Raw genomic sequence first — 119,749 nt, forward strand, 5'->3', positions numbered from 1 at the left:
TAAAAATGCAGTTTATATTTTAATTTGAATTTTTTTTTTAAATATTAGTATTGTTAATCCTTTTGCACTTTGAAACAGATTTTATAGTTACATTTTCGATAAATGTTTTTATTATTATCTGCTGTGTCAAGATAGGTTACTATAAATAGGTAAATCGATTTTCAGTTTTTATGTGGTGTTTTTTTTTTCTTTAAGATTTACGATTGACGCATTTATACGATTTATAAAAAGAAAACCTGATTACCTATTATTGTAAATTTTTGTCGGTTAAAATGATATAAATAGATGCAATTAGTTCAAATTTTTTTTAATTTTCTCTATTTTATGCCTAATAATACTTGTTGTACGTAACTTAGGGGATCTTTTTAAACAGGGGTGAATATTGAAGTTTTGTGCGTATGTCAAATATCGAGTTACTTAAATCTTATAAGGTGTTTAACCAATTAATAAGCTTAATATTGAGGAAAGAAAAATTCTTATGTATTTTTAATTCTTAAATCATTGTTTCACATTTTATTATTCTGGTAAAAGGTCTTCATCAAAAACTTGATTACTCTTAATAAAAATAGCTCTATTCTACTGACCACCATTAAGGCAAAAACGGGGAAGGGAGGTCCTTTATCAGTGTCAAAATATTTAAAAGAATTAAATTTCGAGTAACAAAAGGAATTTTTAATAAATGGTAGCAAATTACCGTTTATTAAAAACTGTTGAAACAAAGAGGCCATATATAAAAATGGTCAGATTAGTGCCATAAATAGTAATGGTAAAATGTTCAGTTATTTTTATCTAATTTATTTAGTTGTGTGCATTTAACGTTTTAAAGACAATTTCCTTTTTTAAAGAAACATTTATCAAGGGGGTACCAAAAAATTAATAATTCATGTATAATTAACGTTCGCTTTATATTACTCTTATTAATTAAATTTCATGTTATAAAAAATATAACAAAAATTTAGCTTTTTTCGTCAATTTAAAGCACGATGAAGTGTTATTATTTTGTGTCAGTAACTAAAAACGTATTGTTTTGAACTTAGTAATGTCGAGGAAAATGGTTCTGCCTTACACTGATATGACATGGCAGTTTTAAATTTCTCAAATAATGTTGAATAATTGGTAAATTATTTCACCTCCGCATACTTTTTATTTTAATTTTAAAGAGGGTTTAATTTTTTAAATTTGGAGGCGTTTTTCTAAAAGGTATTAGTAATGGTTTTGCAACTTTAAATTGTGGAAAACAGCCACCATAAATTAACAGACCAACCATAACCCGTATACAATATATGCCAACTCACACCACTTTGAAAACATGGAAACAATATATACAGCTATAAACAAATACGGTTTCATATAACACATATAAACATATTAAATGACAGGTATATTTATCAAAAACTATGAAAAAAATATTAAAGTAATAAAAAAAATTTAACGTTATTTGTGTAACATTTTTTACCTACCATACCTTGAATAAGATGTTTATCAATTTTGAAAAACAAACTATTAAATGCCCTAGTTCTTGAACATGCAACATATAGTTGACCATGAGAGAAACACGGTTTTTTGAGATATACCCCAACTCTATCAAATGTTTGACCTTGACTTTTATTAATTGTCATTGAATAAGCCAATCTGACAGGAAACTGACGACGTCTCAGAACAAAAGGTATATTAGAATCTGATGGAGCCAACTGAATTCGAGGACCAAAAACCGGTTTACCACCAAAAACACTTGTCAAATCCTCTGCATCAATATAATTATTTTGAAGAGCATAAATGTTCATTCGAGTACCATTACATAACCCAGCTTTGAGATCTAAATTTCTAAGTAGCAAAATTACACAACCAACTTTTAACAATGAGGTAGCATACCTGAAGGAGTTAAGCTGTTCAAAAACTCAACAGGAAAGTTATTTCTTTCATTAAGGTTATCAGTATCAATTTGATCAGCACTTAAGTAAGCTTTGACATCACCCGGCAGACATTCAAGCACTTCTTCATTGATAATGAATCAACAATAGTTGGTGTTAAAATCAAGCGTTTAGAATAATCATTTTGATCAGCATCTCCGAAAATCTTTTCAACAAATGATTCATTTTCTCTAATAATGCACTGATTTGGTATTTTAATGCATCCTTTAAAAGGATCCTCTTCTTTGACAGGTATTGTTCCATTCCCAAGTTTTAGTAGCCATTGGGAAAATTAACCTTCCCCATCTTGTACTCTCATATTTTCAGTTAATGCAAACATCTGCACCCATTGCCAATGCAAAGAACATTTTACACACAATTCTACTATTTCAGCTGGTTGTGTTTATACACAATTCTACTATTTCAGTTGAACATTTTCATCAAAATTTTCTAGATTTAAGCCGATAAACTCATCAATAACAGGCAGATTGTAATCAGCCTGCATTTTACCACTTTGATTAATAATCTTTTCAATTTGATGAAGAGTAGCTGGTTCAGCTATTAGAAGTGGGATTGAGCGGTGAATGAAATCTTCCATCATAAAAGCTTTGCATGTATTCCAGAGATGTAAAGGATTATCAGATTCACAAAAGCTTAAAATAATTGAAAACAACTGTCTAATTTGCTTTGGCGTACGTGTTAAAACCGCCTCAGAAAGAGTTTTCTGCCATTCAGTGTCAACAATTCTTTCAAAACACATGCTTCACGAAACGTTTCAAGGACAATATCATTAACAGTACGCACATCCTCCCAAGATGTTGCTCCTTTTGCTTGCAAAAGTAACAGTTTAAGACAAAACAATTCTCCAGGTGGATTAACTTTATACATTCTTACTATCACCTTATTACCACCCCTTTGTCTAACCTTCCATTTACAATGTTTATCATCAAATATAAAGTGATAAGTAATGTCTACATAAGAATTGCAATGTGCTCTTTCATTTTCAGAATTTAACTTAAACCATGCCGTTAGGTGCATATCACATTGAGCTGCACGATCTAAAGCCATTTGTTCTGCTTCTTCTCTAAAATACAATAAATGATTTTCAGGTAGATGTTTACCAAGTCACAGCACTTTTAAAACAGGGAAACAACATAATATAAACATATGTACCAACTATAAACACAATAAATGTGTTTAAATATGTATATAAGGTTAAATATATACCTTATATACATATTTAAACACATTTTTAAAACAATTATATAACACATATTAACACATACACAAACAGTAAAAAATCACTTTAGATTATTATAAAAACATTATTATAAAAACACATTGATAAAACAACTATAAAGCAGTTATTACCACATACACATACATATCAAAAAAGCATATATGCAAACAATAGAAGTGTGCAAACAAAAGTTTTAAAAATGATGCGAGAAAAATTAAAAAGATTCAATGTAAACAAAATATTTATTTACAAACAATACTCTTTACCTTCTTTTTTTTCTTCATAAGAACTGTAATCCTCATAACAAAATTTAACCTTTACATACATTAACATGTGAATGCCATGTCAGTGTTGGCACAAAAGTTTAATTTACTTTTCTAAATTTTCTAAAAAAGAACAAAAATAGTTAATAGCATCACAGAAATTTCAAAGTAGTAATAACCATTTTATGGAAATAGCATTAGTATAACTTTAAATAACATACATACCCCTATTTTCCTTCTAAAAAATAAGATAATAAAAACAAAACTGCAAAAAGAAAAACTGAAACAAACAAAATATAAACGATTTAAAAAATTAAAATCCTTTCTACTCTATCTAATAAAAGTTTTAATCCTTTCTACTTTATCTAATAAAATTTTTAATCCTTTCTACTTTATCTGATAAAAATGTATATATAACGATTTCATATACTTACTTCAATTATATAATTGAAATATAAAATTGATTAAGATGATTCTTTATGTAATATATCTAAACTAATAACTAAATTCCAAAAGGAAAAAAGTTTTAACTCGCTCAAAGGATCTTTCTCCAATAGCCGCGTGCATTTACAGAACGCGCTCTTCCAAGGCCTAGTAACTAATTCAAAGCCTAGGAACTAATGACGAAACGACGTTGAACATTAAACGGTAAGCATTTCTGTACTAATTATCTTAAGATTATAATTATCATTATTATTACTATTATTATTATCATTATTTTTATTATTTTTATTATTATTATTATTGTTATTATTATTATTATTATTATTATTTTTTTTTATTATTATTATTATTATTATTATTGTTATTGTTATTATTATTATTATTATTATTATTATTATTATTATTGTTATTATTATTGTTATCATTATTATTACTCTTATTATTATTATTATTGTTATTATTATTATTATTATTTTTATCCTAATTCTACTAACAATAAAATGCAAATAGTACTTTTGTAATTAAAAATTGTAGTTTTTTTTTTTCATTTCTTTTTTTAGCTATTTGCAGGCTTTACTTGACTTCCCTTTTCTGGTACCTGTGTTGTGACAGATTTTAAAAAGAATTCAACTGATGTTAATTCGGTCTTTATGTCGTTAACTATAAGCAATGACGTTGCTGTTAGGGAATCAAAGTTAAAATATTTATAGATAAATTTGTATTTAGTTTTTTAGTTAATATATCAAGTTATTAATGTGTTTTTTTTGTTATTAATGATTTAATTACTCATAACCCGTATTACGGGTTGTTTACTGCTAATCATTATCATTATGTTATGAACTCATATTAGTCAATAAAATTGTATTGAATATTCTCTGGTTACCGTGTCTTATACGGGTTTACAAGAGTTTGATACTCAGTAGGCGTCGTATTGTATACCTGTCTTAATACGCATCTGATGTCTATTTTTAATGCGTGTTCGACACGTTAAAATGGCTAACATATATTCGTAAATAACGCGTATTCTGGAAAGTTTTAAATGCGCATGTAATACCAGGAAAATATCGTATTGAGTATTCTCTGGTTATCGTGTTTTACACGTGTTTACAAGAGTTTCAAATACGAGTTTGATACTCAGTAGGCGTGGTATTGTATACCTGTCTTAATACGCATCTAATGCGTATTTCTAATGCGTGTTCGACACGATAAAATGGCTAACATACATACCACAACGATACCTAATTAAACAAGTTTCTAATGCGCATTTACAACTAAATTTGCCGACTCGGATCTTTCAACAGGAATTGTGTCTTCAGACCATACTTAGCTTTTAATGACCATAACAGAAAGAGTTTTTCGATGACGTCTGCCAGCAGCGTTGCATCGTTCTTTAGGTAGCCATCTTAATAGTCACCCTAGTTTTTACAGCTGAGCTTGCTCCAAACATTTTGCGCATGCGCATAGCCTTTATTCTTATCTCACTCTTGCTCAGCTTAAAGTAGAATGCCTCTTTAGGTGGTAGACAGGTCTCATCGAGTCGGTCAAAGCTGTCGAGATAGGGATACTCATAGGGATAAACAATCTTGCGCTTCATCAATTTTTGCTCAGCTTTCGTAAGATCTTCACTTGTGATCCTGAGATCCTTGGGCTGCAGACCTTCTAATAATACTTCGAGTGAGAAACTTAGGAATTAGTGCCTAGGAAGGATAGTTTCGCAACTGAAAAGGTCATGCACTTTTCCAAGTTGTTTGGAATGCAGTTTATTTTCACGTATTGCAGGTTTTTCCCGAGAGCTTGCATGATGATATGCCTATCATATCCCCTCAGATAATGGAGGACGACCGGGAGCTTGTCATTCTGGTGCTAACAAGTCTCCAACCAGATCCTTTATTCACGTGTGCTTCCAATCTCTCAATGATCTTTTCCCTCGGTCTTACGAGCACATTCCCGATATCATTTTTGTTTAGAATTGGTATCGTGTAACTCCTCTGGTCAATCTGGATGTAGGGATTGGTTGGGGTGTACGGGTCAGTCTGGGTGGTGGGGTCGACAGTGGTGTGGAGAGATTTTGGTGGCTTGACAAAGCAAGCTGTTTTTTAAAAGCTTTAAGGTACTCGTTTAAAATTATGGTATTCTCTCTAAGCAAAATCTTGAGCTCTTGCTTTACAATGCTCTCCATGTTGTATAGTCGTACTGGTGATATACATATACAAACATATTCTCTAAATGGAAAAAATATATCTCGTTCTGACCAACAACCCACCGTCAACTCTGTCACTCGCTGCTCGCTAGTCGCGCTGAATGCTGTAGAACCCAGAGACCTGGAAGGTTTGCCCTGTCACTGTTCTCTGACCTTATCCGCTGGGGCTCGATTTGATCACACTCAGAAAAAGGTGCGAACAACCCCCAAAGACTACCTCAGAGGTAGCCCTCTGAGCTACCTCTTGCGGTCGGCTTGCCCTTTAGGCAGAGCCCTCTTTAGGTCAACTTTCTTATCAACCTGTAAGGAATTACCCCTCAGAGGTATTCCTGAGAGTGCTTGGGACTCTATTCCTACTAATGGTATATATCAACTAGATGTCTAACTTCACAAAAATTGAATTAAAAACTTTAGAAACTTAAGTAAATTAAGTTTCTAAACTACGGGAATTCTACGGGAATTAAAAACTTTAGAAACTTAAGTAAATTAAGTTTCTAAAGTTTTTAATTCCCGTAGCTGTTTTATTTAAACTGAAAACACTTCATTTTTGCTTTGCTTTTAATTATAAGCGCGTCATTTCAGGCTGGAAAAAATTTCAGGTTGGCAAAAAATTTGCTTCACTGCGAAAGCGCGAGCTAGATATCTAGTAAATATATGTCATTGATCTCCACTGAGCTCTCAGGTAGCTGACCACATACCTTTTGCTGCAACTAAAATTCTTAACAACAAAACTTTTAAAAATTATCGCCATAAACTTAAAAACTTTTTCCATGCAAGAGGTTGGAGAATAAATCCTCAACCAACCAATTGACCTTTTAAAACGGCTTTCCAATACAGTTCGTGGTCAAGTTTGAAAATTTAGAAAAAACTACTTTTCGGCAAAATATATACTTAAATAGTCTATATATAAAATCGAAAAACATTCACAAAACTAATGGATTGAAAAATATTTTAATACCTCCATTTTCGAACAGAAAAACCTTGATTCATTAAAAAGTATAATCGTCGATGGATTTTTTATCAAACACTCCTTCTCACATATCTACCACTAGAGTTTGATAGTTAACTTCGCTAGCGAAAACTATTCAGCATAGCTCTCTTTTCTCACATTTGTATTTACTTTCATATGCGATAACAGGCATGCAACTGGATATATATTACATTTGACAGTTATACTGTCCAAATATCTTATCAATCATCGTCTAATGATTCTTATTCATTTTACATGATGATATTTAGTGAAAAAAATATTCTTAATTTTTTTGCCAAAAGGTTTAATTGTCAAAAACATTTTTATTCTCTTCTTCAGGCATTTTTTTTTTATCTTTTCCTAAATTGAACTTTAACTTCTTCAATGTTACCTAAAGTTTTTATTGATTTCTACAAAATTTTCATCTCCATTTCAAATTTAAGTTGAATATTTGTATACATTGTGAGCAGAGGAAACAAAAGAAATAGCAAACAGTTTTAATTTCCACTCTATTCAAACTCATTAGTTATTTCGTCGAATGACAAAAAGTAAGAGACACACAAGTACAGTTAACACTGTTTTTACACAAATGTTAACACTGTTTTTGCAAGAGTCCGAATGTGGTAAGAAAATGTTTTTAAAGTGAAATTTGATTCCATATCATTATTATCTGTATTTTTAAATATCAAAAAAAAATATTTGATTTTAAATATTAAAGAGTTTTTAGAAGGTATAACGAGAAAAACCATCAGTAAGTATCATCATTTATGTTTCGATTGAGGAATTAATGCTGCTACTTGCATTTGAACTTGATTGTAAAGCTTTACTTAGGTCAATAGTGATAGAGGTTAAGAAGTCTACCATTGCACAAATGAACAAGGACCAAATATACCCAAACTACACTAAGGGCAACCTAAAAACCCAATCATAAACACCCTTAAAAACCAAGTAAAACAATCTTATTCCCGGAGAGTAAATATTCTCACATAATCCTATTTTTTGTTAGCTTGGCTGTGATTTAATTTGTATAAGATGAAGTAAAAATGATTGAGATTCAGCTACATATTAACAATTTCTAAAGAATGCAAACTTACAACTACCACTCTTTAGGAAGCTAATTCCAATCTAAATCGAAAACGAGGTGTGTTTTGTGAAAAACACCCGAAGTTTACCATCAATATTTAAAATACTAACAAAAGAAAACGAAAAGAATTTATCCATACATTATAGCCAACTTGATGATAATTACGTATTCTAGCCCGACAAAAGCAGTTCTCATTTCCCAAAGTGCTGGTGGAGCAGTTGGAACAAAATGGCATCATTTTTATTGTCAAGAAGGAAAGCCCTGATAACCTCCAGGAGACCAGGTTATGATATGTCTGCGATAAACGAACTTCAATCTTATAAAATGTCTTATAGAGCGCACCAAAAAAAAAGTTAATTAAATAAGGCGAAATGGTATTATTGAAAGCTAAATGTTCGAGTGTTTTTCATTCTAATGCTATATTCATTATTGTTGTACGTTAATAAATTTTTATCAAATTTCTATTGAAAGCATTCTCATTTTGCCGCAACTTCTGTTATTAAATGTGTAATGAGACGACGTTGACTTAATAAGATACTATTTGAAAGTAATTATACGAAATTGTTTCAAGGAAATGAAACTTCATCTCATTATTATTAACAATCACATTTCAATAAAGGTAAATGTTGCTTAATAACAATTAATTGTAAATAAAACAAATATGTTTTAAATGATTTTGTTTCATTCAATAAATCCAGCTTTCACATTACGAAAAGCTTTAAATAAAAATAAAAAAAAAAATAAAAAAGGAAAGTCTTATTCAACTAAAATCATAATGACAAGTCGCAAAAAACTAGTTTTCGCAAGCTTCCAACAACTCTTAACAACTTTTCCACGTTGGTTTTTATCTGGTTGTTCTTCTTCAAACAAGCAACTTAAAATTCAGGATTCAAGTATGAGGATGTTTCTCTCCAAAGATTTCCGTTTCAAATGTTTTCTACATCACTAAATATTGATTTAGCCTTGCTGAGTTTATCTTTTGATATCAATTATTTGTAACCCAGATTTAATTATTAATGTTCCTGTATTTATGTAGTGTTCCTGTATAAAGTGGAAAGTACACACCCATGATCCTAAAATCAGCCTATATTACTGAATATATATTTTCTATTCTACCTCTAAATTAACAATAAATGATAGCAATTTTTATATTTTATTATACTTTAATGACCAAAATATTTAAAATAAATTCAAAATTATGAAAACAAATAACACTCATTTGGGATCAAAGATGCATACTAGTATCTCCCTTGGTCCTACATATATGCACCGTTGATCCTTTTTTTGCATCCTAGATCCGAATCCAAATTTATACCGTGAATGTGTAAAAGTTCTTTTGAAGTCATTCAAACAATCTCTATATCAAAAACAAATTAATTTTTATAATTTTTACTACAAATTTATTTCTTTAATTAAAGAAAAAAATAAACAAAATGAATGAAAGAAAAAAAATTAATCGAACAAAAAAAAGGAAGATCAATGAGATAAAACTGTTATTTGTTTACTGAGGCTCAACGTTTCCTCAGTTGTTCCAATGTACGAAATTACTTCTTTACAATATCCTCGAGTAGATCTACAAGACAATTCATTAAAATGGAGTGATTCTAATGTATCACTGTCAATCTTTTAGCTGTTCAAAATATTATCATATATCATTCTCGACATCAAGTTTTCTTTTTGTTGATATTTGAAGATATTTTTCTGGGATAAAGTCTTACAATTTTTTGTCTTTTTTGACTGAGATTTTTTTCATTTCCTGAAGCCTATTTAGTTGATTTTGAACACGATTATTATTGTTGTTCAAAATATTTTCGTTTTTTCTTGCATCGCTTTTAAAACAAATTTTTCTTTTCTGATCATGAAGGTTTTTTTTTGGCATAAAGCTTCTTGATTTTTTGTCTTTTTAAGATTGAGATTTTTTTTAAATTTCCTGAAGTCTGTTTAGTTCATTTCGAACAGGAGTGTCTATGAATATTAGAGTGCACTGACGTTTATGTCCTTTAGCAAACTTTCTTGTTCCAGCCTAAGGAAATGGCATGATTTTTTCTAGACTTGCTAGATGAGCGACATTAATAGTTCCACTGGATAGTTGACTCTCAGGATCAGTTATTTTTATAAACTAAATAGGCAATAAACAAGGTGAGCCTGATGGCAGACTTAACATTGAAAGATTAAAAGCTGGGACATGAGCAATAACAGAAACTGAATCAAAAACATCTAGAAATGGATAAGGATTGACTGGTTCTGGAAGGTATGTTAAAGGTAAAGCCAAAAACTCATTATCGGAAAATATGTTAGGATTAAAGGGTTCAATTCCTGCCTTAGCAAATACTGGAGAAATGTTAGATGGAGTAAAGGCTTGCGCATAAGCTTTACTTGTAACTGCAGCTATTTTATATATGGTCATTGGTTTTGGATTAGACACAGCCTAATCATCACAGGCTGAATTATAAAAACGTTTCAGTGGCCCATACACTGACCGATCTAGTGGCAGCATCTTGTGGCTACAATATACTAGAAAGGACAAAATAGTTGCCATTTTCTTTGCTAAATCTAAAAATGAAATTGAAACACGGCTGGCGTGGTTTCAAGAAGTAAAAGCATTGGATTTGCTGGTAAACATTTCACATTTTGAATAAAATATTTCATCAAATTTAAAAATATTGCAACTCTCATCCTGCCGGAAGGATTTCAAGCCCCAACACACCCAGATGGACCATCATTCTTCATACTTCCTTTGAAATGAACTCTTGGAAAAACAAAAAATGAAGAGATTGAGTTTCCAATTGCATTAACAGCACAACAAACAATTGCCAACATCCCTATTTCTGCTAAAGTTAATCTTTCAACTTGCTTCTCTCTTTTACCAGCAATTACTTCGACAGGTATTTGCGATGTTGTGAGACCAGTCTCATTTACATTATAAATGTTTTGTGGTTGAAACTTGAGTCTCAGACAAACCTCTCTTATATTGGAGAAAATTTCTCCAGATGTTCAATGATTAAAAGCGGTTTCTCGCGCCGAACTAGTAAATTCTGGATTTTGTAAAGATTATTCTTTCCTGCGTAACATAAAACCACGAAGACACTGTTTCCCTGCTGTTTGTGTCCTTTTCCACGACTTAGGAATGCGTTTATAAAAAGTCGTTACAAATTCTTTTGCCAGTTTTCTTGTTTTTCTCGTTGACAAACCATAATGAAATTTTGAAGCCTCTAAAAGATAGTCTGATAAAGATGCTTCTTTTTCATTGCTAAAGATTTGTACAGTAGCAAACTTAGGTTTTCAGACTGTATTTGTGTTTGATTGACATTTCTTTACGTTTCTTTTGTTATTAAACTTATTCCCTTTTCCTTAGGTAAACGATAAACTGTTTGGACATCAAGAACTATATCAGCAGCTGCTCATATTTCATTTTCATTAACTTTACCCCTAGTCAGTCTTTCAGTATTACTTTTTTTATTATACAACATGTTAAACTTTAGAAAAATAAAAAATCCTTGTTTAATTTTACTCTACTCATAAATTGTTAAAAATTTTTTATTAAGATCTTTATTATAAGGATCTTCCTTATAAACACAAGCACACAAAAAGATTTCATACACGCGTACACACAAATATATATTTATACAAAATAATATTACAAGAACAAAAATAAACACAACTTAGCATATAAATCTTTATCATAATGCTTTATTCTAAAAAAGAAGTTAATAATATACAATATGACATATTTTACAGAAATTTCCATGTTATTCTATTTTTTAAATTTTATTACCTTCTTTGTCTGTGTATGCACTTTTGATCATAAGATCAAAGGTGCATAAACGCATTAGGATCAAGGATGCTAACCCATTAAATTTTTACAAAAATTTCTTTTTTTGTCATATTATATGATTTTCAGTAAAACAAAAATAACCATAGAAAGAAATGAATAATTTAGTTAAAAAATTGGTTTAACAAAATTACTCAACACAACCAAATGTTAATGATGTTAATAAGTTATGTAAATATGGGGATAACGCTGTAAGATCAAAGGTGCATACGTTCTCCCTTATCATTATACTTCTTTTTGCATTGCCCGTTCATCTCTAAACATTTCTTTCATCGTTCAAAAGTACAAAATATGTGGATACGTATCTCTCGTAACACTACTTTTCACATACTTTCTACATTTCTAAACATTTATTCAGTATTATTGTTAAAATGCTGCTTTATATGCAATATACGATTCAGAATTTGATTAATAACTTATAAGCACGGTTTTCTCCTAAAACATCGTTTTCCATATTTCCTACATATCTAAAAATTATTACAGCAATTTATGCATCAGTATTTTATATATCAAATATTTCATATATCACTAAACGATTATTTTATATATTTTAAAATATATATTTTATATATCACTAAACAATTTTTCAGAGATACCGAATTGTTGTTTTTCATACAAGCCAATAATAATCAAACATTCAGATGGAGTATAAATACTTTTTATTCCAGACGAAATTGATTTTAATAGATTGCTTAGATAATCTTAGGAAGTTTTGATTTGCTAACTACATTTGGAAAACAAATATATGTCAAAAAGTATTCCAATATGTGATTTATATCTAATAAAAATATTGCATTGAAAAACTACAAAAATATTGAATAAAAAAATTACAAAACGTTACAAAATGTTTTTCATGAAAAGCACCATCCATAGGAACTTTTAGATTTCACTTAATCTAAAGCATACTTTTGCATAAATTTTTTCGGTCAATTATAATCTGCTTTACCAGAAAAGCACCAAGTACCAAGTAACCAGATATTAAGCTTTAAGTTAAATTGCAAATCTCCTTCCAAAAATATTAATTTGCATGTTGCATTCATCTCAAAATAGTTTCTCACGAACTCATACTGCCGTTTTTTTTTTAAGCATATATCAATAGAGTATTTCTAAGAAAAAGCATTTTCACGTAACTTTCAATCAACTCTTTTCGTATTAATTCTTCACATCTATGCAAAAATCAGCTTAATCATAAAATGGTTTCGCATAAAAGAAATCCAGCATTAAGTGTTTAACTTATGTGCATGTTTATCTCCAAAAGCATCTTTCCGCATTCTTTCAAGTTATCAAAAAAAATTATTTTTAAATAGCCTTACCATAATGCTATTTTTCACAAAAGCACCTTGTATGAAGTATTAAGTATGTAGAGTATCTTCATGTTTTTTCTCATCTCTAAACAAGTTTTCAGCATAAACATGTTGCTGCTTTTCATATAAGCAACCAGAAATTTAGAATATTAGCATTTTTTGGTCCAAAAATTCCTTCCGCCTATTTTCAATATCTGTAAAGAGTTTTTCAGCCTTATCGTTTTACTGTTTTTCACATAAGTACCTAGCAAACCAGAAATTAGTATTTAGTGTATAAGCATAAGTTTCTCCCTAAACAACTTTTTGCGTATTTTTTACATTATATATTTCTTACAGTATTTCACCCTCTTTATTGTTATTAGATCAAACTGTTTTTAATACAAGCAAATAGCAATCCAATATTTAGCAGTTAGTGTATCAGCATCTTTCTCTCCCGAATATTCTTTCCGCTTATTTTCAAAATCTCTAAAAACACTTTCAGTCTTAAGATATTGCTGTTTTTTATACGAGCAACTAGCAAACTAGTATTAAGTGTACATGCATGTTTTTCTTTTTTTAAATACTAACAAAATTTTACCCTCATCCTATTAATGCTTTTGATTTAGGCACATAGCAATCCAGCAATTAGTATTTACTACATCAGCGTGCTTTTCTCTTAAAACTTCCTTCCGCGTGTTTTCTACATCTCTTAACGGTAATTCACCCTCATCATATTGTTGTTTTTTATACAAACACGTAGCAATCCAGTATTTAGTAATTAGTATTTCACCATGTTTTTCTCCTAAAATACTCCGCGTATGTTCTACATTTCTAAACAGCATTTCACCTTAATCACAATGCACTTTTTTATTGGGGAAATCAAAAATCATGTATTCAGTATTTAGGGTATCATCATATATTCAGTATTTAGGGTAATCTTATTTCCGCTTAGTTTGAACATGTCTAAACAGTATTTAACTATTTAACAGTAATTAATTTTAACAGTAATAATATTGGTGTTTTTCATACAAGCAAGCGGCAATCCAGTAAACTGTAGTGAGTGAATTAGGATGATTTTCTCCCAATACTTCGTTCGGCTTAGTTTCCATATCTCTAAACAGTAGTTCACCCGAGTCATATTGCTGTTTTTTATACAAGAACAAATCAATACAGTATTTTTTATTTATTGTTTGAGCACGTTTTTCTCATAAAACATTTTTCCGCTTTATTTCTACATCTCTAAAGAGTATTTCACCCGCATCCTATTGCCGTTATTTATATAAGCATCTCTCAATCACGTACTTTAAATTTATTGTTTCAGCACGCTTTTGCAAAAATTTTTCATTCTGGATATTTTCTACATCTCTAAAAGTATTTCAACCTCATCAAGTTGTTGTATATAATGTAGGCAAATTGTAAACCAATATAAAGAAAATAGAGCCTCAAAATGACCTTCTCCCAAAACGTCGTTCTGCTAAGCTTCTGTATCTCTAAACAGTTATTCAGCTGCATCATACTGCTGCTTTTAATATAAACAGCTAAAAATCCAAATATTAGTATTTAGATTATTAGCATAACTTTCTCCATAACCTTTATTTTGCATAAATGTTATGTATAAAATGTTTTTAAGCCAATTCATACTGCTGCTTTACATATAAGCATCTAGCATTCCAAAATCTAGCTTTTAGAGTATCAGCTTGTTTTTCTCCCAAAGCTTCTCTCTGCTTAGTTTCTATATCTCTAAACAATATTTCTCATGCATCATGTTACTGCTTTTTATAAAGGCACAAAGCAATCCAGTATTTGGTATTTAGTGTATCAACATGTTTTTCACCCAATACATCTTTATCCTTAGTTTCTATGTCTCTAAACAGTATTTCAGCTATATTATATTGCTGCTTTTTATATAAGCATCTAGCAAATCCAAAATCTAGTATTTTATGTATCAACATGAACTTCTCCCAAAACTTCTTTCTTATTAGTTTCTACATTTCTAATTAGCATTTCAACCATATTATACTGCTGCTTCTTATATAAGCATCTAGCATTCCAAAATTTAGTTTTTAGTGTATCAGTAAGTTGCTCTTGCAAAACTTCTCTCTGCTTAGTATCTATATCTCTAAACAATGTTTCTCCCGCGTCATATTGCTGCTTTACATATAAGCATCTAGCAATCCAATATCTAGTTTTTAGTGTATCAGCATGTTTCTCTCCCAAAATCTCTCTCAGCTTAGTTTCTATATCTCTAAACAATATTTCTTCCGCGTCATATTGCTGCTTTTCATATAAACATTTAGCAATCCAATATCTAGTATTTTGTGCATCAGCATGAACTTCTCCCAATACTTCTTTCTCCTTAGTTACTACATCTCTAAATAGTATTTCAGCCATATCATACCGCTGCTTTTCATATAAGCATCTAGTAACTCCGTATCTAGTATTTAGTGTATCAGCATGAAATTCTCCTAATACTTGTTTCTCCTCAGTTTCTACATTTCTAAATAGTATTTCAGCCTTGTCATACTGCTGCTTTTCAAATAGGCACATAGCAATCCAGTATTTGGTATTTAGTGCATCAGCAAGTTTTTCTCCCAAAACTTCTTTTTGCTTAGTTTCTACATCTCTAAACAGTGTTTCAGCTGTATTATACTGCTGCTTTTCGTATAAGCATCTAGCAATCCAGTATTTTGTATTTAGTGTTTCAGCATGTTTTTCTCCCAATTCGCGTTTTTGAACTTCTTTTACTTCTCTTAACAGTTCTTGAGCCTTATCAAATTTTTTCTTTTTTTTTCCGCTCTTTTTCAATTTTTTTAAACCCTTTTCCAGCTCTCTTAAATTGCTGATGTTTGTAAAATTTAATTTTGCTCATTGCGTTTTGGTTAGTCTTTTCAGTTTTTTTTATTTCGTTTTTCATTGCGTCGGGTTTATTTGTGCCAGAATAAAATTTGTGTTTTTTGGACATTTTGTCTATACGGCATGAATTAAATTCCAACTTTAACCATGCTTCAATTTTTTCAAACGATTTCTGTTTTGATTCTTGAGTACCAGCTTTTTTGTATTCTTTCTCGTTGATCCACTTTTGTTGGTTTTCGATTGCTTTATTCAAATCCAGTTAAAAATCTGTGTTTAAAATTTGCTTTCGACGAAAAGCTCGCGCTGGTTGTGTCCTATTAAAGATTGAGTTCTTTTACAAATTTTTTTATTGGTCGTAAATCTTAGTTAAAATCGAAAGATGTTTGTATTGTCAAAAAATTTAATACAAAATTTACAAAGATTTTAGTATAAAAAGACTTTTCAACAAAAAGTACTTCAATTAATATCTCTAAGAATTTTCCATCAAAACTAGATTTCTAAAATTATCTATGAACTAAATTTTATTAAGTCCACATCTATTTAAGTTAACTTGATTTGTGGGTAAAATGTTTTAAGTAAGTAGAGTGAAAGATATTTTAATCAGATATCGAAAGGGAAAAATATCATAATATGCAATCTAGCTTATAGACTTAAATGCATGTATAGGAGTTTCAGTTTATTGTATTACAAGAATCCTTATCAATAAAGAGTACTAAACAAGATGACTTTCTGCACTCTTTAATCATTTAATAATCAAAAACTACCTTACAGTTTTTTCTAAAATCGACCAACGCTCTTTTACACAATCAACCCAATTATATTTTATTTTTGTCTGAATAACGTTTGATTGTCAATTAGATAAAAATTGAATGCTTTTGCGAGTACAACATCTTCTCAAAGACCTTTCTTTCAGTTACTTTTTTCAAAGCTGAAAACGACATTTTCATAAAATCTTTATCTGAAACTATAATTTTGCCGACATTTGTGAAAAGTTTTTTTTACAATAGGTTTAATTTTTCATTATACACAAACTTTCAGGTTTAAAAACTTATATAGCTTTTTCGAACGACGAACTACTTTACATTCGCCATCAATGGATCATTTTAGATTTTTCTTTTTATGATATGCTTGATATTTTTGAGACTTAAATACTTCCTCTATCAACGCTCGGCTGCATTTAAATTTTCTCACAAGATATCTTTGCTACTTTTATGGATTGCAAATGTTGGATATTGCTTTAAAATAATCTTGAAATCCTTTCTTTTTTCCACTTTCTGCTTTTTCTTTCAATAGATCAAGTCTCTTTATTAGCCACTAAATAAATCCAATTGAAGATCGAGCAACAGCAGTCAATTTTAAAGTGTCAACATGTGACAACAAAGAACTTTTTAAAAAATGTTTCCAAAATAATTTTTTTTGGATTTAATATTTGTTTATTCATTTTCAATCAATAACAATGATAACTTATACCTGAAACCAATGCCATCAAACAACAGCATATTAGCTTCCTTCTGCAAAAAAATTAAAAAAATCTGTAAAATAGTTTTTAAGTCATTAACTGTTTTAATGGGTACTGAATTTCAACCTGTTGGCCGATAAAAAGTCGATTGGGACATTTTTAATACGCACACATGGGAAATTTTTGTTTTTGTTACAATTAGATTAACACAGTTAAACGAAACAATCAAATAGTTTAAGAAAAAAACGACATTCTAATCTAAATATTGCTATTCTAAAATCTAAACATGTCACCAATTACTAACCCAACAGAAAACCTTTTACGCTGGTTGAAAGAGACTAGGTTGAGTTTTTAATGTCGATAGTTAGTAAGCAAATTGCTTTCGAATAAAAAACACTTTGTATGGTCAACTTCAAAACTAGAAAATAAAAAACTTGCGCAAAAGAGTTTTTGATACTTTAATGAAATAAGTCGATTTCGAGGTCACTTGTCTTTATTTTTTGTTAAAACAATTGTTCTAAATTATTTTTGTAAGTTAGACCGATCTCAAAATAACTGTTTCCATCTTTTAAGATAACTTAAAAGAAAATTTTCTTTAACTACTTGAGGAATCTCAAAACTTTACGTAGTCAATTTTATCAGAGCAGAAAGTTAATCAACCTTTGCTTCAGAGATACAGATTACATTATCAGGCGAAAACAAATATTAAAACCCCAATCTTCTTTATCATTCCTCATCAAAATTTTAAAACAATACCAACAAAATCTTCTCATGAAAGTAAATAAATTTTATTATCATCGCTAATGTTTTATTTTTAATTGAAGCAATGCTTTAAAAAAAAAATAAAAAAGAGTTCTCTTACCACAGATATCACAGAGCAAATATATTTGTTGGTATAATGGTTCCTTTAGCTCTCAAATTAAACTTAAATAGGTTTTTTCCTTAAGGTGCGCAAAACCGCTAATGAAGGGCAGGCAAACGCGCAACCTTTCGTTATTAATAATATCATTAGAACAAACATTGAATAACATATGAACGGAGGCGCAAAATTTCATCAAAACGAAATGAACAAAATGATATTGATGATTTATCATCGATTTTTTTATAAAACCAAGTGGTTCAAAACCGTTCTCATCTAGAATAAGACTAAGCTCACTTTGCAAAATGCTGACTTTGCATTTATTCAGAAGTATGAAGGCTACTTTGCTAAGATTTAAAATATGCTGCTGATTTACTTTAATAACACGCAAAAATGGTTCATCACTTTTAAAGCTTTTTTCACAAAGTACAGAAATATTACCATATGTAGTTCGGTCACATTTTCAACAGACTTAATGTTTAAAGTTCGTAACGATGATGAAGCTGCTTTCAAATAAAGGGGTACTGAGAGCAAAGCCATCTCATTACAAAATATTTTATAGAGCTTTTCTAAATAAGTTTTTAGAGTTTCACTCGGCAATAGATTTCCTAAGAATCTCTTTATTCCGACGGATGTTTTTTTAAAAATTTCTAGAACCACTAAATGCCTTTGAACCATTGTGATATAAATACAAAAACCAATTTTCGAGATAATTACCATCTTCAGGAGCCCTGCTTTGTTCTCCTGATTTAAATGACGAATATTTGAGTAAATTGATTAAAAATGTAAAATGTCACGAAGTGAGTTCAGTAGAAATGTTTTACTGTAATTCGTGTTCGGGTTTTCCAAACATTTAGAAATCTAAGAAATTGTTTAGAGGATGCAAATAATCCTATATCCATAGTTTATTTGGCAATTTTCCCATCGTAGAACCTCCCTTCAATATCATCCCATGCTATTACGAAGTTATGTGCAAATGAGACAAAATTCGTCAGAATTACTTGTTTTTACAAATAAAAAGGCGACAAAAGGTTTAGTGGTGATAATATACATAAAAATTACCTAACCAGGGGTGATCCAATCTTTTTCAAACTGCGGAAATAAAAAAATAATTCACTTTTTTTTGCTGTATTTTTATAGACCTTATACTGAAAACCTTTTTAAAAATTCTTCTTGTATATTGCTGCCTCAGAACAACCTATCAAACCGTGTTTTTCCAAAGTTGCTTCACATCAAAACGGAGTATTACGAGTAATTCTTTCTTTAAACAACCATTCAAACAACTTAAAAACGTATCTTTTTCTAAGGTCAAAGACTCTCTTTCTAAAGTCACTCCGTTTTTGCCTAAAAAACTAAGCTTACCCAGCTAGCACTTATACGTTGTTAAAACATTAGAACAATGTCGCGCGGAGCGTTGGCCCAACGTCGGTTGCCAACGTTGTTTTTATATCATTATGATTACAAATGCGACGTCGCCAACAATAAAAATCTAACGTTGGAACAACATTTATTTTAAGTCGGTACAGTGTAGGATTTTACGTTGGCGCAGTGCCATATATAATGTCTATTCCACGTTGTATTTTATGTTGATCCAACATTATATTTTATGTTGTTTCAACGTTGCATTTTATGTTTATTAAACGTTGTATTTATGTTGATTCACCGTTGTATTTTATGTTGATTCACCGTTTTATTTTATGTTTGTTCAACGTTGTATTTTATGTTGATTCCACGTTGTACTTTATGTTTGTTCAACGTTGTACTTTATGTTGATTCAACGTTGTATTTTATGTTGATCCAACGTTGTTTTGTATGTTTATTCAAGTTGTATTTTATGTTTATTCAACATTGTATTTATGTTGATTCAACGTTGTATTTATGTTGATTCAAATTTGTATTTTATGTTGAATCAACGTTGTTTTTTATTTTGATTCAACGCAGTGCCGGTTTTAGCACTACCAGCGCCCTGGGCGAGATTTCTACGGCGCCCTAACTCAATTTAACCCCATACAAAAAAAGGCTAAATTTTGCCCCTTTATATTCGGCGCCCTGGGCCATCGCCCAACCAGGCCCTACCCTAACGCCGCCACTGATTTGACGTTGCGTCTCTATATAGAAATGCCAAATACTTAGCGCTTATTGGTGCCAATACTTGGCGCCGCATTCTAAATAGATTCTATAGATAAACCATTTAGCTTAAGGGCAATACGTATACAGAAAGAACACCGTTTAACATGGTAGAGATTATATTATTCAAAAGAAAACAAATTATGTATGACTACTCTCATAAAATTCATCGCTTTCTTGTTCATTATGGATTTTTTTCTTTAGTTTTTTCCTGTTTCCCGCCCTCCTTCCGCTATCACGATCGCATGCATATCTTCACCAATGTTTTATCACCTCTTCAATATCCGCATCGGTTGAATTTACTGCTTTATTAAGATGGACAGCAGCTTAAAGTAAAGACAATACCAAATAGTAAAAGTAAAAACAATATCAAAGTTAGACTAAAAAAGCTAATACTTTAATGAAGTTGATAATTATTTTTAAAAGTATGCCTTATATACTAAAAAGTATGAAATAATTAAGTAGAAAAATAAAAGTATATACTGATATCTTTAAACATAAAAAACCTTAGTTATATACCTTTTATAGCTTGAGTTATTTGCAAGCTCTTAATCCCCATCTTACCCCCACGTCCTGCAAAATTTAATTTCATTGCTACTTTGTTATTAAATATCTTTTTTAAAATATTTCTTGTAGTAGAGCCACAATCTTTCCCGCCAGTAGTTCCAAAATACGTTTTCTGAAAAGAATAAAATTCTATATTTTATTTACATACTTATATAATTCTATATTTTATATATACAAATATATTTATAAATATATATATATATATATATATATATATATATATATATATATATATATATATATATATATATATATATATATATATATATATATATATATATATATATATATAGGAGAAACAGCTTGTTGAAAATAGATAAGTGTTTTTACTAATTTATAACTATATATATATTTATAAATTAGTAAAAACACTTATCTATCTTCAACAAGCTGTTTCTCCTTTGACAGGATCATCAGGAAGCTTTTATACATATTTTATATACTTTACTCGCCACAATCCATATAAAAGTGTCATCCCCAAATAAACTCTTATAAATATAATAATATATATACACGTAAACAATATAATAAATATATTATTAATATTATAATGTATATATATACATGAGTTTGTATTTACTCAAATTAAATATTTTTAAAACATTCTTAGATTACCAAAGCGGTCCAGGTATCCCTGCAACCAAGTTTTTCTTCTAAATCATTAAGTTCTTTTTCTGTTGTAATAGGCAACTTAATGCCATCTGGTAAATCAGTAATATCAACATGTACCATTTTTCGCATAGTATTTAGGATTGCTTCTTGTGTTTTTTTAATTTCATTAATATCAACCTGAATTGAAGCAAGACGAGATAGAACTTTACTTATTGTACCACTGGTGACTGAACCTGATAGTTCTGCTAAAATATAAAACAAAAACATAAACTACCCAGCTAGCACTTATACGTTGTTAAAACATTAGAACAATGTCGCGCGGAGTGTTGGCCCAACGTCGGTTGCCAACGTTGTTTTTATATCATTATGGTTACAAATGCGACGTCGCCAACAACAAAAATCCAACGTTGGAAAAACATTTATTTTAAGTCGGTACAGTGTAGGATTTTACGTTGGCGCAGTGCTGTATATAATGCCTATTCAACGTTGTATTTTATGCTGATCCAACATTATATTTTATGTTGTTTCAACGTTGTATTTTATGTTTATTAAACGTTGTATTTATATTGATTCACCGTTGTATTTTATATTGATTCAACGTTGTATTTTATGTTTGTTCAACGTTGTATTTTATGTTGATTCCACGTTGTATTTTATGTTTGTTCAACGTTGTACTTTATGTTGATTCAGCGTTGTATTTTATGTTGATCCAACGTTGTTTTGTATGTTTATTTAAGTTGTATTTTATGTTTATTCAACGTTGTATTTATGTTGATTCAATGTTGTATTTATGTTGATTCAAATTTGTATTTTATGTTGAATCAACGTCGTATTTTATTTTGATTCGACGTTGCGTCTCTATATAGAAATGCCAAATACTTGGCGCCGCATTCTAAATAGATTCTTTAGATAAACCCTTTCGCTTAAAGGCAATACGTATACAGAAAGAACACCGTTTAACATGGTAAAGATTATATTATTCAAAAGTAAACAATTTATATATCACTACTGTCATAAAATTCATCGCTTTCTTGTTCATTATGGATTTTTTTCTTTAGTTTTTTCCTGTTTCCCGCCCTCCTTCCGCTATCACGATCGCATGCATATCTTAACCATTGTTTTATCACCTCTTCAATATCCGCATCGGTTGATTTTACTGCTTTGTAAAGATGGAAAGCAGCATAAAGTAAAGACAATACTAAATAGTAAAAGTAAAAACATTAACAAAGTTAAAAAAGGTAATACTATATAAAAAGCTAATAATATATAAATTTATTCAGTTGAACGTTTAATTTTAGAAGAATATTTTCAAATGGAGTTTACTAAAAATTTAAACGCAATCTTTACTCTTATAAAGCTACTGCTTAACATACAACTTAACCAACCATATACATGTAATGCTTTTTTGACCTTACAGAGATTTACTTGACAAGTACAATTTTATTATTTTTATCAGCTGAATTACATATCAAGCTTATTTGAAAGACTATGATTTATTTATTACATGTTAAGGATAATGGACACAACTGGCTGAACTGTATACAATTTAAAAATATATGCAACACAAAATAACACCTCTTGCAGTGAAAAAGCTCATATATATATATATATATATATATACATAACATTATCATTACATAGTTATTCATTTACAAACAAAGAATAACATGTCATTCTTGATAATAATACTACTTTATTGACTCATTGCCCTGGGCAAACTTTATGATGTATTCTTGTTCTCAGACTCCAATCACTTCTTTATATTTGCAAATATTTAGTTTTTGATTTGTGCTCTTCTTAAAATACCAAGTCGAATTTGGTTGGTTTGAGAAACCTGCATTTGGATCATATTCTAATGTCTGTTTTAATGCAGAATTAGAAAAAATAAAGGCATCACGGCACAATCCAGGATACTTTGCAACAATATCTCTAAACTTTTCATCAGCATCAATGACAACCTGACAGTTCAAAACAGGATATCCTTTTTTAAAAATAAGTAGTTAAAAATCTTCAAAATGTTAAAATTTTTAAAAATCCTGAGAGCAGCTAAAACCTTTTTGGGAAACATTGACATCATGTTAGAACAGCTGTTCACCTTAAACTATATGACCTTATATTATAATATTGTTTTAAGTTTAGCACTTATGTTAACTAACTTGATGTTTTCAAACTTTAAAGAACTATGATGTGGTATTTAAAATATTAAAAAAAACTTCAACTTTCATAATAAACATGTTGCACTTTGTGAAATTGAAGAAATGTCTCTTCATAAATCAAATATATTTTTTTACATATTATTAACAACATGAAGCCCTTTATAAAAACATAATAATGTGAAATAAAATACAGCATAAAAAGCATTAGCACCTAAAAAAAAAGGAAGTATAGTTTTTTTTTTATAAAGAATAATAGAGCAGAAATATTTTTTTTGAACCTTGCATGCATTACATGCAAACATACAGAGACAGAATAAATCTGTGAAACAAAAGCTTTTTAAGTTTCTCATGTTAAGAATGCCTGTGTAAGTAGGCCAAGCAGTGTATACTTTAAACTTTTTGACTAATGACCTAAAGTAATATAATCAAAATGATCAGGTATCAAATCAAAATGATCAGGTATTAAATTAGAATGATGAGTTTACCTGCAAATATATGCTGGCTCATCAGCCATAGTAAATCCTTTGATTGGTATCATTGTACCATCTATTACTCCAAGGAGACCTTTAACTCCGAATGATTGAAAGTACTTTCTCTTTGTTTCAGCCATCTCCTCTGGACTATCATACCATCTGACAAGGTGATGATAGTGCTGAATAAAATATTTGTAACACTGGCGAAGTGTGCAACTGTAGCTTGACTGGCTTCCATGAGAGGTGTCACCTAAAATTACATGAAACAACATGTGAACGAAATATACATATTGACTATTATATTTTAATTAAGCAAAGCAAGTTAGTTATCTGAGAGAAAAGTGAACTTTGACAAGGTTAAACTCTAAATAACTTGAAAAATACAGTAACCTTACCAAAAGTCTGCAAAAATATAAAATCACAATTTAGGAAGAGTAGGAGGGTGCAGTATAAAATTTAATCTTTTGACAATCTATTATGCTAAGTTAAAAAAATTAGGGTTTGTTTGATTTTTGCTACACAATAATAAAGTTTCATATTTCCATATAGAGAAAAAATAAGTTTTATTTTATTTCTTTTTTTTCTTCTGTAAACCAAGTTTTCCAGGTTTTCCCTGGGATTTTTTCTACCTTTAGGTTTGCTAGGCATTTTAGGTTGAATAAAAACCCTGTATAAAGCACCGCCTTTAAGTTGCATTTGTAACAATCCATTAATAACAAGCATGTTTAACAATAAAGAATCATAAGATTGTAGCTAATCTTTTTGGTATTAACTAATAATTCTTACTAATTACTGGTTGAAAACTCCCAGTTGATAAAAGCCTTAGTACTATCAGTACTTTTGCTTCTGAAAAAATTGGGTTGCTTCTCAATATGATTGTTGACAAATCATCGTGTAAAGTGTTGACAATATCTCTTATATTATTTTTTGTTAAATGAAGTTTTTGAAGACATTCCACATCAGAGTAATTGCTTAAAGCAACACCAAATTTGATCTTGACCATGTGCAGCTAGAATAATTGGAATATCCATTTTGACTAAACTTTTATAAAGTTATCATAATACTTAATAAGACATGTACCTTTTTAAAAAAAATTTCTGAAGAAGAAAATATATTTAATAATAAAAATATTATATCATTATAAGATGTTATATTGTTGTACAGGGACTCGTATAATACAAATCCTCGCATAATATAACATTTTATAAAGATGTTATGCTATTATATATATATATATATATATATATATATATATATATATATATATATATATATATATATATATATGTATACATTATAAAGATATTATGTTACATTGTAAAGATATTAAATTATATCATATTAACAATATGACAATATATCATCTAATATAAGATGCTATATCATTACATATAAGATATATTAAGCTTAATATATATAATAATATAACATCTTAATAAGATGTTATATCATTAAAATGCAGTTGTCTTTTATTAATATCTATGATTATTACTAAACCTTTTTATAATATATATAATTTATGTATGTTAAGATTCCTAATAGTATATCAATCTGACAATAGAACTACATATGCATTGTAGTAATGTAATGCCATTCTTATTATTTAGTGATTTTAAAGTTTCGCCAAAGTTAAGACAGCACATTACAAACGTAACTTACAGTAGGTAAAAACGGCGGGGCGGAGCGGATCAGCGGGGCGAATCATTCAAGTGACACGGCACTTTTAATAGTTAAATTTCTGCAAACAAATTCAACCGATTTTAAAGATAAAATCTGTGACCATTTTTTCACCGCGTGCTCGAGGTTGGTGTTGCAAGGATGGATTTTTCTCGTCTCTTTTTTTAGAATTTTATATTGACTTGGATAATATTTTAAAAGTAGAGTGTTGTAAGTTTATTGCAATTTTTTTTTTTTTTTCAGTTACTAACTTTTTTAGTGATTTCATTGCTATTGAAAACTTCATTCCTGTTCTGGTAGTGAATTGACATTGAAGGGATGATGGTTTTTTTTTTTTTAACTTTTGAATCAATTTTATATATCTATTTTCTATGTACCTGCCAAATTTCATTTAAAAATAATGAAACGCTCATACTCTATTTTTTCACGCAGTAAAGGCTCCAAATATTCTTTTGTTGTAGAAGTTGGGGGGGGGGAGGGGATTCACGGTTATGAGCCTTTTGTATATTTGACTTTTTTATTCATTAAAAAATTGTTTTTTTAGAAAAATGAAACTTTATTTAAAATATTGGTGATTTTTTAAAAATATTCAAAACATAATTTACACACACACACACACACACACAAAACCATATTCTGCTATTAGTTGAATAAAAATATAGCCGAGGCAAATTAATGCGTTAAAAACTAAACAATGAAGTTCTATTATAAAACCACCGTAAGCCGAACGCTATTTTTTTAAGTTGGTTGCAGTTTTCTTAAGCATTCCTTATAATGAATTTTTGTCACTTAAATAGGCATATCTTTTAGCAGAATGATTAGTTTTTTTTTCAAATTTTCACCATTGTAATACTGATTTAAAGCTCTTTACAATGATATATAATAACTAAATATTTGAATAGTTTAAAAATTTTGCACACGTACCTACATATTGCTAAATTTTTTTATGATGACTTTTTAATAAATGACTGTGCCAATTTTGACATGTTGCATAAAGCACCTTATAACAGAGGTTATTGCAAATCTTATCGCCAAGAGCAATAATGAATATAGAACAACTACACTCAACAATCCCCAGGCAGGCGAAGTTTATGTCATACAAGTGAATCATGGAAAAGGTTAGGCAGCAATATTTCAGTGCACTTGTATAGTATTTGTATTTTTTAAATATATTTGTATACTAAAATAGTATAATGTAGTAAATAGCATAGTTTTTGGGTTATACTAGTAAAAATCAATTACGATGCCGAAAGTAAAGCTAGACTTTAAACACATTTAAAGGAGTTATACCTGTAATCTACTATGTAGACTGTAGCCTACATGTAGTCTACAAGACCTTATATAACTTTGTTTCTTTTAATATGTTTAAAGTAAAATCTAACTTAACTTAGGCATAGTTTATCCTTTACTTAAGGCTATGCTACAGTAAAGCAAGATATCTTATTAATAAATATGAAAGGACTTCTAAATGTCATTTAACATTATATTGAATATTTTCAAGATGTCATTTAATATGCAACATTTTTTTGAAGCTAAAAATTGTCTTTCCTATTATAATTTATTTGAAGATTTATTTATTATTGTAAAATGGCTCCATAGCAAACTTACATGCTTGTGTTTATTTTATATTTATATTAGAAACTCACTTTGACAACTCACTTTTGATAATGTAGGTATATACTAATAAAAAGAATAAAAAACTTAAACTACTTAGAAGACTTAAGACCAAAAGTAATTTTTGTTTAAATTTTTTATACTTTTTATTAGTATTAAAAAATTTTATTACTTTTAAAACTCATTAGGTTAATTTTTTTAATGCAAAATATTTGTCTAATTTGTTCTTTAAACTGTTTACATTTGTTGACTTGTGGCAATGTCGGGGTGTTAGCCAGGAATATATTTTATGATAAACAGGAATATATCTATAATCCCGGTTTGAAGCCCTCATGTAACCCAAACATCTAGCCCTAAATGGGTGAGACATATTTTCAAAGTTATAACTTTTTAATAACTTTTTTATAAAATTAAACTTATAATTTTGCAATGAAAATAAAATTATAATATTTTTTCTTTTTTTGATAGAGAATTATCTCTAACTCAGATAAGACTAAATTTTTTTCGGAGAATCCTTGTCGCAAAAATCTAGATCTTCCTATATTTATGAACAGTAATGTACTAAATGAGTCATCTACCCTTTGTCTTCTAGGATCAAATCTTGCTTCTGATTTTAACCATCGGCTAAGGTTGTATCTCTTTACCATGCTTGCTACTTTATTACTCCTAATTCTATTCTCTATCCTCATTGATGTAAGCTCTATCTTTTTTATCCAAAAAAACATAGAACTTACATCAATGAGGACCTCAAAGGTATTATTAATTAGTATGATTAGTCGACAAAAAGTTCAATAACATTGTTGGTTTAACAATAAACACAGATTAATTACTACCTAGATAGCAATAAATTTGTGTTTATAGCTGATAATAAAGTTAGATTAAGGTATTAGTTAACTTTATTATCAATCTTAGTTAATTAATATATTTTCAATATCATTCAATTTATTTTAGATACTATTGCATATATGTTGAACATAAATATTGTTTATTAATATGTTATCGTTCTAACTATATTATCAATCTAAATTTATTACTATATCAATCTTAATCGTTCCACTAATACATCAAACTTTGCCATGTTTAAATTGACCAAATTGCTCGCTTAATCGTTTATCTTAAAATAAATGTTTTATGACAAATGCCCTGATGTTACTATGTAGTTAACATGAGTGCAGTTTTTGCCCTCGTGCTATGCACATTTTGTGACATAAGGGCAGATTCGTAATTACATTCTGTGTAACTTAATATTGTTACGCAGGCAAAATATTGTAATATGAGGGCAAAATTCATAGTGTCAGAGCTAGGCAATTCGTAAAATGAGGCCAACTAAGATTATTACTACTACTATACTACTACTACTACTACTACTAACACTACTACTACTACCACCACTACCACTATTACTATTAAAAAAAAAAAAAAAAAGAGGTATTGAATTTTGGAAACATTAAACCCATTGGGAATTCTACAGTATACTCGGCGCCATTTGGCTAATGATTAGGCTAGCTAACACCCTGAATATGTTCCATAAACTTTCTGTTTTGTTTTTAAGGAATTCGTACCTCGGTATAAACTTGGTTTGTTCTCAGCTGTATTTTTTATTATTACCTCTGCATGTTTTGAACTTTTTTTTGTTTGCTTATGTTTTTGCTCTTTTTACTCAACAATTTTGGTTGTCCTGATTTCTGTCACTTAATTTATATGATGTGAAGTTGTTCTCCATGTATAAAGCAATTCCAAAAGTTCCAGCAATTTCCACCTTTTTGCCTGCCACATCTATTTTTATTTTATACTATGAAACCTACTAACTATAAAATTGATGAGTTGTTAAACCATGCTCTTTTTAGTTCACACAAAGGTTTAAATTCTCCTTGTTTGTTGCCAAGTGATGTTGCATGTAAATATTGCGGTTGTTTATTGTATATGCAATGTATATGTGTATATATATATATATATATATATATATATATATATATATATATATATATATATATATATATATATATATTATTGTTATTATTATTATTATTATTATTATTATTATTATTATTATTATTATTATTATTATTATTATTATTATTATTATTATTATTATTATTGTTATTATTATTATTACTATTATTATTATTATTAGGAAAAGTATCTTGATAATAAGTGGAATTGCCGTAAACGGGTTGAACTGTCAGTAAAACAGAATTTCTGTTAATATAAGTTTAGTATATCATCAATTACATATCTTTTTCGTTAGATTTTAAGGTTTAAGGTGTTTTTTACCGTATTTCAGGTTATATATATGTAATTTTCATTTTTTTAAAGATTGATAAAACAGCTACTTTCACTAATTATTTTCGCTCCAAACTTAGCCTATTGATTCCTTTTATAAAACCCTTTTAAAAAATTAAAAGATCGTGGAATTCCATCAAATATTTGTTAAGTTTTCCACTTTCTCTTTTTTCTCATTATTTCTACTTATTATTTTCATTTACGGTTTCTTCGCTTTGATTACGTTAAAATCGAATGAGGTAAAAAAAAAGAATATGAGGCCACATAACAAAAGCGTTTTATTGTGTAAAAATCCTATACTAATGGAAACCAATCGTCTGATACATGGTTTCCTTAATCTTTTTCAAAATGATAGTATTTTTCAAATACATTCATTTTTACTAAATCTAATTTTAAAAAATGTTAAAAGTAGTAATACTTGCAGAAAAATAGCGATAAATAATGAAGTGAGACAACTTATATGTATGTTTATGGTTGTAACGGCTAATGACTGGGTGGAAGAGTGGGGAAAGTAACAGGACAGCTGATGCTATCGTTAAAATGTATCTTTTTAGAAAACCTTTTTTTTAAAGTGACCAATCATTTTTATATCATCAAACAAAAATAATATGAAAAGTTCATGACTTTGACAAAAGTTCACTTTACCCTAAATCAATCCTCCCAAGTTCAGTTTATAAGTGATATTACTGAATAGTATTACAAACAAGTACAATTAAATGATAATCATGAAATTATTTCAACGATATATGCGCTGGACTAAGAAAACCAACTAAATAAAATTATTAGCTTTTAAATTAGAATAAACGGATTGTTGACTTAAATTTACGCGGATAGTAATAGAATAAGGTTACGAAGCCATTGTGGCTTTTAAGCACGGTGGAAGTTAAAATGAGCTGGCGACACTTTATGTTTATTATAAAATAACACCTGATCAAAATTATTTTGTCTTAAATTTAGCACGTAAAGTCATCATAATTTAAAAGCAGTTTCTTAATGGCATGTTATAAAAAGAACTTTTCAATCAATATATTTTTTTAATAATTGGACTACCTTTTATGTATATGGGACGATATTGGTATGGATGCACCACTATTATGAGCATAAATAAAAATTTTGAATAATAATAATAACAACAATAATAATAATATTAAGAAACTTTAGTTTTTAATATTATTGAAACTAACTAGAGTAATCAACCATTGGTCAGAGTCGATATTTAAAAAACGAAACACTTAAAATGTGAAAAAAAATGATTAGAAAAGAATTTAGCACGAAAATTATTTATTTGTAAAAATGAATCATTGATTAGAATATTTCATTTCTTGAGTTTGGTTAAACTTTACAATTTGTCAAACATTAATTTCATTTTGAACATAATTTAACAAAAGGAAGCCATTTTTCAAAAAAAATGTCTTCTTTTTTAAATGTTTATAAAAATTTAAGCCGTAATGTTCACCCATGCAGTATAAAATGAGCAAACAAAATTGTGTTTTAACTATCTGGCATTCAGTTGTATGCCATACGTATTTAGAAATTTGTTAATATTTTCTTTCAAAAGATCTCGTTAGTTTTATGCATTGATATTTTATGTTAATTGATAACATAGTCACCAAGTTCCTTCGGAATAAAAAGTTGATGCATAAATGATTTAATTATAAATATTTTAATGATATTAAAAGTTTCAAAAACATTTTAAAATTCTTTTTAAAAAAATGATACCAAACCTAATTTAAAATGATAAAAATGTTGCCGCATTCGTCATGGAGCAGATTTAGATATTAACAACTGATATATGGGAGTCTGTGATAAAGATCTCAGAATGTTCACTGAACTGAGGTGACATTCACATCACAACAATTCGATTACTGCAATTAAACGCAAAAGTAAAAGACTCTTAAATTTGATAGTGAAAAAACTTTTTTTTTAGTGAATTTTATGAAAGCACTTTACATAACAACAATCACTTATAAAAAGTATTTTTAAAAAAGATTTTAAAAATTACACTTTATTCGTTTTTTTTACCTGACAGAAGGATTTATTATTTTTGTTTCCAAAGATTTATTATTTTATTACTGGTTTTCCTTAAATTTACAAATAAGATTAAGTTAGCCTGTTCGGTTTAGGGATCGCCAGTTACAGTTTACGATACACTAACTTTACGGTATACTTTACCGTATACTTGGTATACTAATAATTAGTATACAGATTATATACCTGTTTACTTTTATTTGTGAAATATTTTTGGACTGGCTTTAAAATTTAACAATTATATTTTCTTAATGAATTAAATTACATGACCATGTCTATTATTTGACTTATCATGCCTAAAGTGTTTTTGTTTTTTTTTTTAATTCAATTTTTGTTTCTTAAATTTACTTAATAAAAACTTCAATTTGTTAAGTTGTTATATTTTTATACCAGGCTGTTTGTGCTGCTCTTCACCGTTTTAAGATTTAAGGTTTTAGTTTATTCTACAGATTTCTCTGATCTGAAACAAATTGTAATAACAGTAATAAAAAAAATCAATAGGTAAAAAGTTAAGCTTACGTTATACTTTACAGTATACTCTACGGTATACTATACGGTAAACTGTACACTGAATTTTTATTATACAGTACATTGGCGATCCCTAGTTTGGTTGTAGTAGACGTCAGAGTCTTCAAATCATTTCTGTCACCCAAATAAAATAGAATTAATTAGAAATAGACATGATATAAATAAATAAATTGAGCCCTCTACCAGTTTTGTTTTGTGAAAACTTTTTCAAACTATTTAAATAAAAATGAAAACGTCTGAAAGAAAACCAGTTAAAGACGTTTTGCAAAAACGCTTTATATCTCCCAAAATTATACATCTCCTAATATTACAAACTAATTTGCTTCAACTACTTAAGCATAAAAAGATTTAGAAATCAAAAGAATGTCTTGAGAAAAAGTACTCAATCTTGAAAAAGAATCATAAAAGAAATCCTTTTTCTTCGGAAATTTTGTCACCAATTTTGTTACTAACTAAGAGACATACTGTGCTGATCCCTTTTCAAATTTGTTTCATTGGCCAAAATTGAGCTAGAGTTGTAATCTTAGGCAAAAAATTAACAACTTTTTGTGAGTTAAATGGATCATTATCAAATTTATTAACTAGACTTAATGCGGATCAATTGGTGATATTGTTTGTTTTTTGTTTTTCGGCTTCGATTGTTTGGGATCGCTGGGAACACCTAAGATGCAAAGCGAGAGCCAACTTTTTAATGTTAATAAAAGTCATGACATACTTCACTAAACCAGAGCAATGTGATACTGCACGAGTATTGGGTTTGCAACTATTTAGAAATGAAAAAAAGGAGCTTTGTTGGAAACGAGGAAACACCATTCCAAAGTCACAAGATATCAAAACTGAAAAAGTAACACGACGGAAACTTTTTTCGATATGTGGACACTTGTTAGGTCACTATCCTGTTGGAGGTTGGCTCAGAATTGCCTGCAGTTTTATAAAACGACATAGTCAAGGAGACGCTTGGGATGATCTAATCGGAGATCAAGCTCAGTCATGGTTGATTGAAATATTGCGCCGATTGGAAGTTAGCGATTCTGTGAGAGGAAAATGGAATGCTGAAGGAATTCAAAATGGAGCGACATTGTGGTGTGATGCTAGCAGCATGGCAATGGGGGTTGCTATAGAATACAATGGCGTAATAATTGAGGATGCAGCCTGGCTTCGAAGTATAAATGATGTCATGCATATTAATATTGCTGAATTAGATGCTGTGGTGCGTGGGATAAACCTAGCTGCTAAGTGGCATATAAAGAATTTGTCAGTATTCACTGATTCAGTAACAGTTCATGGATGGTTAAAAAGTATGCTGACTGAAAGTCATAGGGTTCGATCAAATGGATTATCAGAAATGCTTATTAAAAGAAGACTTTCTCTATTGCAAGACTTAATAAAAGAATATAGTATAAACATCACATTGAAATGGGTTCCGTCCTCCAAAAACAAAGCTGACGTGTTGACAAGAGTTCCAAAAACTTGGATAAATGAACTTTCAAAAAAAAATACTAAAGAACTAGCTGGGGTAAGTATTGCTGAGGAAATTCGTAATTGTCACTCAAAGCATCATTTTGGCGTTAATCGGACAATGTTTACAGTGCAACGAAGACTTCCGCACGTATTAAGAAAAGACGTTGAAGAATGTGTTCGCAATTGTTGCCAATGTAATTCAATTGATCCAGCACCAGTAAAATGGGAAAATGGAGTGCTAGATGTACCAGACACATGGTATAGAATTGCTTGTGATATGACTCACTATAAAGGGTCGCCATATTTAACAATGATTGACTGTGGACCAAGTCGGTTTGCAGTTTGGAGAAAGTTGCCGTGCGAAGATACCAAAAGTGTAGTAAATCAATTGGAATCCGTATTTAGGGAGCATGGCCCACCGCAAGAACTGTTGATGGATAATGGAGCGGTGTTTAAATCCAAAGAATTTTCAAACATATGTGAAAAATGGTGTGTAAAAAGGAAGTATAGATGCGCATATAGACCTTCAGGGAATGGGATAGTGGAGCGTAACCACCGCACAGTAAAACGAACAGCTGCGAGGGCACAAATATGTCCGTTACTAGCGGTATTTTGGTACAATGCAACACCAACGGTGGGAACAAATGAGAAATCTGCACCTGCTTCTCAGAAAAATATGTACGTCTGGCGTCTACCAATTCAAGAGAAGAAAAACACTGAAACTCAGGAAAGATCACAACGAGTTATGGAAACTTATGGAATTGGAGAAAAAGTTTACGTTCGCCCTGCTGATGCAAAGTGCACTTCAGTTTGGAAAATTGGTACTGTAACTGACATACTCACAAACACAAATATTGAAATTGATGGTGTACCAAGACATGTGCGAGATGTGAGAATAGCTCCTGCCTCAAATGTTTCAAACGCTTCAAGAGAAACTATTATCAGTGAAAAGATCGACAGCGATAAAAGTGATTTTGAAGATTTAGACATTTTTGCTGTACAAGAGGAAGAAACCGAAGAAACAGTTGTTGACGACGAGGAGGAAGCTGGTGGCAGAGAAATCGTCGAAAATTTATTACCAGCGATCAGACGATCAACCAGAGAAAGGACAAAGCCGACATATTTAAATGACTATGTTACTTAAGAACTTTAGTTCTTGGGGTGATGTGATAATAGCTGATCGTTATGAAACTTTATTATTACGTTTATAAAATTCTTGTCATTAAAGTTAATTGATGTAAGTTATGAGTCAAGTCATACGCTATTTTTGTAGTTGTCGTATTTACATTTTATGACTTGACTAATAACTTAGTCAAGTCGTACGCTATTTTTGTACATAATTACGCCCTCGAGAATTTTTTGTTTCTGTATAAAAGTTGTAAAAGAATTGAATAAAAAACAGTAGAAAATAAAAGTAAACAAAGTTGTTGTATTTACAGAGAATTGTTCAGAAAAATGTTCCCTAATAGCAATATTGCAAAGACATTTCAATGTGGTCGAACAAAGGCCGGGTATGTGGCTACATATGGACTTGCTCCATATTTTCGAAGTGAGCTATTATTGACCCTTTCAACTTCTCCATATTGCACTATTTCGTTTGATGAATCACTTAATCAAATATTTCAAAAAGGACAAATGGATATTTTAGTCAGGTTTTGGAACAAAGAAATGCAGCAACATGCTAGAAAAGCAAGCAGCTCATACCATGAAGAATTGAGAAAACAAAAATTTAAAAAAGAAAGTGACAATGTGGCGTTACAGCGAAAGATTGTTAATAATGAGTTAAAAGCTGTTTGGGCAAAACGGCGACTTCTTCAAAGTCAAATTGAGTTGTTATCTAACGAGTTGGACAAACTTGCCATAGAGGCAGAAAAGAAAAGTGACTTTACGCTTTTAAAAGAGTCAAATAAACAAAAAAAAGTTATGTGAAGCAAAGTGGAAGGAAATTGAAGGGTTAGATTGGATTGAAAAAAAGCTGAATAAGAACTAGACAGTATTTTCCATCTTCCATGTAAGGCAAGACTGCACTACACTATTTTATACTTTAGGCTTTGTGTTTTATTAGAAAGATTTGTTAATGAAAATTTTAGTAAAGTTTTTTTATCTTTTTAAATGGTTTATTTCAAAGTAAATTTTCCGAATTTTTAATAGCTAAATCCTGAAAAGTCCTTTTTATAGCTGATTTATCCTGGTTAAAATGGTCACCTCATTCATCACTTACATATCCTAGATATTGGCGCTCGCACATTGGAGCTAGAATTTCTATAGCGAAAAATAGTTTAAGTAATAAAAAAAAATTGATGCGTGTATTTGCTACTAAATTTTAACTTAGGGTCTATAAAATATATATAAGTTTCATAAAAAAAAAGGATCGTCTATTTCTTTGGAAAACTTACAAGACAATATTCGTAATTTTTGACAATGATATTAGAAAATAGAAATGTCAAAACTTAAAATCTTCTTAAATCACCGTTTAAACAAGCTACTAAACTGATGCAAATAGGACTTGTTGATAACTAACTCTGGGGTTTTTTAACATATTTGATGCATTTGCGAAAAATTATTTCTATTGTTATCCCAATTGAATTAATTTAGCAAAAGGCTGGGATAATTTTAAAATAATATTTTCTCTGAAGAGTAATTGCATAACAATCCTTTTGCATTATGAAAGACTGACCTCATATGTCAGTTTAAAAATGTGGTCATTCATTGGTCGTTTTGTTTAAGTTAGATCATTAGAATACATATATTGGGATTTGACTTACGTATAAAACTTACGTATAATGCTATTAATTCAGTTTATTTACTTCTAAAAAACACAGATTTTTATCAAAGGATATAAAATGATAAAATATATGCTGTACTCAAAGCAGATTGCTCCATTTTTAATCACATTAAATGGTGCGCAGACTGTTTACATTTAACACTTTATAATTTGTCTTCGAGTGAGCCAGCTATGGCCAAAACCACAAATATTCAATATAAATGAAACCTATTTTTTATATTAAAAATTCAAGCATGTACACTAAGCATTACAATAACGGATTTTTTGAAAAGAAAAGTCCTGTTTGGTTCTCTATAATATTACGCTAATGAAATTCACGAAAATTCTTAGTGTGTTAAGTTTTTATCATACATCCTGAAATGTTTTTGTAACCAATATCTATACAATATCTTAAAATAAGTTTTAGAGAAAAAAAAAAAAAAAAAAACATTTGTTACATTTTTCAACTTTTAAAAACAGGAACTTGTTTTTCCCAGAATTGCTCAGTTTGTACTCTAAGTCTATATATTCTCCAGGCAATATAGAGTAAAAGCAAATAACAACTGTTTGCTAAAAGCTAAATTAATAATTAGTTGAAGCAGTCTAGAGAAGAAAAATCTTAGTAACTTGCCTAATCTATGATTAACTTGCCAAATCTTTGATTAAAAACACCAAGTTCAATATAAATGAAAAAAAAAAAAAAAAAAGTAACAAGAAGCTTATAAAAGTTTAACCCAATATATTAAATATAGATCATTTTCTTATATACAACATATGAATGGCGCGACTCAGTCAGAGATTTGCAATTAACTAAACAAAGAATAACAAAAGCTAAGAAGTGAAGCTATCAAAAGACTTGATAACTTATACCCTCTCAGTTATTTAGATTCCTTCTTGTATTAAGCATCCGAGAGAGTAACTGTACACAATCGAAATAAAGAATCTATAACTATATGGAAAAAATTCTAAGTCATCGTCTATTGCATATTACATGCTAATTTTGTTTTTTTCTTTATGAAAGAAATAAATGAAAACAAAATTTTATTTGTAACACACTTGAAAACCAATAAAATAGACCGTAACCTGGTGAATAAACATAAAAGCATGAAATATTTATAAGAACTTTATACTGTCTAAATTTGTATCATCATCATAAACTTGCACAGTACGTTTAGCAACTTTAAGACTGATGAACAATAATAAAAAAGATTCCGAAACGAATACTTTTGGATGATGAGAGGGCAATTAAAGAGAAAGAAAGCTTATTTTACAAAATATTTTAAAAAATTGGGTTATTTTATATTCTGGAAGCTCAGGAAACTCAAATAACTAATATAAGGCTAAAAAACTATGTATATATTTTAAGAGATGTTTCAGGAAAAATCTGCGCGGACATTGTAAGTGATATTTATTTAACTATTGTATTTCGATGTTGAATGTTATATATATTTTGAAAGTACATATATTAATATTATTAAATTTCACATAAGAAAGCTTGTGAAGTTTTGTAGGTGAGAACACACGCACTTTGCGTTTTACACTCGACATCAACTTTTGCAAAGTCTTCGGCTGGACTTTCTTGGTAGCTCTAATCCATTTATTTTTAAAGTCTTAAATGTTTTTGGCTTCTTTTACATTGAACCTTAGTTTTCTTTTGACAAGAGCCCAATATCTTTCGATAGGACGTAGTTCGGGACTATTTGGTGGATTGCAGTGTTTTTCAACGTAACCTACTTTACGTTCTCTAAGCCAGTTTAAAGTTATCCCAGAGTAGTGACATGATGCTAAATTGTATCAAAATAACGGGTTACCCGTGTGTGTTCTTAAAAACGGCAAAAGACGTTTCTTGAGGCATTCTTTTATGTATATTTTGGTGTTAATTGTTCCCGTAGTCACAAAACAAGAGCTTCTTTCACCACATTCACAAATTGCTTGCCAAACTAAGAATTTTTCAGCGAATTTTTGCATTCCAATGCATTTATAGTTAGAATTCAGTTTCTTGCAATTAATTGCTGAATAATATTGGTGTCCTGGAAGAGATCGGAAATATGCAGTACAATAAGTTTCATTTTCAATAATCAAACAAGATTTTTTAGCGCATAATTTTTTATAGAGCAGCTTTGAACATCGAATTGCGACATTTTCTTGCTTTTCTTCACGACGAGGAGTTTTTTTCTTTTTATAGCCACAATTTCTCTTTACTCTTTGTAAAGTGGAAGCACTTGTCTTAAGTTTATTCGCTAAAGTTCGAACACAATTCTCCGGTTTTCTGTCTGAGGCATCTTTCATTTTTTTTACCAAGATCTCGTCTAAAAAAACATTTTTATTCTTCCACTTCCTGATTTTCTTCTGATTGTACCATTGTCCTTAAATCGTTTCACAACGGTCTTCACTGTTCTCAAAGCAATCTGCAGCTCTTTAGAAATTGAATTGTTTGATACACCAAGATTTTCAACTAGAAATTGCAAAATTTTTTCTCGCTTCTTATCTTGATTTGATGGCATTTCAATAAAAACTAATTGTTTTTATATCAGAGTTGTTTAAATTTTAAATAACATTAATATGAAGACATTTTAAAACAACTAGCTATTTAAAATGATGCGCGGTTTCCGTAAACACCACATCAGAATACGCGCAGATTTTTTTTTGTACATGTCTTAAAAAGTTTTATGAAAAATTTTGAAAGAAACTTTTTAAGAAACACCCATAATATATCTTCAAGAATCATTAAAATATTGTATGTGATTCTTATTTTAACAAATTACTCATTTAAAGCTAATTCTAATAAATTTCAAAAATATTGTCATATTGGGTTCTCTCTCTCTTTAGAGTAAACTCTAGTTATAACAACATCTGTATCATTTCTTTCCTGTATTGTATTTTAATTGAGAAAAATTCTAAAATCTTTCCTAGTGATGTGTTAAAATTCTTTGAAGGACCGATTTTAAGAGACTTTGTTTTATAAATAGAAAAAGTTTGTTAATTTCCAGTTGCACTTATTTTTTTTGATTAAAATTATTTTATGTTTGTTGATTGGCTTGATATTTTATAGTTATAAGGAACAGGTGAATACTTTAAATATGATAAATATATACCACAATAAAAAAAATTAGTCAATAGATAAATTTTCTGAGGTAAGAACAACCTAACAAATGGTAACTAAGCAAAGTTTACTGTTGCTATGCAGTTCAGGTGAACCTAGCAACCGGTTTCAAGCTTACAAAAATAAATTGATATTAGATCTGTAATATCAAATTTGATACATTTAGTGGCTCTTTGGTTACCAATCCATAACGCGCCAAATGATTTACGATCTTTTCAACTGATGTTTTTTCCAAATTAACAATTATATCGTCAATGTAGTGGTCAGTTGCTTCACTAATATCTGCATCTGGATTCAACACGCTGCCTAAGATTGAAGACATTATTTTTGGAGCAGAATTTAACCCAAAACCAAGACGTGTAAGATAGTATTTTTCTTCTTTGTAGATTACCCTCTGATGCTCCCACAAACTCGGATCGATGTGTACTTGCATATACGCGCATCTAAGATCGAGTGTTGCAAATTTGTCACCAAGAGTTCTCCATTCTCTAACTTTTTCATCACATGCATCACTTGTGGCATTATGCGAATTAACGTACTGATTCAATTCGCGAAAGTCCAGAACAGGTCGTACCTTTCCTTTATTTTCCTGCTCAACAGCCATTAACGGGACAATCCCTTCTGTACTTTCTTCTTCTTTGTTGCATGGTTTCAACCAGCCATTTTTCACCCATAAGTCCATCTCATTATTAAATTGAAGTATCAACTGGGGTTTTACCTTGTACTGCGCGACAGAATTTCTTAGTTGTGGTTGACCTTGTTTCCATTTATATTTAGCAGTCCACTTTGTACCATCAAAGTAAGCATCAAAATCCTTGTCATTTATACCAACAATTTGTTTCTCTGTATAAATTGAAACAAAACCAAATTCAATTTTTCCATTGTACAAGTGCACTCCTCCACAGCGATTAATGACATCCATACCAATAATAGCATCAATACCGTTGACAACACTTTTTAGAATCATTACTAATGCTTTGAGCTTTTTTCCTTCAATGATTAATGTTACTGTAGCTTCTCCCTCCGTTTTCACAACTTCTCCATTAACAGCCAACACCATTATATCATGTCTTCTAATACGAACACCAGCTTTCCGAGCCATGTTGTTTGAGATAATAGTTCGGGTACATCCAGTGTCGACCAGTGCTTTCCAAGCAAAGGTGTTCACCTGCACAGTGCATATTGGAAGCGCCGTTAGTTGTTTACGGAAACAGCTGGCGCTGGCGATTCCCCATTTGAGTTTCCCTGATGCAACAAACAAAATCTTGCAATGTGTCCAGATTTTCCACACCTGAAACATTTTATCCCATCACTGACATTTTGTTTCTTCGAAAAACAGATTCGAGCAACATGTCCAGATTTGCCACAGTTGTAGCAGATAACATCAGTAGCGGATGGTTTCTTAACATTTTTATGGAACTCAGAGATAGTTGTTGAAACATACTCTTCTTTTGTTTTTTCCGTCATGAGTACTCTTGCATGGTTCAATGCATCCTGTAAACTGATCCCAAATATTTTCACTTGTGCTCGTAGCTGCTTCGAAATTTCACCCGGCAATCCAGTTATGAACGCTCTTAGCAATAATTCTTCGCTTTCAATATCGGCCAAATTCATAAGTTGACGCAAACTGGCCAAATACACATCGACAGATTCACCGTCATTCCATCTCCGATCTCTGAACTGCTCGTAAGCTTGGAAACCATCAACTGCAAATGCATCTAGTAGGGCTTTTTCAATGTCCTTAGCGGAAGTTTTTTGGCTCTCCCCAAGTTGCTCATATAATGCGAACGCACTGCCTTCAAGAAACAACGGAATGATCAATGAAAGATCGCCCAACTTTTGCAGCTCTCCCACCAGCTTGATCTTTTTGAACCACACTACAACATCTCCAGATCCATCAAATTTTCCAATCATTTTTGCCATGGATGCCATACTGCCGAAATAGCTTGTAAATACAACAACTTTGTTTACTTTTATTTTCTACTGTTTTTTATTCAATTCTTTTACAACTTTTATACAGAAACAAAAAATTCTCGAGGGCGTAATTATGTACAAAAATAGCGTACGACTTGACTAAGTTATTAGTCAAGTCATAAAATGTAAATACGACAACTACAAAAATAGCGTATGACTTGACTCATAACTTACATCAATTAACTTTAATGACAAGAATTTTATAAACGTAATAATAAAGTTTCATAACGATCAGCTATTATCACATTCTCCAGAACTTGATGAGGTATTCATTGAATGTCTCGAGTAAACAGTATTTAAAACCCAGTGTATCTCAGCTTCAAGTGTCAATGATCCTATAAAGAATTGATCAATTGTTTTTGAATTGCTTGATTGTGATATAGCTTCAGAACAAGTTTCTAGAATAGAAGGTGGGGAAGTTAAAGGTGATAAATATGATTTAATGGTTTGCTCTAAAGGTTTTCTTTTAATATGCTTCTCATGTGCGATGTTAATGCAGCCTCTCCCATGTTAGAAACATTAATTTTACTAAAGCAATAGATACACTTAGCCATTGTTTCATTTATCTTCCAAACCCAGAGTTTAAATTGATCATCATATAACCATTTTTCTTGAAATGCACACTGATTCTTAGGCATTTTTTAAATCTACTACACTAAAAGAAAAAACATTTTGAAAAAATCTAAACACAGTTTTAAAAACTGACTGCAATTTAAACTACGCTATAAACATTTAACTAATTTAAAAATTCAAAATATGAAAAAATCTCAATCAATCATATAATTCTTATCATGTCAAGCATTTTTACAAATATATTAAATAGAAGCAACCAACTGTGTTCTATACTTTACATTTTGAAATATTTTTCTTAATCAAAATATGATTACATTGGTGAGAGGGAAAATATTCTTGATTATGATATTATTCATAAATCAGAACTATAAAATTTAACTTAAAATTAGTTTAAAATTTTAACTATAGAACCCATGTAACTTAAAAATATGGTTAAAAATTTTGAAATTTAAATCCTTGAATTAAAAAATTCCAGGACTTTTCCAGGATTTAAGAGAAAAAATGAAAAGTTCCAGGACTTTCCAGGACTTTCCAGGACACTCATCAAATTTCAGGACTTTCCAGGACTGTGGGAAGCCTGTATATTGTATAATAAAAAATGTAAAGACAAAATATACTGGTGGAATAATCATATAAAACAACATTTATTTTATTATATACAAAATTTATTATTTGTTATATAAGGACTTTCTTATAGCGTAAAACTTTGTTAGGTCACACAACGGTTTTTAGGAAATCAACAGCAGCAACAATAACAAAAAAAAACTAACGAAATATGCACTAAACAATAGATATTTTCTTTGCTTGCATATTCAAAAGTAAAAAAGTTGTAGGTGCTTTTTAAAATAATGCTGCACAGGTTGAGATACATGTCACACTTGACACTTTTCACCTGACTCTATCTGAAAGAATTTAATGAACTTGTGATGTTGCGAAGGTCTGAAATAAATCAATTTATACTTTTAAATAAAAAGTAGTGTTTAAATAAAAAGTATTGTTTAAGTAAAAAGTAGTGTTTTCTTATTTTTTCACTATTGAAGAAAAAACTGAGTAACAAAAAAAAATAGTCTGATTCAACTTTTCATTTTCTAAATAACTGATCTTTTAACAAATAACCAGTCAGTTTTAAATACCAGTGATTCACTACATCTAAGTCTCTTTAACCTATCAAGACAATCTAAAAAAAAGATATATATATAAACCATGAATAATTGTTCAGCATGAATTAATAGCATAACCATTTTAAAACATTGTAAACAAAATCATATTTAAATTTTCCCATATAAAAAATCTTACTTTATATATTTCTTTGATGCTAACCCAACTTTAAAAGTTAAGCTCATTTATATGATGGCTATATTTTCTATTTTGAACTAGTTTATTAACTTAAAAGATGAATATTGAGCAGCTATTAAGATAAAATAATTACTTGAATATATATATATATATATATATATATATATATATATATATATATATATATATATATATATATAACTTGTATAATTTAGCAACAATATGCAGTCTTCAGATTGCAACGATAATGAGATTTACAAAGAGAATATCGTGCAATCTAGTTCAAAAGAGTCCAAAAAAGTATTTTTATATTATTTTCCCAAAAAATATGTTATTTGTATTTTGATCCCAAGTGTTCTTTTCAATTTTTGGCAGTAATCAGTACTCATATTGAATTATAGACACCATTGTTGCACGATACATCCTCAATTACCAAAGAATTGCTAAGTTCCACTGCATCAACTAGTTCTCCTACGTTTTTGACAATACAAGACAAAGCGTCTGTTGAGCCAATTTTTACAAAACAGGTGCATCACTCCCTTTAAATTATTTTTGTTTTACAACAAAAGTAAATAAAATAAATAAACTACTACTTATGTTTAAAATTGTTTTATTTCTTAACATCGAATTTAAATTTAATTTTAGAATGTCGAGTGTAAACAGTCACTAAAGTCCTCTAAAAAACGAAAGTTATCGCCATCAAATGTAGATAACTATATGATAAACATGTCCAAGCTTGGTCAACAAATTATTGAAACCGGACAGCAAATAGCGTCTGCTCTTAAGCCAACTATTCTAACTGATCAACCACTTTTGGAAAGTATTGGCGACACCTTAAGATGCATTGCAGAGTCAACAAAAAGTCTCGCGGAGTCATCTGAAAAGATGACTAATTCCCTGAAAGAAATCGCTTCAGCAATCTCAAATAATTAATAAATGTACATTATCTAATTCATATTATCTAATAAATTGATTTGTTATTAATTTTATTTATTACCTAATAATAGTTAAAAATGTTCATCATTAGCTAAAAACGAATGTTCGAATGGCAAAAAATGAAACATGAAACAAAAAAAATTCTTAAGTGAATAGCATAGCTGTTCTATTATTGATTTAAAATAATTTGTTCTAATGTTGATTTAAAAACAAAAGCTAAATTTTTAAGACCCTTTGCACATTAATAGCATCTTAGAATAATCAAATCAATATTATAGTTTTAATAAATTGAATGTTATTTTATATTTGTTGATTAATTTAACATCTTTTCAAAATAAAACAAAAATTAATTTATACAATCCCATATGAACTTATAGACGTAGACATCGCACAAAAACATAGACATAAATATCATTATTAAAGTTTAAAAAAAGATTTTTATTTTACACACTAAATTTCTTAAATAAAGAAAGCTTTTTTTTTTTAAATAACAGTTTTATTTAATAACACAACGTTATAAAACATGGGGATGTCTATTGGCAAACATATAGTTTTTCAAATCATTTCATCTAGTTAAACCAAGTCGAATTTGGTTGATTTGTCTTCGACCAACGTGATAAAAATTACTATTATTTTCAGTGCTGTTATTATCTGTTATCATCTCAGTGTTACCAACTGCATCGTCGCTAGCTACTACATTATCTGGCTCTTCTAAACCCAATGAATTGCACATATTCTCAAGCACTTGGTAGGAGAATATTGAAGAGTTCCGCCACTTTTATGTAGACATCTCCACCTGTTTTTGAGACTGCCAATACAACGTTCTATTCTACTTCGAACCCTTGAGTGGGTTTTGTTGAAAAACATTTCTTCAGGGGTAATTGCAGGACTAAATGGTGTAATCATGACTGGCGATAACCCGTATCCTGAATCACCAAAAAGAAAACCTGCAACTGGATCAGCTTCCATCGTTTGTTTTAAAGTAGAATTTGAATAAACAAAAGCATCATGACATGATCCTGGATATTTAATTACTACATCTCTGAACTGTCCATCATAATCGACAACAAATTGGCAATTTATAGCTGAATAGCCTTTTCTAAAAAATGAAGCAAAACATATTAATAAGCAAAATGAACGAATTTTTATAAGTTAAAATGTATAATTACACTATAACTATAATTAGGAACTAGAATTTTAACTCTTCAATATGATCATTTAGATCCTACAGTAATAAATACTGAATAAAAAAAAAATAAAAATGTCAATCATATTATTTAATAGTAATTTGTATACTACTCAAGCCTATTTAAAGATTACTTTGGCTCATTTAAAAACTATTTTTTACCTGCAAATAAAAGCTGGCTCATCAGCCCCAGTGACTCCTTTGATGGGCACCATTGTACCATCAATTAGGCCCAAAAGACCCTTTACTCCACAAGCCTCAAAATAACTTTGTTTCACTTTAGTTATTTCTTCTTGACTACTGTACCATTTGACAAGGTAGCTGTAGTGTTGCATAAATGACTCACAAAACTGATGGATTATTCGGCTAGTGCTAGCCTGGCTCATCTCAGAAGTGTCGCCTAAAATTAAAAAATAATAAACTTTCATAGCTTCATTCAGATGTAGTTTATGATTGAATTTATGAATTGTTTATGTTTACGGAAAATTCTTGAATAAAAACTGTGATTTTATACAAGATGTGTGACCTTAACTTTTAACCTTACAAAATAATACATAGTTTTGTGAAATTGCAGTTATTCTAAAAAAATTAATATGTTCTGTTAATTTAAAAAATCATGTTTGGTTTTTGTCTCTTAAAGAACGTACATTTATAATCTAAACACTGGACTAATATCAATTAAGTGAAGCATTAGCTAACATGTTTACTTTTTTTTAAGTATTTTTAAATACATTTCAATAACATATATAAATATATACACATAATATAATTCTTACCTATTGGATTTTGAAAGCTTCCTGTTGCTAGAAACCTTAAAGATACAAGTACTTTAGTTTCTGGTAAAATGGAATTGTTTTGGCCAGTTGTTGAAGACAGATCATCCTGTAGAGTGTTAACAATCTCAGATATTTTACGCAACGGTAAACGAAATTTCTGACGACATTCAACATCTGAAAAATCATTAAGGACAGCACGATGAGCCTTTCGCCAATTTTGATTTTGGAATACAATTTCTTGAATCATTTGAATATCCATTTTAACTAGAATATTTCAAATAGCATTTCAAATAGCTAATTTAATATGCTATTCTATATAAAATCATATAATATTATTCTGTATATATTACTAAATTAGTAATTTTAAATCAATAACGTATTTATTGCACCTAATAATAATATTATTATTATGCGCAATGAACACGTTATTGATAAACACGGTGTTGATATAACTAATATATATACATATATTAAATTTAATATACACATATTTTATTATAATAAAATGTGTGTGTAAAAATGTATGAGTAACAATGATGTTACTCACACATACACATATATTAAATACGTGTGTATGTATGAGTAACATATAGTAACAAAATCTATGTGTATATTAAATTTAATATATGTACATGTATTAGTAATATATATTATTACTAAAAGACTTTGATGAATATTGTACATTATTATTATATGTAGGGTAAAGTGGGGTATTAAGCCCTATGGGGCATTAAACCCCATTTACTCTGTTTATATAATAAAATGCCTAAATAATATTGCATCTATATTAGCACAAATATTAACTCTCTCTCTTTCTGAGAGAGAGGTAATATTTATAGAATATTTAGAGGTAATAGAGAGATTATAGTAATATAGTAATAGAGAGTAACATAATAGAGAGAGAGACAAGAGTATAAAGTATATACTTCAATAATATTATTGTATATAGATTTGTATATAGTATTTGTATAGTATTGTATATAATATAGTTGTATTATAATACAACCATAAGTTAATATAGTATGGATATATCATATAGTTTTGTAATATGACAATAAATAGCTATTAAGGTAACTTAACTTACTTACTAAGTTATTGGCTTACTACAAATCTATATGAAATATTCATACTAATATGGATATATCATATATAATCATTAAGTTATCTTAATAACTCTCATATATATCATTAAGTTATCTACAAAACTATAGGATATATCTATACTATAATACCTTATGGTTGTATTATAACACAACTATATTATATACAAACTAAAACATATACTAAATTATATAAATATTACAATTGTATACATATACAACATAATAAAACTATATGTTATACAAACTAAAACAGGGAGAGCGACCATAGTATTACTATGGTCGCTCTCCTTGTTTTAGCCAAGCTATAAGAGCTCTCATATCTATATAATATCTATATTATCATTCTATATCTATATAATCATATTATCATTCTATATAATGGATGGTTTGCTCTAGTGTGAACCATCTAATACCATATAAGAGAGCTCTCTAGAGAGCTCTCCATATATATAGTACCATATAAGAGAGCTAGCTCTCTTATATGGTATTAGTCTAATACGTATGTATTATTTAAGAAATGTATTATTTAAGAAATAACTTAACGTATGTTAATATATGGAAAATATATTATTATATTTACCAAAAATATAGAAGTACTACATAAGCTTGTTTTAAGGTGAAAAAAATATATAGATATCATTTTATATAATGGATGGTTCACTCTAAATTGAACCATCTAATAGATGGTTCAATTTAGAGTGAACCATCCATTATATAAAATGTTATGTATATATTTTTTTCACCTTAAAACAAGCTTATGTAGTACTTCTATATTTTTGGTAAATATAATAATATATTTTCCATATATTAACATACGTTAAGTTATTTCTTAAATAATACAACTATAACCTTTTTTTTTACAACAACAATAGCAATATATTATATTTCTATTGTTGTTGTTGTTGTTAAAAAAAAGGTTATAGCTGTATTTTTTAAGTAAATAACTTACGTATAGCAGTATAATATTAATATAAGTATATAATTTATTGGCAGTTACAAACAAAATCTGAAATCTTTTACAATAATTAAAACGCCATTTTTTAATATTAGATGATTTAAAGTTACGCCAAACGTAAGTCAGAAAATAGCAGACGTAACTTTTCTTGCGTAAACTTCGCTGAGCACTTTTTAGGAAAATGTTGTGAATACCGTTTTTTAGACTTTTTGCGTAAGTAAAAACTTACGCAAAAACTTAAGTTTTTGCTTAGGCAAAGTTTGTGAATATGACTTTGCGTAACTTTGAACTTACGCCAAAACTTACGCAAATTTTTGACTTACGAAAGAGTTGTGAATAAGCACCCTGAAGAGGTTTATCATGACGTCACACTATTTAAAATTTTTGTTTAAATATTATTTTAGGCCGTTTAACTGTAGCATCATCAACGTTTGTTTTAAGTTAAAATGTTTTTATACATCAGGCTTCAACATTTTACGGTGTGTTCATGAGTTTATTTACAATTATTTAACTTAATATTTTGCTGAAATGTAATAAATGCTATTGGGTGGAAAGCTAAAACTTGAAACACGAGGCAGATGTAGAAAAACTACAACTAGAGCAGGCACACGTAAAGTTTGTGTTGATAAACTGGACCAGTTTTTAACCCTTTCTAAAATAAAACAAGATTTTTATTTAATCCCAGCCTCTGATTTATTTAAACAATGTTAACAAAAAGTATATCGCACAATAGAATACCTACCCGACAAGAAAATTTAACGTGGGCCATATATGGCAATTGCATGTTAACCATATATTTCCCACTCTCCTTTATGGGATGGCGCTGATGCGTCCCATATGTGGCTTTAATGTTTATAGCAATAAAACCACACTAATTAAGAACAAATGCCACTCTTAATTTGTGCGCAAAAGTTCAAATGGCCCACGCGTGGGAAGCATTTGCTAGCCATATCATTACCACACTTCTTAATGGGATGGCTTTAGTGCGGGCCATAGGTGGGTTTAATGCTTATAGCACTAAAACCACACTAAATAAGAACGAAAGCCACACTTCATCTGTGCGCAAAGGTTCATCTGGCCCACGTGTGGGAAGTATATATTAGCCATATATTTACCACTACTCATTATGGGATGGCGTTGGGGTGGCTCACGTGTGGCAATAGTACTTATATCGCTCAAAACCACTTTCAGAACGAAAGTACACTAACTTTTTACATGAAATCTGATATATATATATATATATATATATATATATATATATATATATATATATATATATATATATATATATATATATATATATATAATAATATGCTTCTTGCTTTTTGTTATAAATTTATTTACAAACATTTTATTTATTTACAATAACTTTTCATTAAATTTATTTATTCATTCTTCTCTCGATGCATACGTCTACCACCACGATCTGCTGAGTTATGCAGTGAAGCGGTGATGGCTTCATTGACATCTTTGTCTGTAGCATTTTTGCAATGCCTTCGAACAGCAACTAAAATCAGTTTATTATTATTTATTATTTCGATTATACAAAAAATTAATTAATTTATTAAGGGTTAATGTCAACTTTATCAATAAGTACTTGTACTTGACAAACGGTTAACTCTAACGGAATAGCTACTTTGCTTACTTGCAATAAACTTTACAAAAGCCTCAATTGAATATTTGTTTGAGCGTTTCCCAGTACGACAACAACTCATCTGTAACTCATCAGTCATGAAAACATTCAAAATGTTTCGTACCGTATCAGATATATACTTTCCACCTGCTGTTGCTAGCCAGTTAATCTACATTCAGAAAAAGAAAGTAAACAATTTAAAAGTACACAAAGGTGTATAAACACATACATAAATATATATAAGTGATTACTAAAAAATAAAATTTATATATGAATTCAAATTATATAAAAAATTGTATTATCTAAAAAAAGGTTAAATATTCGAATTTTTAATTTTTCAATGGATGCAACCGGAGTTTTTATTAAAAAGTTTTTCAATAATATTTAAGTACAACTTGCAAAAAGTGAGGCCATTTCTTCATCCTGGCATTGCAACAAAACAGCATCTAACTCTTCTATGCTGCTTGATTTCGTAAATAAACTTTCTTCAGTATGACCAATTGGCATACGCTCTATCAAATGTTTAATCTCTTTTGTCGCAGACGTTACAGATTTTACTAAATCTAATCAAATCGAACTGTTATAAGTATTTAAAAGATAGACAAATTAATATATGTACTTTAAAAGATTTTTCACCTTTAAGTAAATTTTCAATGGAGGACAATCGGTATTCAATTGACTGTGTGATTGGTGTAAGGGTGTCAGTGGAATTTTTGGTGTATGGCATTGGCAAGAACTCCTGATATAATTTTTAAAAAAAATTCTACTTTAATTACATTTATGCATATTTAAATTTAATGATCTTCAATTATAATTATTCTACTTAACAGCAAACTTATAATTACTAAAATAAAATTTACAAAAATCTTACTGAAGGTAAATTTATTTCATCAGGATCATTTAGTAATGACACAAAGCTTTGACTAGATTTTCCTTGGTGTTGCATCTCTCGAAAAACATTCTAATCATATATCAAAATTAAATGTCTAATAATAACATTAACAAATTTTAACTTATAGTATTGCTATCAAGCAACATGTTTAATACTTACAGCATGATGTGGTATTGGCAGTAATGGTTGGCTACCTGGTGTTGATGTCTAAAATATTTTATGCTAATTATTAAAATCTAGTAAAACTTTATCTAATTTAAGAAAATAAGAATTTGTTGATTGTAATCAACAAGAGTAAGCCATGTTTAAATAAATATTTTCGTTTCCACATTTAAAATAATTATTTAACATTTTTTTCATTAACGTAAGCAAGTTAATGAAAAAAACTTGTTTTTAATAAATTCACTTTATAAGCTTACAGAAATGACAGCCTGCTGAAGAGATGTAGGCATGTTGAAATCAGAATCATCTTCACTAGACATATTGCCATGAATTTGAGAAGCAAATAATGAAGGGGATAATCGTTTTGATGTTGTCTTCCTACGACATGAATTACCTTCATATTCTGAAGCAAGATCACTTGTTTCTTCAGATATTTTTAACTTTTCTAATGCTCTTTCCTCACAGTCTGTAACAAAGTAGTCAAAGTAGTACAAAGTAACAAAAATGTGAGTTGATTGTGCATTAAAGTAATATTAATAAACCAGGTATAACTTAAACGCACACACACACACAAACACACATATGTGTGTTTTTACCTGCAGTAGATAAAATTCGTATTTTGTATCTTTCCCAATCTTTATTGGGAATCTGTCTCTTCCAGCGCATTCCTTTTAATGAAGTCATGCTACATTTTGGCCACATACACTCGCTGTTTCCATTAAGCCATTCCTTTGGAACATACTCCACAGTATTGTCGTTAAGGAAATGAACAATATAAAACATATCTTTACACTGTAAAAAATATAAATAATATAAACTATTTGTGCATATTATAAAAAACTCTAGGAATTAGGAAAGATAATTTCAGTAAATATCGTTTTGGGCTGGCACAATATTTACAGGGTATTTGCCACCCTGATGACACTATGTTTACAATAGAATTACCATAATTCAATAAAAAAAATTTTGCATAAGTAATAGTAGTAAAATAACTATATAAATTCCCAATACTTGCTAGGACTATAGCAATATAAATTAACAATATCAAGTAAATAAAAAATAGGTAAAACAACTCATACTTTTCTATATATAATTATTTCATAAAAAATATCTTTATTACATAGATATAAAATTCATAAGAATGCCTATAAAAAAATAACACTAAAAAACTCATAAAAAAATTAAACATCTTTTACGCAACTGATATAAATTGGTTATAAAACTAATTATGTAACAAACTGTTTTTTAAAATTAAATACAAAATTTAAAAACTAGATAAAAGTCATTTTTCAAGATTTAAATTGAAGACTATAAGTGCTAAAAGTACAAATGTCTTCAATTGTTAAACAGTTCAAAATTTGATGCTGTTCAAAAACTAATAGTTTATATAAATAATTCTGGTATTTTGATCAATAACTAAACAATTTATTAGAAGCAAATGGAATAATGTAAAATATACTATTCTCACAAGGAATACACACACATTTATTAATTATTGAAACATTGCATACATTACTATTTGAGTGTTTATACAAACCTATATGCATAAATGAAGAAGGATATGGATGGGAATACACGTCTTCATATAAAGTCATTACATTTCCATTACACACAACATCGGTAACAAACGAAGTAACACATAGTATTCCAGAAGAGGTGAGATATATATTGTCTGGTGAATGTGTAGATAAGTAAAATAAGTTATTGCAAGATGGCGATAATGTTTTGAAAATTGAACTTCTAATTACATTATTGATGCACTGTTTGAGGCAATTGGTGTTGGAATTAATGGTCTTTTTAATATGCCTTAATTTATTCTCAAAAGGAAATGATGACCAAAAGTCAAGTGGACCAAGGTTTTTTACAAACTCATCTAAATGTAAAAGACAATGAATGTTATACACTAAATTACCTTTACCATAATGATCTGCAAACGTAGTAACAAATTTCTTCAAACACCAGGAAATGTTATCCATAATTGGTAAAAAATCTGATCCAAGCATATTGAATGCTGCAAAATGGAGAAGCATAGTATGAGCATAAACACTGGGATGCAGAAAAGATCTCATGACTAATGGTGCCAAATAAATAAAAAAAGTTCTAAATTCAGTTGCTTTCCATCGGTCCATCTCAACCAATGGTCTCACTTTTCTGTGTTTAAATTCTTTAGGCATGTGTTTCCCATTTTCAACGATCTTATTTGATAAAGCAACTCGATTAGACGGTGGTATGCGAAATGAACCTTTGTACACACATGTTGAAGAAACCCATAAAAACAAAAGTTTTCTGAACACACCTTCACATAACAGATGCATGTACTCAGCTGGCACACAAGTAACAGGAGGTACAATACTACCAATTGCCGTCATTTCCTTTTGGTGATCTTTTTCTTGAAAATTCAAAAACTGTTGATCAGTTCGAGCAGGAGCATCATGATTATCAAAAACAACCTTTCCATTAATATAGCTACCAGTTTGTCTGCAATACTCACACCCATTGTAACCATTAAAATACTTTACACCCTTTATAAATGCTCTTGCCGGAGCATCACTTACAATACAAAAAGCTCTAATAAGATACCTCTGTCCTGAAACTACAATTGGGTATTTTAAATTGTTCAAGTTTTCTACAATCCCTGAAAAATATTTATTCAGGTCATTCGGTTTATTTGTGCCAAAATAAAGAGATACAATGAAAGGCTCAAGGCAAGTACTTTCATTAACTTTTGCTAAAATAGGCCAAAATGATTTAGAGCAGGATTTGAATAAACGCATCCCATCGATATTAAATGTTAACGTGATAAGTGTAGAATGAAAATGAGTAGCTTCAGCGCAAAGTAAATTATATCGATCTGAACTTATCCTAAAGCTTTGCAAACCAGATTCTATATACCTAATAAGTTCAGTTTCTAGGCCAAAGTGAACAAATTCTCCACTACCCATCTTTGAGATATTCAAATGGGTCGAAGAACATTTTAAAAGTGTTTTACATGATTTAGGTAACTCCGGATGTTTTGTTATAAGAATTTTTAACAAATCATCCAATGCTTTATTTTCAACATTGTATTGAATTGCCCAAACACGAATTTCCTCTAAAAGTGACTTATTTTTAATTTCTTCTGAGCTTGTATCTATGATACTTTCAAAAGAACGATAACTACCAAGGTTAATGCTATTATTGCTACTTGCTTCTAACGAAGAACTCTTGGGCTCTTCTTGATCGTAACTAACAACAACCTCATGAATTGCAGCATCTTCCTGAGCTTTTTTGTAAAAAGTATCAACTTCTTCATTAACGACAAGCCTTTTTTTCTCCTTTGACAGCCCACTCCATTTTTTATCCTTTAAGAAATAATATGATACAGAAGTAATTAAAAATAAATTGTATTTTAAATGTATTTTATACTAAAAAAATGTAAATAAATATGAGAATATATATATACATAATATACATATAAATGTATATATACAATGTATATATATATGCAATGTATATATATATATATATATATATATATATATATATATATATATATATATATATATATATATATATATATATATATATATATATATATATATATATATATATATATAAATTAGTCTTTTTAATTTTGAATCTTATAAATATATATTGAATCTATATCTATAGTTTATATCAATATCTAAATTTAATATTATAAAGTATAGCTATAAGTATAGCTATAAGATTATAAGAATGTTAAAATCATATAACTTTTAATATTTATAAGCAATAATTATAGCTATATTTTATAATATAAAGTATAGATATTGAATCAATATAAATTTATATATATAATTTATATTTTAAGACTAAAAACTAATTTGATATTTTTACATCTTATTTATTTAATACTTACTGTTTTACTTAGCATATAACTTTATCAGAGATATAAATATTAAATAAACTATTGTTAAAAATAAATGCAATAACAATTTTAAGCATATATTTAAACACTAATAAGTTATAATCAGTGAATTTTTTATAAAACAGTCACAATATAAACATCGATCAATCTAAGTCTCATCAAAAGCAGGCATTTCAATTGAAATGCCTGCTTTTGGTGTTACAACGACAGCTTACCGCTATCCGAAAGCCAACTCTGGATTTGTGTTGGCAAAACTATAATGTATCGCCATGTGTTTACCGAAGCTGGCATGCCGATTTAAAAACGTATCCACAACGAAGCGTTTTGCCGTTTTTCAGCCAACGTCGGTAAGCCAACACAAAATCGAGAAGCGGTCCATCATCGGTTAGCCAGCAGCGGCATTCCGCATTAGGCATCACAGTGGGCCAGCAGCGGCATACCGGCGGCGGCTTTACGCATTACGGTCCGCTGAAAGCATGTTTGCTGGGTTATACGTTACTTTTGATTTGCTGATATAAATAAATTTGGTTTACATTTTTCTATGAATTTTATGCGGAGTTAGATATCTAGTTAATATAGATCTTTGCTCTCATTTCATTTCCCGATATTTGATGTAACTCGTTGTTAAAATTTTTTATCCAGAAGTTAAACTGAATTAGGAACCTTGAATGTATTTTTTACCAGAATTTTAAATAAACAAATTTAAGTGAAAAGGAGCCTAATAAACGTACGTAAAATTTGCAAATTTTTCAATTGGCGTCTGAAGATTGCCGTAGTCCCCGCTCATTTTAATTACGCCACTGTGAGTTAGTTAAATCGCTGAGTTTAATTTTAAAAAAAAACAAAAATGTTATATTTCCTTCAGATAGTTTGTAATTTTAACGCATCTGAATACAAAACGTTTTTTGTTACAATTAAAAGTGAAATAAATTCATAACGGCGTGGTGTGAGCTAAAAGTGGTAGTTACATTAAGCATTATAAATTTTTATTTCAGTTGTCATAGCTTAAGAACCAATAAAGTTTCGTTAACTGAGTTTTCGCTTCGAAAAGAATATACTCATGATGGGGGTTTTTTAGAAACTCGTTGTAAAGTCAGAAAGTGTTTCTTAATTTGTTACTTCCTTCACACAAAGACAGTACATATGTATTTATATGTGATGACAAATTGTCTCCAATTAGAACATGTTTTCCAGGAGCTTTTTTTAGTTTAGGTAACAATAAAGATTCAAACCAATCTGTAAAACAACTGGAGTCAAACCATCCACTCTTTGAGCGGTTATAACGTGCTCCTTTTGGTCCATTTTCTGTCCAAGCTGTCCACATCAAATCAGCTTTATATACAATATATGGAGAAAGGATATGCCCTTTTGCATTACCACAATACATCAAAGATGTAGCAGACTTTGTTAAATTTATTATCCTCTCAGGATATTTTGATCTTCGCTTTGTTATTACTAGTTTATTACCAGGGTCATCTGTTAAATTAGTTTCATCGTAATTCCAAATGTTTGATGGAGGAACCCCTGCCAGTTCAGGAGTGATATTATCAAAAAAGTTATTAATAGTAACAGTACCTACTTCTGCCCTCTTTCTTTTAATGTTACTTGCAAATCTAACACTTAGTTGTTCATTTCTCTTAAGGAATGATTTTACCCATTCAATACCAGGCATATTTCCTGCAAATTGCCTAATAAACATTCCTTTACAGTCTGCATAAGACTTCACAATACTTCGTAAATCATAACAGTCAACTGGGAATCTAAAAGAAGACATAGCTATAACATAGTTTGCAAAAATTTCTTCTTCAATTTCACTAAATATTGTGCAACCCCCCTGGTTTTTTATTATGTAAACCTTTCAATTTATTTTTTATTGTTGATAGAGGAATTTTAAAGGTTAAGCAAGCATCTGTTTGTGTTAAATTACCACTTCTTACTTCTTTTAAACATTTGGTTAATGTTTCCTGGGTGTATGGAATATAATCACGACTCCCAGCAACACGTTTATATGTTCTTGGCATGTTTTCTTTGGTATAAATATGATTATTAATTAGTATTTTGTCCTAAAAACCAAAATTTAAAATTAAATTAATAAAATTTTATCTGTAGACAACATTTTCTGAAAAAAAAAAATCAAAAATATTGTGTTGAAAATCAAATAATTACATTTTTTCACTAAGGTTAAAGTCACCCCAAATTGTGGCCAAAGCCACCCCATAAACTTTAATTAATGTTATTTTTAATTAGAAGTGTTATAAATTTGGCAACTATTGTACAAAACTCATCCTATATAAATTTACTATTAGTTATAACATCACAACCCACTCAAATATTAACAGCATTTTCAACCAACTCACAATTTTGCAGCATATAAATTTAACAGTTTTTATAGACTCTAATAAACAAACAAAAAAATATATTAATAAATCCGCAAACTGCAATTAATATAAGTAATAAATAAACAGAATAACTTTACTTTTGAGATAAACTTAAATTTGGAGGAAGCCGCAAAAGTACAAAGTAGTTTTTAAAAGTTAAACCTTTTTTTTATAAATTAGCCAAAGTTACCTACCAGGCCAAAGTCACCTCATTTTACGGTAAATATCTTGAAAAAACAGTTTATTTAGTTCTGTGGTAAACTATTTTGATTTAAAAAATTAAAGAACTTTATGCAATCATTTATATTATTGAATATCATTAATTCAATAATGAAAGTGTATTATTAAATCAATAAATAAATCACATTCTAACAACATATTTCTTGATGATAAAAATGATTGCATGAAGATCTTTCAGTTTATTTCATCAGTAAACATAAAATTGCAATAATAATATATTAGCGAAAAAAAAAGGGTTACTTTCCCAAATATTCATTAAAGCATTGCTTTCAAACTCACAGAGTTTAGCCAATTTAAATGCAAGTGGGATCTCATAGCCCCATAGCTGCATCTGAACTCAATTATTCAGTTAAAGTTAAATTTTTATTAACTGAAACTGGAGAATAGTACTTTAACAAAGAAAAATACAGAAGGAAATAAGAAATAACTTACAAAATAACCACATACTGTTTTACACATCTTTTAAATGTTCTGCGTTGAAGATTGTCATTGAATTTTTCGATCCTCCGTTTCATGTAACCAAAGCGTCAATAATTCTGAACCAAAATGTGCCCAAAGGATGGACAGGGGAGGAAGGAGCACCGAAGGAGCGAACAAAATGAGCAAGGAGGGAGTGGGGTTGGTTGAATTCAGATAGTTCGCGAGGTTATGCCGCCAAATCATTTTCTTATGCAACTGAGATATGCTTATTATGATTTCAGTTTTAGAAAGAGTTTAAAATGTTGATTTATATGGAAACATATATAAATAATCAGTCAACTAAATAAAAAATCAGTTGCTACGGACCGTAGCCATTATTAAAATTTGAATTTTTTAAAGTTACTACTGCGCTTGCGTATAATAACTTGGCCTAGGTCCTTTAATTTTTTCCATGGTAACGGTCTTAGCAACAGGGACGCCTGCATTTTGACCCCTTCTCTGGCTCAAATAAGCGAATTTTTGTTTCTTGTTGTGTTTTGTTGGACGTGAGTTATGCTTTAATTTCTTCAACAATTAGTGATGTGCATTGTGATTTACGGAAATTGAGAACAATCTGATCTGTAAGTGCATACAGTGAAAAAACCTCCTAAATGTAAAAATATCTCGAGTAAAAGTGTTCATACTATCAATGTTTGTATAGGATTTTATGAAAACAATAAGAAGTTTTATCCTAATCATGTTCAATGTAATCGCAATATAAATTAAGCTGTCATTATGTCAGTCGCCGCGTTTTCATGTCTTTCGCTTGCAGAGATTTTATCGATTTTTAGTGTGGTCTGATTCACGGTTTGTAGATTTGGGGTCCTAATATCAATGAAATACCCTATGAAAATCCTTTTAAGGGGTGATAGTGCATGCCTATGGGAGCCTAAAATAAAGGGTTTTGAAATCCCTCATTAACATCCAAAGCATAATTTTGGTCAAGAAGTTTATAAGCTTTTGCATACCATAATGCGATCTATTTAAGTGCTTAAAATGCTACAAGACATGCTTTGTTTAAACAATATATATATAATAAAATGTAATGCATAAAAACAAAACTTTTTTATTTTAAAAGCTTTTATCCAAATATGCATCTTATTGCTGTTCCGATGTATCATGAGAAATTCTCAAGTTCGAACTTTGCCCCTAGGTTAAAAAATTACCGGCCAGTAATTTTTTCGGGAAATGGCAGTAATTATTCAAAGAAGAAAGCAAAATGTAAACACAGTGAGCGCTTTTTAAATAAATTTAAAGATGCCTAAATTTGCAAAAACTCATGAAGATTGCAGAAAACCTTTTTGTGTTATATGCATGAAAAAGGGTAATTAAGAGTTGACTGAAAACTCTAAGTTGAAAATTCTTCAACTGATTCAAACAGACATAGATTTCAGTGATGAAAGAGTGCCTTTGGCTACTTGTGTTTCATGCAGATCTCAAATTGGAAAACTTTGTGCTGGAAAAATCAAACATGTGCCTAAACTTTTTTGACTTCAAGTCAATTTCTATCAAACCTACAACCAGAGTTTCGTCAGTTTATGAGTGCCTTTTATGCCAAATTGCCAAGATCAAAGGAAAGGAAAAGCATCCGTTTGACAAAGTCAAAGAATCCGAGGAAAAAGTTCCAAAGCAAATTTCTCAGAGTTCTGAAAAGCGCTGCACAAAGTGCTTGTCAATTGTTGGCCGAGGACTTCCTCACAACTTCACCATTGGAACTTGCCATGAAAACCTGAGAAAAATGGCCACAGATGATCTCGTAGGTGCAGAGCAAGTGGCTGCAGCAGTCTTAGTATCCTAAAGCTCATCTCCAAATGGCACTATTAGACTCAGTCAGCCTTGTGGAAAACTTTTGCCATTGAGGAGAGGTAATTACTTCTATTGTCTAGTTAATTATCATAGTATCATTATGCTAAATTAAAGGCACTCAAAATGTTGATTCACAAACATTTAATTTATGACCTGTAATAATTATGAGAAAAAGAAATCAGAATGCTTTTATATTAATTAAAATGCTAATTGCAACTGCTTTTATTGAAAATTCATCTCTTAATTAATTATCCTGCTTCAATTTTATTTCATCAACCTAATTTTACTTTAAATCATTCTCATTGCAAGAATAAATATTTTTTTTCCTAATGGATGTTATTTTATTGTTTTTAAAGGTCCGTCATCGGCTCAGCAGCTATTCAAAGAACCATGGTTCAAATTCAGCAAAATACAGGACTTTCAAAAAATGGCATGCGAAAACTAGGTTCAGCACTAAATCAAATCAGCCCAATTAGATTGGTGGAGCCAAGTTTTCCTTTGAAGTTTGCTCAAGCCGGCCAGAAACTTAATGAACAGTTCATGGTCAGCAACTTATGATTGGCAGAGAATGGTCAAACTTGTCAAGTTGTGCACTGCCAGAGCCTCAGCAATCTTAGTGATATTTTCAAAGCATCACGAAAACTATCAGAATCTTCCATTTTAAAACTCGGGATTGATGGTGGTGGATCATTTCTGAAAGTGAGTTTCACTCACATTGTGTTGGAAGAAGATGAGACTTCTCCACACAGCCCAGTACAGAAGACAATCATGCTGATGGCACCAGCATCAACCAAAAAAACGAGTGTTAAGCAGCAGATGCTGATAGCACTGTCACAAAACACTCCTGAGAGTTACCAGAATGTGAAGGCCATTTTCGACCTCATTCAAGTCAAAGAAAAATGCCAAACAGGTTCTTTGGTTGTCTCATGTGACCTAAAGCTGGCCAACATTCTTTGTGGCATTCAGTCTCACAGTCGCAAACACCCTTGTTGTTGGTGTGATGCTGCATCTCCAGGTCTTGAAAATTGTGGACAACTTCGGACTTTTGGCCAGATCAGAAGACAGCATTCTGAATACATCCCGGCAGGAGGAGATTCAAGAAAGTCGAAGGAATTCAAAAATGTCATTCATGTGCCTTTGATTGAATTTCAAGATAACAAGTTTGTCCTTGAGGCTATTCCACCAATGGAGCTCCTTTTAGAAAAGAAAATTTTCTTCAGAACATGCCTTTTCTCTGTAATCCATTAATGTAAATCCAAGGTTGTAACAGAACTTGAAAACGAACTCACTTAGAAAATAAATTAGTTAAAGAATATTGGTTTGAATTTTACAGGCTAATATGTTGTGTTTTGTAAAAAAAATGCAAAAAAAATTTTTTTCAACAAACTTTTTGGGCTACTCATAGCCTAAATGCATGGGTATTTCGTAGTAAAACATTCAAAGCTAAATAAGTCTGTTGGATTTTAATCCAGGATTTTCAAATCACTCATTTTGTGTTCCATATGACATGCACTTTCACCCATTAAAAGGGTTTCCATAGGGTATTTCATTGATATAAGGACCACAAATCTACAAACCGTGGATTGTGCAGCGTAGTTTTGGAATTTTTAGTAAAGTAGAAGTAGGTATGTGCGTTTTTTTTCTAACTTTTGAATCAGTTTTATATATCTATTTTCTATGTACCTGCCAAATTTTATTAAAAAATAATGACACGCTCATACTCTATTTTTGCACGCAGTAAAGGTACCAAATATTCTTCTGTTGGAGGGGTTGGGGGGGATTCAAGATTATGAACCTTTTGTATATTTGACTTTTTTATTCATTAAAAAATTGTTTTTTTAGAAAAATGAAACTTTACTTAAAATATTGGTGATTTTTTTAAAGTATTCAAAACATGATTTACACACAAAAACACACAAAAAAAACCTTATTCTGTTATTAGTTGAATAAAAATATGACCAAAGCAAAGTAATGCGCTAAAAATTAAACAATGAAGTTCTATTATATAACCACCGTAAGCCGAACGCTAATTTTTTAAGTTGGTTGCAGCTTTCTTAAGCATTCCTTACAATGAATTTTTGTCATTTAAGTGGGCATAACTTTTAGAAGAATCATTAGTTTTTTATGAAATTTTCACCATCGTTATACTGATTTAAAGCTCTTTACAATCATGTAAAATAATTAAATAGCAGAATAGTTTAAAAATTTTGCACACATACCTAGTAGAAGTGAAAAAGTTGAGCAACGTGAATGTTTTCGACTTTGTTTTTTTTAGTTATGCAACCGTGAGAGCTTTTTCTTTGTTCTAAACTTTGCGCAATCTTTAGTATTTAGTTGTTAACTTGGTAAGTTTATTTTTGTTTTGAATTATTTTTCTTATTGTTAAATTATTTAGTTTTTGACTAAAGTTTGATTGGACAATGTCCAATCAAAGTAACAATTGATTTTAAAATGTCTGTGTCAATAAGTATAAAGCATGAAGGCAATTTATTTGAATCATTATTTTTTGCATTACTATTTTTACTGCTATGTGATAACTTTTTTGAAGATGTTGATGTCAAGATATTTGATTGAGTTGAGTTAGTGATTTCCAATTTAGAAGTTAAATTGATGCTGACTGTTGATGCTGAGGAAAATTGATTTCCTCTTAAGTACTTTTTTTTGAAAATCCTGTTACCACCTGCTTTCCTTCTTAAATTTGAATCACATTTATTTTTTCCCATAATAAAAACAAGCACGAGGCACAAAGTATAACTCAAAGCTGATTTTTCTATAAGTAATATATGTAAACATAGTAATTGTACTTAAAAATCATGGCTTATTTAGGAAAATAAACATGAAACAGTTACTGGCACCAGTGTCAAAAACTAAAAGTAAATGGCGCAATATTCTAAAACGCCTATTTTCTAATATAAACAACCCGTTGCTAAGGCCGTTGCTAAGAAAATTATTTAACTTCACTGTGAAACTTGCTATTTTAGAGCATTTTTAAATTCACTCCCTATAATGATCTATATATATTTAGAATGTAGAATGTTTGGGCTTCAAGAATATGCAATTTTTGAAAAATCGATTTTTTTGATTTTTTTTAGTATAGGACCACCTTAAACTTATGAAGCCATTGCTTGTTAGGTTTTCGTTCTTTTTTTTATTGCACTCAACCTTATAAACTCTTGATAAGTAGTTCTGATTTTATGCTCCAAAGCAAAATACAGCCCAGTTTTTATGTTGTTTAGTTCATAAATTTTATTTATTTTTATCATCTTTTGTTTTTTAGTTAGTAGGTTATCAACCGATATGATGTTTCAAAGGGCTGTAAAGGCTTAAATATCAAATAAAAAGACAGATAACATTAAAGTATGCATTCCATAATTATGACTAATAAATTTACTTATGCTTTCAATAGCTTTATTTTTGTTAAAACATTTGGTATGAGTAATTAAGTATCATAGTGCGTCTTTCGGGATGATAGGGGAGGGGGAGTTAAGATATTTTGAGTACTTCAAAGGAGCGGTTTTATTTTCCTTTTTTTTTTTTTAAATTTAGGTTAAAGATAAAAGGGATATGCTCCATGCGAAGAAGAAAAATTTTTCTTTTATTGTCTTGAGCTGAGTAAGGTTATTTAAACAGGAGCGCACCCTTGTACAAGTACATACGCAAATTGAACAAGAGGAGGTAAATGTGTATCATCTTCGAACATAAAGATTTACCGAATAAGTTGATTTTCGACAGGACATGATATACTTGTCTTGTAAGTATTGGTATAAATGTAAAATGCTAATAAATAAAATTCCATTAATATTTACCACCAAAGCAGTAGAGGACAAAACTACATGACTTATGTAATGATCTTATAAATTTTTTGATGGAATGTTTCGTTTTTACATTTTCATGTCTTCCAATGATTTCATTTAGCATTTCCTGCATTTTTACCAGTCTAACGACTTTAAATTTTTTTCCTATGTATTTCAATACTTAATTTCAGTTTAATACTTGTATTATTAATTATCAATTTAAATCGCGTTCCGGCAAAACGACATCCAGAAACGCATGCTTGCAAATGGAGTGCATAATCGCATGGAAGCAAATGGAGGACGAGCTACAATGCTATTTAAAAAGGTTGTGCGATTAAGGTTACTATTTTTGAGTTCTTCGTATTCTAGTACAGTTAGTTGGCAGGGGAGAGTATATTTAGTTTTTGTTTAGTTTATTACATTTAATTTACATTATATCAATTCAGTGCAAGCTGTGTTATGTACACCGCTAAACATTTTTTGTAACTCATGAGTTATTCATTTTACAGAGGTCTTACTGTAAGTTTTAGTTCTATGTATATTTATTAAAGTGCATGCCTTAGAATTGTTAAACTGCATAAAGATAAATTTATGCTATTTTCCAATTATGACTGTTGTATCCAATGAATGTTTTTAGATTATTTACTTTCAAAGTAACTAATTGATAAATTTCATAAAAAGTAAAATATTATTAAGAAAAATTCTTTAATAGTTATACTTAAAAACGTTTAATCATAACCAATATTTTTGAGAATGTTTAATCTAAAATTCTAGAGATGATTCAGCAAAAGAGGTTATGTCATTCATATACATATGTATATAATGTCTTTGGGCTGGTCTTTGAAAATAAGTATCTACTTTTCATATATCATTTTTTTTATAGACATTCTAAAACCAAAAAATATTTCAGCAGTGTATTTTATTCTTTCTTTCTAAAAACTTCCTCTCTTTTAAACTAGGCAAGGTGAACTGAAAGGTGAGGTGAAAGCAACTAAAAAAATATAAATGTATAACTATAGAAAACTATTGCAGAGAAAGAGGGAGGGGGAGGTTAATAACTATTTATTTATTTTGAAGTTTAGTTATTTTTGCGAAGAAATCATAAGTCTATCATCTCCAAAAAGTTACAGATTTGATATCAAAATGATTGGTTTCATTTTTCTTTCAAAATTAGTGTTAAGGTACTAAAAGTAAAAAAGAAAACCTACCATTACAAAATATCAGTAATTTTTCACTCTAACATTTTCATGTCTTTCATTCTTTGCTCATGAAGTTTGTTTACTCTCTGTCGCTCATTATAAATTTTTGTTCTAAGTTTTTGAATATCAACATTATAGCGTTCGCTGAATTCCTTCATTTGGTTTTTTGCTTTAAAATAATAATAACTTATATCTATTTAGATTTACAGTTAATTCATAAAAAAGTAGCATATATATGTATTTTTTGATTAAAATTAAATTATCAAAGCACTGCCTACAACTCACCTGGAAAAGTGCTCAAGTTAGTACCATTGATAAATGATCCAAATGTACTGTGAACAAGCTTGACTTGTTCTGCACTCCATTGAAAGTATGATCTCCCTAAAACAAATTTATATGTTAAATACTTAATAGTCAGGTCACTATGAATGATAATATAGAAAGGTTGATTTTACATTTTAAAATTCTTTTAGATAACCAGATATGCTAACTACAAGTTATTGCACATAATCCTATGAACTTAGGTATATATTTTTACAACCTTCATTTTAATTTGTTGAAATAGCAATATAAACTTATATAAATATGTATTCTTAAAACAATATTGAAAAAACATACCAGATTTATTCTCAGCTACTTCATTATTTACAACCACATCTAACAATCTTGTTTTTCTGAGTTGACCTGTATTGGAAAGAAATATTCAAACCATATTTACATGGTGTTACTTTTTACACCAGTAACATTATTTCAGTAGGGCATAAAAAGGTCAATTTCTTAGGGGACCTCAATAACCATATTCATGAAAAACTCAACTAGGATGTAGTTAGGTTTTCAAGCAAATGACAAAAGTTTCAAGTTAATTTTTAAAAGTATGAATTTACCTTAGTTGATAATTTTTATATAACCTTCAAAGAATATTTTGTGTTTTAGAGACATTTTTGTGAAGAATAACATTGAGTATTTCATCCAGAAATCTTTTAAAATGTAACGCTTGTCCCCTGAAAATTTACTGTTCTATTTAGTAAATTTTTACTTGTGAAATTGAGTGATATCCCAGCTACTACTTCTGATAGTTTAAAATGCTTAAATTGCTAATTCGCTGTTTGTTTTTTTAAAAAGAACTTTATACTTTTTGATTAAAAAACCCCCAACTATCATCTTTGAAAAATTACAACTTTTTGATTAACAAAATATGATTTGTAATTTTGAGAAACAATGTACAAAAAAACTTTGTAAGATATTACCATTGTGTTTGATCAAAACCTTTAAAGAATATATGAAGTGTTTTTTTTTTGGCAAAATGTTTAGTGTGTAAATTTCTCTAAAAGCAAAGATACTTCTTTAAGCTGTTAAAAAAGGGAAAATGTTGAAGCTATAAATGGTTATCTAATTTAATTTTATGTGTTTAATTTTATATTAATTAAACCTACTTTAACAATATTTTCAGCAATATGATTTTGTTAAAAAGCATATTATTTTTTATTCCACTTCTTTATAATACAACATAGATATTTATAATTGTGCTTATCAACTTGTTTAGAATTTACTATAATTAAAAATAGAAGATAAAAGTAAAGCCATTTTAAAAAAAATGTTTATGAACAATAAATAAATGAGCTATTAGATACACCAATACATAGTAAACACTTTAGAGGTTTTTTAAATATTCTTATTTTTAATGCCACTACCAATGTTAAGGAACAAAGAGGATTTTCAGTCTTTGATTTTTTTTATTCTCATTATTTTCCCTCATTGATTTTTTAATTTTAATTTTGAGAAAAACTAAGAGAGAATCAAAGGAATAATCACTACATAAAATCCATTGTAAATACAAGAAGAATTTGGAACTTACCAGATTCATTTTGATCATATTCATTATCTCCCATTTTTCTTTTATTGATTTTATTTTCTAACAAAGCAAATCATTTTGATATTTTCTATTATCCAAAAAAGGTTCTTTAAAAATTTAGGTAATGATATTTTAGACTGCATAAATACTTTATAAACTTACTAAATTTATTATCAGGAAGCCAATCATTATCATTTTCCTCATTTTCACTACTGCTGTGCTCTGTCCAATCTGTAAGGATTATAAAAATTACTTTGCTCTTAAAATTTAATTCAAAAAATGTACTGCTGAATTTTTAAATTATAATTTAAATTATAATTAATTACCATTTTGAGAATGGTGATCACTAACAGTGGTTAAAGTTACTGTCTGACAAGTACTTGAAGGAGCTTTTTGTATTCCTTTGAAATAAATTATATTAAAAAAATAAAATCTCTTTGAACAAACAGAAGACTTAGCTATATTTTAAAGTATTTAGCATCTATTTTGTTTCACTTTTTTTTTTTTTTTTTTTTTCAGAATAATAATATTAAAGGAAAAAACACTGACCATTATCAAGATCTATCAAGTGTCGACCAACTTTTGTTATTTCAAGTAAAGCTGGTGGTGCTTGATAAACATTTTGGTTTATTGCTTGACTGTGGCCCATATGCTCGTAAAACAGTTCTCTATCTCTAAGAGGTAAATCCAGCATTGCAAACAACGTACTTACTCGATGACGGTTTGATGTTGCTGTAAGTTTATTTGAGAACTGCAATTTGTCTTTAATTTTTATGCAAATATTGTGAAGAGCATGCCACCCTGAGACATGGTTTTTGCTTCCCTGTGTACTAGGAAAAAGATATTGATTTTCTTCAGAGATACCTGCATCCTTTCGAATTTTAAAATCTGCTAATTTTCTAATTGCTTCAATAGAGTCTTTTGGAATAATGACTGGCACCAAATGATTGTTTCCCTAAAGTATATTTTCAGAGGTTGTATAAGTGATCTATCTTGAATGAATCTTATTAAGTAACTTATGTGTATATGCAGAATTTGACAGTGAACAGGACTATTTTGGGAACTAGAAATTCTAAAAATTTAGAATGATGAAGAAAAATAAATTTTCTATAATCATGGTCTACAATAGCCTGAAAACCTATTTGTTTGTTTACTCATAAGTAAAACTTCACCTAAAGAGCTTTATAACTTTTTATTAAACAATGCTAGTTTTATTATTTCCTTACAAAGGTTGCACAAAAATAGATAATGATAATCATTTCAGATTTTTTTTTGGCTGAGATTGTAAGAAGATCCCAAACTTAAAATAGAAAAGTAATAAAAAGTAGTGGTAGATAAGAGGTGTGAAGGATCAACAACAGAGAAATAGCCATTAGATTGTTGATTTCTGAAAATAATGTCAGATATACTCCTAAAACATTTGAGGTGATATTTACTACCATCAAGGATCAAGAAATTTGGTTAGTTTATGAAGACTTTTTCTTCATAGTTAAACAGTTTTATATTTTGTCATATTAGTGCAAATGCAAGGTTAAGTCATAATGATCTTACCAAAACCTTCACTGAAAACTGTGAAAATCTTGTTTCTTAAATATAGTGAGAAGCATTTTACCTTGGAAAAAGAGATAAGCTTATAAAAAAATATTAATGTAAGCAGAAGCAAGAAATTTTCAGAAGTGAAAGTAATTTGAAGTAATAGACAAGAAAAGCAAAGGGCTTGTTAAAAGATTTAAATGTGAAAAGTATAGCAATTGTTTTATATTACCAAGGGTGTATGGTAGCATTGAGAGGGTGAGTATTGCTATGTGGAGCTTCTTTAATTTTGTTTGAGCAGATTTGTGTAATATCTATACATGTTCAATCACAAGATTTGAAATCAATGATGCTCAATCACCAGATTTATAATCAATCCACTGTATTTAGGCTTGAAGGAGAAAAAAGTTAGTTGAGGTCAGAATACATTTCATAAGTAGTTTAATACAAGAATTGCATTACATTTAAAGAAGAGTTCTATCTGAAATTTGTAACAACCTTGTTAAATTGATGCCAATGAGATGTATAGTTTGTAAAAAAGGACATTGAAAAATATAATTGTATGCTTTAGTATGACACCCTGATGCTAGATTTTTTTAAAAACAATCTAAATCACTTTATATTTCTGCAAATAGTGCTTGAAATGTCAATGTTACAGAAATTCAGAGATTTTTGACTTTGGGTACTCAACTATTAAATGATTACTATCATTTTTACTAATTGGTAATTTTTAATACTTCTTTTCAAAAGATTATTTTAATAAAAAAAAACAATACCTTTCCAGTCATATAAGCTATTTGCAATGTATTTGTTAATTTTCTGTCAAGTTCGTCAAGCTGTTGAACTCGTTGAGGATCAACCCATGAGCCTTTTTCTGCATCTTTCCAATCACTTAATAATAACCTAGGAGAAATATTTTTAGTTGAATAATTTTTCTGTACAAACAATCTCCTTTTGTAACTTGTTTTTATGATTTTTATTTATTCAGTTTTTATTGATATTTTTGTTGTTCTGTTCATAAATTACTGTTTTAACTGTTTGATCTGACCTTACTGCTAAGGTCATGTTAAACTCTGTTTACATTATCCATTTCATTATAAAAAGATGTTAATTACTTCAATATTTTATTATTGAAAAAATTAATGTACAAAAATTTATGAAAAAGTTACCTTGCAGGTTCTCCACCACGCCTCGCATTAAGCAATGTTAACCTAGTGCACAACAAATCTCGAAGTTCAACGAATACATGGGTATCCCAAAATATGTACCCATCAGTCATTACTTTGTTTACATTTTTTAAGATATAGTTCTTAAGTGTTTTAATATCATCTTCGTCTGGCAAGGAAGCTGGCTTCCTTAATTTTTGTTGGCGTTTTTTGTTTATGTCATAACTTGCATCCCCAAACACAAATCCTTTCCAGGTATCAAAAACAGAAATAAATAAGTCTATTTCTTGGACTTTTTCAAGAACCTCTTTATTGTTTTGCTCAAATGTGAGGTTATTGTTGTTCTGGGTCAAAACTGTTCCTTTCATTATTTTTGCAGATTTTTTAATTAAAGATGAAAGAACAATTTTGAGGCCAGACTTCAAATATTCCTCGTTTGTAGTGTATTTATCGATTGCTAATCTTAAATAATCAAAGTTTACTCTATTAAACATGTCCATTGAGTTGTTATATTTTTTAAGCACACCTTCAATGGAATTAAAAATTGAGTATAGGTGTGCTAGACGTCTCATGTCATTCCTGACTGATTTTAAGACTTCAGACGTCTTGTCACACTTTCTCTTCATTTTTTCATGTAATCGAAGTCCTATTGTTAAGATGTTACTGTCTTGTTTGCAAATAAGACCAATGCTGTCATTTCTTAGATTTGATAGAACATCTCTAACAAAATCCTCCGGAAGAGACACTGCAAAACTATTCTTTAGTAAAGATAATGGAACTTGCAATGCTGGTTTAGAAGAGTTTGAACTGCAAAGTTTAAGGTGGCGACTTATAAATCTTTTCGAGAAAAATCCATTGCAGCTTCCACACATTTCAAGATTTTGTGGGATTTCCTCTTGGGAGTGAATTTTAATAGGTACTCTTTCTCTAAATTTGTTTATTTAAAAGTAATAGTATAGTGAGTTAAAATGTTTTATAAAATTGTTTGCTTAAAAAATCTATGTCAGTTAAATAGCAAAAATATTCTCACCTTTGAAAATTAGGCTCTTCTAATTTAGCTTGTTCGATGTTGTAATTTTTTATTCCTTCTTTCTTAAATAAATCAATCATTTTTATTTTTTCAGGTTCAGGAAGTTTAAGAGCAACTTTGACTCTTTCATTGTCTTGGTGTTTGAGCTGAATATGTCTTGACAGCCTTGTTTGAAATTTATTGCAGAATATACATAGCCTTGATGGTTTTCTTGTTTTCTTTGTTAATAGTTTGGTCTAAATTATTAAATTTAATTTATTTTTAGAAAATTTTTTAAATTTATTGAGAAATAATAATAATGAAATAGAAAATGAATTAGATTACATTCTCAGTTATATTCTGATTGCTTTTGGTCTCTATCAATTCTTCTACACTTGATGTATTTAATAGTGGTTCCTGGAAATAAAATACTAATTAAATTTAATTTTTAGGCATGGTATTTATGTTTTTGTAATTGCTTACTTTTAAAATCATTGTAGGTTTTTGTGTGAAAACAATAAAGAATAAATTTGAATGCTTTAAAGCATAAATCATTTGATTTTGGAGCATTTTTTGTAATAATTTTATTGTATCATGCAATTATTATAATGTCCTATTAGCGCTTATCTGTACTTATAAAATACTTTAACTGTGCCAACTGAGTGTCTGAGCATTGTTTGGTAAGCTTTTTGTATACATATATATCTTTTTTATTTGTAATGAGTTTAAAGTAATAAAAGAATTTTTAATGAAGCTTAAAGTACTAAAAATATTTTCAATGTTTGCTAAAACACTGTTACTGTATTTTTAATGTAAAAAAGAGGACAGGAAATTGTTAAGTCAATAAAAAAATTAAAATGTAGCACATCCTTATATTTGAGTGTTTATATAAGTTAATGTATATTTATTAATTTTTAATTTTACAGTTACAATACGAAGTGAAAATTTAAAAGCAGTAGATCTATAATGGAAATTGCAAAGTTTTAAAACAGCTTTAGACTTCTCTAAAGGTTAGTGGTTTATGTCTAATAAATCCTACTCTTTCTCATTGGGCAATTTAATCACTTAGAGAGAAAAAATACTCACTTCTGAACAAAAGGAGTTCAGTTCACAAATTTTGAAGTCAATATCATCTAAGAGAGAAGAATTAATCATAATTATCATCATGTGTTGAATAAACATTATGCAAGCAGCTATTTACAAAGTAGTTTAAAAGCCTTAGATATTTCATATAAGTTCAATTTATATTTTTCACAGTGCATCTTCTTTGAAATATTCAATTTAGTATGACTTACCGGTTTGCTCTCCTAGTGTCAGTTCACTGTCTAAATTGACTTGGCATGGAACACTGTTATCTATAAATATATTTTAAAGTTTATGTGTGTTTTCACATGATTATTTTTAGCAAATTGAACTTTGTAAAATGCATATATTAACAACCTGTCTGTTCATTTATAACTTTCTCCACTAATTCGTCTAATAAGTCTGGAGAACTTTGAAAACTGCAATCTATTAATGCAAAATACTTTTATTATAGTTATAGCTGACTTACTTGTGATGATAAATGAGGTAAGTTAAATTTAAGTTTCTACTTTAAAGTTTTTTAGGAATAAAAGTTACAGTGGTAATACATATCTAAAACTATTTTAGTATTATTTGGAAGTATTTGGCTTAAGTAGTTTTTTCATTTTTCAACTAAATGCCAAATAAAAGATTTTTTAAGTCATTTAGTATGCAACAGCTATGATTGGATGCTGAAGCATGTTTCCCAGTTGACTTTTCATAAAGTGTATTTTAGTTTCTCATATATATACAACTCACTCTTACAATTTTCTTCAGTTGGTTCATCTTCATCAGTTAACTTAATGGAACCTTTAGACAATATCTCATTGTTATCTGTAAAAAGTTTTAGATATAGTTTTTAATTATAATTTATACAAGCAGATTAAAGGGACAACTTATAGTTGTAAAAAGGCATAAAATATTTACCTTTAATGCAAATATCAATCAACTTGTCTAAGTTTTCAGAAATTTCTAAGTTGCAATCTGGTGAATCTAAGAAAAAATTTTCTTAGCTCATTAATTTTATTAAAATAAAATGCTTTTTAAGCAATTGTTATTAGTAGCATTTCCCCGCAAGTTCAGTTTTAAATTCTTTTGGTTATGATCTGAAGTTCTATTTTAGGCCTATCAAAGAGTATGAAAATGATAGGGGACGCAAACAACAAAAAAATATATCTCATCCCTCCTCCTTAGCATAAATTAGTTGATATCCAAAAATTAAGACTTAAACCTTGATTTTTACGCAACAATTCTTACACAATATTTTTTTTATTTACCGACTTTAAAACTGCGAATCCCTTAAAATCACTAGCTGCTTGACTGGTTTGTAAGTCTTTTCAATAGCGTGATATTTTATTTACAAATGCAGAATTAAGGTTAAATATTTTAGTTTGGAGCACAATTTTATTATGGTAGTGCAGAAATTAAGTTAATAAGGTCATTTAAATTTGTATAACAAGTGGTGTCAATAAATAAAATTGTATGTCATTGTTTCTTGAAAGAAAAACAGCAAAGTTTGGTGGTGAATATTGAAGTAAGCAGAACTGGAGGAGTGTGAGGCAATATCGATCAAGATATTCAATCCAACAGATTATTCTGAAGGAACAAGCGATGCCATTAGTTCTCTCGTATTTTTGAGTATCAAAGATATTTGGAATTTGATGTCTCTTGCCTTGGTTTCGGTAATATTAAGAAATATTAATTAGTTTTTAAAATACTTGCTTACCTATATACTTTTCTTTGGGCTCTTCGAGCACTTTTTCAGAGTTATAACTTCTTAACTCTGGAAATAATACCAAAATATTATATCAGTATTAATATATCCATCAATTTGTATTAATTATTTTTGCATTTTATTTGTTACATTAGGCTTGATATTATGATCATGATGAGAAGCGAGTTTAAACCAGTCTAAGAGTTCATTTTGAACCATTCGTTTATTAAAGCTAACAAGATTGGTTAATATTCACTGAGGAAAGATTTATTCAAGATTCTTAAAGAAGTTTGCTTATACCCACCGCTTAATGAGTCGAAGATAGGTTCAAGTCTCACAAAACATCGGTAATTTCGAGGTTCAATTTCCTTAGACGTATTGGGATTTCTTTGGCTTGCTTTTTTCTGAACCTAAGACGTTGAAAAAATGAAATTAGCTGATTCATTAAATTTGAATTGTTGGAAAAGAATTTCTTTCCTATAATCAAAGCTCTAACAGACTTACCATTGTGCCTATGCTTTTCAGGGGTCTTATTGGTTTTTTCTAAATTTAAAAAGAATCTGACCTAAATATTTTTTTTACACTTGAGTTAGGGTGAATCTGCGAGTTTTGTTTTTTTTTTTTTTTTGTTTTTGCATAATTGAACTTAATTAGATAATCTACCTGTCGCCAATGTAAATTTTTTACTCCATAATCATAGCGTATTTCTTCATCTGCTTGAATATTTCTCAAAGCAAAAAGGCAAAGGCGTGGAGTGCCCTCTACTATTATTTTTTTCATTTTGGCATTTGCTTTGCTAATGGGAGCATCGTTGACATATCTCCCCAATCTTTTGCTGTTTGTGGCGTCAATGCTAAAAGATTTTAGGCGATTAGTAAAATACGTTGTGACAAAAAGCAACTTGTATAAGAGTTTAAATTAAATGCTTCACCTAAGCTTTTTGCCATTCCAATCGAAGAAATAAACATAACATCCGCGGTTATCTTTAAAGTGTTTCGATAGGCTAAGTTCTCCTTTTTCTGCGTTTTGCAAATTTCCAGCATATTCCAAAAGAAAACTACCTTTCTCTATTCTTTTACTTGTAAATACACCGAATCCTAAAACAAAGTAATTTTTTTTCTTTGTAAATCTTTTTTTTTTTAATAAATCAGCTTTACAATCGTCGTTTTCTAAAGAATGAAAAGTACCTATTTCGTCATTAATGTGCTGAGCGTAAAAGTGTTCTGGGTCTTCTTCTCGTGTGCAATATTTACCGGCAATATCTTCTTGATTTTCTCTCTAAAATCAATTTGAATATCGATGAAAAATAAGAGTTCCTACGCGTATAAACTAGTTCTGGTTCACTTGTTAATTTTATTGTAAAGCTAATATAACTAGCGAACGAAGCCTAATAAAACTATTGAAATTAATTACGGAAACTGAGAGATTCATTTAAATTACCTCAACTCTTCTCTCCTTTCTTGAGGACGCTAACACAATCTAGACAATATTTTCAAATTGCTATTTAAGACTTCACAAAAACAGCCTGGTGTGAACGTATATACTTAAAAATAATGCTCAATTTTAAGTCTTCGAAGTCAGCAGTTATCCTACTATAAATAATCTAGAAAATTCGTTTTGAATGCTAAATAGCTCAGTAAACAACGTTTTGGTATTAATTTAAAGCAAGTCCTTGTATGAAATACAAAGAATTTTTACCTGCCATCATTTTCAGCACCAATTCATTTTTTAGTCAATGGCCTTAAAATACAGGTTTTTAGTTTGAGGTTATACATTTATGTTCTGAGAACATTACTAGGAAGTACTTATTAAATTTAAGGTGAAAATAACTGCGTTCAAAAATAAAAGAGTTAGAAATTCTTTTTTTAGGTAGATTTTCAGCGTAGTTCTTCATAGTAATAAAAATCTATTGATAACTTCATGAACAGGAAAGTTGCTTTAACGGATATTACACAAAAGTATTTAGCGTCAGTTGTGATAAATAAGCTCCCTTCCCACAAAACATTAGATTTTAGTTTATGTTTTACTAAGAATGTAGTGACAAAAAAAAAAAACGGGAAAAGGACACAGAAACAAAAAAATTAAAACGTTAGCGCAGAAGAAAAAAAAGTAGGTATACAGAACACTTTTAAATAAAGACTTAAGAGTTGGAAACAAGTTTCTCACTTACTTGACTTTTAAAAGTTTCTTTAGTCATCCTATTCTTATTTCCTTGCTTTTTTTGCATATATGTTTGTTTATATGCACCATCTAATAAGCTTGTTCTTTTTATCTGAGCTTTATGAATTTATTTGTCTATTTTTATTAATTACTTAGTCAAAATTTTTCTTGTAAACTCTTAATCATACTTAGGTAATTACATTTTATTAAAGAATCACCTGTGTTTTGTAATATTTCTTATTTAAACACAAAACATAATATCGATCACCATACTTGTCGGTCAATACTGAGCGATCAGTAGTAATATTTAATATATTGATTTTTGAATATTCGGATATTGACGGAAAAAGGAAAGATTTCGTAATTTTAAAACAATGAGATTTTTCAAGATTTTTAAAAATCAAACTAAATTACCAAATAATATAATTGAATTTAAAAAATCACTATCCGATTTTAGATATTATTACCTGAAAAAGCTTTCTATGAATTAAAAAAATAACAACTCAAATTTTACCATATTTGTAGTTTCCATTTGCGTGACAATATGTTACTTTTACTTAAAAATTTTGTGAATGTTTGCTTAATAATTTTAGTTTAATTTATTTATATAAAGGTTGTGTTGCTCTGACACCTGCTTAGTTACTCAACTTCGAAATGCGTTGCAATGTCAGCGCATGAAACCTCCTTAGTAGCCAGAGATGAGATTAAATACATTAGGGTGACATTTTTAAAATATAGTTGTTTATTGTTTTGCTTGCTTAGTTACCTATCTTCGAAACGCGCTATAAGGTCAGCGTAGAAAACCTGTCAGCGCACGAAATCGTCTTAGCAGCCAGAGGTGATATTATATACATTAGGGTGACATTCTGAAAATATAGTTGTTTGTTGTTTCACTCGCTTAGTTACCTTATCTTCGAAATGCGCTATAAGGTCAACGCATAAGACCTATCAAAAACTGTTGCAGTTTAAGGAAAATTTATTTTTATTTAAAAAAATATGCAGAAATGCTCTTAGAGAATGTATGTAAAAAGTCAACATTATGCTGAATTTGAAATATGTGTAACATTTTTCGAATCATATTCACGACTTGCATGTCGAGTTTGAGGAAAATCTAAATTCTTCACTTTTATTGCTAAATTCAGTCCTTAAAATGTAAAGTTGTATACTTGTGCGCAATCTTTGCTCCTTACATTTCTTTTAAGTCTTTTATGTGATTACTGTAAATTATGTAAAAGTGTATTTTTATTTCTTTTTGAAAATATATTTCTTACTGTCTAAGGATATTATATATTCTAAGTGAATACCGTTTGCAATGACCTGTGTTTTATAACATTTTTACAAACACGAACAGATTTTCAAAGATATTGTTATCGATTTAAAATGTTGGAGAACTATTAGATTTTTATGTTGATGATCTTATCGATTTGTACGAAAAATTTACGCAATTTACGCAACGAAGTCATTGTAGTTCATTTACTAAGGTAGAAAATAAAGTAAAAAGCAAATAGCTTGTTGTGCAAAGTTTTAGTCAGAGCGCATCATTTTTTTTATGGTACGCACTAATAAAAATTTCAATCCACTTTTTACAAAAGTCAATCATGTGTTTGCATTCAACAAATTTCAAATTTCAAAAAATTTCATTTAATAAAACTTTAGGTACCCGTCGAGAGATGGGCTTGGCGAGGACTTCGTCCTATGGCTTCAACTGGTTGGGGACTCACCAGCTGTAATTATGAAAAATTAAAAAAATTTATTTTAATTTTTCTCATGGCTTTAGTCGATTGCTGTATGTTTTTTTGTAAATAGATATATTGGAAAATAATTAACTTTTTTCTAACAGAAACAAACGTTGCAATGGTTGTTTTTTTTTTAAAAGAAACTTTTTCTTAGTCACACGCAAAGACAATAACAACAAATATTCTGCAAGAAAGGTGGCTACCTGAAACTTCGCCCTTTTCCTTGCAGTAAATTTTTGGTGCCTTTCAAATTACAGAATCACACTATCTCAAACGCTTTTAGTCAGGAATATTTATTACTGATTGCTTAAATAAGGCAACAGAGTGATTTAAATAAGACCATATTCAGAACTTCTTTAGAGCTCATTAAACTGAGTTGTAAGAGTCTCGATAAAATTTGTATAATACGAAAGATTTTATAATATGATGTATTTCAAATCATTTTTAAATGCTCAGCTAGCTTTGTCAGAGATTTACTTCAAAACAGATGCTAATTTATTATGTTATTTGCAGAAATATGTAAATTATCGGAACATTTATATATTTGTTAATAAGTCCTATCAATCAGCTGATTAGTTCCTCTCAACCATTAGCAGCTACTGTTTCTCTTATAAATTCTTGTAAATCATCGTTCATTATAGATTATTTGTGACGTAATTGAGAATTAAACCGGTTTGTATAGGGCAAAACTATCCCCCAAAAAAACTATTTCCATCATTTTATCTTAAAATAAACTGAAAGAGTTTGCAGTTTTTTTAATAATTTTACTTTTATTTACTCTTTTTTTTTATTTAAAAATACAGAAAACATTACGATGAAAGCACTCCGTTTGTTTTCTCTATCCAATGCATTAATCTTTGCGGAGAAAAAAACGACCTTCCAAAAAGTACAGACGCCACGGGTGAATTTGGCCAGAGGGTGAACAAATATTTCATTGTAATGCAGTCATTACATTGTATAAATTGTACGCGTATAATGACACGAAGTATAATAACACAAAGTCGCATTAAAAATAAAAAATTTAAAAAATCTTAAAAAATAATAACTGAAAAAAATGTTTTTTTTCGAGTAATCAAAAAAAAAAAATTATAGTTAAGAGATTAAATTAAGAAAAGCTGCAACAAGGAGGACGCCATAACTTTTTAAATACCAAGCATCATGCGTTGTCTAAATTAAACAGCTTTTAAAGAAGTTCGTTGCGATCAAAAGTTTTTGATTCAGTTTAGTTTTAAATCCTTTCAATTTATTCCTTTAAATATTTTGACCACAAAAGTTTTTTAGTTAACGAGAATGAAAGCGGGTATAATTAAACGTTAAGTAAAACTGTACAACTGGCATTTTTAGTTTTTACGAACTACTTTTTAAAGGGAAAAACGTTTTGAATCTTTTTTTTTTCACATTAATGTATAGAATTTTTCGCTCCATCATACGGAAAAAAAACTATTTAAAAATGTTAACATGAGTTAAAAAGAGTTCCTTTGAGTAAATTGTTTTAAATTTTATTCGCTGACTTTTCAGTTTCGTAAACAAAAACATTCAGCGCTAAACATTAAATGTAGTTTTGCAGTAAAAATTCTGCTGAAGACGACCCTTTTTTCAGAATTAACTTTGCTAGTTTTCGGAAGAAAGATACGGAGAAAAACTGAAATAAAAAGGTTTTCTGTTTACTTAAACACACTTTTTACTTATTTTATATACTTATAAAAATATTTCACACTTATTTATTAAATTCAGTTATGCAACAAGTCCATATATAAATATGAGTAAATAAAAAAACAAGGAATTACATAGACCAGCAACTCAATGCAACAATTGCACAAACAAAATAAGATGACTTCTCATTATGCAAAGCATCCACTTATGTAAGATATTCTAAAGACAACTTTATCATTCAGGATAAAGAACCCTGCAAGCTCTATTGATACTGGCACAGTCACCATTTTAAGTACTCTTACTGAATTAACATAAGCTGAAATGCTTATTGAACTTGCCGTTTTGGTAGGACCCGTAAAGAAGTATTAATTTATTTATGAACAGTAAACCAGGCAAAGCTTGGCACTGTACTTTCATCAAACGTTAGAAACAGATGAAGCGAGAGAACTGCATGAAAAATTGCAATACTCAGAGTCACAGGCGCCGAGTTCACGGGGGCAACAGGGGCGGGACCCCCCCCCCCTCCCCGTCCCGGAAATTTATACTAATTATATATTATAACGGATTATCATGAGGGCGAGAATATCGATTCGCCCCCGAGATAATCCGTGATAATATACTATTAGTGTAAATTTCTGGAGGAGGGGGGGCCACTGCCCCTGTTGCCCCCGTGGACTCGGCGCCTATGCTCAGAGTAGCTCCTTTTACTAAAGATAACATAAATTAAAAATTCAATACATCCAAGACTCAATTTCTTGAAGCAAATATCAATGAACTCTCTGCGTTAAATGTTTGGAATTTAGACGAAATTGGCTTCAAAGGTGAAAAGCGACTTCAAACAATTCTCTACAATTCTGGTTCCAAGCGTCCTCTTAAATTTAAAATAACAAAGCCGGGTGTGTTTTGTATGCTTGCAAAAAAAATATCCGTTTGACGATGTGTTCTTTTGTACCAAAATGTCCTCTTGTTTATTCTATAACGCGATAACATGCAAATAATTTTTCGTATGTTTTCGTTTACTTTTCCTGAGCGTCTGCCCCGGAAAAACTATATTTCCACCTGTTTTAAATATTACATACACTTATTTATCGTACTGAAATTGCAGATTAAATTTTTGATCGCATCAGCAATTTTAAAAGTTTCCGTGGCTAGGTGTAGTTCTTTTTGTTATTTTATTGATAGCATTATCAAGTCGCAGTTTTTTCGCAGTTGTCTGGAAATACACATCCCTTTCCTCCCTACCCACTAGTAAGCACTCTCCTCAGCAAAGATTTACAATTACTGAAAAAGAGAATAAAGGAAGTCTAAGAGTGAAAGTGAAAACGTTCTCTTATAATTTGCTGTCAGTAGGGAGTTTAGGCAATTTTTATAGCCAAAGAAAATCTTTTTTATTTCAAATGCATTGGATTCCTTAATATATTTTATTTTCAAAATGGTTTCAACCACTTCTGTAGCTTATTTGGTTCCAAAGATATTCGTGTTTTAATATTTTCAATTCATATACATTTTATGAAATATTTCCTTAAAGTATTTCGTAAAACTTTTGGCGCCGAAAAAAAAACTTTTTTATCTTTTTTTTTGTTCTCGCGTAAAAAGTTGCGTTAACAATAAAATATCTTAAGACAGGGGAAATTTATAAAATCTCCGCTTCGAAAACAAAAAACCCACCCTATTAGACTACAAAAAAAACAAAAAAAAACTGATTGACAAAATAAACAAATAGTTGCAGAATCTATTTTTATGTGGGGACAAAAGAATTAGCTTAATTTATTTGTATATAAACAAAACTAAAACATTTAAAATTAAATAACTTTATCAATTCTAAAGCAAAACGACGTCCCCAAAAAAATTATTGTAGTGCAACCTTTTCTAAAAAAATGACATCTATATATACGTATATACTATTTATTTTCATGGGTGGGTTTTTATTCTTTGACACCTACATAAAATCATTTGTCGCGTTTTTTGGACGAAGTTTTTTAAAAACGAATGATAACGTATTTTTTATCCGCGATAAAACATCACGTGACAAAACTCCTTACTTAAATAAAGGAAAAATATATGCGAAAGCTATTTCTTGTAGTCCCGTGGAGAGTGACTAAGCAAAGCCCTGAACAACTTATTCGATGGGCTTCTAGAACCCAGGGATGACTACATGGGGGAAGAGATTTCCAATCGTTGCCTGACCTGCAGAACTTTTTTGATTGTGATTTTTTGTGGCAACGAAATTTTTTTTTTAAAAAAAAAAACAACATCATAAACGAAACTATTACAATGGTTTTTTCTTATTACAAAAAAATACATTAGTTTCAAAAAACGCGATGTTATCAAGAAAAATCTTATGGAAAACAAAGCTTAAATTTTTTTTCATTATTCCAACTGATAGGGCCTCACCCAGAGTAAGACGCAGAGCAAAAAGCTCCGCCTTATCTAAACTTCTTAAGGGGTCTGTTGACAGGAATATTTTTCTACAACAATAAATATAAAGTAATTTCAATGATAATTGCTATTACAATAACATTTTTTACTTAATAACAAGAAAAGGTTTATTTATAATGGTTATAATGATTTATATGTAAAGTATTAAAACCATAATAATTTAATTTATGTAAATTATTATAACCATAACAGTTTATATTTAGTTTTGTAACCATAAAATAAATTAAAAAGCATTTATTTTTTTAACCATAAAGTAAATTAAACATTTCCGTAAAATATTTAGCAAAGTCATATAATTAAGTTAGTTATTGTTAAGGTTACCATTTTAATTTAATTATGTTTTTCATTAAGGTTATATAAAAAATATGTTTTAACGATACGTTCTAGAAATGCGCTAAATGGAAGAATGGATAAATGGAAAACTCCGTGTACAGTGTTCGTTATCTAAGTACAACGTTTTCTTCGCATATTTAAATTTTCCTATCCACTGGAATCCTATCAAATCGAAGTTCAATAAATAAAATTAAATATTAGTTAAATAAATAAATTAAAAATAATGAATATAAATAAAAAATAGAAAAGATTAAAACAACGCTAGCTTAAATAAATAAAGTAAATTAGCAATGAAAATACTTTGAAATATTACCTTTATCAAGTTTGATTTTATTCGAAATTTTTCGTTTTACAACAGATTAAGAAAACTAAATTATTGTTTTAAAACCAAGGCTTGCTTAAACAAAGTTGTTTTTCTAATATTGAAGAATCGTAAATTATCAAAAATCGGTTTTGACAAAAATTTAGAAAAAAAAAGCGATAACTGTGCTTCTAGTTGACGTAAATAGCTCACTAGCAACGCAGCCTGGGCCCTATCCTATAAAGCTTGTTACGCAAAACGCAAAAAATAAGTAAATGCGGAAAATTTTTGCATAAATTAAAATTTTGTGTAATTACGCAATTTTCAAAACAGCAATCCTACAAAAAAATGCGAACTTACAGATTTTCCAAATTCCACGTAAAACTGGTAATTTTTACGTAAAAAGAGAAATTTTACCTTTTTTATGGCACACAAGGTGGACACAAAAAATATATCTTGGAGAAAAATATTTTTCTTGTCTGTATTTTGTAAACAAATTTCATTTCATCGTTTCAGAGATTAGCGTACCAAAATAGAGGTTTTATATCTATACTATGTAAATTTTATATTCCGTGCTTACCTTGTGTGTCAAAAAAAGGGCCTGCATTTCTTAAATTTAGAGGAAGAAAAATTCGTGTACTCAGTGATATGTTGCTTGATTTTTATTGATTAAAACCAAGCTTCATTTATTAAAATGACAAAGATTTATTTTAGAGGATATAACAAGTTGTTTAATGAACAATTAACCTCTAAAACAAATGATCTCTAAAATAAAAAACTTCTTATTTAATGAATGGTTCACCTATTTACACTAATGTTGGAAATATAATTCTTTTCTTTAGCTCATTTGCTCCTTTTATATAAGTTTACACATAGATAAAAATCACAGCGTTTGAATAGGAATTCGTCACTCTACAAAGCAAGGGGTTGAATGCTAAACTGTTTTGTAGTTAAAAATTTTTCATTCATTTTAGTAAATACTACGGCATTCAACTCCTTGTTTTGTAGAGTGATGGATGCCTATTGATAGGTCTTTCATGTCTTATATTGCAATCAATCGTGAGTTTGCTCTTGTGTAAACTTACCAGTTTGGTAAAAGTTTCATCTTCAAGTTAATAGATTTTAAAATATTTTAAATAAAGTTAAACAACGCTTCTCACCCAATACGTACAAAGTTAAACAACGCTTCTCACCCAAAAATGTCCAAAAGATTACTGAAACACTTAATATTCCCTGATATTTTTGAAAATTATGTAGGTACGTTTTTCGAGGACAAATACTTTTGTTTACAAAAAAAGACATCTGTGGTTTGAAAAATAATTCACGAACCTTTGCACAATCATTCTTTGGTTAAAATTTGTGTAATTATGCAAAAGTTAGACGTTGCAGCATTTTTTTTTGCGTGAGAAAATTTGCGTAATTTATTCAAAAATTCTGCGTAATTTTATTTATAAGATTAAAGTTTACGGAAATTTTTCGTAGCAGAAATCCTGTTTTTTTTAAGGCCCAATCCTATAAATCTGAAAAATGCGTAATTTATACAAGGCCCAATCCTATAAATCTGAAAAATGCGTAAATTACGCATTTTTCAGATTTATAGGATTGGGCCTTGTATATTGTATAAAAGCACACACAAAATGAAAGAATTGTGTGTTTTTTTTTTAAATAGTTTAAACAGTTTTTCAAACAGTTGTATGAATATGAGTTTGTTGAACAATAAAAATGATTAAAGAAATATATTTAAAGAAGTTTTCCTAATAAGTTAAAGAAAACTCTGTATTTAAATTTTTAATATAAAGTTTTCATAAACTTATAATTTTTAAACATTAATTAGCTTGAAAAATATTAGGCATTAATTAGCGTATGGGCTATAACAAAAAATAAACTTCATTGAGTATATTTTAAATCACCAAAAATAAATATTTTAAAACCTAAAAAAACTATAAATTAATCAATTTTTAAAAACTTCTCTTCAATTAACTATTTACTAACTTGAATATAAAATTTGTTCAAATCGCGAAAGTTAACGATTTTAAAGCAGTGAAATAAAAACACGAAGTCAAAAAAACATTGCACGAAGAAGTGTTTCGTTACGGATGTGTTTTTTTTTTTTTTTCTCAATAAAAATATTTCAGTCATGGATGTGTGCACTAATTTATTTTATTTTCTTAGTTCTTAATTTTGTTTTTGGTTGAACAAAAACCTTTTCACCTGTAATTATCGATTGAAAGAAACAATTTCTGTTGCATGAAGCTTTTTTAATGAGCTCTTTTTCTTTTTTTTTTAAGCTTGCAATTTTCGTCATGAAAAATTTATTTAATATCTAAAACAGTTAATAAAAGTCATTTCTTCTTATTTAATGTTTTAATAGTTGGCGTTGGTACGTATCAAAACATTAATATCTCACATAAATCCCACACAAACCCTTGCAACAGCTCATGCAAAAGTAGTCTTCAAAAACATTCTCCAAACAAACTTTATTTAGTTTGTATCACAAGGATGATCAAAAAAGGCTAGTAATCTTCTGCAGCACATAATACGATTTTCTCACTTAATAGTAAACCATACCAAAAACTTCCAATAAAATTTAACTTCAAAAGCTACAATTTTCGATTGGCTTCAGTGATGTCATAAAATTCTTATGGTTTTTACATTCTTTAAGTTTGATAAGTCTTTTAAAAATCTAAAAATTTATTTCATATAAGAGGAATTTAAAACCATAAGACTTTTTTTTTTTTCAATATAATATTTTCTTAATATGTTAGAAATTTTTTTGAAAATAAAGGTTGAAATTGTCTTCTTAAGTTTTTATTTACTTAAAATAATCTTTTAACAAAAGTTCTTAATGCGACTCTTTTTTTTTTGAAATTATTACGTAAAGGTTAAAAACCGTTTTGAATTACAAAAGTTCATGGATCTTTAATTACAAAAAGTCAAAGTAATTGTCGCGTACAATGTTTTTCATTAGAGTTTTGTTTATTTTAAAAATCTGTTTTACATTCTTGTTAACGGAAAATTACAATTATTTTACAATTTTTCGTTCAACTTAATATTCCTGTATTCTAATACCATGAAAGTATAGTTTTTCGTCCAACTCAATTTACTTATATTCTGATACCATAGAATTAAAACTAGAATGAAAGTCCATCATTGAAATGTTTGTAATCGTCCTGGTGTTAGGAATAATAAATTAACATCTTATTACTCACCCACTCATTATTTTCCCTTTAAGACAATTTTTTTTCAGATAGTAGCCTTATTTAGTAATAACTTTTTTTTCAAGACTTAAAGATATTAATTAAACAAAAAATTTAGATAACGTAGTTTTCGAGCTTTGAGTAAATCTCCTTTCGTTGGAAATTTACACTTTTGACGCTGATTTCACTCTACAGTTGCAAAAGAAACTCTGCAGTAACAATAGATTTTTTCCTGAAGTTATGATGAACCAATGAGAAGTACAGAAAAGTTATGCGCTAATAAATCCAAAGTGAAAATGAAGCTAACACCTCATTCCAGCATTTCGCAAAAAACAGTCGTATTATAGATCAAAAATTTCACTCTACTTGCTTATTTTATAGTTGAATAAAATGATAAACGCAATGAAATAATTTTGGTAGTTCTATTTTAACTAATTTACTTTAAGTAATTACACTTGCAACTAGGTTAGTGTTATGAGTAGTTGATTACTTATTTAATTACTATTTATTAGCAAAGTCACAAATTATTCTTCGGCTACTTTTTAAAAAAAGAGTAAATAATTTTTAAAAACGTAATAAGTGTACTCAGAATTTTTTTTCTTTTAAATAAAATTTACAATTCAAAAATGCGGTAAGTACATTTTTTTAAAAAAACAATTCAAAAATGCGGTAAGTACATTTTTGATGAAAGTGAACTCACTTTAGATGCATGTTTCTATAAAGAAAGAAAAGTTCAATTGTGTTGCAAAACCGTGATAAACAGCATTTTAAAACCACTAAATGGCGTTGATTATCGTGTCTCTCTAGTCTTACATACAAAACTGAAAAGCTGTGAACAGCACTACTGTGAAATCAAGATTTTGTGCGTAACACATTTTACAATTAAGTCATTGAAATTGTTTTTAAAAGAAAAAGCATTTTTTAAATAATTTGACATGCAACAAAGCCATTTATTCTTATCAATCGTTAAAAGTGTATGAAATCCATACTTTCTTTTAAATTTGTATTTTGCGCTGCATAGGTTTCTTTAAAAACGCAAATGTTAGATTTTTTAAAATTTCATCCTTATGCTCACGTTGTCATTTGAAAAGTCAAACACATTTCCCATGATGCATATCATACTTTTACTTGTAACACAATTTATATTTTCTATTTAAATAAATGTTCAATAGTTTTTTGATACCCATATACCATGATCTTTTATTTGATACAGCATCAAAGTTAAAAATTTTTTTATTTAACTTCAAAATAAAGCAATACGAATATTTTATTTCTGCCCCAAACATTTTCCTAGATATATTTTATATCTTACATCAAAAGTTCTTTGGATCTGTGACTTAATTTAATGCATAGATTGTTCATTTGTTTGAGATCAACAGCAACAGCCTCCTTTCTAACATATTTGAATGGCTTTAAAAAGTCGGATGATGTGCTGGCATAGTCCAAGATTAGTCACTTCTCACTACTTAATTATTCTACATAAATGACAACAACATATGGAATTAATTCCACTACAAACCAGTGCACTCTTTCTTGGAACACTATTCTAAACACATGTAGATGCTTATATTCAAAATAATAGCAGTAGCAAAGAAAATGCAAAGTCAAGTTGTTGTTTTTTTGTATTTGATTATTTGATTAATAGAAAAAAAAAAAGGGAGTCAGAGATGTAACGGACATCTGATGCTATTTCCGCAAATAAAGAAACTCTGCATACTTTATTAACAGACGTTTAATGGAAGTGATTAATAAATTTGAAAACTTAATAATCTGAATTTTAGTTAAAAAATAATGTAAAGCTGTTAAAAATCCCATTAACTTTTTTATTTGTTTTCATTGAATTTCTAATTAACAAGATAAAAAAAATCATTTGTTTCCGTTTTTTACAATATATATGTGTGTGTATATAATACTTGAAATTCTATATTTTCATGAAGTTTTTGCCCCAGGCCTCCGAAGAAAAGTTGGCCTACGAAAAGAAATGATTTATAATTAAGTTGTTAAATTAGAAAAAATTTAAAATCATAGTTTTCGTTTTTTTTAATTGTTATACTTTTGGTTTCAGTTTTGGTCATTCACTAGTTACAGATGAAAAATGATGGGAACATCCGAAACCGAAAGTACTGAAATTTCGATTCAGAAAACCGTAACCAAAATTTGGTTTACAAAAGTCTATCTGTTTCAGATTTGTTGAAACATTTTTCAAACAACAATTGGTTCATAAGCTGGAATGTTGGAAGTAAATCAGGTTACGTCACATGTACTGAACATTCTTCAAATCAATTTGGATTAGATTCAGCTGAGTGCTGTGTGTAAGCAATATCCTTATAAAGTATAATTTATATATTAATATGACTTAAGGTGGTAGGCCTATGAAAAAATTTTTTCAAGTATTAAAGATATATTTACAATAAAACTTATCAGTTGTTAACAATAATTATGAAATTAAACATAAAATCAATAAAATATATAAAAAAGTCCCTCGCTTGCCTCGAAATTATATTAAAAAGTGTGAAAAAAACGAAAACTTCAAAACACAATTTCTCAAAAACGACAATAAATCAAAACTTCAAATTTGGTATGGTAGTTCTACATATGTATAAAATTCATTTGTCATAGGATTTTTAAATTTGCCTTCCTAGTTCAGATTATATTGACTTTTAAACTTGAATATATATTTTTATAAAAAAACTCTGGCAAATGAAACCACATTGTAGCGCCCCAAAAAAAGAAATTTTAAAAATCTTATGACAAATGAATTCTACATGTATGAAGAACATATCCTGAAAATTTCAGCTTAATTGCTTACTTTAAACTGGAGATATCATGTTTTAAAATTTAAAAAAAAACTAAAAATCTCAAAATGAGAAAAATCGAGTCAAAAATTTAAAATCAAAAAATTACGTCTAAAAACACCCCTTAAAAGCTACCAGTGCTATATGAATCAGTTTTTTCAGTATCTAAGTATCCTTTATGAAGAGATCTAAGTTTTTTTCTTTGCCTTTTGCATATTGAAGTTGATTTACGACGCTTGTTTACAATTCGCTTTTGGTCCTTTAAAATCAGTTTTGGAATAGTCAATGATCCTAACAATCCGAAGTGACTTAAAACAGATTTTACCCCATCTCCACCGTCATTATAATGAACTATTGCAGAGTTTATACAAAGTTCAAATGTTCTTCTACTTACAAAAATGTTTTTAGGACATCGAGTCCATAAAATTGAATGAAATGCTTCATTTGAATTTTGGGTTTGACCATGTAAACATTTACTTAGCAAATCGTCATCAGATAAATCTTTAAAAATAGGTTTTATTATATTATGAATAAAGATAGGCAAGTTAATTTTGTTTGTGTGAGTACTTGTACCTTTAAGCTTATCTAGTTGCCACTTGCACCATGAATATTCATCCCTAGGACACATAGAATGACGAATACTATTTTCACAAAAATTTGTACTGTGCCACAAAACTGCTCCTATTGCTTTTTTCATTGCATAAATGCTGTTAGTGTTATTTCTAATTGCAATACCATAATAATTCTGCATTGAGTTAATTGCACTATTAGTCAAATTTCCTTTTCCATGTAGGGGTTTATTTGTTCCTTTATACTTATGTACAATTTTTCGCAAGCATGTACCAAGTCGCTTCTGCACATGCCCAATGCATTCTAATTTTATTGGTTGAATATTATAACTTTTATATGGGTTAGATTCTTCAACTTCTTTAAAAGAGGAAGTATCACCGTCCTCGAGGTATTCATGATAAATCAAATTAGCCTCTTTTTACTTATGCAAGATGAAACTTTTTCTGATGAAATATTTGAAAGATTTATTCTTGAATATTTGTTTAAAGGAGGATTTTTCTTTCTTTTTCGTGAAAAATTTTGCTTGTTGCTTTTTCCAGAAGACATTACAATTATACACCAGTACAACTTGTTTGATTTAAATCAAGAGTTGAAAAAATCATAAATAATGATTTTATTCCACAACCAATATACAGTTCAATACGACAATTATTATAAGAAAATGTGATTTTAAAGCATGACCAAAAACAGCGCAGATCTATATTAAATTGGAAAAAGAAGCTTCACAAGATTTGTCATTTTGACCATCAAATTTGGGTAAAATAAAGGTTTTAATCTTTCGTTGCTATGGCGTTGCTAAGGTAAATAAACAAACTAGCTGATAATATAAGTTATTTTAAACCCTTTTAGTTTGATCAAACCTAAACAAGTTATATATCAGAAGATAGAGGATAAATTTTTACATAAATACAATATATTACCTATTTTTTCAATTTTTGATCAAAAATCTCTATTTTTCATAGGCCTACCATCTTAATAATATCAAACAAAACATTGAAAAATAAATCACGGTGAGGTAGTGGATGGTGGTACTAGACCGCCTACAAAGCGAACTGACTCAAATTTCCAAGGTTCATCCCCATGCCTCTGAAAGTACAGTGCTGAAAGTTTTTCTGTGCGTAGCGGTATTTATGAACATTTTAAGATTAAATTTATCTTAAAAAAAAAAAAAAAGATTTATTTAGTAGTGGAAAATATTTATTTAGTAGTATTTATATAGTAGTTTAATGTTTTACAATATATATTTGGTTGAATAAAATATAAGTGAATGATAAAAGAATTAATATGCATTTTATGTTTTATTAATATCAAAAAATTTTTAAAAGATAGCTTGCGGTCGCAATAACAGCTTCGCGCAAATAAACGTGCTTTATCTATCTGATGTGTGTCAGACAGACAAGATTTTTCCCGGAAACATCTCGTTTGTTAAACTAATAACAGAGTCACGACAATTTCTTATAAAGCACCTTAAATACGCTGGGTATGAAAATATGTTATCACGTATACTATTGCAACTTTGTTCTTTGAGTTTTATTGAAAACGTTTCTTCGATAGAAAGATCTCTTTTTTCTTACAATTCTTGAAATTAAAAAAACTTATATAATACTATTGCAATTGGTTCAATGTTCATAAAATCTCTCGATTGTTCATAACTCCGTTCTACGCAAAAAGAAAAGTATTGGTATTAAATACAAAATATTATAATTTATTATATTTATAACAAATAATAAAATTTTATTTTTTATATAAAATCAAGAACTACTGGAGTAACGTAATATTGTTTAAGTTTGGTCACAGAGCCTTTGAACATTCATATCTCAGGAATAAAAAATCTTTTTTTTATTTTTTCGGAAAGATATAGCCCATTGCATTCTTAAATAAATTTGTTTTAAATTTGAAAAAAATTGAGTGAAAGTAGATTAAAAAAAGTAGGAAACAACATGGCCAACTATATTCACGGCCGTATATCTCACATTTTTGAGGGGAAATTAAGAGGCCGGTTTCTAATGTTTTTGACACAAAAAATTGCTCAAGTTTTATTTTAAAATCTTTTCTTCTTGAAGAATTTACTAGTTTAAAGAAATTATATTTAAAATGATCAACAAATGTGCTGCACCAAAATGTTCCTCCGGATATTTAAGCAACAAACATAAGCAAATTGCTTTATTTCATTTTCCATCAGACCAAAACTTAAATAAACTTTGGATACGATTTGTTAATCGTTCAGATTGGATTTCAACAAAGCATTCTGTTTTATGTGAACTTCATTTTGAAGATAAATATATAACTAGAGGTGATAAATGCACCCTGAATTGGCTAATGAAACCTGTTCCTTCCAAGTATCCATGTGAACTTTTGCAAAAAAAATCATCTTTACCAGTGTCAAAGACTTCTCAAAATCCTCCTAAAAAGAGAATATTCCAAGAAGATCAGTTAGATACATTCGAGAAAAATGATACATTTACAAGTTTACATGGCTTGAATGAAGCAGTAGCACCACCTGGGTTTCAATTTAAACGATTTGAAAAAGGTGTTGTATTTTATAATATTGCATTTAATGAACAGACATATTTTCCAACTATATTAGAATCAATAACAGTTGATGCAGACCTGAATGTGCATTTGCACTGCAAGGGCACATCACTTCCATTACCAAGCTGGTTATTAAAGGACATAATGCAAAACTTGATAAAATTAGTATGCTAGAAAATTTTCCTTCTTATATTAGAAACTTTATAAGCCAAAAGGTAGGCCACCATATTCTGAAGAGATGATTCAGTATGCATTACTTCTAAGATATACTTCTTTGCAGGCATACAAACTGTTACTTAAAAAGTTCCCTTTACCATCAATATCTTTGTTAAATAAGGTTTAACAAGGAGGTGTTGATTCTTTAAAGGAGGTGTTGATTCTTTAACAAGGAGGTGTTGATTCTTTAAAACTTCTACTTGGAAAAGGAAAAATTTCTTGTGATTGTATTATCATGGTAGATGAAATGTATTTACAAAAAGAAGCACAATATCAGGGAGAAGAGTATGTTGGTGCTGATGAAGAAGGCAACTTGTACAAAGGAATAGTTGCATTCATGATAATTGAACTAAAAGAATCAATTCCTTATATTGTTCAAGCAATTCCAGAAGTTACATTTTCTGGACAATGGCTATCACAAAAAATAGCTGAAAACCTTGAAAGCCTAATAGCTGCTGGATTTACTGTGCGTGGTATAGTGCCAGACAATCGTTCCACTAATGTTAATGCATTCTCATCATTAGTTACAATGTTCAATTCTGAATCAAAATATTTTATGTGGACAATTACTAATTCTAAACAAAGACTTTCACCTAATATTATTGGCAATGCTATTGTATCAGACATGAAAATGACATTTTACCAAGCTCTGGCTGATTGGATATCAGTGGTCTCTTTCACCTGCATTCACCCTCACAAATCAAACTGCATCAGCATCTGTAGTCACTCTATATGCTCAAGCAGTGCTTGTTGAGGAACTCTTGAATGATGGATATGATTATGTAATGACATCTCATTTACAAAGTGACCCAATTGAGAGACGTTTCTCAAAATATAGGCAAATGAGTGGGGGCAGATTTCTTGTAAGTTTAAGAAAAGTTGTAAATTCAGAAAGAATTTTTTCATGTCATTCCTTAATTAAAGAGTATATAAACTTTTGGGAAGAAAATCTACTACCAGATGCTCATCCTTCATTAACTATACTTGATGAACTGTTTAATAATCGAGTTGAGGAAATTATAGAAAGTTCTCTTGATTGTAATAGTCAAGAAGTTGCAATAACTATAGCAGGCTATGTTGCAAAAAAATATCAAAAAAGTTCTAAATGTGAAAACTGCAAAGCATATTTGAAAACTGGGGACTGCGGTCTTGAAAATAACTCTTATCTATCTCTGTTATCACGTGGTGGACTATTTGTTCCATTCAAACAGCTTGCAGAATTTGTTTGTAGTGTGTTTGCCATTTTGGATTTAATTGAGAATGAAATCTCATCTTTATCAATTCCTGTCATTAAGTCATCAACATACATGGTACATAAACATGCACCAAAAAGTAAATTTGTTTGTGAGAATCATGGAAGTTGGGGAATTATGTATTCAACAAAAATTCTTGTTAATGTTTTTTTTAAAAACAAACATAAAATATCAAAGGATTTCCTTTCCAATGATACCTTAAAAACATTTAAAAAGAGACAAAGAAAAAAATAAAGCTAAAATTGGAAATATAAACTATATGTTATGCAAGTTGTATAGCATTTGTTTATATACTTTATTAAAATTTACCTTCTATTTGAGTTCTTTGAATTATTTCTTGAAATTTTTCTTATAGTTTAAGAATATACATGAATATAGATATATATTATAGATAAATATAATATACATAAATATAAATGTACTTTGATTTGAATAATTTTTGTGACAATCAGTTAACTTTGGTATTTTAGCGATGACTACAAATCTCCAACAAATATTACACAAATGTCTTCAAATCTTTGATAACTAATATATCTTGAATAAATACATAATGATAAACAGCGATTGCCACTTTTATATTGAAGAAATATAAGTAAATAGTTCAGGTTTGAACTGCTTTTTAATAATTAGATATTTTGTGCAGCCATTTTTTCGAACAGAAATCGGTCTCTTAATTTCCCCCTCAAAAATGTGAGATAAACGGCCGTGAATATTAGGGCGTTCCGTAATTCAATGGAGAAAATTTTTTTTTCGATTTTTTTTGCTCCCTGGCAATTTTCCCATTTCTATTGTTTATGTAAACATATTGTTAAATTTTTTTAAGCCTGAATTAACGTTTAAGGTTGCCACCGTGTGCTAGAATTAATAGAATTTATGTATTTTTATGGTTTTTTACCATATAAAAGCCTATATTTAATGTAATTTTTTATACCATACATTTTAAGTTGGTAAACACAAAACAAACATATATATCAACAGAATTAATGGTAAGTTAAATATATATATTATATTGTTAGTGAATTGTATAGTAAATAACAGGATTGTATGTGGCAAAATCGTGTTATAACATGAATTGACATCTTAACTCAATCCCCTCGTGCTACACTCCATTTACAAGTTGACTGTTGTTAAGTGTGGGTGTTTTATTACATTGTTCAGTTTTTTGATGTATCCTTTTAAATTATAGTTGGCAGCCTTTTGTTAGCAAATACTTTTCTGTTGTTGAATCCAAAAATGGGTTTAATGTTACGTTTGTTTCCTTTGGATGGGTTTAGTTTTATCTTAATATAGTTTAAACAACTACCTAATATGAATACAATTTATATGTATAATATAATTATTATAATATAAATGAATAAAACATATATATACCTTAACTATATTGTTAGTATATGATTGGTGATTGCTTTAGACATGGCTGATTCAGCAATATCGAAAAGAAGACAACAGTCACAAAATATTTGGTTGATAGGAAATTCTATTGATGCTCTGAGCCAAACAATTATTCCTACTAATGGGGATATTTTGAAATTATTTTTTCACCTTAAGAACTGTGAATTTAAAACTGAGAAATCAATAAAATCAAATTCAATTGTTGCTGATGCAGTATGTGAAGCAGTTCTAGAAGTCTGGCATAAGACCGGTATTGAAACCCAAAGGAAAGATAAAATCAAAGAAAAAATAACTAAATTGCATGATGAATACAGGAACGTTCAAAAAAGAAAAGGCCAAAAATCAAATGAAACTAAACAAAATAATTTTGTAGCAATGCTTGAAGACTATTTTTTCATTGCCCACATTAACGCTGAAGAAACCATTTGGAAAGACAGACTACGGAACGATAAACAAAAAAGTGAAGACATTAAGTTTTTAATCGCGATCAAAGATAACAAAAGAGTAAAACTGGGAACACCAGATAATCAATACGCAAAGAAACTAAAAATGAAAGATGAACGAACCAAAACAGAGCAAGAGAGGGCAACATTAGTAAAGAAAGGCCTAAAGAATTCAAATATTAAACATTTAAGTTCGTCAGAAAGTGAAGGAAATCAAGATTGTGATTCATCCTCAAGTGAAGCAAGCATAAGTGAAATACTTGTGAAAAAAATGCAAAGTGATCAAAGAAAAACCTTGAAAAATAATCAAACAACCGATACTGAAAATAAGGTTCAGCTACTATTGCCAAAAAACCCATTCTTGAATCCAAACATTTGCCAAACCGCTGATAGGCTGAACTTGTCCTTGGGACAAAGAACAGCATTTTTGGGAGCTATTGCGAAGGAAGGAGGTGCTTCCTGTAGTAGTGTTACACTATCAAAGACAAGTTCCTATAATGCTAGTAAATATAATCGCCAAGACATTGCAAAAAACATCAAATCTGACTTTAACAAGCCGGACTTTCTAACAATTCATTGGGATGGAAAAATTATTGAAGGGGATGGGGAACGATTGGCAGTTTTAGTTTCAGGTGCACCAAATTATGTAGAAGGAAAGTTGCTGGGCATTCCAAAAATCATGAATGGGACAGGATTAGTCCAAGCAGAGACAAGCTTTGATCTCATTAAAGACTGGGAGTTGAACAAATCTATCATCGGTATGGTATTTGATACCACAGCTTCCAACTCAGGATGGAAAAATGGAGCTTCTGTCATTCTAGAAAAAAAGTTGAATTCTAAGCTGTTTTATTTACCATGTCGGCACCATATCTTTGAGATTATTTTGACGTCCGTATGGAAACACCTGTTTGGCCCAACAACAGGCCCGACCAATATAGAATTTCTAAAATTAAAGAACTCTTGGGACACAATCCCTCAAAAGAATGACAATTTTAAATTGCTGGACGTAAATGAAAGCTCGTTGAAATCCACAAAAGAAGATATGATTAATTTTCTTAAACTGTCCCTCCAAGAACATACATTTATAAGAGATGATTATAGGGAATGCATTTATGTCACGTTGTTACTCCTTGGTGAGAAAAATGTGAAAAAGGGAGAACAATGGGTTAAGCCAGGAGCTTTCCATCACGCTAGATGGATGGCAAACATTCTATATGCAGCTAAAATGTATGCATTCAGTGAGCACTTAGGTTATGATAAAAATATGATTCAGAAACTGCATCGCTTTTGCCTATTTACAAGCTTGTTCTTTGTAAAAGTTTGGTTGACATCTTCAAACGCCATAGATGCTCCTATCAACGACCTACAGTTTTGGAAGAACATGCAAATGTTTAAAAAAATTGACCCAGGAGTAGCAGAAGCAGCTTTGATAGCTCAAACAAGACACCTATGGTACCTAAGTGAAGAAGTTGCACCCTTTGCCCTCTTTTCAGGATCTGTGTCCACCCATGAAAAAAAGAAAATTGCTTCAACAATTCTGAAAAAAATAAACGATGAAAATATGGAAAAATTATGAATTTAACTACATATCTGGGATATTAAAGGACCTAAAAGTTGTCAACGATTTAGCAGAAAGGTCAGTTAAACTAGTTACTGACTTTAATCAAAGTCTAACACGGGATGAAAATCAAAAGCAGTGCCTTTTCCAAGTAGTGGAACAGCATAGAAGGAACATACCAAAGTTTGATAAAGCATCAATGTTGATGAAAAAGTAGAACTCTTTTTAATAAATATGTATGTAAATGCATGAATACAACTCTGTTGGACTTATTGGAACATCAGTTACCAACATTTTCTTTTATAATGGAAATACATATTTTTACAATTTATACAGTTTTTATTTTATTACAATTTTTCTTTTGTAAATTTTATCTCGCATTTCCAAGTCTAAGTATGTTTTAGTGAATTTGAATCTAATATAGAAACATTTTAATTTAATATCTGTAACATTGTTTCCAATTGATTAGTTATATACAAATAATAAGGAAATTAAAGTTTTCTATAACTTTGTTTTGTTACTCATTTCATAAACTAGTAATTACTTGAATCTCAAACATTTATTTTTTATTTTGCATAAAGGTCTAAATCAATTAATTATATCATTGTGTTCTGGTAGCAACTTTAATTTTTAGATTCATAGTTGCAATCAATTAAAAGTATTAATTAATGTTCTGCATTATTATCCCAAATTCATGAATAAGATTAAACTTTAATAATTCATGAAAACTTTAAAAGGCTGGTGGCAATGTTAAATCAGCAGGTATTGACCTGAAATTTGAATAATGGTCATATCTTATCAAGTAAAATGGGAAAATTACCAGGGAGCTTGTATTTTCAAAAAAAAATTTTTTCTGAACACCCTAGTGAATATAGTTAGCCATAGATACAATACTCAACGCAATGATATATTAAGAATAACTAGATGTCTAACTGCCGTAAATCGGCATAAGAAAAAGTGAAGCAAAAATCGGCCATTATAGGGGGCAAAATCTTTACGCTATTTATCAAATTTGCCCCCCATAATGGCCGATTTTTGCTTCAAAAAATACGCGGAAGTTAGACATCTAGTTATTTTTAATATATCATTGACTCAACGTCGTTAATGCATGTTCTCAAACTTTTTTGTCTTACTTGCAAACATATTTTTTTTCCGGTCTGCAACATTTGTTTATAAACAATATGATATGTTAAGTTTTAAAGAATATCTATAGATATTGTTTAAAACTTAACATAACTTTTGCGATGGAGTAAGAAAATATGTATACATATTTTCTACAAGAAAATAGTAAGTAAATTTATATTCTGCCCGCTATTTTACATGTTTACTTTAATCTTTGGTAATTTAAAGACCGGAATTCTAGTTAAATTGTTTTATGGCATTGTGAAATAGGGGTGGTTCATATCACAGTAATGTTTAAATTTTGAGCTTAGACTTTTAAATAAATCTAAAGAGGTTTAACTTTAAAAGTCTAACTAGTCGTATGTTAATTTGTGTGTTCTTCACACTCATATTAACAAAAACTTTCATATAAAATGGAAAAAACAGATCTTAAACTTGAAATAACTAAATCTTTTCGACCTTTATATGTTTGTAGACATATGACTACTTAAAACTTGTTTGAAAAAGTTGTTTTCTCAATTTAATGTTTTCTCAATTTAATGTTTTATCTTCATTAAAAAAATACAGTGAAACATGACTTTTTTGTAAAAACGCAAAATTCGTGTATTTTCCAGAACATGCATTAACGGCGTTGAGTAGTTCAGTTCAAATGAAAATAAAATCTCAAAAGTTCAGTCACTTTACAAAAGTCACAAATTTATTGTTAAAACTAGTTTTTACATGTTATTTTGTAGTGGAATCATAATACAAAACTAGTTAATACCATAAAAAATAATAAACTTTTTAATTTCAAAAAGGAATTTTTTTACTTCTAAGCTTATTTGCATTTCTTGCACATATCATCCACCCAAGTAGATGTAAAATTACTTTAAAGTTTCAGTGTTTACTTTTTTTTTCGTTTTCAAAACTCCAGGTGACTTAATTATACTAATAGTAATTCCATTATTTCACTCTCTTTTTTTTTTCGCTCATTTTTTTCACACATTATTTCACTTTGTTTATTTGAAAATTCAATTCTACGCCAGATTGTATAGGTGTTAGTTTGCAAACGATTTATTAATGCACGAGCCATCCGATATGAGCGAAGTTAAATTACTTTCAAATTTCATTTATTTCTAAAAAAAGTAGTTAAAATCGAAAAAGAACTTTTTTTTGCAAATTTGTTTATTCTAGAAATAGAAAAATAGTTTCGGTTTTTTATTATAGCATTAAGAATTATATTATCAGATATTATAAGTAGGTAGATATTGCAGTTATTTAATAGTTAATAAATATCAAAATTTACTGCTAAATATCTAAGTCCATGTCTTCAAAATAGTCAATAAGAGAACCTTTATTTAAATCCATGAAATTTGATTCCTCAGTTGTAGCGTCCCAATCAGCTTCTTGTTCATAATTTTTAAATAATAGGAAACTTTTGACAGCTTCTGATACCTGTCTAATCCTTTTCATTCTCACATCCAATTTTGTAGAAGACACTATAGGGTCCGATGAACCTAATGCTCGATTAAATACATCGAGCAAATTACTTTTACGAGAACAATTTCGAGAATGATATCTTCAATTCTGCCTATAGTACTTATTACAAGATTCAGCTCCCTCTTCACCAAAAAATCCAGGTGATAATGGTAGTGTCATAATAATGTTTTTTGAATGACAAAGAATTTTATAAAGAGAGACGTGCATGTTGAACCATTTATACTTACTAATAAATAAGGAATATTTAACATGGCAGAAGAACCCAAATTTTTCAAAGTCCAAATGTTCGTGAAAATTAAGGGCAGCAAGAGTTTTTACTTAAAAACGAATTATACTTAAATAAATATTTTGTGCATGTAAGCTTTCAGAAATAATATTTAATGCAAATTATAAAGATGATCACATGTATGTATTAGCAAGGCCGAAGACAACTTTTTTTGATGTTTGAGCTAAGCAACTTTGAAAGATTAAGAAAACTCCAGATTTAAGTATGTTCATATATATAAGGAATGAGGGTGCTACGCAAAAAATTGCGGTGATTGGAGACTGGGAACAACAAAAACCCCAAAACGTTAGCCCCCCAGCCCCAAATATGAGGGCAATGAGTCAAATTTGTTATTATTTTTTTTAATTTTAAACTTTATTTGTATTTATCGACAAATTTCAAATTTGATTCAATAATCTCTTTTTGATCGGCTTTAATGACTTTATAAAGTTTCTACCCCCCTCAAATTGAGGTTTTTGTGAAGTTCCATCATTCTGTTTGAAATTCTATAACTCTCAAACGGAAATTTTGAGGGGTATATAACCTTAACCTTTTTGAAACCCGGAGTATTCACCTTTCATTTGGTACCAAAATAATTGATACTTTTTGATACTTATAAAGAATGCGGGTCTTGTAAAGCCAAAAATATGGTTATAACCCCAAATTCTCTATCTCTAAATATTTCTTAAAATGTTTTATACGTGGAGAAATATAGATCTGATCAGTTGCAACCAATTGCTAAGAATCACATTTGTAACAATTAAATATGTGTTGTGGGAAAAGCTTCTTTTTATTTGCGCAAATTTTTTGCAAGAAATATCAGAAATTTTCTTTTTTTTTTTTAATTGATAAATATAAATTTCGATAACCTACAATATCAATACCGTGAAAGATATTTTCAAAGTTCGTTTAGCTACAAATTTCTATAATCACTAGTTAATAAAAAATCATATCTAAATTGAAAATTAAAAAATTGTAATTTTTGATTTTTGTGATCAATTTTTATTATTTTATCCCATAGTGCACCGAACGAAATAGTCGACTGATGAAAGCGGTCTTAGCACTCATTTTAAAAAGAAAAAAATAACTTGCAAATAGGAATTAAAATTCCCGTAATAATTACTTCTGGATCCAATAAGAACAGTTTACAATAATCTGTTATCAACAACTTCAGCTGCAGGAATGAAATTCAATCCTTTTACTTTATATGCTGGAAAGCACTTATGAATAAGATGTTGACTTAGTTAATGCATTACTAATTTATGGTTATTGACCCATTATTCGTATATGCTGCAGTCCCTTGATATTTATGTCTTTCGATAAGTCAAATCTGTGTGGCATGAAATTCTTGCTGATTTTTACAAATATTCAAAGAAGAAGGTAGTGGGGAAGTCCAGTTTTCCTTATTTAATAAACAAACTTTACAAAGTTTTCTTTAGGCAAGCTCATTTAGAGCAGGGTTTTGCCAAAGCAGGATTAGTTAAATCATCTGCAATAGAATCTTACAAATTGATCCCTGTCAAAATCTAAGAAAGAAGTCTTTTGGAAACAGATGGTGAATGTGATGGCTGAAGACATTAACAATATTAATCGAGACTTAAAGACATTAGTGGTTGTATTGATGCTGATAGCAATTCAAAATTTTTGTTTGCTAAAGGACTACCTAATAGTACTGACACAAGGTGATGATTTAAAGATGATTTATAGCATCTACAGATGATGATTTTAAAAAATTATAAAAAACTATTTGAACAGGAAGTTTCACTAGAAATGATCTTGTATGAAAAAAAGTCAAATAACAGCTAATGTTGATAAAATATTCATGCATGTAAAAGTAAGACAAGCAACAACAACAAAAAGATGCTACAGATATGAATGCCAAACATCAGAAGAAGCAATTGAAAGATTAAAAATTTAATACTTGAGAAGAAAGAAGCTGAAACCAAAGAAGTAACAGGTTGATCAATGATGAAATAAAAAAAACAAACCATACATTTACGCATACTGGTCATTCAACAGAATCTTTTTTTCTGACTTCAACGTGAAGATTGGATTGTTTTTCAGAAGTTGTGATATATAATTTGATTTGGTGATAGTATATTGTTCAGTAACATACTAAAAATACTTAAAAAGTATTTATAGAGAAAAAAGATTGCAGATCAAAAGACATTTAACACCTTTGTAACCAGAAACCATAAACACAAGTTTACTAAAGGTGAACTCATGAGAAAGTCATTTTGAATATAGCTCTAGTATTGCTATCTTATATATCAACTATAGTGTTTTATTTCATGGTCACATGTAATGTTAAAACTTCTAGTTATTGAGTTTTTACTTTGAGCACTTTTTTTAAAACATTATTTTAAAACTTCAAAAGTAGTTCAGTTTACTCTAGTTTCGTCTGCAGTTTTTTGTTTAACTTATATTCATATTTGAAAAAACAAATTAACTGCTTACAAATAAGTTTATAGGTATGAAAAATTCTTTTATTAATTTCTTTTTAATCATTGATAGTTTAATAAGAGTTTCTTGTTTACACCAACGACACTTTGATTTCAAAATATTTTAGATAAGTTATGGTGCTTTTTTTTTATTTATGTCACTAAAATGTTGTCAAATTTTATGTTTACAAAGTGTTTAATTAACTTTTGGTGTTATCTTTGATATCATATATTGAGGGTGTGAACTTGACATGTAGAACTTTTAGTAGCTATTTGGATATTTAGCCAGCAACTGTCACATCTTTGTCATCTTTAGAATATTAGCACTGTCCAGGGGCGTGTACAGGAATTTTTTTGGGTAAGTCGCAGTTTTAACCCCCCCCCCCCAAAAAAAAAAAAAAAAAAAGTTAAATTTTAGCATTCCCCTCCCCCCCCCTTCCTCATTCACAAACGCATATATGAGGTAAGACGGCTTAGCAATCGCCCGATATTTTATCGCACATGATGCTAACCATTATCAAACATCATCGCTTCGCACGCTATCTATTTTTAGAAGAAAATGATGATAACCATAGTCAGCACCAACGCTTAACAATTACACACGACCTATTCTTATATGAAGCAAAAAAAAATTGTTGAAAAACTGTCTAAACTTTATGTTTAAGAAATGTTTAATAAATACTCACTAAACAGGGTGTATGTACCAAGGGAAGTCCAAATTTTATTTTTAATGTTTAAAACCCTTTCTTTCTTTTTATATTTTTTAAAATGCAAGTAATTAAAAAGATACACAGCTTTGTATAAAATAGTTGGGGATGTCCATTGATATATTTTAATATATGCTTGTTGTTAATTACAGTCTTCTCCTCCTGATGATAAATATCAATAGAATTTGACTAAAACTTTACTCAGGGTGTAATTGAAAAGGGAAGTCCGGAATTTGTTCTCTAAGAAATAATTACTTTTATTTTTTTTAAATTAACAAAAGAAAATATTTAAAAAATGAAGTACCTTATAACTTAATAAAAAAAGGTATGTCCATTCAAGTTTCTTATTAATTTGTTTAAGTCAAAAATTAAAACAACCTCCGTTTAAATATATAAATCGTTTTTTTTTTTTTTTTAATAAACTTTAGACCGTTCTCGATTTGACAAGCACTATGCGCGAGGTTAGAATTATTTAATTCTATCTCCTATTTTAAAAGTTGGGAGAAAATGAGTTATTAATTTTAGTAAGTAATGATTACTTCTAAAATGCGCTCTATTTTACAAGTTTTTTTCTAATTTGTTTAAACATAAATTATTTAAAGCATAAGTTATTATTTCTTTAAAAATTAAGACTAAGTTTTTAAATAATTATTACTTTAAGAAAAAAATCAAAAACTTTCTCCCAACATTTAAACTTGGAGATAGAACAAAATAATTCTAACTTGGCGTATAATAAAATACTAAACCGTAAATCTAACTGTTATCCCGGATTAATAACTTCTTACCATCCGTTCGAACAGTTAACCTTGTATAGTTTGCTTAATTATTGCTTTAGTTTATTATAATTATTCGCTCTGTTTGCTTTTATCTACCGACGCATCATATTTACTTAACGAAATATTGAAGTTGTGAAAAAATATGTATATATACATATTTTGGGTATGTCCAGCGACGTAGCAGACATCCCCTAGACACGCCCCTGCTGTCAAAGCTCAGTGATTAAAAAATTCATGTTTTCTTTTTTCGCTAAAAGTGAATCTTAAAATTCTAGTGGAAGGTTTTCTTCCTAAAAATTAATTATTAATAAAAAGATAAATGAATATAAAAAAATAAAAAAAATCCTTTAAAAGGAAACTTTAACTGTTAAAGAAATGTTATATTATTACTTTTTTCCAGATTGAAAGTTGGCAGCTCTGTTTTAAGTGACTTTTTGATAATTAATTTTTCATAAATTTGATTAAATAAATCTTCCACATGAAATAACCTACTGGAAGTTCTACTAACTCTGAAAAAAATCAAATCAAAAAGCGAAGGAAATACTTTTTTCCGTTTTAAAAGTTATTTTTTTTCAATCTTTTTAATTATACTGTAGTCTTGAAATGAGATCTTAGATGATAAAAAAAAATATTATTTCCTTTGACAGATACCTGTCTGCCAATGAACCATTTTAAAATTTTTTCCTTAAAATTGATAATTTGTTATTTTGTCAAATTAGTAGTTCATTAATACTTTGAAATCATTTATTCATCTCAGTTGTTAGTTTAAAAAGTAATGATAGTTAGAGAATGTAAAGTGTCATATCTACGTATGGCTCTGATTAGAAAATCGACCGTACTTAACAAAAAAAAAAGTCGAGTTTTAATAATTAAATTTTCGTTTAATAATTAAAATTCACTTAAGTACCCAATTTTTCACCTATCTACGGACTTCGTAAGACCCTGAAATTACTCTAACTTTGTCTTTCAAACCAAGAGGTTGCGCAGAACTGCCATTTCATTAAACTTATTTTTCCTTTGATGCGTTTAAATAATCTAGAAAAAATACGTTATATGAATAAATACAAATTTGTAAAATCAAAAACTTTTAAGTGTTACAAATTAAGAAGACGCACCATTTCTAATTAACTTCAGAGAAGTCGATTTATTTAAAAAATGACATTTGTAAAAAAAAAGCAAAACTTTTGTTTCTGGTTTTTTAAAAATAGCGTGCCTTTTATAACTAATGAAATTTCTTTTATAACTAATGATATAATGCTTAAAGTCCAATTAAAATAAGAAAAAAGGAATAAAAGATATTCTTTTAATATAAGTAATTTTAAAACAGTTCTCTTTTACTTAAAATTCAGTTTCACTAAAACTTATTTAAAAAATTAATCTTTCTAAATGGTTTTTGCGGCCTCTTTTTTCATTTAAGACACGAGCGTTTTAAAGTTTAAGTTTGTCACAAAATGCTTAATGTGACAATTTCTCCATTTTTATTTACATTTCTTCAAGTAATAAATAATTTACTTTAGTGGTTTTTACTTTTATTACCAAACTAAATGCGAGCAATCTAGCAAAACTAGGTAGCCATCTACCAATATAATTTTTAAATTTCATCATTCTTATAAAAAACTACTGAACTGTCTGCTAATCAATATGAAAGCTAAGAAAATAAATGAAACTTCATTTTATTTTACATAATGATGTATAAATCTCCATGTTGAACATAATATTTCAGCTCTCCAGCAAATATAGATCAGTTTAAAAGAATATGCATCAAAATGGGTTACAAAATCCATCAGTCAAAAAAGATTTCCAAAATGAAAAAATAACTCAAAAAAACCACAATCTAATCTATGGGAAATAATGGGAATTAGCAACAATCTTCATTTCTTATTAAATAAAATAGAAAAGTCAGTATTTTATCAGAAATCTAGGTAAATAAGCTTGAATACAAAACTTCAAATTCAAAAAGTGAAGCTAAGAATCTATTTGTTACTCATTGTAATTCTAAATGTCATACCGTCAATACTTTATAATAAACCTTTGCAAGAAAAAGTTCTAAATCAAGAAACCAGATTCAAAATACTAATTTCCAAACTAAAAGAATTATAAAGATGTAAACATTAATTCTTTTAAAATTCTCTTTTCAACTTTTACAAGTACTGTAGCCTTATAAACAGTTACATACAGAAGCCTTATAAACAGTTACATACAGAAGAAGTAGGTTTAACCTAAACAAGAAAAACATTTGAAATATATTATTTGTCACAACAGAACCATATATTATTGACTAAAAATGTATTAGAAGAATAAATTTCCTAAATTCACTTTATGAATGTAAGAAACATAGTTTTGTTGATGATACAAAAAATTCCTCTTTCTATTACATTATACTTTCTATATTACCTCTATTTCATAGAATTAGTTGAAAAAAAAGCAAAACTTTACAATAAAAAAGGGAAACTTAATAACAAAAAAAAATCATTTTACTTAAGAAGAAATTGTATTACATTATTGCTGATAATATATTCATATATGAAACTAGATGCACACATTAATTAACAAACTTTTTGTTACTTTTTCATAAGGGTGTTTCAAATTAGTATAATTATACAAAAGCAAACTGCCTTTTTTTCCTTAAGGCTGGCAATGTTCCGTAACATACTAATATTGAGTATTTATAAAGCATTTTATAAGTGACTATTTCATTGTGTTATTGGATAATGGGTGTCTTTAGAAATTCAGGTCTTCTCAGTATTTACATAAAAATCTTGTAAATCAAAAAACACATTCTATTTCTTTGAAATTCTTATATGAAATTATTGTAAGATTAAGTGATAAGGGCTTTTAAATATTATATTACTGTTTATTTAATAAGGGGACACACACACACACACACACACACACACAAAATCTTAGGCTCCTATAGTACTTACTTAAAGACAAATGTGAGTATGCTTTTACCCTTATAAAAGAAATAGTTAATGTTTTTGTTTACAGTAAGCTCTATTTAACGTTTATCTAATCATAGCTTGATTTACTAAATTAAGCTCCCTAAAGTAAATTAAATTTTTTGCTCGTTTATAAACTATTTATAAGCAATAGTTTTGACTTTATTTACGTGTATAAGTATAAAGCTATATAGCAAAAACTATATCACAAAACTTAATTTCTTATTATGGATATAGCTACCTTTAATGTATAGGTGAATGGAGCATAAAACAAATAAAAAAAGTATACTTTTCAACTTGTAAGCATTTCAAAATGTTTATAACTTAGATATATTATAAAGCATAATTAAAGCAACTTTAGTATAAGTTCAATAAAAATATATGTTATGTAGTAAGCAGCTATATTCTGACACACCGTGAAAACATATTTTCAGATAGCAGAAAATGTGATATATTTTGTTGCATTAGTCTACATTTTTGTGTATATATATTATATACTAAAATTTATATATCAGAAAAGAAAAAATAATACTTTAAAACCCATTTATTGCATTATCTATCAATATAAACACAAAAACCATCGGCACACCAAATGCTAATTCGACACCATCTTTTTTGATATTTTCACATTAAAAAGTATGCAGCCAATAGAAATTTAGAGTAGAAGCGACAGCGCAATACATTAAGGCGACTTTATCCTGTTACATTAAGGCGACACCGTGTCATTATGAAAAATCTAACAATTATATATGGAAATGAGAACAAAAAGCCAAATGGTGGAAAAAACTCTATTAAACATAACTTTTTTATTCATAAAACGCATTGATTAGATATATAAAAACAAATTCCATCAAAACTCTTTAAAAAAAATGTTTTTTTTTTCTCGTGTTTTAAGAAATACTGTTAGTGAAAAATGCATACATTACGGCGACGGATTGATCCTAAATTCAACTAAAATTCAATTTTGAGACAACAACACGTTATGTTGATGTTATTAATGGGCTAAAATTAAGTAAGTACCTCATGCGTTGGTATTAAGAAATATAATGCAGATATACAAATGATTTATGCCAGTTTAAACCAATTAAGCACGCGTCGCCCTAATGTACCATATTCAACATATCGAGATATACAGGCTAAAACAATTAATGATTAAATAATGACTTAGAATACACTGATAATGGTTCCAAATGCATATTTAGGCTGCTGAAACATAAAAGAACTCATGTTAAACAAATCACTCTTGTTACACGCTTCTTTATGCTCAAACTGATAGTGCAAACGTTAAGGCGACACGAAATTGTCGCCTTAACGAAAGTGTCTCCCTAATGTATATATTTTACGCATGAAAAAGCCACCTAATGTACATTTAGTAATGTATATATATGTATATATATATATATATATATATATATATATATATATATATATATATATATATATATATAAATACATATATATATATATATATATATATATATATATATATATATATATATATATATATATATATATATATATATATATATATATATATATATATCTGTGTGTGTGTTATATATATGAATATATATAGTTTTTTTAGTTGCTTTATTTGTTTTTATTTTTGAAGTATTTTATTGTTTACCTTAAATGTATATATTGAATGTAAAAATAACTAACATCTTCGTATATGAAATATATTTTATTTGAAAATTAAATTTTACATTTTCATTCATTGTCACTTTCCATTTCAAGGAGGATTTCCATAACTTTTATTTTTGCTAATTTGTTTTTCTTTTTTGAAAGATTATGAAAAGAGCTTACTAAGCTTTTACAGAATAACTTATCTGGATCATTTTCATTTATTTTCATCAGTTTATTTTGCTCCACATCATTCATTATCGCTTTTTCAAGAGCAACTTGTAATGGGTCAATTTTCATTTTTCTTTTCATATGATTTGGCGATGAGATAATCATCTGAGGTGATGTATTTGAATTTATAACTGTTTCATTTTCTACTAAAGTCAAATTATCTCTTGAACTTGATGCTCTAATGGAATTGTCTATATTTTCAAGTCCTCTGTGTTCAACTAAATGTTGTGTTGCAAAAATATCGCATTTTATGTTTGAACTAGTCGATTTTACCCCAATGACATCTTTCAAAAACATTAATTCTGTGAAGAATTGGCATGATGGTAATTGTTTCCCACCAGCTCCAGACATGGTAGCCTTTTTTTGACGATTCAAGCATCTACGAAAATTTTCTCTCAATTTCGTCCATGCTGAACTCAAAGTTTTTTCTACACACAAAAAGAAAAAAAAAAAAAAAATAGGTTACGTTATGTAAAATAGGTTACGTCATTTTATTATTTAGAAATTTTTGTTTAAATTTACTTGGAAAAATAAATAGCTACCTTCTATTTTTAATAAAGTAGATATCTGCCTCCATGCTTCAACTTTTAAAGGTGTTTCCTTATATGCGCGAGTTGTTGTGTCCCATAAACATGGAAATTTTCTCACTTCTTCTATTAAATGAGCCTCCAAGTTTGTTGGAACATTTTGTATTCTTGAAAAATCCACATTTAGTTCATTCATTATTAAATTAAATTTATAATAATATCGTAAATCAGACAGTTCACTTCAAAGGTTAATATTTTAACATTTTATTCGGGTATTTATACAATTTAAAATAAGCAGTAAAACTAAAAAAGTTGTAATTGTGAGTAACTAAATATCTTAATGATTTCCATTTTGCTTCATAGTAGGAAAATAAAAATATACGCGTAAATAGCTTTAAGTAATTACATACATAGTTATAGGAAAATAAATGTTTTTGACAAAATTACGAAATTAAAGCTTCATGACAAAATTACGAAAATGGAAAAATTCTTGGAAACTTTTACACTTTTTTGTTTTTAATTTTCGAATATTCTAGCAAGGTGATTGGCTGCTCGTTTCGCTATTTGCTTATTTACGGGAAAAAGTTGATTTGAGATTAACCTTTTCCCGAGACAGATATGATGGGAAAAACTAAGCTGCGGGAAAATCAAATTACAAACTGCGCATGCTCACGTGATTATATTTCCCATCCCTTTCCCGTTCCCGTAGCTAAACGGATGAGTGGAAACTCACCTTTAAACGAGAAGTCATAAACGTTTGCTTGTGCCAGCAAGTTGCAAATTAAGTTGTAAATGAACTGCACCGCAAAAGCTTAACCACAGTTTATTAAGCATATTAAGCCTTTGCTGACATGTTAAGACATTTTAAGCCTTTGCTATTATCATGAGGCTTTTGCTCCACGAGCCAAAAAAGTACGCTAGAGTTGAGAAACTGCATCGCGGTCGAAAAGTGTAATTACGCCAACACTTTTATCCGTTTTAAGCATTTCGTTTTCGCACGAACAACAATTAAAGCAGCTCGTTGAGCTTAACGACGTTCGTATTTTTTTTCGAAGCCAAAACTTCGGCTATAAGTAGAATGAAGAGGCACTTCGAAAAACAACAAAGCTGTTCGCAGTCGATAGCTACGAGCGACAACATCTCTGCGAGTCTGGCATCAAGGTAAACAGTTTTTTTACATTTTCATTTGTTAGTGCCACTTTTGTGTACATTATGTATTCAAAAATTTCTTGCTGACGCTAGATTTTTCGTTTTCAATGAACAACAGTTGCAACCTCTAGCCGTTTGCTAAAACAGCTTGCTAGGACAACCAAATCAATCATATGTTGTGAAAATTTCTTTTTGTTCAACTGACTAAGGAAGATCGAGCGAACGCTTTTTTTTTTATAACTTGTTTGTATCATATTGCTATTAAGAAAACAGCGTTGTGTATACTAAACGTGACATAATTGGCAATTATCCGTAACTAAAAATAAGATAGAAATTACAAACTTGATACCATATTTTAATTACTGTAACAAAACTAGACGTCATCGCGTGAGAAAATAAATGTTTATGACACATAACTTATTTTTTTGTTGTTTTGTTTTCTTCTCTTTTTTCCTTTTAATCTCTTTTCTTTCGTCCAAAAAGCGTTTTGATTTTGCCTCGCCACAAGCGATGAAATCGATAAAAAAACCTGCTCGGACATTCTCAATTCTCAACAACAAAAGCAATCAAAGTTCTAGCTCTCGAGCAAGTGCGCCAACTTAGTTTTCAACTTTTAAACGTTTTAGACTTCTCGTTTAAGGCAGTTGAGAAAAATGAGTCGACTTGCTCTCTCTCTCTCTCTCTCCCTTTTCGGTTTTGTTTTTGTTTATTTGTTTTTGTTTTTTCTTCGTTTGCCTTTGTTTGAAATGCAAAGGATTCGAAAGCAAGGTCGTCGCTTTGTTTGCTTTTGGAAAAGTTGTCGCCATGCGAGACTTAGTTTTTTTTTTTGCTCAATTTGTGATTAAGTGAAGTTCTAGTCTTGAAAGTGTGCAAAGTGTGGGCCAATCTGGTGGCTGGAGTGATGACACGTGAATGCTGGAAATTCCAGACTTTGAGCGGATCCAGCTAGCATAGAAAGAAAATGTAACATTCACGTGGGTCTCTCCTAAGCTTGCCATTGGTCGGTCTGCTGGCCTTAAGTACCCCCCCCCCCCCTCAACGTCACGCTTGCGCAACTTTCTCGGTCTTTGGCGCCCAAAGAAAGCTTGAGGAAGGATAAAAATGGCGAGGTTTCGGTACTGCGTTTTCTGTTTTTCTTATTTGTTTTTGTTTGTTTGTTTGTTTGTTTCGTTTGTTTATTTATTTAATTGTTTTTTTGTTTGTTTCGTTCGTTCGTTTGTTTGTTTCGTTTACTTCGTTTGTTTCGTGATGTTTTGTTTTCCCTTCTTGATGGCACAAAACAGAAGCAAACAAGACTTTCGGTTATATTCGGTTATATTCGGTTCAATAAAAGTTTGTTGGTTTCTGCACAACAACAACAACAAAAGTCCCTCTGTCCCTCAAAAGCAGATTCTCCTCTGTCCAAAAGAAGAGCCTCTTTGTAATCGATCTTGTCTGAATGCATCTCTCCTTTTGCCTACAGGTTTTTATTCCAACCCTTTTGTTGTTGTTAGTGCCATTGACACTTGTGTCAGCCATGTTGTTGTTATTGTTATACTCTGTAAAAGCAGTTGTTGCTGTTGTACTTGTTTGTTGTTTCTAAAGACACTGTTGTTGATGCTGTTAGCGCTGTTAGTAATCACCCACTTGGCTTGCATTTTTGTTTTTTGTTTTTGTTTTTTGTTTTATTTATCAACACTCTCTGAGTAAGTGATGCTGTTGCTGTAGTCGTTGTTATAGTTGCAATGAGTGTTTGTTAATGTTCACCAACTTGGCTTGTTTATAATCTATTTTGTCTTATCAACACTCTCTGAGTCATTGAGGCTGATGCTGTTGTTGTTATTATGCTTGCAATAAGTGTTGTTAATGTTCACCCACTTTGCTTGTTTTGTTTGTGCTTTTGTTTTTGTTTATCAACACCCTTTGAGTCACTGATGCTGTTGCTGTTGGTGTTATTATAGTTGCAATGAGTGTTAATGTTCACCCATTTTGCTTGCTTTGTTTGTTTGTTTTTTGTTTGTTTTTTAATTAACACCCTGTGAGTTAGTTATGCTGTTGCTGCTTTTGTTATTTTACTTGTATTTATAGTTGTTACTGTTCAGCCACTTTGCTTGTTTTTTAATCTGTTTTATTTTATCACCACTCTCTGAGTCAGTGATGATGTTGCTGATGCTGTTGTTGTTATTTTACTTGCAATGATAGCTGTTACTGTTCAGCCACTTTGCTTGTTTTGTTTGTTTGTTTGTTTTGTTTGTTTGTTTGTTTGTTTTATCAATATCCTCTGAGTCATTGATGCTGTTGCTGATGCTGTTGTTGTTATTATGCTTTTAATGAGAGCTGTTACTGTTCATCCACTTTGTTTATAATCTATTTTATTTTATTAATACTCTCTGAGTCAGTGATGCTGATGCTGTTGTTGTTATTATGCTTGCAATGAGAGTTGTTACTGTTCACCCAATATGCTTGTTTATTATCTATTTTATTTTATCTGCACTCTCTGAGTCAGTGGTGCTGATGCTGATGCTGTTGTTGTTATCATGCTTGCAATGAGAGTTGTTACTGTTCACCCAATTTGCTTGTTTTGTTTTTTTATTTGTTTTTGTTTGTTTTTTTTTTTTGTTTTTTTTATCAATACCCTCTGAGTCAGTGATGCTGTTGCTGTTGTTGTTGTTGTTGTTATACATGCAATGATTGTTGTTACGGTTCAGCCACATTGCTTGTTTTTTTAATCTGTTTTGTTTTGTCAACACTCTCTGAGTCAGTGATGCTGATGCTGTTGTTATTATGATTGCAATGAGAGTTGATACTGTTGTAAATATGTCTGTCATTTGACCTTGTTAGCAAGTTCTATTTGCCCTCTCTTGCCTTTTTTCAACACAGTTTCTTTCTTTGAGTCATATGGTTGCAAGATCCTCTCAAACTCCATCTCTTTATTTATTTGTTTCTTTTTCCTTTTTTCTCATTCTCCTTCTCATAATAGCAATCACTGCTGCCACCATGCATGTAATGCTAGTTGCTCTCATTCTTTATCATTAGCTAGTGGAAATTTTGTTTCTTCTTGTTGCTCTCTTTTCTTTCTTTTTTCTCTTTTGCAGAGGATTCGAAAAAACACAGCTTTTCTCTGCAGTTGTAAACATTCCAGGATTGGATGCAAGCAGAAGAAAAAAAACTCTCACTAACTGTTTTCTTTTTTATAGCATAAACCGTTGCAAACAAACACCTGAACATGTCTTCTTCACAAGAAAACAACACTGTTGTTGCCCCTTCTCCGAACTCTAAAGCGAAAAAAAAGAAAAGAAAACAGTCACAAGAACAGAGAGACTTAAAGCTCAAAAACAAAGTCAGGGCCGCATTAGTTGCAGCGTGTGGCTCCGTAAACAGGGTTGTACCTTTCTATGGTACCAAGAAGAGGTACGCTGTTAGCTGTCCGATGCCTTAGTGCAAACATTCCTCCACAAGCATTAAAAGACACTTGACTAAAAAAGATCATTCTTGGACTTTGGATGAAGCTTCCATCTTTTACTCTGCAATGGTCAGGAAGTTTCAGCATGCTCGTCTCGAACGCAAGTCCGGCTGTCCAAAACCTTACCCCTGTTTGCAATGTTGGAAGTATTACGACCGACTGGACATACACTTGAAAGAGACTCATTTCTACGATTCCAAGACGATCAAACAAAAGATTGCAGAGGCAAAGCGACACGACAACGAGAAGCTCTATGTCCCTCAATTTATTCGACCTGCCTTCTTTGGTATTAAGCCAGTAGCTGAACAAGCGTCTGCATCAGGCTCTGCATCCTCTGCTCCTGGGCCTTCCTCCTCTTTTTCTTTTTCTTTCTGTTACACAACATCGACGAACCATTTTCTAAATACTAAAATTAATCCCTTGCTTAATCCTTCACCTCTCAACTGACTTTTTTTTTTTAAATTTGGAAAATAGTTAAAATATTGACGGGTGTTTAATTATTGTAAATTTTATGCAATTATTAAATTTTTGCATAAATATATATATTCAACTTAAATTAATTTTATTTGAAAAATTTTTAAATGAAAATTATTTCATCAATTTTATAATAATTATTTATTAATGTTGTATAAATATTGTTACCGAAAAACCATCCCCGTATTTATTTTGTAAAACTGTTTTCTAGCTTTTCAAATATAAAACTATCTTGCCTCCAGTTTTTTACGCAAGCCGCGTGTTGGCAAGGCCTGTTATACAGTAAGCCATGATATAAACATAAACCACTAAGTATAACTAATTAACAAGTAATAAAAAACCGAATAACTGTACAAAAAACTAAAAAGAAGCAATTCAAAAACAATTATATCCACGACAGAACCTAAATCCATAATATAAACTAAAAACCTAAAAACTGCTAACTGAAACAAAGACTAACCATTTAAAAATAGAGGGTGACAAAACTGGTTCATAGGGTTACAAGATTGTCACCCTTAATATCAGTTTTAACAAAACGCACCCTTGATACCAGTGTTGTCACAACCCGATAAGTCTTGAATCACTCCGTACCCCAGATACCAGTCTTGGTACCCCCGAAACCAGTTATTTTTCCGCAACTATAGCCCTAACCCTAACCCTAACCCTAACTTACCCTAACTGCCCGATATCGCTTCGTTTCTCAGACGCCTACATCATCAAAGCATTTGCCAACAACTCGCTCTACAAAAAGTGATAAGTTGCTTTCCATAGCGTCATTTTTAAAACAACAAAAGTCTGCATCATCTTCTACTTCTTCAAGTTTTTCTCCTCCTCGATCTCCTGCAAGATCTAAACAAACTAAGGTATCAAAATCTAACCCAGCTTCTTCTCTTCTTGAAAAAGCTAGTTCTTTTACCAGGGATACTTTTTCTTCGCCAGCGAAAAAACAAAAGCTGGCCGTTGCAGAGCCAGGCAACCCTGAGATGGAGAGTTCGGACGAAGACCTTTGCCTGACGACCGAAAAAAAGTTAATGCTTGATAATTATGTTGGAGACTCTAACTTTTTTCCAACCGAACGCTTCGATGGGGCATTTAAAGATGGCCTAAGCAGTGACCAACTCTCTATCTGCCAAAAACAACTTCAATTTTGACTGACTGAAATTGAAAAAGATCTTGTAAAATTTTTCGGCGATAAAGATAGGGTAAGTTTATTGTTCGATTAAACATTTTATGCTTGTGCAAAGCCGTTAAATTTTTGTATTTGTTTAAATCTTGCCATTTCAATTTTATTTTAAGGTCACATATTTTAAAACAAAGGACGGCATGTCCAATTATCGCGTGAAGTGTGTTGTAGAGGGCTGTGGAGCTCGAAGCACTCGTTTGCGAAGACATCTGTGTGAAAAGCATAACTTCTCACAAAAGGCTGCACAATTGCAAGTCTTTACTTCGTAAGGCAGTTCAAATGTCTTTCTAAAATCTTAAAAGTTAGACACCTTCCGCATATGTGTGACATGTGTCAACAGTGGTTTGATCGAATTGACAACCACATCTCAACGAAGCACCATCTTGAGAGGGGAAGGTAAGGGGATTTGCAGCACTATATTAAAAGAATATTTATATTTCAAATTGCAGTTTTGTAATTTAGATAAGTCGTGCAGACCATCATAAGTTACTTTCATACTTTTCAGTGAGAAGTTTAAACAAGTGCTACAGCAAATGAAAGATGCCTCTAAGCAGTTCCTTGCAGAGCGCAGATTGGATTATTCCAAAAGTTACGGTATGTGTCATACTTTTTATTAAAAATATTTCAAATAGCAGAAGTTTTTCAACCTTTAAAACAAAAGTACATAAGTAAAGTTACTCTTACAGTTTCTTAATCTTAAAAGGTTATGAATTTTTACTCTTAACTAATACTTTCATTGTGCACAATGCATAGATCCTGTTCCAAAAAAAAAAACAGCTTGTGCGAACTGTTCAATCAAAAAATCTTGAAACTGTTGATGATATGGAGGCTGGTCCTTCAGGAGCAGCATTCAGTAAAAGTAAGTATTTAACTAATTGATTTGTCATAGCTGTTTCATGTTTACTTTTTTTTTTTTTTTTTTTCCATATTTGTTTGTTACAGATCCAGTTCTATCAGAATACTCTTCCTCCAATGAAGAGAGAGAGGCTGTGTCGAGGAAGAAGAAAATCGTGAAAAAGTTCTCCGCTAACGTTAGCAGTGATGAAGGAGGCAAGTGGGCCGCGAAAACAGGATTTTCCGTTAGAGGTATACTATGAATATAAAAAAAAAATGGTTTGGCGTTTTAACACAGTCAAACAAGTAATTTAAAACCTTTTTTTTTGTTGTTATTCTCTGTTTAGCCAAATCTTCGTTGCCAACTGAAAAGGCGAAGGCGGAAAGTGTCTTGAAAAGTGCGATACCTTTATCGTTTGTTGAAAAACGACGATTTAAGGTGTCGCACTTAACATTCTTGTATTATTACACAGCTGCTGTGCCTCTGTTGGAAGACTTCAAGAGGTGGCTATGCCTTGTCAAAATGCAGCAAAAAACTAATGCTGCTCTGCATGTGAGCCCCGTTACACCTCTGTGGATCTTGTCAGACCCCTCCTTGAAAGTGCTATAGACCAAAGACCTCATACCCAGCCTTTAACAATTGTCAGCAACCTGGGGTCGCTCAGAATGTTTTTGGAGTTTGTACTTACGAGGAGAATTTATGCAGGGATGAAAAACTCTGACATCGACGTCATAAAAGGTAAAATCAGTGAAATCATCTCGATGCTGAAACCCTTGGTTAAGCAAAGAGAGATGGACCTGAAGACTCTTAAAAGATCTAACGTCCTTACTGAAGCAGTCATGCAAAAATATTTCAACAGTAAGCACGTTAAAGACGTTCGGAAAAAACTGCTTCATCTGGACTACTTGCCAAACAAACTTGATGTCGCCGATGCCAGAGACTACCTGTTGGTGATGATTTGTATGTTCAACGCTACAAGGGCTTCAAATCTCATCAATATGATGTGTAGCGATGTGGAGTCCATGGTGCAGGATGAAACGTACCCTGACGCACGGTGTTTCAAGTCTGACAGGTACAAAATCTCCTTGCTCTACGGCACAAAAGTGATCATTGTCGATGAATCGTTGAAGCACGAGTTGGAAAAGTTTGTTATGGACTACGTGCCGGTTCTGCGTCCTTTTTCTGACTCCACCAAACAACCACTCTTTGGAACGGTGCGGAAGTCTAAGATTTCGCATTCCGCGATTTCAAACGGAATGACGAAATCTTTCTGTTAGGCAGAGGTATTTACCGCGGCTACCGACTTTAATCGCGTCTGTCCCACACGAATCAGTGTCCATCGCAACAGAGATGTGTGGGATTGGCGAGGAAAACTTGGCAGAGTTTGCAACAGTAAGCTATTCCGTAGTTTTCTTACACGCTGTTGCTTATATCTACAAACTAGTTTATAATTGTTTTTTTTTTTTTTTAACATTTAGACATTTATGAAGAACAAACCATCAACTACTGAAAAGTTCTGTGTTGCTCGCTTTGCCAATCGAGCTGCTGCTTCGATCAGTTTGAGAGTGGGTGAGAAGTTCAACATCCGCAGAAAAACCGAGAACCCCTCAACAAAAGATCTAAAAGCTTGGATTGCACAAACCTCCAAGTACATTGAAGAGGAGTTCGAGGTTAAGTATGAGGATGACGAACTTGCTCAGTATCTTGAGGCAAACGTTAGTGCCCCAATTCAAGTTCTTGAAGACGTGGAAGGTATAGTTTATTACTATTCTTTAACTGAACACCATTTAAACGTCAATTTAAAAACGTTAGTATGTTTTAGAAACAGATTTGGTGAAGAAAACAAATGCCATCATTAAAGAAGAAACTGTTCCAGGGGCTAACCCAACAGGTAACACATTATTTAAAGTTTTAATTCAGATGTACAAACTTTTTTATTTAATTAACATTGAAACATTTAACTTAATCTGCTTACATTTTAGAAATTGATTTTGTGATAAGTGAAAGTGATAATAACCCGACGGTCCAGTCTGAAGGGTGCGCAGGTAAAGCATTTACAAATCACAATTTTTTGTTTACATTCATTTTTGTTTATTCATTTTCTTTCGCCCAACTATGTTTATCTAAAACTCTTTTAGTTCTAACAAATAAGTTTGGGAACGATTCGGAAAAAAGTGAAGTGGGCTCTACGACAAGCCAGTCAACAGGTAATTCGTTTAAGTAAAAAAACATTTGGAAATGTAATGCAATTTCAAGTAATGCATATTAATAACTGTGTCTTTCTGGCTAATAGTTTTTTCAGAAGTGAAAGCGCAAGCAAAGAGAGCCAGTGTGAGCAACGAAGTTGCAACAGTTGGTAAGTTAAAATGTGGTGCTTTTAAAATGAAAAAACAATTTTTATGGGTTTAGAAGCTTGTTAGACTAAGCATGTTTTTATTGTTTAGATGAGTTAAATGTACCAAACGAAAATGATTGGTACAAACCAAGGGGTTCAAAGTATAAAAGAACTACGTTCCTGGCAATTGCTCTGACCGCCCAAAGAATGCTGATTTCTGAATCCATCATTAAGCGAGAATGGGACACCGCAATTACAGAAACTGAGGGTCTTAATGAATTTTACGCAATTATTCCGTGGCAAGAGTTACGTTGCATACTGCGTAACATGGCAGCAAAATATAAAGCTGAAGTGTGCCACGAAGGTTTTCGAAAATACATTGCCTACGGGCAAACTTTATGGAACTTAAGCAATAGTTCTTGAAAAAATTAAAAATTAAATAACGGCGTTTTTAATACATTTGTAATCCCTAAAAACTTTGAAAACTTACCATATTTACAAAAAAAACAAAAAAACAAGCAAACCCTAACCCACCTTAATAATCTAAATAACACTCAAAACATTCAACAAAAAAATAAAAAACCACAAAGTAATACAATAAAAGTTAGGTTTAGCATAAGGGTGAAACCGAACCCCAACTTTTTTGTTCAAAACCCCTAAAAAAACAACCCTTACACCATGTTAAACCACTTATATTCATTATCACCTACTAAAATACACCTAAACAATACTCAAATCATGCAACAAAACGTTTTGAATTTTGTGCACTTCTGTTTTTTTTCAAGTTCTGTTAACATGTCAAGAGTTAATATTCGTGGTAGACATTGGTTGGCTACTTTTAATAACCCAAATGTTTTACCTACTGTGTTGGTGGAGTTTTTTAGTGCAAATAGGATTAATTATATTTTTCAGTTGGAGCGTGGTGTTAACAATACGGAGCATTATCAGATTTATAGGCGTACTAATCCTATTTTTTTTAATCGTTTGTTGGCTTTATTTACTGCTAGAGGTTGGATGATTCATTTAGAGCATGTTAGAAATTAGAATGCTGCAATGTTATATTGTTGTAAAACTGAGAGTAGAGTTAGTGAAAATTATTAAACTGATATTGAAGATCAAATTGTTCGTCCAAAGGTGAAGACACTTGTGTCTATTAAAAGGAAGCTTGATGAAGGTAATTCGCTTACACCTATAATGGACAATGAAGAGTTTTTTCCAACTTGGTGTTCATATAATAGAAGTTTAGTGATGTATAATGCATTGAAACAACCTAAGCGTAATTTTAAAACTTTTTGTGTTTATTTGTTTGGAGAACCTGGAGTTGGTAAAAGTCGTTTAGCTTTTGATATATCTAAACATCTGTTTCCTAATGTGCTCCCATATTATAAGACAAAAGGTCAGTGGTGGGATCTTTTTAATAATGAACCTATTGTAATTTGGGATGATTACAGAGGTGATTGCTACGAAGCGCAAGAGTTATTTAAACTTTGCGATCGTTATGATTACAAGGTTCAAATCAAGGGTGGTTTTTTAAATTTTAACTCAAAGGTTATATTATTTACATCCAATGTAGATAGTGTGTATTTATATAGCGATGCTATTGGTATACCCTTGGAGAGAAGACTTGATTATAAATTTTTAATGAGAAATTATGATGGAAGTAATGTAAACTATGTTGATTGTAAAGATCATAATAAAGTGAATATATCTGTAGATTTATTTTTGCAATATGTAAAGGAGGATTTTGAAAGAATAACACATGTTTAAATAGTTGTATTTTATTAGTAATTTAAACCAACTACATCAATATTTTTGAATTGTACATAAACAGTTAATTGATATTTAAGATTGTCTGTTGTGCAATTTCTATTAGGCCAGAATGTTGGTCCAAAGAATCTTAATAATGCGTTATTTCCATTTTCTTCACAATCGAACCATGCGTATCTTTTTGTATCTGAATTAAAAAGACCGATGTCTTATATTTTAATTGGATCGTCTCAATCAAATCTTGATTCTGATTCGTATGAAGGCCGTTTTTGAAATATTCTTATTTTTATTTTTGAAATATTCTTATGTTTATCTTTAGTTTCATAAGAGCCTTTATTAAAGCATCGTAATCTTTCGCTTATGTACTTGCAGCAAAAAATCGACTGCACCAACGGTTGCGAGGGAAAACATTCTTCTCCATGCTAAACAGTTGTCCTTTACTGAGAAAAGAACGTACAATATTTCAAACGTGCCTTTCTTGTTTTACTATTCTAATGCA

General features: G+C 29.7%; 10 protein-coding genes, 3 long non-coding RNA genes and 1 pseudogene across 16 annotated transcripts; 4 read left to right on the top strand and 10 right to left on the bottom strand.

Annotated features, from left to right (window-relative positions):
* Positions 1-29: 29 nt before the first annotated feature.
* Positions 30-3,541, bottom strand: LOC149885473 (uncharacterized). Its single transcript, XM_090093478.1, has 2 exons — positions 3,417-3,541; positions 30-2,994 (listed from the first exon to the last, which is right to left on the bottom strand). Exon 2 carries the CDS (start codon positions 2,668-2,670, stop codon positions 2,329-2,331), a length of 342 nt encoding a protein of 113 aa, XP_089949604.1. The 5' UTR covers positions 2,671-2,994; positions 3,417-3,541; the 3' UTR covers positions 30-2,328.
* Positions 3,542-10,052: 6,511 nt separating this feature from the next.
* Positions 10,053-11,581, bottom strand: LOC149885474 (uncharacterized; annotated as a pseudogene).
* A 10,906-nt stretch (positions 11,582-22,487) lies between these two features.
* LOC149885475 (uncharacterized) lies at positions 22,488-26,297 on the top strand. The gene is made up of 3 exons (XR_016453812.1): positions 22,488-22,667; positions 22,762-22,941; positions 25,940-26,297. It is a non-coding gene; the product is annotated as an uncharacterized LOC149885475 (long non-coding RNA).
* Positions 22,785-25,428, bottom strand: LOC149885476 (uncharacterized). The gene is made up of 3 exons (XM_090091954.1): positions 25,119-25,428; positions 24,345-24,582; positions 22,785-22,901 (listed from the first exon to the last, which is right to left on the bottom strand). Exons 1-3 carry the CDS (start codon positions 25,333-25,335, stop codon positions 22,835-22,837), a joined length of 522 nt encoding a protein of 173 aa, XP_089948080.1. The 5' UTR covers positions 25,336-25,428; the 3' UTR covers positions 22,785-22,834.
* Positions 26,298-33,168: 6,871 nt separating the features above from the next.
* Positions 33,169-35,067, top strand: LOC149885477 (uncharacterized). The gene has a single exon (XM_090093279.1). The coding sequence runs from the start codon at positions 33,169-33,171 to the stop codon at positions 35,065-35,067; it is 1,899 nt and encodes a 632-aa protein (XP_089949405.1).
* Positions 35,068-43,854: 8,787 nt separating this feature from the next.
* LOC145188639 (uncharacterized) lies at positions 43,855-44,620 on the top strand. The gene is made up of 3 exons (XM_080065115.2): positions 43,855-43,933; positions 44,035-44,160; positions 44,279-44,620. The coding sequence occupies exons 1-3, from the start codon at positions 43,856-43,858 to the stop codon at positions 44,564-44,566; spliced, it is 492 nt and encodes a 163-aa protein (XP_079921241.1). The 5' UTR covers position 43,855; the 3' UTR covers positions 44,567-44,620.
* A 5,284-nt stretch (positions 44,621-49,904) lies between these two features.
* On the bottom strand, positions 49,905-53,365 carry LOC145188882 (uncharacterized). 2 transcript variants are annotated; one of them, XM_090092616.1, is made up of 9 exons: positions 53,189-53,365; positions 51,873-52,068; positions 51,534-51,742; positions 51,274-51,321; positions 51,094-51,183; positions 50,859-50,961; positions 50,622-50,785; positions 50,235-50,391; positions 49,905-50,096 (listed from the first exon to the last, which is right to left on the bottom strand). In XM_090092616.1, exons 1-9 carry the CDS (start codon positions 53,195-53,197, stop codon positions 49,975-49,977), a joined length of 1,098 nt encoding a protein of 365 aa, XP_089948742.1. In that variant the 5' UTR covers positions 53,198-53,365; the 3' UTR covers positions 49,905-49,974. The 2 variants fall into 2 exon arrangements, with proteins under 2 accessions (XP_089948742.1, XP_089948743.1); XM_090092617.1 differs by lacking the exons at positions 49,905-50,096; positions 53,189-53,365 and having other exon boundaries at positions 50,252-50,391; positions 50,618-50,785.
* Positions 53,366-55,379: 2,014 nt separating this feature from the next.
* On the bottom strand, positions 55,380-57,215 carry LOC149885478 (uncharacterized). The gene is made up of 2 exons (XM_090092621.1): positions 57,103-57,215; positions 55,380-56,925 (listed from the first exon to the last, which is right to left on the bottom strand). The coding sequence occupies exon 2, from the start codon at positions 56,862-56,864 to the stop codon at positions 56,259-56,261; it is 606 nt and encodes a 201-aa protein (XP_089948747.1). The 5' UTR covers positions 56,865-56,925; positions 57,103-57,215; the 3' UTR covers positions 55,380-56,258.
* LOC149885479 (uncharacterized) lies at positions 57,028-73,596 on the bottom strand. Its single transcript, XM_090093280.1, has 20 exons — positions 73,528-73,596; positions 73,390-73,444; positions 72,591-72,656; positions 72,429-72,497; positions 72,042-72,110; positions 71,897-71,956; positions 71,688-71,734; positions 70,947-71,018; positions 70,623-70,858; positions 69,596-70,519; positions 69,203-69,329; positions 67,443-67,848; positions 67,220-67,294; positions 67,056-67,124; positions 66,897-66,953; positions 65,660-65,725; positions 65,327-65,422; positions 65,051-65,210; positions 58,216-58,849; positions 57,028-57,228 (listed from the first exon to the last, which is right to left on the bottom strand). Exons 1-18 carry the CDS (start codon positions 73,594-73,596, stop codon positions 65,074-65,076), a joined length of 2,700 nt encoding a protein of 899 aa, XP_089949406.1. The 3' UTR covers positions 57,028-57,228; positions 58,216-58,849; positions 65,051-65,073.
* LOC145180250 (N-lysine methyltransferase KMT5A-like) lies at positions 73,492-76,243 on the bottom strand. Of its 3 annotated transcripts, XM_090092620.1 has the most exons (6): positions 75,548-75,768; positions 74,818-74,856; positions 74,565-74,655; positions 74,309-74,474; positions 74,041-74,230; positions 73,493-73,920 (listed from the first exon to the last, which is right to left on the bottom strand). In XM_090092620.1, the coding sequence occupies exons 1-6, from the start codon at positions 75,602-75,604 to the stop codon at positions 73,861-73,863; spliced, it is 603 nt and encodes a 200-aa protein (XP_089948746.1). In that variant the 5' UTR covers positions 75,605-75,768; the 3' UTR covers positions 73,493-73,860. The 3 variants fall into 3 exon arrangements, with proteins under 3 accessions (XP_089948745.1, XP_089948744.1, XP_089948746.1); XM_090092619.1 differs by lacking the exon at positions 75,548-75,768 and adding an exon at positions 76,052-76,243 and having other exon boundaries at positions 73,492-74,230; XM_090092618.1 differs by having other exon boundaries at positions 73,492-74,230.
* A 4,942-nt stretch (positions 76,244-81,185) lies between these two features.
* On the bottom strand, positions 81,186-82,240 carry LOC149885480 (uncharacterized). The gene is made up of 2 exons (XR_016454374.1): positions 82,012-82,240; positions 81,186-81,860 (listed from the first exon to the last, which is right to left on the bottom strand). It is a non-coding gene; the product is annotated as an uncharacterized LOC149885480 (long non-coding RNA).
* A 4,756-nt stretch (positions 82,241-86,996) lies between these two features.
* Positions 86,997-89,693, top strand: LOC149885481 (uncharacterized). The gene is made up of 2 exons (XR_016454396.1): positions 86,997-87,508; positions 89,524-89,693. It is a non-coding gene; the product is annotated as an uncharacterized LOC149885481 (long non-coding RNA).
* Positions 87,898-89,526, bottom strand: LOC149885482 (uncharacterized). Its single transcript, XM_090093724.1, has 2 exons — positions 89,482-89,526; positions 87,898-89,356 (listed from the first exon to the last, which is right to left on the bottom strand). Exon 2 carries the CDS (start codon positions 88,740-88,742, stop codon positions 88,116-88,118), a length of 627 nt encoding a protein of 208 aa, XP_089949850.1. The 5' UTR covers positions 88,743-89,356; positions 89,482-89,526; the 3' UTR covers positions 87,898-88,115.
* Positions 89,694-107,365: 17,672 nt separating the features above from the next.
* LOC149885483 (uncharacterized) lies at positions 107,366-110,336 on the bottom strand. The gene has a single exon (XM_090093666.1). The coding sequence runs from the start codon at positions 107,887-107,889 to the stop codon at positions 107,395-107,397; it is 495 nt and encodes a 164-aa protein (XP_089949792.1). The 5' UTR covers positions 107,890-110,336; the 3' UTR covers positions 107,366-107,394.
* Between the last annotated feature and the right edge of the window lie 9,413 nt (positions 110,337-119,749).

Source organism: Hydra viridissima, unplaced genomic scaffold, assembly GCF_058129835.1.
Source record: "Hydra viridissima isolate aposymbiotic clone 2 unplaced genomic scaffold, HvirCarnegie_v1 scaffold_7, whole genome shotgun sequence".
NCBI classification, from domain to species: domain Eukaryota; kingdom Metazoa; phylum Cnidaria; class Hydrozoa; order Anthoathecata; family Hydridae; genus Hydra; species Hydra viridissima.

Coding starts and splice junctions, on each gene's coding strand:
- LOC149885477 (XM_090093279.1), top strand. CDS start 33,169: ATGACATACTTCACTAAACCAGAGCAATGTGATACTGCACGAGTATTG.
- LOC149885473 (XM_090093478.1), bottom strand. CDS start 2,670: ATGTGTTTTGAAAGAATTGTTGACACTGAATGGCAGAAAACTCTTTCT.
- LOC145188882 (XM_090092616.1), bottom strand. Junction 51,184..51,273: donor TGCCAATACCACATCATGCT/GTAAGTATTAAA, acceptor ATATATGATTAG/AATGTTTTTCGAGAGATGCA. Junction 50,392..50,621: donor AAGAAATGGCCTCACTTTTT/GCAAGTTGTACT, acceptor TTCTGAATGTAG/ATTAACTGGCTAGCAACAGC.
- LOC149885483 (XM_090093666.1), bottom strand. CDS start 107,889: ATGTCTGGAGCTGGTGGGAAACAATTACCATCATGCCAATTCTTCACA.
- LOC149885479 (XM_090093280.1), bottom strand. CDS start 73,596: ATGGTTCAAAATGAACTCTTAGACTGGTTTAAACTCGCTTCTCATCAT. Junction 71,019..71,687: donor TGAACTCCTTTTGTTCAGAA/GTGAGTATTTTT, acceptor TTTTATTTCCAG/GAACCACTATTAAATACATC. Junction 67,125..67,219: donor TGATCACCATTCTCAAAATG/GTAATTAATTAT, acceptor TAATCCTTACAG/ATTGGACAGAGCACAGCAGT.
- LOC149885476 (XM_090091954.1), bottom strand. CDS start 25,335: ATGGTCAAGATCAAATTTGGTGTTGCTTTAAGCAATTACTCTGATGTG. Junction 24,583..25,118: donor GAGTTTTCAACCAGTAATTA/GTAAGAATTATT, acceptor ATGTAATTTTAG/GTGACACCTCTCATGGAAGC. Junction 22,902..24,344: donor GAGCCAGCATATATTTGCAG/GTAAACTCATCA, acceptor TTTACTATTTAG/TATTGTCTTTACTTTATGCT.
- LOC149885478 (XM_090092621.1), bottom strand. CDS start 56,864: ATGTTTATTAGGCAATTTGCAGGAAATATGCCTGGTATTGAATGGGTA.
- LOC145180250 (XM_090092618.1), bottom strand. CDS start 75,604: ATGCAAAAAAAGCAAGGAAATAAGAATAGGATGACTAAAGAAACTTTT. Junction 74,857..75,547: donor AAGAAACTTTTAAAAGTCAA/GTAAGTGAGAAA, acceptor AATATTGTCTAG/ATTGTGTTAGCGTCCTCAAG. Junction 74,656..74,817: donor GAAAGGAGAGAAGAGTTGAG/GTAATTTAAATG, acceptor AATTGATTTTAG/AGAGAAAATCAAGAAGATAT.
- LOC149885482 (XM_090093724.1), bottom strand. CDS start 88,742: ATGCAGAATTATTATGGTATTGCAATTAGAAATAACACTAACAGCATT.
- LOC145188639 (XM_080065115.2), top strand. CDS start 43,856: ATGCAGTCTTCAGATTGCAACGATAATGAGATTTACAAAGAGAATATC. Junction 43,934..44,034: donor GTTCAAAAGAGTCCAAAAAA/GTATTTTTATAT, acceptor ATTGAATTATAG/ACACCATTGTTGCACGATAC. Junction 44,161..44,278: donor AGCCAATTTTTACAAAACAG/GTGCATCACTCC, acceptor ATTTAATTTTAG/AATGTCGAGTGTAAACAGTC.